This window comes from Heteronotia binoei, chromosome 14 (genome assembly GCF_032191835.1).
Source record: "Heteronotia binoei isolate CCM8104 ecotype False Entrance Well chromosome 14, APGP_CSIRO_Hbin_v1, whole genome shotgun sequence".
Taxonomy (NCBI): Eukaryota; Metazoa; Chordata; class Lepidosauria; order Squamata; family Gekkonidae; genus Heteronotia; species Heteronotia binoei.
The window spans coordinates 16,360,662-16,496,644 of NC_083236.1; the positions used below are offsets into that span (position 1 = coordinate 16,360,662).

The 135,983-nt window shown below is 47.1% G+C and overlaps 1 protein-coding gene across 1 annotated transcript; it reads right to left on the reverse strand.

The window, feature by feature from the left end:
- Positions 1-1,911: 1,911 nt before the first annotated feature.
- On the reverse strand, positions 1,912-101,023 carry DIAPH1 (diaphanous related formin 1). Its single transcript, XM_060253953.1, is given in 27 exon segments — positions 1,912-2,308; positions 20,465-20,551; positions 26,944-27,079; positions 27,379-27,543; positions 28,491-28,615; positions 30,345-30,474; positions 30,589-30,828; positions 33,474-33,575; positions 35,582-35,676; positions 36,825-36,920; positions 63,985-64,108; positions 67,258-67,575; positions 67,577-67,930; positions 69,731-69,910; positions 73,074-73,138; positions 73,719-73,834; positions 74,291-74,407; positions 76,171-76,289; positions 77,026-77,136; positions 77,663-77,771; positions 85,711-85,850; positions 88,893-88,956; positions 89,508-89,594; positions 89,796-89,926; positions 92,197-92,298; positions 92,848-93,006; positions 101,003-101,023. Coding segments are annotated over 27 exon segments (3,657 nt in total). The 5' UTR covers positions 101,015-101,023; the 3' UTR covers positions 1,912-2,135.
- Between the last annotated feature and the right edge of the window lie 34,960 nt (positions 101,024-135,983).

Consider the following 135,983-nt stretch of genomic DNA (forward strand, 5'->3'; position numbering starts at 1 on the left):
GAAGGGAGAGATGACCCATCTCCGACCCTTCCTCTGGAGAGAGCGGGGAGAGACGACCCATCTCCGACCCTTCCTCTGGAGAGAGAAGGGAGAGACGACCCATCTCCGACCCTTCCTCTGGAGAGAGAGGGGAGAGACGACCCATCTCCGACCCTTCCTCTGGAGACAAGAGGGGAGAGACGACCCATCTCCGACCCTTCCTCTGGAGACAGAGGGGAGAGACGACCCATCTCCGACCCTTCCTCTGGAGACAAGAGGGGAGAGACGACCCATCTCCGACCCTTTCTCTGGAGACAGAGGGGAGAGACGACCCATCTCCGACCCTTCCTCTGGAGACAAGAGGGGAGAGATGACCCATCTCCGACCCTTCCTCTGGAGACAGAGGGGAGAGACGACCCATCTCCGACCCTTCCTCTGGAAACAGAGGGGAGAGACGACCCATCTCCGACCCTTCCATTGGGTGGGTGGCAGAATGGCGGCCTTGGTGCCCGTCATGTGGCTTGTCATGTGCTTATCTGCCAGGCCTGATGCTTCTCTTGACAAGGCTGCGATTCTGCCACCCGCCTGATGGGTTCATGTTTGTTTCTGCCGGCAGGAATGCCAGACGGTATCATGAAGAGCTGCAAGGAGCTTCTCCCTCCCTCCCCCCGCCCCCGGAGAGAAAGGCCACTGGGGGGTGGTATCGGCCAGTCTTTCCTGACCCAAGAGGGGAATGATATGGAAGGCTGCAACCTAGTGCAAGGACAGAATTCCAGGATCATGCATATATTCCAGACATTTTCCTCTTGCATTCACAAAACTTCCTTTAAAAAAAACAACAACCCAAAATCCCATAGAAAAATAGATACATTTGACAAGCGCCCTCTTCGGTTTTTGAGAGGCTCCACCCCCGAGCTGCCCTCGCGAGAGGTCTGGAGACGGCGGTCTGTTTGGCACCGAAGCAGAAGTTGCCGCAAGCTGGTCTGAGGGGTCCAGAGGTCTAAGCGGCAGCTCCCAAACCTCACGGAGCAGGGAGGGACACACCTGTATGTTTGCCATAAAACAGGAGATTGTACAATTTCTTTTTTTCCAGTGGCAAGTCCTGTGCAAACATTTAACAGCGGAGAATCACAAACTCCAGCTTCGGGACTGACTGCAGGGAACGTTTCCCTTGGGGGAGGGAAAGACACTCCCCCCCCCTCCCATGAGGCCAAGCCGTACAGAAGCATACAGTCGATTCCTCTTGGCTCAACAGCACGCAGAGGTAGGCGCAGCCCCTGCCTCTCACACAACACGTCAGCAGTCAGCCATTTCTTCTGTGTGGGTCACCCCCCAGTCACGACGTGGCTTCCACAGTGGCAGGAAGAGCTGAAGTTGAAAGGCAGCAATAGCAGCACAGGAGAGCAGCAAAATCATCTCCACGCAACGAGCAGGGGGGGCAAGGAGCCAATGGGATGCTCAGGCAGAGCCCTGCCACCACAGTGACCCAGTGATTCCAGCATCTGGCAGAGAGGAGGGCCAAAGAGACCCGCAAGCAGAGGAGCTGGGGAAGCAGAACTCTGGCTCCGCTCTCCTGCGAGGTTTCCTCTTACAGAGTAGAGCTTGGGGGTGGGGTGGCTCAGGACTCCAGCACAGCTGGAGGGGAGTCTATTGAGAAGAGACCCTTGGAGTCAAGCAGCCCCAGGTAAGAGTGGCAAAAAAACCCAGACCCCTGCTTAAGGCAGTTTGTTGCATTTCTGCTTTGGCAACCTGTGCTGCAGGGGACTACCTAGAGGGGCAGGGCTCTGGCTTTCAGCCTCCCCTTTGAGCACTCGCCTTCGCCTCTTGAGATGACTTCCTCCCCCCAGCCTGCAGGGGAGGGGGATCATGCAGCAGCATCTCGAAGGGCGGTCCCAAGCACGAGGCATGCGGAAGGGGCTTGGGAAATTTGTGAAAGGCAGAAGGCAGGCGGGAAATTTGAGACAAGCTGCAGAGGACAACCACAGGCTCAAAGGTGGTGCAAAAACAGTCGAGGGGAGCGGAGCAGAAGAGATTAGAGTCCGCGTCTCTCCCCTTGCCCACACAAAAAAACACATAAAAGTTGCAAAGTGACGCAGTGTTCCTTTGATTCCTTTGTAAAAATGTGCTGCAGGCTTTAGTCCGAGCCTGGCGCGGCCCTAGTTCTGACGGCTGCTGGCCTTCTTGGTGGTCTCGTCAGGCACTTCTCCATCTGGGGCTTCCCCGTCTTCGTCCCTTTTCGGCACTTTGCTGCCCTTTGCCCCGAGAGCATCTTCCTTGGTCAACTCCGAGGCTAGCAGTGAAGTGACAGCGCAGCCAGCCTTTCTGTTTGCTGGAGGAGGAAGGGAGGCAAAGAAACAAAGAGGTGAGAAGAGGGAAGACTCAAGGGCACTGGCCCCGCTCAGCTTGCCCTAACCAAACCCAGTGTCCCGGACTGCTGAATTTGTGCCTGCAGTTTCTCTATCTTCTGAATCCACCCCACTGGAATGATCAACCACCAACGCTGAAACACAGGCTGGAGAGAGGACAATGTTTAAAGGGACGAAGGGGTTGAGAGAAGCAGCCGGTCCTACGGTGTGTACATGCATATTTCTTTCATTGCACTGTGGCTTCTGATGAAATGGGCAAAATAAGGATGAGCCCTCACACCACGGGCAGTGGTCCTTTCTCCCACTCTTGGAACAAAAGGCCCTGCCTCCAGCCTTGGCACAGCAAAAGGCTGTGGCTTCTATGTATCACCTAAGACCTCGGGGTTTCCCGTAACGATATCAAGGCCTGTGGAGTCTGCACCTGAGCAAGTAGTCTGGTCATGCACAGAGTGGACCAACCAGGCAAAGCTTGGAGGCGCAGCCTTTCCCGGGGCATCCTCCTCCTAGCTTTTCACCTGCAAGACTCCAGTCGGGGAAAGAAGAGACTGCCTCCCTTGAAACAGCAGCACAGACCGGTATCAAGTGTCTCAACCAATGCCGCTCTCAAATGCTGCAACCTCAAAGGTGGGTCGCAAGGCGTGCTCGAGGAAAGGGGCGACGTGGGACACACCAGCACTGCTGCGACAGGAAACGGGCCACAAAAAGCGAGAGGAGGATGAAGAAAGTGCCCCAGAGGGAGCTCTCTGTTCTCTTGAGGTAGGGAATCCACCAAGGAGTAACCCCTACCGAACCTGTAACAATCCAGACTCCTCTTCCCTGCTGGCCTCTGCACACAAATCAGGACCCAGTGCTGTTTCTCCCTCCTGTGCCTCCAGCAGGGCCAGATCTAGGGCGGGGGGGGGGGGGGACAGAGGGGGGTGCTTGCCCCGGCCGCCAATGGAGAGGGGGGCGCCAAATTGGGTATGGAGTCCATTGTATTCTGTGGGACCATAAAATAGAATAGCCCATAAGGGGGCGTCATTTTTTTTAATTTTGCCCCCCCCCCCCCCGTCAAAAAACATTTGGCCGCTGTGTGACACAGAATGTTGGACTGGATGGGCCATTGGCCTGATCTAACATGGCTTCTCTTATGTTCTAACATGTAGATCTGGTCCTGGCCTCAAGCCCAACTTCACACTGGCTTGCTTCCTCCACAACTCCCCTGACAGGCAGACTGGCCAATGAATTGTACAGAGGTTCAATCGTCCTTCCTGGCCCTCCCCTGAAACAGACTGTCACCTATTTTAAAGGGAAGCTGCTTGGTCCATGTCTATTTATGCCCTCCCCTTATCTCTTGGAATCTTGTTTTGGGGAGAAACTTGAGTTTGGAAACAAAGCAGCCACTTAGTTCCCAGCCAACCACAACAGTTGAGAGCAGCGTCTCCTGCAGACAAGAAGAACGCCCCCCCCCCCCCCCGAGCTGGATGCCAAGAAGTGTATCTGACCAGAACACTAAAGTACTCCCATGGCTGCTCAATGTTATCGCTGGGGGTGTTCAGGCACATTCAAGCACTTCTCCATTGGACCTCATGGCCAGGAAGACAAGGAGAACAGACCCAATACTCAGAAACAGCCCTTTCTGGCTTTGAGAACGGGAAACGAGACAACGGTTTTCTAGGAATGTCCCACTAGATTGTTCCACGCCTGTACAGACTTCTCAGGCACAAGAACGCAACCAACCAGTTACAACCAAAAGGACAGTGACAGGCATCCACACTCATTGGCACGACACGCAGGCAGAAATGTTGGCGAAGCCGCGAAGACCACTCATGGTGCGAGAGATGACCCAGATCACAACACCTCGTGTGGGTTTGAGGCTCAGCTTCAGAAGACCGGCTGGGAGGAGAGAAGCTGCAGCAGTCATTGTGTGGCTCCCACGACAGCAGGCGACAACAAAAGCGGGCATGCTGAGAAAGGACAGTCTGCAACAACAGCCGTGTCGTCTACATGCAGAGCCACCTTCCAGACCATGCACAACAACAGAGACCACAAGGCATGCAACGCACACACATTTTTACACTACGGCGTTGTGCTGTGTGCGCACGCCTTACACACAAAACTTGCTCAAGCGGAGACGTGTTAAGAAAACATTTGTGCCCAGGGAGATGAGTTGAGGTGGATGGGAACAAAGGAGCTACGAGGGCTGCTGACTTGGGATGCTGTAAGTCCGTGGAGAGCACACCAGGAAGGAAAAAGGCATATACAGCAAACCTGGCAGGAGACCCTTTCTGTGTTTCAGAAACCTATGCGTCCCCAACATGCACTGGGCATAACAACTACAGCTCTGTGAAACACCCTCTGCCTACTCCACGACTGATGAGACCGTCTCCCCTCTGCATGGTGTCTTGCGTGGGGGAGACACAGGTCTGCTCTTCAGCTGCTTTCTCCTGAAGCTGCACCTCACCCACCTTCCGCAGTCTTGGCTACAGAAGTACATGAAGCTGCCTTCTACTGAATCAGGCCATTGGTCCATCAAGGTCAGTCCTGTCTACTCAGATTGGCGGCAGCTCTCCAGTGTCTCGGGTCTAGGTCTTTCACGTCACCTGCTACCCGATCATTCTCCCTGAGATGCCATGGATTGCACCTGGGATGTCCTGCACGCTATGCAGATGCCCTGCCAAGGAACCGCAGCACTTTCTCTTCATATGACCATACTGACTCACTCCTTGAAGATCTCATGGGTAAGTCCTTTATGGTGCTGACGGCCTCTGATATTGCAGGATCTAAGTCCTCTCTCGTTTGCGGGCCAAGTGCCTCTTGGACTCTGGGTCAGGACCCAAAAGTGGAAGGCAGCCGCCTAGCAGGCAGGTCTCGAGGGCAGGAGGAGGAAGGGGGTGAGGTGGGAGGGGAGGCTCCAAGGCAGAATTGGGCTCCCCTCTGAATAAGGCGCAAAACTGGCTTGAAGTACAGCCAGCTGCTCAATAATAACCTGGAAATCGAAATATAAAATTGTTCACTGATGTGAGATCGTTGCATTTTTACACCGGGAAAAGGGAAAACAGCGCAGAGCTATTGTGCAAGAGGGTCCTGAGAACCATCAGTTTAGAAGTGGGTCCTACTTCAAAAAGCGAGAGAGCTGCTGGCTTAGCCTCACACCGCACCTATCATGTGGAGGCCCACGGAACTCGAGCATGCCTGAAAATTTATCACTGATTATGATTAAAGGGAAAGCTCCTGGAGGCAGAGGTTGCAGAAGGGCGAGTTGCAGAAAGCTCCTGGAGGCAGAGGTTGCATCCAACCTTAGGTTGCAGAAGGGTGAGTGTAAAGGCCAAGCTTGTTCCCACCTACCCGGCAGGGTTCTTCTCCAAATCATACATCCCCCCCAGGCTGTTTTTTTCTCCCCATGGGAAGGAGACACAGCTCTCTGAGCCAAGAGAAAAGCAGCTTGAAGTGGATGACTGAGAGAGGGAAAACAGCTGAGAGAAAAGGGCTTTTCAGCCCCTTGCCCCAACCCTTCGCCTGCTCCTGACTGCAGCCTCTGGAGGATGGTCTTCATCATAAACTAACAAGCAACCCTTGGTGTTGTAAGGCAGCGGCACATAATAATGGGCTGGATCCCACCGGTCCAGTGGAGGTCACTCCCCTCTGCAAAGGAGCCTTCCTGACACAAGACACAAAAGCTTCTGCTCTCGGAAATGGAACTGCAGGATCCAGTCCAACATTCGGCTGGGTTTGCACAATTCTCCTTCAGTGGGAGTTCTTTACCCTCAGCTCTGCTATCCTATTTCTCCCCCCCCCCAAAAAAATCTGCAGACTATCCTAATAATCTTGGCCCACTGTAACCCCACCCCGTTCCTGAAACAGCCATCTTTCAGGCGGGCTTTCTGTCAACTCACTTGCAGAACTCACGGGAAGGAGGAACAGGATGGTAAATAAGCATTACAAGTAAATGGAAGTGCCGGCTGGACAGACTGCCTGGACGACGGATCGCTTGTGGTACCAGAGCCGGAAGCACTGCACATTCCAGCCGGGAGGGATGGGAAGGAGGAGAGAGACAGCCAGAGGACAGCCTCGGGAGGCCCAACAGGAGGAGGAGGAAGACAGGCCAGGCCCTCACAGAGGCCAGAAATGAACCCGCACCACATTCAAGAGTTGTGAGGGGGAAAAGTGGATGGGCGAAGTTGTCCTTAAAGGTTCCAGGTGGCCATGCTAGTCCAAAGGAACCGCCCCCCCACTCAACAGCCACAGGGACAGATCAAGATGGGCAGCTGTGTGTCTGCAGCAGCCGAAAAGAGCAAGAGTCCAGCAGCACCTTCGAGACTGACAAAATCGGTGGCAGGACAGGAGCTTTCATTGGAAGAAGATGAAGATATTGGATTTATATCCCACCCTCCACTCCGAAGAGTCTCAGAGCGGCTCAAAATCTCCTTTACCTTCCTCCCCCATAACAGACACCCTGTGAGGTGGGTGGGGCTGAGGGGGCTCTCACAGCAGCTGCCCTTTCAAGGACAACCTCTGCCAGAGCTATGGCTGACCCAAGGCCATACTAGCAGGTGCAAGTGGAGGAGTGGGGAATCAAACCCGGTTCTCCCAGATAAGAGTCTGCACACTTCACCACTACACCAAACTGGCTTTCATCAGTGCTCACTCAGTGCTCACTCATCAGTGATCACTTCAGTGACTAGAAGCAGAAGTGAGCTGTGACTCACAAAAGCTCCTCCCCTGCCACAAATGTTGCTTTCAGGTGCTGCTGGACTCTTGCTCTTTTCTACAAAAGCCACAGAGCACCTTTCGCCAGGACCAAGCAAAATGTTCATCTAAGAAGTGCCATGTTTGCCCTCAGTTCCTAGGCTTCCATTTGGCGAAGGGGCAATAAGGGACATATGACTGGCCACTGGCCTGGAGACTGGCCACTGCTTCGCCTTCTGCCTCCTGCAAGGCCAAAGGTGCAAACTGCTACTAGCCCCACTCAATGCCCCGGGAAGGATGCAAACCAAAGGCCTTCCCAGCATGGCTTGAATCGCACCCCCCTCCCTTAAACAAACCCAGTGGAGATCCTGCTTTCTTGGTCATTTTGGCTGGTCTTAACAAATGATAGAAATACGTCTTTTATTTTCCAAATGCACTCAATGGAACAACAGAAGGCCAATGACCCAGGGACAGGGTGGAGCCCCGAATCTGAGGCTGCCTCTGACATTCTCTCCTCTTCCGGTCCTCCTTGCCTACAGCACACACGTGAGGGGAGGGGGGAGGAACATGAACATGCCCACGGATTACCCGCTCAGACGCATCCTTCGCCACCTCGCAAAGGGACCCGAGAGAGCTAGCTGCAAGGGAATAAAAGTGGTGCCGGTCAGACTGCTTGCGGAGAAAGCTTGGAAGCGGCAACTGCCCCTGGGCCAAGAGATCCAGGAAACACTTCAGCGCCCGGGGACAGAGCCATCTGTGTAAACTGGGCCTTTGACCCTTCAGCTCCAGCAGAGGAGATGGCTGCGGAGAAAGAGGGCATCTCTTCAGATCCGGCTCTTGCAGCCGGCAGTCCACAAATGAAAGTAAAGAGGACAAAGAAACTCCAGCATCCTGCAAGTCAGCAGTAGGAATGATGGCCACAAAGCGTGCACAGAAAAGGGTGACTCAGTCATTTTTCTCCTGGAACAAAGCCAGCAGTAGGGCGAGGAAAGCAAAAGAACCAGTCCGTGTTCAGCAAAACTGGAAAGATCTCCAATACTTTGTTCTTATTGAAGAAGTCTCTCCATGGCTGGCTATGGACTGGACTGGAGATGAGGCGAAGCCTTTTGAAGACTCTCAATGGGGCCGGGGGAAAGCAGGGAATCAGTGTTTGCCAGGGGATCCCTTTCGCTTGCATTGTACCCTGGGCTAAATGACCGCCTCCTTGTCCTTTTCAATCAGCTGGGAAAAAGCACATTCTGCAGAAACTTTTCAAAAAACGATCTGACATCAGAACTGAATATACCAATGTTATGATTTTTTTTTTTGTCTCTCATAAACTGAAATGCAAAAATCCCTAACAATTATTGCAAAACGCAACACTCCTTAAACAAAACCTGACACCAGAGCTCTTTCATTTCTAAATGGTCTTGGACTTCAACTGAGTGGGACTCTGAATATAATGAAGCTCTTGCTGAGCTTCAAGAGGTCACCAGGATGAAGAAAGAAAGGCCCGCTGTCCCACTGGCACTTATACAAAAGCTCCTTTGATAGCCACACAAATAGCATTTTCTCCAAGCAAAATAGGAGCAGATTCTGGGGTTGACCCCAACAATAAATACAGACTAACAATGTTTGTGTTGGTGAAAAAGGAACATAAGAAAGAGCCCTGCTGGATCAGACCATCTAATCCAGCATCCTGTCTCACAGTGGCCAACCAGTTCCTTTCGATGGCCAACAAGAGGGCACAGAGGCCAAGGTCTTCCCTTGGTGCCTCTGGAATGTGGAAGTTCTCCTCAGCCGCCATGGCTAGTAGCCAGTGTTCCCTCTAAGCTGAGTTAGCATGAGCTAGCTCACAGATTTTTAGCCTCCAGCTCACACATTTTTGTCTTAGCTCAGGAAGGATGACCCCAGAGCACACCAATTTATGCAGCAGCTCACAACTTTAATGCCAGTAGCTCACAAAGTAGGATTTTTGCTCACGAGACGCTGCAGCTTAGAGCAAACATTGTAGCTATTGATAGTAGACATGTATATCCTAGTTGTAGTCCACCCAATCTACAACTAGTGACTACAACTAGGATATACATGCCCTTTTGTGATTTACCTAGATTTGCAGAAACACCATTTGGCAGAGAATTTTATTACCTTTTACGGCTATCCAGACCAAATGGCCAAGCCACACTGTTTTATGTGACCATGTGATCGGTTAGTTTGCCCTCTTAATCAACAAACTGCATGGATTCCAGCCACAACGCCTGACCCCCTCGTCTGATGAAGTGTGCTCAGAGAGCACACAAAAGCTTACATTCTAAATAAAACTTGGTTGGTCTTAAAGGTACCACTTGACTCCTGCTTTGTTCAACTGCTTCAGACCAACAAGACTGCCCACCTGGATCTATCTAAATGATGATAGCCCTTTTCAGACATTACATCCCAAATACACCAGGAGCCTCCCAACCACACACAGATCCTCACTGATGCGTGCTGCTGCCATGTTGTCTCAACACCATTCAGTGTGTGGATTCTGCATATGTACACGACTCCGGAATGAGCAAACCGGCCACTAGATTTTTCAGGATCTGTTCACAGGTCCAAAAGTTGTACACACAGGGAGAATACGTACATTGTCCTTAATTCAGGCGACATGGTGACTGTGCACATTGGGAGCATCACAGGTTGCGCCTGCTCTCAACCTGCATCATTACTGGACTCCTGCTATGCAAGGCTGCAATGTCTGAAAATGCCCAAGAGGGCTGTAACTAGTAGTGGCAGGACAGCAGGGAGGGACAGTGGCTCAGTGGTAGAGAATCTGCTTGGTAAGCAGAAGGTCCCAGGTTCAATCCCCGGCATCTCCAACTAAAAAGGGTCCAGGCAAATAGGTGTGAAAAACCTCCGCTTGAGACCCTGGAGAGCCATGAATGGGGCTGTGGCTCAGTGGTAGAGCATCAGCTTGGGAAGCAGAAGGTCCCAGGTTCAATCCCTGGCATCTCCAACTAAAAAGGGTCCAGGCAAACAGGTGTGAAAAACCTCAGCTTGAGACCCTGGAGAGCCATGAATGGGGCTGTGGCTCAGTGGTAGAGCATCTGCTTGGTAAGCAGAAGGTCCCAGGTTCAATCCCCGGCATCTCCAAAAAAGGGTCCAGGCAAATAGGTGTGAAAAACCTCAGCTTGAGACCCTGGAGAGCCGCTGCCAGTCTGAGCAGACAATACTGACTTTGATAGACCAAAGGTCTGATTCAGTATAAGGCAGCTTCATATGTTCAGGTTTCTTGTTCAGGCCAGAAGTCAGCAATTCCAGCAATGAATTTGTAAGCTTGGGGAGCAGCCAGTGAGCTCCGCCCCCCCCCCTCACTTGCTGGGGATCACAACTCCTTAGAGGTCTGAAGGACAGCAGGCGGGGGGGGGGGGGGGGGAGGAGCACAGAAAAACCGAGAAGGAACCTGTTCCTCTCACCATCACCTTTGTCCCCTCAAAATATCTCTCAACAACGATGTCAACTATAACCCAGCTATGCAAGGAAGTCTGGCTTCATTATGTGGATGCTGATTTGCCAAATTCTTTAAAAATAGACAGTTTCTGGATAATGCTGACTGTTATAGAGAAGACACTGCTTCTAAATTCAGATAATAAAGATGTTCAGTGTCGACAGCTTCTATTTCCAGCTCTTATTTTATTTTTTTCCTGTTTTCCCAACTGGCAACGACGAAACCATGCAGCTGCTTACTGCTCCGCATCTAGTGCTTGGCATGTTTGCAATTACAGCTCGAACAGAACTCCTTTTGTGCTTTAAAATTTCATAGATACACTAAAACAGAACAAATGTTACATACCCAGTCATACATAGCACATTTCATTTTTTTCAAGTAGTAAATGAATTTGGACTGAAGAACAAAGCAAGTACGGCGCGTATTTCAATTTTTCTTAAAACGCCCCTTAATTGTGCGGAACAAAACGCTCCCCACGTCCCTGATTGCTTCAAAGTGCCAGGAAATATTGCTTCTCTGCCCCCTACAGTAGGACCACCCCTCCACCCACCCCCCCGCCCGGTTTGTATGGGCTACATAGAAGGAACTTGGCTGGGGCTGAGGGTGGAGTCACTCGTACATTCTGGATTTCACCTCCCTAGGAGCAGATGGCTTACACGATGTGAAAACTGCACAAGGGGTGACAAAGATGCGCAATCAAAAGCAGCCGGCCATGTGAGTCACCAGGCTGAAGTTATGACGGCAGGCCAGGAGGACAGACACAAGGGCATTGTCTGCTCTCTTCCCGCAGCCACGGGCCTTTCTTAATGGACTCGCGGGAACAATCTCCCTGCTGACTTGCCCCACAAAAGCCCTTTAAGCTATTCAGTGGTGCCCGAGAGGCCTGTCTGCTTCTTCATTCCTTTACAGCCTAACATGGAGATGCCAGCACCCAGAGTGAATAGAGACAGCTGCTGCTCAGCAGAATGGGAGTCAAAGATCAGCGCTGACGGGGTTTAAGCGCAGTCTGCTGCAGTGATGGGGGGAGAGGGGGTGACATACCCCCCCCAAAAAAAAAGACATAAGAAGGATGGATTATTTCAAGTGGGAGGGTGGGTAGCAAAGAAATCCTCCAGAAAAAAACCGCAACATGCTCTTTGGATAATGCACTTGATTGGTTCAGTGTAAGCGTGTCATCGCTCATGAAGGGAGCCCTCATTCACTCTGCAGCTTGGAGCTCACCGAAAACTGGAAGTCAAAGTTTACAGACGTTGCAATGACTTCTTCACAAGGGTATGTCAGGCAAATCTGATTCTGAAAACTGGCCTGGCACTGTACGATTGCAGCACCTCATACAGGGGCAAAAAGTACAGCCTTGACAAAACCTCAGACCAGTCTCTACTTAGGCCAGCACACTCACGCTGTGAGCCTCCGCCCCTTTCCTTCTGCGCAAACTTCCCACGGGCCAAAGGGTGTAAAGGCAGAGGAAGTGTCTGCGAAAGCCTCTACGGCTATTCAGCACAAGGAAGGGACTTGGGTCTTGCTTCACATGGGAGCAACCCAGCAGCCCAGTTAAGATGGCACATCAAATCCTGGTTGGCACCAATGATAGTTTAAAACCCAAACCATGGCTTTAGCATGCCAGAGCAACAGATTTGTCAACTATAGAAGAAGATTTATATCCTGCCCTATACTCTGAATCTCAGAGCGGTCACAATCTCCTTTACCTCTCCCCCCCGCCACACACACACACAACAGACACCCCGTGAGGTAGGTGGGGCTAAGAGAGCTCTTGCAGCAGCTGCCCTTTCAAGGACAACTCCTGCGAGAGCTATGGCTGACCCAAGGCCATTCCAGCAGCTGCAAGTGGAGGAGTGGGGAATCAAACCCGGTTCTCCCAGATAAGAGTCCGCGCACTTAACCACTACACCAAACTGGCTCTCAGGGACAGGGACCCACCCACTTCCCAAACAGGGCTTCTGGCTTTGGCCAGCTAAACTTGACTGACATCTGTGGGATGGTGGAGTCCGTATCCTACCCTGGAAGATGATCTCACTGCTGCTCTCAGGCAAGTACCAGAACGGAATCTTTCCGATGGGCTTTTCCTTTAACGAGAATTGCTCGGGCTTGACTCTTCCAGTGAGGAGGGGGCAACGCAATGTGCTGTGCTGGGGCAGGGGTGTGTGGCAGGGAGGAATGGGGGTGGGAGGAGGCAGAGGAGTGCTCATTGGGCTGTTCCGTGCAGAGGGATGCAATACGATGACCGACTGAACTTTTTCGCAGGGCAGGTCATTCCAGGTGGCTGGATGGTTCAGGATATAAAACTAGTGCCTTGGGATTCCAGCGGTTTCACTCCTTTTGGTCTTGTAGGACTCAGCAAGTTATCTCACTGGGGATGATGCCAAGTCATCCACCAGAGATAATTAGGTGTTGTGTTCCAAGGATCAGCACTCTGTATCCTCTGTACTACTTAACACCTCTATGAACCCCTGAGCAAAAGCCGCCTGAAGTTTTGGAGCTGGGTGGAGTTTTATAACTTATGTGTCTGAGAGCAGCTCTGTCTACAAGCACTAGTTAAGTGGATGGTGATACAGAATACAAATTTAGACAACCTGGAGGTGATGGAAGTGATTGATTAATGTCAGATGTCACTGTTACCTTTTCAGATGAGACAGAGTATTGAAGCATTCCTGAACCCCAAACTGTTATTTAGCAGCGTATTTTGCCATTTAATATCTAGGCTCTCCAGACTGAATGGGCCTGGCTACCTTGATCCAAGTTGCCGAAAGTTTTAAGTCTACTTTTCTCCTTCCATCTCACAACTGCAGTGCCCAGTGAGCCATGACTTCTTTTTGGCTACTGTGTGACAGAGTGTTTGACTGGATGGGCCATTGGCCTGATCCAACATGGTTTATCTGATATTCTTATGTGACTCAGAGTGTTGGACTGGATGGGCCATTGGCCTGATCCAACGTGGCTTCTCTTATGTTCTTATGTGACACAGAGTGTTGGACTGGATGGGCCATTGGCCTGATCCAACATGGTTTATCTGATATTCTTATGTGACTCAGAGTGTTGGACTGGATGGGCCATTGGCCTGATCCAACGTGGCTTCTCTTATGTTCTTATGTGACACAGAGTGTTGGACTGGATGGGCCATTGGCCTGAACCAACATGGTTTATCTGATATTCTTATGTGACTCAGAGTGTTGGACTGGATGGGCCATTGGCCTGATCCAACGTGGCTTCTCTTATGTTCTTATGTGACACAGAGTGTTGGACTGGATGGGCCATTGGCCTGATCCAACATGGTTTATCTGATATTCTTATGTGACTCAGAGTGTTGGACTGGATGGGCCATTGGCCTGATCCAACGTGGCTTCTCTTATGTTCTTATGTGACACAGAGTGTTGGACTGGATGGGCCATTGGCCTGAACCAACATGGTTTATCTGATATTCTTATGTGACTCAGAGTGTTGGACTGGGTGGGCCATTGGCCTGATCCAACGTGGCTTCTCTTATGTTCTTATGTGACACAGAGTGTTGGACTGGATGGGCCATTGGCCTGAACCAACATGGTTTATCTGATATTCTTATGTGACTCAGAGTGTTGGACTGGGTGGGCCATTGGCCTGATCCAATGTGGCTTCTCTTATGTTCTTATGTGACACAGAGTGTTGGACTGGATGGGCCATTGGCCTGAACCAACATGGTTTATCTGATGTTCTTATGTGACTCAGAGTGTTGGACTGGATGGGCCATTGGCCTGATCCAACGTGGCTTCTCTTATGTTCTTATGGTCTCCAATTCAGACATCACGCCAAGTCACAGTCAGCAGAACTCGGGGGGGGGGGGGGGTGTTCTGGTCTGCTGCTGGAGGCAACCTACGAGCTGACAGTTCAGATATTACGTGAAAACATAACTCAGGTTCCTTAACCGTGATTTGGTGAGATGTTTTCAGTGAGCCACTGAGAAGGACCTGGGGGTGTTTTCACTCTAGCCCTTGCCCAGCTCAACATCCACAGCTGATTAAGGCTTCAGCCATGCCTGCTGTCTGCCTGCCTTTCTCCCAACTGCTAAACCCAACCGCCTCTTGCCCACCCGCTTTCATTTCAAAAGGGGAATGGGCTCAGCCCATCTGGCTCTTGAAAGGCAGGCCACAAAGATTAGTGGAAAGTCTGCAGATATGGGCCTCTCTCACACCAGCATTTAATATCTGGCCCCACTAGAAGATAAACCTATAGTGCAGTGGGCTTTCCACCCCTCCCCTTTTGCAGGAGTGGGGCATTCAACTTCAAGCTCTTATGCGCACATGAACATTACCCATTTTTCAACCCAAATTTATCCATAATTGGGTTGAAAAAAGAATCTGACTTTTGCGTTGTAAAAACCAGGCAGCTGGTCCTACAATCCTGGGGATAAACTCTGCTGGGAGGAGGAGAAAGCCAGAAAGACTGATGACTCTCAAGTGAACCGTGCCCCAGATGCAACCCTAAGATGACCAGAATTAAGTCACATTTATCTGAGTGCCAGTGTGGCATAGCCATTACCGTATCAGAAAATGGTCTGGAAGACCTAAGTTTAAATCCTCACTTAGTCGTGAAGTTCACTGCAAGACCTTGGGTCAGTTGCTCTCCCAGCCTGACCTACCTCACAGGGTTGCTGCTGAGAGGATAAAACGGGGGGAAGAAGAACCACAACGGCCATCCTGAGCCCCTTGGAGGAAAGGCAAGATAAAAATGTACTAGAAAAATAGAACGTTTTCTACCAGCATATTACTGCCCGTCGTGGAGGATCGTACAAAGGGGAAGATCAAAAACATGCAGAGCCAGAGAGGGAAAATTTAATGAGGTATTAATTTTTAAGCAAAGAAGCTTATGGGTAGTAGATTCATCTGGCAAAGAATGACGTGTGGGCTAAAGCAAGTGGTTTGTGGTATCTTCCAGGCACAAACCATGTGGAAATCACCTGGTCCCAACAAGACCACTCAAGAAGAGGGCAAGATGGAGGAGGAAGAGGAGCTGGTTTTTATACCCTGCTTTTCACTACCTGAAGGAGTCTAGAAACGGCTTACAATCACCTTCCCTCCCTCCTTCTCCGCACAGCAAGTGGTTTGTGGTATCTTCCAGGCACAAACCACGTGGAAATCACCTGGTCCCAACAAGACCACTCAAGAAGAGGGCAAGATGGAGGAGGAAGAGGAGCTGGTTTTTATACCCTGCTTTTCACTACCTGAAGGAGTCTAGAAACGGCTTACAATCACCTTCCCTCCCTCCTTCTCCGCACAGCAGACACTCTGTGAGGTAGGTGAGGCTGAGAGAGCTCTTAACCACTACAGTCCACTGGCTCCCATAACTCTCTCTTTCCTTTGTAGAGTTCTCTGTCCCACAGATCCTGGGGGCCTGTCACACAGCCCCAGTCTAATTTACCTCACGGGTTTTTTGTGGGGATAAAAATGATGAAAGGTGGGGAAAATAAACAACAAAATAAATAAATGGATGCATAATAAAGACCAAAGACTGTGAGAGAAACCACACAATGTATGTCGTCACTTGTTCACTCTAGTTTGCTCATGTTTCCTGCAGCCCCACAGCAGGCGAAAAAGAAAGAGAAGGAAACCCAAATGGACTCAGAACAGTGCTGTGGGAGAAGGAAGGACTTCTGCCCCTCCTCCGCACAGTTTTCTTAGACCGAAACCATATTGCATTTTAGGATGCAGAGGGCAAGCAGTCAAAACAGTTCCTTATTCAAATCTCCCTTGGAATACAGACTTATAGGTGGCACTCCAAAGGGAATTGGAAGCATTGTTTGGACCGGGCACCACTGCATGTCTTCTTTCAGGGGACAGGGTCCCCAGTGTGGAGATGTGTCTTTTGAGGTGGTTCAAAAATTGTTGTGGGGTACAACCTGGCCCCAACGTCTGCCTGTTTGAGTGTCCAGGGGGCACCTTGCTCTGGAGCAGCTGGCACAAGAACCACTCTTTGGACCACGAGGTAGCACATGTTCTCTCAAAGGGCACAGTCCCCTGAACGTGGAGGTGTATGGCATGTCGTAGTCCATGCTGTATTTTGGGGTGCAGAGGGCAAGCAGTGAACGCAGTTCCTCATTCAAATCTCCTTTGGAATAGAAGATATTGGATTTATATCCCGCCCTCCACTCCGAAGAGTCTCAGAGCGGCTCACAATCTCCTTTATCTCCCTCCCCCACGCCAGACACCCTGTGAGGTAGATGAAGATATTGGATTTATATCCCACCCTCCACTCCGAAGAGAGCGGCTCACAATCTCCTTTCCCTTCCTCCCCCACGCCAGACACCCTGTGAGGTAGATGAAGATATTGGATTTATATCCCGCCCTCCACTCCGAAGAGTCTCAGAGCGGCTCACAATCTCCTTTCCCTTCCTCCCCCACGCCAGACACCCTGTGAGGTAGATGAAGATATTGGATTTATATCCCGTCCTCCACTCCGAAGAGAGCGGCTCACAATCTCCTTTCTCTTCCTCCCCAACGCCAGACACCCTGTGAGGTAGATGAAGATATTGGATTTATATCCCGCCCTCCACTCCGAAGAGTCTCAGAGGGGCTCACAACCTCCTTTCCCTTCCTCCCCCACGCCAGACACCCTGTGAGGTAGATGAAGATATTGGATTTATATCCCGCCCTCCACTCCGAAGAGTCTCAGAGCGGCTCACAATCTCCTTTCCCTTCCTCCCCCACAACAGACACCCTGTGAGGCGGGTGGGGCTGAGAGGGCTCTCACAGCAGCTGCCCTTTCAAGGACAACCTCTGCCAGAGCTATGGCTGACCCAAGCCATTCCAGCAGGTGCAAGTGGAGGAGTGGGGAATCAAACCCGGTTCTCCCAGATAAGAGTCTGCGCACTTCACCACTACACCAAAATGGCTCTCCAGGCTTCCAGGAATACAGGCTTCTAGGTGGCACTCCAAAGGGAAGCTTGCGGCACCGGAACCATTGTTTGGACTGGGCACCACTGCATGTCTTCTTACAGGGGACAGTGTCCTGAGTGTGGGGATGCATCACTTGGGGTGGTCCAAATATTGTCTTGGGGTACAGCCTGGCCCCAGTGTCTCACTGTTTGAACTTCCTGGGGGCACTTTGTTTCGGAGCAGGGCACGAGAACCGCTCTTTGGACCATGAAGCAGCACATGTCCTCTCAAAGGGCAGAGTCCCCTGAACATGGCGGGGGGGGGTATGATATATGGAGGTCCAGACTTTATTTTGGGGTTCAGAGCTTTCAAACTCTCCTCAGTGTTTTTGGTTGAATTCACGAATAAGGAATGAATAAAGAACTGGAATAAGGAACCAGCTTCAGCCTCCACATTGGGAGGCAGCTTTTTCCCTGATTTTGCTGCTCTACATGCAGATACTTCAAGCCTATGCAGAGAAGCAAAATCAGTGAAATAAGTCCCTCCCCAAATGGTTTTTGCATAAGAAAACTGCTGGATTGGGGGGGGGGGTGTAGCAGGAGCCTTTCCCTCCTCCCACGGTGCTGTTCTAAGCCCATGCGGGCTTTCCTTTAAAAAAGAAAGAAGAAAAAGCTGTTCCCTGCAGCTGCTGTTGAGCTGCGGGGATCACAGACAAACTACTGTGAACAGTGTAGTTTGCCTCTGTGTAGAGCCAGGGCTGAGGGTTGTCTTCTGTGATTATCCCACTTCAAAGACCTGCTTTACTGCTGGTCACAAATACTTTATGGCCAACTGGCTAGAAGGAGATGAGGTTCTGCTTAAACCATCTCAGGATGTTGCTAGTTGCAAGGTGATCCGCTGCGTTCCTAAGAACACGGCTATAAAGAGGATGATTTTTGCCACACAGGATATATACCAGCTCTTGGGAAGTGCCCCGCCCCCCGCACTTCCCTACGGCGTCGTGGCACATTCATTCACCATCACCATCCAGATTTTCCTGGACTTTTCTCCAATCCTTCCCAAACCTGGTTTGCTGCAAAGTTTCAGGACACAACTGCATCAAAGCCTGAAAGGTTGCAATGTAGGCAGGAAAGTACAGATTTTCCTAGTTTCACCCACATGGTGGCCACGTACCCCCATCACAGGTGAGGGGGGGGGGAGTTTAAATATCATTATAACTACGCATCTATTAGGTTCTCTGAATTCCTGGCTTTTAAGAAGAAGAAGATATTGGATTTATATCCCGCCCTCCACTCCGAAGAGTCTCAGAGCGGCTCACAATCTCCTTTACCTTCCTCCCCCACAACAGACACCCTGTGAGGTGGGTGGGGCTGGAGAGGGCTCTCACAGCAGCTGCCCTTTCAAGGACAACCTCTGCCAGGGCTATGGCTGACCCAAGGCCATGCTAGCAGGTGCAAGTGGAGGAGTGGGGAATCAAACCCGGTTCTCCCAGATAAGAGTCTGCACACTTAACCACTACACCAAACTGGCTCTCTCTCTTACTTTAAAAAAAGTAAGTCTCTAATCCCCTCTTATGACAGAGATAAGCCTTTCACCTTACCTCTACAACAGAAGACATTAGAGACTTACTTTTTAAAGAATATAAAAACTGGGAACTCAGAGAACCTGATCCACAGATTGTTATGATAAAGTAAAAAAAAAGCTGGAAAAGCGCTTTGGGGGTTGGGTGGGCTGCAGCAGGGGAAATATGGGGGGACCTGCCACGCAGAAGCCCCATCGCTGTTGTGCTGTATCAACGACCGCAGCAGCAATATGGAAACCACATAACCCCATCCCCTGTGGAAAGCACTGCAGTGGGGCTGTCAGGCGGAGACCAAAGAAAGTTCAGAACATATCCACCGCCTTGAAGAAGAAGAAGATATTGGATTTATATCCCACCCTCCACTCCGAAGAGTCTCAGAGCGGCTTACAATCTCCTTTAACTTCCTCCCCTACATCAGACACCCTGTGAGGTGGGTGGGGCTGAGGTTCTCACAGCAGCTGCCCTTTCAAGGACAACCTCTGCCAGAGCTATGGCTGACCCAAGGCCATTCCAGCAGCTGCAAGTGGAGGAGTGGGGAATCAAACCCGGTTCTCCCAGATAAGAGTCTGAGCACTTAACCACTACACCAAAATGGCTCTCCTTGGTACTCAACAGGTTTCCCTTTTCCAATTCCTCAACAGGCTTCCCTTTTCCAATTCCTGACTGAGGCGCAAGAATATTTTAATGTCAAAAGGCATAATGCTTACAGCTCTGCATTCAGGAGAGTGGAAACCAGCCACGTTTTGTCAGGTGGGAAGGAGAGCTTGAGTTTTTTCCATGGCTGCTCATCACTCCTCACTCCGGAAGCTGGGCCCAGCTTGCACCTGACCACAACGTTCAGTACGGCTCTTAAAGCCAATGGCAGCCAAATGACAAGTCATCATCATGGGCATGTGAGTGAGTGGAGTGTTGCGGGCTCAAGTAGGTGATGGCCAGGCCACCCCTGGTTGGGGGGGTTGAGCGTGTTTTGCGCTCGTGGCAACGTCGCCCCAGTGGATAGTGTTTTGCTTGCCATCCAACCCTAGACACGGATGGCTGCTGTTCCCTTTTATGGGAGGAAGAGGAGACCCTGGAGACCCCATGAGCTCCCATCCCTGCTTGGGTTCTTGTTCATGTTAAAGGGGACAAGAAAGTTGAGGAGTGACATTCAGAGAGAGAAAAAGGGGAGATGGAAAAGGGATTTCAGCATGAGGCTTCCCCATTTTATCCACAGAAAAAACACCTTTGTGAAGATTAGAGGGAGAGTGATTGGTGCAAGGTGGCCTGGGGGGGGGCCAACGCAAAGGAGGGAGTCAAATCCACCACTCTTGTCCATCCTGTCCGCTGCGTCAGAGCGGCTTGCCGACATCAGCTGGAGGGGACTTCAATGCAGGCAGCTATCAGCAGGACATCCCTCAGCAGGATGAGGCAGGAAGTCCTTTCCAGGGACTAAAGTTTTGCCTGAAAACGTAGAGCTCTTGCCACTGGCTCTGAAAGAAAGGGTGAAAGAGCAAATCCCATTCCGCTTCCTGGAAGGATGCGAGTTCCGAGCAACGCTTACCTTGGCGTGGTCCTCTTTTTCTACGGAAGGCCGCTCCTGACTGCAAGGCCTCTAGTAGACTGTCCATAACTCCAGTTTCATCACCTTCTGCAAGAGCAAGAGAGAAAAAAAAAATGAAATGGAGGCATCTGTCAACAGCACCCCTCCTTCCTGCGGCCCTTGTTATCACTGCAAAAGGTGGCAGCTCTGGCTTTACCCACACTCCTCTCTCAAGCCTCTCACCTACATCACAATGCAAGAGAGAAATTAATCCTCAGGCTCAATTCAGATATCGATTAGCAACATGTAACTCATGCCGTCTCACAGTGCAGGGAACTGTGTGTGTGTGGGGGGGGGGTGGGTTAGAAATCACACAATCAAATGCTTCCTTCGCTTAAAAAAAGCCCGACGCACAAGGAAAGGTCACAAGGAGAGGCACTTCCTCTCCGACCTGTGCATTTTTGTTAAAGTGAAGCATTCACACGTGCAACCCTCCATCTGTTGTCTGAATTGGTACAGTCCTGGAAGCACGCGCACGCACACACCCAGTACAATTTCTGCACACCTGAGGACAGAGGAAAAGAGACGCCTCCGCGAAGAGGTCAGAGCAGTACAAAGAGGTTAGCAGGAAGAAGGTCTTCTGTCCGCATCTGCTTTCCCCCAGGTGCCCCCTCTCCTTTGCTCTAGGCTAGGTGTGAGTTGGGGGGGGCTATAAAGCGCATCCTTGCCATTCATGTCCTCAGATGGATTGGGGCCCTTCAGATGCTCTGGGGCTTCCACTGGCAGGGCAGGGTCAGGAAGAATTCCCTTGGGATGCCCCCCCACCAAAATCTTCTGAGGCTTGGTCCTGGCCCTCTTTCACGGGCCCAGCTGCCAGCTTGTCTGCCGCTTTGATGGGATCTGCGCCCCCCCCGGGTCACAAGCACCAAGCCCACTCCATTAATCTCCCTCACTCTGGACACTAAGCAGATTAGCCAGGCCTCTCAGATGCTCTTCTCTCCCCAGCAACAGGCCTGCTGCTGGTCCAGAGGCCACGTGCCAGAGCACACATCGCCCTGGGCACTCTCAGGGCCCTCTCTTGCCCACCTCTGGGGAGGGGGGGGGACAGAAGACAAAGAACAGAGGGAGGGCAGCTGGCAAGGGAAGAGCCAGGAACACCCTCCACGTCCCTTTGAGGGTGGGGACTGAATATGACATGGAAACAGCTGCACTTTTTAGAAAAGGATTTGGTGAATGAATTCTTCAGCCAGAGCCAGCACTTTGCTACATATCCGTTCCCTGTTCTGCCTGCATTTTGCCAGCTGGTCTCCAGCCTCCATCAGTGCTCAAAGTCTCTTAAAGCTCTTTCTGCTAGGACCCTGAAGCTGCAGTCTCCATTCATATTCCATCTGACAGCGTAGAACCGGCCTGGCCGTGAAAGCGTTAAGCCACAAATTTACAACGGGTGCTCTGCAAATCTCAGTTTCCATAGCGACTGCTCCCGATGAAACATAAACCTATAAAAATCACATTAGAACATCTGCCGGGTGCTTTCGGGCAGCCCCGGAATCCACCGTCCACAGCGCCACCTGCTGGCAAACGTCACTGGCTCCATCCAACCCGTTTAGTGATCTTCTTCCTCCCTGTTGCCCCCCACAACTGAAAAACGCTGAGGAACGCTTACTGGACCGCAAGCAAAGGAGACAAGAATTCCCAGGATTAACAACAGAAGGAAAGCTGAGGCCACTCTCTGCTGTGCTCTCTGCGGGGAGGGGGAAGAGAATCAAAGATTCGCCAAGGTTCAAGCACACCTAGGTAGGCAGGGAAGTCCCCACGCCATCCTATTTATTCTGCTTGGGCCAAAAGATCACAAAGGGTCTGCTCCTGTCACAGACCCCCACAGGGGCATGGAAGCCGTCTTCCCATGGGAAACCCCCTGCACTGGGTGCAAGTCAAAGATGCGCCTGAGCAAGTGGCAATGGACGATCAGACCCAGTTGAGGGGCCTTGGAAAGAACTGCTTCAAGAAGGGAGACCAGGGCTACCTTCTTGCGCTGTCCGATTGTTCTCTCCTCCCGGTTTGAACAGCCTTTACCAACTGCATGCAAATAGGGACTTAGGCAAAAATGTGCCTCTTTAGCAGATCTGCGCTTTAACACTGTGATTCACTTTCTGTTTCTCCTCCAGAATCCAGGCTGTTCCGGCATTTCCTTGTGGCTGAATCCTCTTCCAGTCTGTGAGCCACCTGAGCGGCCTTATACAAGTCAGGCCAACGATCCATTCCACTCAGCACCATCTGCTCGGGCTCACAGCAGGACTGCAGGGTCTCTGGCACAGAAAAGTCCCCTAACCTTCAACTGGAAATGCGAAGGATCCCACTTTCGAACCTTCTGCATACGGAAGTGCTCTGACTCAGAGACACAGATTCCTTCCCTAGCAGTGTGACAAATTAATTCCAAAAGTCTTCCCTGTTTCATGACACTGGGGGCAAGGGGTGTGGGTAGTGTACAACTGCTGGTGTGGGGGGGGAGGTCCCAGTGAACGCACACACCTCAGAGCTCCCTGTTTGGACTTTGGCCTAAAAACCGTGAATGAAAGAGAAATCCAGCTATTCCTGGACAGGGCTAGATGTGAAACTTCTACCTGCGAGGGATTTTCCCGCGGCAGAATCTGTTCTATCGTAAGGACTGAGGGGGAGGGAATTCTGGGATAAAATGGGCATTCATTAGCCCGGTCTGATTTGCTACGAAAGTCAGCCAAATTCGCAACCGAAACAGAAAGGAGGCATCAAAATGGCAGACAGAGATGCTAAAGAGAAGCAAGCAGGAGGTTGGATGTGGGAGCTGCGGCACTTGTTGCCACATTTCGCGACACCCGCTTCCTTCTTCCCCCCAAACAAGGAGCTCTCTTCTACCTCATTGGAGCAAGGGGTGCTTCAGAAGAGCCCAGGTGGACTCTTGGGTTTGCAAGGAGCAGCCGGGGAGGGGGTGGGGGGGGCAGGGACTCCTGTTTCTGTCATAAAAGAACACTCAGTTTGGAGCCTCTCAATATTCTGCAACTGACCTCAGACTACAGCCAATCCGTGGTGCCAATTAGCCACGATCCCCAAAGCTCCCAATCTGACCAGAGGTTAAACAAAGTTGGGGACCGCTGCTTGGAATCAACACACTGTGGCTATTCAACAAGCATGCAAGGCAAGCGGGGAGGGGAAGTGCAAGTCTTGATGAGCAAAGGGCTAATGAGTCAGCCTGGCTGTGATGAGGGGGGTGGGGAGAGGAAGGAATGGGGAGCAATTCCATTTCTAAAGAGGTTGGAGAAATGTAAGAGGAAGCTACAGTGCTAAAAGCCAGGTGGACGTCAGTGATGAGGATTATAAATAGTAAATGATTTTTTTGTGTGTTTAAGTGCACAAAAAGGGCATAAATCTCACCAGCGGCACTGACGCCTGCGTGAATTGTAAAAGTGTGGCACATATTTCTGGCAGCCGGCTCAGGGAAGCAATGGCTGAAAGTTCCAAGCAGGGAAACATCATAATACAAGAGCAGAGCATGAAGGCAGGAACCCCACCCCCTCCAAATTACCCAGAGGCCCCCTCTCCCACCCTGGACCTGGCTGCTACTCCATTCTGCTCCTGTCCTCTGACCCGGCCTTTAAGGCCTCCATTCCTGAAGCTTTGTGGAAAATGTGCACGTGAATGCGAGCCAGTCTCTCAAAAGAAATCTGTAGTTGGCAGCACTAATACCTACAAAAACAATGCAGCTACTATACAAATGATTCTGGGAGAATTAACTTCTCTGTTCCTCCTTGACATGCACAAGAGCAGAAGTGCTTCTCTAGAGTCATTTTACATGCAGCCCTGTTTTGCCACAGTAACTCAAGCCAGAAGTGGGGGGGGGGGGAGGAATGCAAGGAGACCCCTTAAGTCATGTCACTCAGCACAACTGCAGGCTGTTCAAAGGCAGGGGGGGATAACTGGCAGGAAATTGAGGGAGACAGGAAATAAGCAGACAGGGGCAATAATTGACTCCATATGTTCTAACAAAGGAATGTATTTGGTAGCAAACAGCAGACTGTGCCTGTGTGGGGAGAAAAGCCCCACGACAGCATCAGGATGCGGAAGGCTCCACAAAAGCCTCTGACTGGACCAGCGGCATCTGCACAAGCCCCTGCAGGTAACAGCCAGCAACCAGATACAGCCAACTGGAGCCAGCCAGACAAACGTATGCACAGCTAGACCTGGATTTGCAGAAAGGAGGGATTTCAAGACCTAAAAAAGATAAGCCACCTTGAAATCTGCATAATTGATTCATTCCCAATGTAGACATTTGTTCCAACAACGAAAAGGGGCAAATCAGCCAGGTTCAGAAAGGTGCCACTAATTGGCGGGAAGAGCCAAACCAGAAGGAATGTTCAACAAGCCAGACTTCCAACCACCGCAGCGACACATTCCTGAGCTCCCCTGGGAAGCGCAATAAGCGGCAGGCCCAGTGGAAAGGTACCAGGGAGCCCCTCCCAAGAAGGCTCCGAGAGGAGCGTTTTCCATCCAATACGAAATTCCTGCACAGAATGCCTCCATCTGTGGACTGATCGGTGTCCCACTTGAAGAGCTCGAACCATCCCAGGGAGAGGGCAGGACTGACACACGGCAGCTGTTCCCCAGCATTAGCAACGGGATCAGAACGGCAGGGGATGCATTTTTCATTAGCGGTGATAAAAAAGAGAAGCCTGTGGCTGGGAAGGTCTGTTCGCAAGAAGTGCGAGATTTAAGAGTCACAGAAAAACCAAAGTGCCCTGAGAGAGAAAGGAGGGGGGTGGGGGAAAGAACAAAAGGAAGTCCTTAACCATGACAGACTCTCAACAGGGCCTTTCCCCATAATTTCCCAGCACACGCTTTTGAGCAGAAACAAGGGCATAGAGAGTCACAGCCGGGCTATTTTGGAACATGGACCTATGGTGAATGAACATCAGAAACGCCAGGCTCACCACAACTTCCCGCTACAGGCGCACTCAACAAAAGACATGGTTTCTGAATCTAACACCACAAAGCAACTGGTGAAGGCTGCCTCAGTTTAAGGGGCCGTCCTCTGCTCTCCCCTGCAAAGGGTGGGCAAGAACTACCCAGTGTTGGGAAGGCTAAGATGTACCCAGGGAGGAGAGATGCTCTTAGACCCATCAGCTAAACGGAGTCTCTGCATACCGCCTGTTAAGAGGCAAGGGTGGGGGGCTGCTTGTGAACTCCCTAGAAGCAGCTCTGACCCCAGTCGAGACAAGAAGATGATGATGAAGAAGAAGATACTGGATTTATATCCCACCCTCCACTCCGAAGAGTCTCAGAGCAGCTCACAATCTCCTTTACCTTCCTCCCCCACAACATACACCCTGTGAGGTAGATGAAGATATTGGATTTATGTCCCGCCCTCTACTCCAAGAGTCTCAGAGCGCCTCACAATCTCCTTTACCTTCCTCCCCCACAACAGACACCCTGTGAGGTAGATGAAGATATTGGATTTATGTCCCGCCCTCCACTCCGAAGAGTCTCAGAGCGGCTCACAATCTCCTTTACCTTCCTCCCCCACAACAGACACCCTGTGAGGTAGATGAAGATATTGGATTTATGTCCCGCCCTCCACTCCGAAGAGTCTCAGAGCAGCTCACAATCTCCTTTACCTTCCTCCCCCACAATAGACACCCTGTGAGGTAGATGAAGATATTGGATTTATGTCCCGCCCTACACTCCAAGAGTCTCAGAGCGGCTCACAATCTCCTTTACCTTCCTCCCCCACAACAGACACCCTGTGAGGTAGATGAAGATATTGGATTTATGTCCCGCCCTACACTCCAAGAGTCTCAGAGCGGCTCACAATCTCCTTTACCTTCCTCCCCCACAACAGACACCCTGTGAGGTAGATGAAGATATTGGATTTATGTCCCGCCCTCCACTCCGAAGAGTCTCAGAGCGGCTCACAATCTCCTTTACCTTCCTCCCCCACAACAGACACCCTGTGAGGTGGGTGGGGCTGGAGAGGGTTCTCACACCAGCTGCCCTTTCAAGGACAGCGTCCCAGAGCAGCCTACAATCTCCTTTCCCTTCCTCCCCCACAACAGACACCCTGTGAGGTGGGTGGGGCTCGAGAGGGCTCTCACAGCAGCTGCCCTTTCAAAGACAACCTCTGCCAGAGCTAAGGCTGACCCAAGGCCATTCCAGAAGCTGCCAGTGGAGGAGTGGAGAATCAAACCCGGTTCTCCCAGATAAGAGTCCGTACACTTAACCACTACACCAAACTGGCTCTCCTCCTCCCCACCCCCCAAACAAGCCCCTCCCCACCCCCCAGTTCAGCAGGGCTCTTTTTAAAGACACCCTGCCTGGCACTTGGTACCTCTGAGCTCACACAACTACAACATCCTTCCATCTCCACTGCTAGAAAGTCAGGATCTGGGAGTGCTTCTTTTCAGGGTCAAGCTCTTTCCTCGTCTGCGGGGAGGCCGCATCCCTGTTCTGACCGGCCAGCTGTTCTACGGTACCTGCATTCATGTCGATCAGCTGCTCTCTCTTCTGTTGCTTCTCCAGCCGTTCCTTTTCTGCCTTTTCTTTGGCCAATTTAGCCCGCCGCATCTTCTCCTCGGTCTCACGTCGCTTTTGGTTCTCCTTTAAGGCTTGCTGAAACAAAGATGGGGCAACTCAACAACCGCGGCTCTGGGGCGGGCAGAGCAACCCCCTTTTAAAAAGGCATCCCTCCAAAGGGCCAATGGGGACAAGACGGGGCTAGGAATTAGGGATGGACAGAACACATGAACAAGGGGAAAGATTCTCCCATCATGCACTGCTCACCAGCTTCTGGACAAACTTAGCTGCCTACCGCTGGAAGCGACATGCTGGGCTTAGTGGACAGAGGGCCATGTTGCAATCAAAAGGCAGACATGGGCCACCCAGAGAGAGAGAGAAGGAGAGACACTCACCAGAAACATGTTTCTGAAGTTGTGCAGATTACTGAAGAACTCCTCAATCAATATTTTATTGGCATCAAAAAGGAAGTATTGGCCTAATTCTTTATAGAGGCTCTCCATGTTGGAGTGCATCATCCGTAGCTTCTCGTATTGTTCTTGGGCCTCCTTTACAAAGCTGTGGGATGCGAGTCAAAGGCCATAGACGGTTGCAGAGCAGAGGTGACAACCCAAGTGACTCCCCCTGGGCTCTCTGTCTGGCTCAACGGATGCCCTCTGGCTGCAGTGACCGCCAGTTGAGCTCAAGAGGAGGACTACGGACATGGGCTTCCAGGCCAGCTGTCTTTCTTTCCTCACCTCCCGGCTTCCCAAAGTAAGGAATCTGCAGTCCTAGGCTGCCCTTGTGATCTACATTAGAGCCCAAGAAAGCCAGTCATTTGCTCACTAGTCTACTGAAAACAGGCAGCTCATCAGCCCTCCTCCTATCGTGTACTCAGGAAGCTTCTCTGGTTTCCATTTGCAAACTCCTAGAGAATCTCTTGTCCATCTGGCCCATCTCAGTGGCCGGCCAATAATCTGAAGGCACTTAAAGCAACTAATGCAGAGTAGATTTGGCCCAACAAGCTGTCTAGAAGGAAGACTGACGGGGGACTTTCTGGCAGCCACAGTGAGGAAGAAAAGGCTATAAAAGAATAACAAAATCGGGGCCCCGAACTGGCCGCAGTTTGCATCAAGGACCTTTACAGCTGGCATTATCCTATGGAAAGGAAGACGTTTCTTCTCTCAGGTGGAGACAGTTTCAACGAGACTTAACAGCAGTCATTTACCAAGAGCCACAAGGAAATAAATCTGCTGTTATAAACTGAAAACTCGGCTCCTCAAGAGACCAATGCCTATGATTCATAATGCAATCACTGCCAAGCAGCAAAAGTAGCTGCGATGTGCCCGGCAGCAGGGAACTGGGCTTTGAGTCGCCTGTGGCAGAAACATGTGTGAATGAGATGCGCAGCTCACAGAAGAGCCAAGGATCCCACAAGACTCACATGAACCTATACCGTCCTTCGGATCCCTTCTCCCACAAAGCGTTAATCAGGGTTTCTCAGTTCGATTTTTTTCTTAAAGGATATGGTCATTTTCTCCACAAATTTATCCTTCTCCTCCGTGGCACTGGGGAAGCCGCTAACGTCACGCTGCACGTCTGAAATCTGCTTCTTCATTAGGTCCAGATTTTTCCGCAGATTTTCACCAGAAACTGAGGGGGAGGGGGAGAGAACACAGATAAAGTAACCAGGAAAGTCCCATCTTCTCTGCGGGTGAAGCTCTGGTTACACTCGTGGAGCTAAAACCACAGGGCAGACTCCTGCAGCTGCAACGGAGTTGCTGCCTGCCCTCTTGGTAGCCCCTCTAGACAAAGGGGCCACAACTGCAACGCCCTTTGTGCCTGGCAAATACCTATCCCCTTTCATAAGAGGGGATCAAATCCCTGCTACGGAGAGTGCCCAAAGCAAACGCGAGATTAAAAAATCATTAATGCTTTTACAGTGTCCAGAGCATGTCACATCCATTACCTTGATGAAGCCCTTCCTGGCAGGCGAGGCCCCTCCCCGTGATCCTCTCCGTTCTCCGGCCACGGAGGGGAGGGGGAGCACTGATCAGGCTCTCCAAAGTCACCTCGTAAGTTTGTGGCATAAGCAAGTTTCAAACCAGGGACTTTCCAATTCAGAGGACAGCCTCTTAACCGCTTACGCTGCAACTGCTCAGCATAAAAATCACACCGAATTCACCCGGACAGACTTGCCCGCTCCACAAATGGAATGTTTCAACCCACATTTAATTGCCAGGCAGTCCAAGGAGAGCTAGTGGGTAATGAAGAGATATCGGGATTCCTGGCTGGATGGCTGGCGGGCAACTCCCCATCACCAGCACCCTAGTTTCTGATGCGGAGAGTCTAGGAGAGAGTCTAGGAGAGAGCACTCTGCAGGGAGCTCATAGCTGAAGACAGCCTCTTCTCTGATGCCTGCCTCTTTCCTCCTCTATGTCGGAGACTGTCTTGATTCACCCAGCCAGCTTCCCCTATGCCTGGGAAAGGCAACAGACAGTGGAAGGAACCGAGGACAGAACCAGCAGGGTGATTTTTCCCTGCCATTTGGCTCAGAGATGTCTTTTCTTCCCCCACTTCTGGTTAGCTGCGTGGAGGCCACAAGGAGCCTCTGACTGTCTACTTCTGCACAAACAACCACCAAGTCAGGTTCTGGCCCAAGCCAGCTGAAACTCAAATTACCAGCCTTACATACACGGTGGGAATGCCATATTATTCAGGACATTTGGAGGGTGGTTCATAAAGAGATATCCAACACGGTGGGTCTTTCACTGCCATATTCCCTGGAATTTTTGTTATTGGATTTTTGGGCCAATTCTTTGCTTGATAAAAATAGCAGATCTCTTGTTTTGACACTGGTTGCTTCTGCTCATTTGGTCACTGCCAGAAATTGGAAATCCTTCATGGGATCTTTGCTCAAAAAATGGTACCAGAAACTCTGGGAACAATTTTTGATGAATAGGATAATGCATAATCCATTTTGGGGGGACTTACGCATGGTAGTTCCTTTATTTGAATATGATGAAATATGGAAACCAGTTCTGGATTTCCTGTGTGCTAAGGATGTCATTCCCTTGATGCAACAACTTTAGGTGGCTGGTCATTGCAAATCTTGGTTTTAAAACAGATCGTGAAATGTTGCTCTTGTTATTGTTTTTTTTTATGGTTTAGTCTCATGGTTTCTTCCTGTTTGTACCTCATGGTTTTATGGTCCCTTCCTGTTTGTGTATCAGTTTATACGAGTTGAACAATATATATATATTTTAATTACCAGCCTTCATCTTACCCTCCGAAACACTCGCCACTTCTCAAATTACTCACCTTTACCCCCTGGGAGGAAGCTTCAACACCCTCAATACCCCCCCACCCCACCCCCAGGTACCTTGACACGCCTTCTCCACGTGGATGAGTTCATCCGGGAACTTCAACACATCAGGATACTGCAGCTCACAAGTTTCAGCTAAGAAGTGCAGCAAGGTCATCTTCTGATCAGCAGACTTTGTGTCTCGGAGCTAGGGACAGAGAAAGGAGGGGGGGCAAAGTGAACCCCACTCTGCCTCTCCCTCCCACTCCCGTACGAGAGAGGTGGATATAAGGCAAGATTCTGCCCGGCTCTGAAGACTCACCTTGCAGAGGAAGCTGATGTTGAAGCCGAAGGCCCCGGCATTCATGGAACCCGCGTTCATGTAGTTGCCCACCAAGAGAATGATGGCGAGGAGGTTGGAGAAATTCTCGCTCTTGCGGACCTCCTCGCAGGCAGCTGTCACCGCGACGATCTCTGGCTTGATGTTTTCAACCTGTTCGTTAAACTGGAGCTTGACGAGGATGGCATTGAGGCGGGACTGCAGGCGGGGAACGGAACTAATCTGAGAAGGGAAGGGGACAGAACTCACGGTCACACACAGAAGGGTAGGGGGGGTGGACAACCGGAAGGAACCAAGGCAGTCTGAAGAGGAGGGAAAGAAGAGAGATGCTGTTTACAGGGATGGTGGTCTCCAGAAGATCCAGACTGTGGAAGATGGATGCTGTTACGACAGTAGCAGAATGCGGGAAAGAAACTCTTTCGACACATACCTCTTACCACTCCCGACAAATATTACTAGATGACTTAAAAGGTGCCCGCCAAAGCTACAGTCTTCATCATTCTGCTTTCCCCTTCCAGAAACAATGGGATAAGCAGACACTACTCTATGGAAACAGCCCCACAAAAAGCAAATACTGCATCTGCCTTTCTCCATCACATGTTTGTAGCATCCTACTCTGAGGAAGAATAGATGCTTTTGAGATGTGGTGCTGGAGAAAAATCTTGAGAGTCCCTTGGACTGCAAGAAGATCAAAACAGTCAGTCCTAAGGGAAATCAACTCTGACTGTTCCCTGGAAGGTCAGATGCTGAAGTTCAAATATTTTGGCCACCAAATGAGAAGGGAGCTCTCACTAGAGAAGATCCTGATGCTGGGAAAGACAGAAGGCAAAAGAAGAAGGGGACAGCAAAAGAGGAGATGGCTGGACAGTGTTACTGATGTAACTAACACGAATTTGAGCAGACTTCGGAGGATGGTGGCAGACAGGAGGGCCTGGCGTGACTTGGTCCATGGGGTTGCAAAGAGTCGGACTCGACTGTGCTTTGAGGAAATGTTTCAGCACCTGTCCAAAGAATCTGAAGCAGAGGGACCAACACTGCTGAACGTGTGCTTTGCAAACAGAAGAGGGACTGAAAAATGCCTAGCTTGACTTTAAAGGATCGGCTCCATCAGACAAGCATTAGATCTAAATCCAGCCCCTGACTTGCTGTTGCCAATAAGTGGTACACATATGGTAGCCAGCCCCAGAGACTGAAAAGTGGAAAGTCGTAGTGTGTAACAAATAAGTCATACCTGAATGAACACACATGAGAAGCTGCCTTATACTGAATCAGACCCTTGGTCCATCAAGGTCAGTATTGTCTACTTAGACTAGTAGCGACTTTCCACTGTCTCAGGCCAAGGTCTTTCACATCACCTAATTCCAGATCCTGCAACTGGAGATGCCAGGTTTTGCACCTGGAACCGTCTACATTCCAAGCAGATGCTCTACCACTGAGCCACGCCCCCTCACCTGTAAAAGGGTTCAACAAAAGCCATCTCTCTGAGCATCCCTGGAACCCCCAAGTCCTTGGCAGAAGAAATTTGCCTGTGAACAGGACTTTCATTCAATCTCACACAGCAGTACTGCACATAAACCTTCACGTAATCTCCCGAGGAAATAGATCAACTACTTTATTTTTTTGAAGGTTTCTGAAAAAGGATTTTAAATCTTGCTGGTTTCGAGTGTATCTAAGGCAACTAGAGAAATCTGTTAATGCATGCTGAGCTTAATTTTTTAATTGTGTTTTGCCCAAAAGATGTGGGTGCAACTCGAAGCCAGTCTCATTTGAAAAAGCATGGCAGAACTATCATGGGGGTCCCCAAGCATTTTGAGCCTGCGGGCAGCTTTGGAATTTTGCCACAGCACAGTGGGTGAAGCCACAAATTGGCTGGCACAAAATGGCTGCTACAGCTTGCCTTCAGTCGCACAGTGAAGATTCTCGTGTTGTGGTGGCAGATGCTGGCAAAATAGTCTCTAAAAAATCTGCCCAGCCAATCAAGTCTCCAGTGGCCAATCTGAAGCCTTGCTGGGCAGAAGCTCCACCTGGCCCCACCCACTTCCTAAAAACACTTGGTGGGCACCAGGAAAGGTGTTAGTGGGCACCGCTAAGGGACCCCGTATTTAATGTTTTTAAAAACATATGATTAAAAGCATCCAGCCTGATGAAAGCTGACACACTGTGACATGCAATTTGCTGGTCCTAACAAAAGTTATTATTGGAGACCGCATTTGATTTTTTTGGATTTTATGAAGGAGGAGGAGCAGAGTGGATGTATACCGCATCCTTCACTATCTGAAGTCATCTTAAGAGTGGTTTACAATCTCCTTTCTCTTCCCCTCCCCACAACAGACACCCTGTGAACGACGTTCCCTCTAAGCTGCAGAATCTTGTGAGCAAAAATTCTACTTGGTGAGCTACTGGCATTAAAATTGGGGATGACTGATATAAAACAAACAGGCTTCAGACACAAGTCCTGCCTTGTGGGTAAACTGTTGTGTGGGCAGTCTGGGACACAGAGGACCTCCTACGGCTTTCACCGGACCTCTTCCTATAGAGCTGCAAAAAGAACTCCTGGTATTAACGACGATGGGAGAAGCAACAGACAACTCCCTCCCCTCAGACAAGGACAGACCACACCTGGGAAAGGAAACGAGTAAACCCACCATGCCGCCTGGTTCGGGGAAAATGCAGCTGCTTCTCCTTGGAAGGCCAAATGTAAAGAGAAACAACGGTGGAAACAAAATTCTCGTAAGTAACAGTATTTCTTAAATATGTAAAGTACAAATCCAGTCAAACACAATCCCATGTGAAAATGCAGTTGTTTCCCTTTGGAAGGAGGGAGGCCTCTCAACCTGCCCCCCAGGCTCTGTAGGCAGGACACTCACCACCACTCCAAACTGTTCAGACTCGGCCAGCTCACTGTACTCTTCCTTCAGTTCGGCTATCATCTTCAACTTGTCTGGTTCTGGCATCAACTTGATGAGATTCTGAGAGAGGAACGAAAGGAGAGTGCCGTTAGTTGAACCGCAGCTGCTTGTCGAGGCGAGAAGACGCTCTGGTTCTGCCTGCAAAGGGCATGAGTTGAATACACCACAAAGGGCAATGGATCCTTTTCCCACAAAGAAATGAAAAATACCTTGAGCGACACTCCTTTTTCAGACTTCTGCATTCTGGGGCAGAATCTGATACATCATTGTGTGGTAGGAATTTAAAAACATCTTCTAGACCAGGCCCGCCCAAGAGGTAACTCGTTAATCTGAACTCAGTCCACCAGTGACTTGGTTGCTTTGTGTGGTCAAGAAGACATGTGTGTCCTGCAGCACCGTCCTAAGAATGCGTTCCTGGAAGTAAGTCCCCTTGAATAGACATGAGTAGAATTCTGAGTGAACCTGCTTTAGTTGGCACTGCTAGACACCTGTCAGTGAGGGCGAGGCCCACGTTTCAGTCTAGGACAAATTCTCTTTGGAAAAGTCTGAGCATAATGAAGGAAACCTCCCTTGGGTGCCTCTCACTCCTGTGCTAGAGGAGCTGCAAACTGTTCTAGACACAGAATAGCTAAGGTTGCTAAGTAAATTTGGAAAATAGCCGAGACCTAGAATACGGTGAAACCAGAGATGGCTGTATTGTATACATACACATTCACGGATCTGCAACGGCATCAAGTGCACAGCAACTATGCTGAATATTGGAAGATGAAGAAGAAGATATTGGATTTATATCCTGCCCTCCACTCCAAAGAGTCTCAGAGCGGCTCACAATCTCCTTTCCCTTCCTCCCCCACAACAGACACCCTGTGAAGTGGGTGGGGCTGAGAGGTCTCTCACAGCAGCTGCCCTTTCAAGGACAACCTCTGCCAGAGCTATGGCTGACCCAAGGCCATGCCAGCAGGTGCAAGTGGAGGAGTGGGGAATCAAACCCGGTTCTCCCAGATAAGAGTCCACACACTTAACCACTACACCAAACTGGCTCTAGAGAATGCCCACACTGAGAAGCAAATATTCCAAACATCCACACATCTGGAGCAATATGCATGCATTGGAGGGGGGAGGGGGAGAGGTCAAAGAGGTAGAAACAAGAGTGGGAAGCTGGAGTTACTACCTGTCTGAGCAAGTTCTAAGCAAACATACACTTCCTTGGGAGGAGGCCCCAAAATAAGCATCTGGACAGCTAAAAATCCAAAAGCACAAATTCAAGAGAATGTGTCAGTGCGGTAGGTAGGAGTGTTAGCCACAGCACAACACGATGGGTTCGGACAAGAGTGTGACTCTTTGGGGACACAGTCTACCTTCAGTTATAGGATGTTATGAGCTTGAATGAGACAGAAAAGATTCTTTTTTCTTGGGCTTGGAGAAAGGGAGGATGGGTGGCATGATCTCTCGCTGGCAGATGGCATGGCAGAGAGAGTTCCCATGCCCTGGGAATACTTCTAAAAAAGGAAAGAGGAGAAGTCTTGGGGCAGGAGGCAATATGTTAAATGCAGCCTTGATTTCCTCTTGGAGCTGGGGTTGTCAGAAGTAGCTCTCAACTGATCTCTACTTGGTCACGCGAGGAAAAACATTTTAGTCGAAGGTGCAAATGTGCAGCTAGAGTAGATCCTTTGTACTAATGATACTTGAATAATCACCGAGAGATCCTGATTAAAGACCGGGAGCTAGTTTCTCTCTGAGACTACCCTGGTTTTGTGTAAAGGGATCAGTGGATGGGACGCACGTCTAGCTCTAGCCCCTCCTCTGCTAGGTTTCCATCTTTTTATGCTACGTGACTGGCGGGGAACACCTGGTCTCAGAGCTAAGATGGAAAGGTAAGAGATGGAAAGATGGAAGCTTGAGGTCAACTGCAAGGGTTCAAAAATCCCCTTTCCCATAAAAGGCAGCCAGCAAAAACGAGACGCGTATTAAGCAGGGCTCTGTGTGTGTGTGTGCGTGCAACGAGGTCTGCAAGGCCTGCTCGCCCCTCCTAAGAACATGCTTGCAGAGCTTCACCCCACGCTCACCTGCACCATGGACTCAGTCAGCACAGCTTCATTCAGCTCCAGGATGGCGCTCCTGATCTCCTCGTAGGGCATGCGGAAAGAGCTCAGGAAAATGGCTGCCAAGTTCATACAGAAGCAAAGTAAGTTTCTGGTGACAGCCTCCTGTCCGAAGGCCCAGGCTGCGCAGCTTGCCTCCTCCCCCCCTCCCAATCTCTAGCCCTTTCAACTAAACTCAGGGGCAATTGCTAGAGGGGGGTCAACAGCCTATGGCTCCACAGCCAAGTGCGGCTCAATACAGGGCCAAGCACAGTTCTTTCCAGAAGATAATCAAAATTGGGATAGGTGGAATGCCAGAATAACCAAATATGTGAAAATGTGTATGGGATCTCAACAGAAGAAGAAGAAGAAGAAGATATTGGATTTATATCCCGCCCTCCGCTCCAAAGAGTCTCAGAGCGGCTCACAATCTCCTTTACCTTCCTCCCCCACAACAGACACCCTGTGAGGTAGATGAAGATATTGGATTTATATCCCGCCCTCCACTCCGAAGAGTCTCAGAGCGGCTCACAATCTCCTTTCCCTTCCTCCCCCACAACAGACACCCTGTGAGGTAGATGAAGATATTGGATTTATATCCCGCCCTCCACTCCGAAGAGTCTCAGAGCGGCTCACAGTCTCCTTTCCCTTCCTCCCCCACAACAGACACCCTGTGAGGTGTGTGGGGCTGGAGAGGGCTCTCACAGCAGCTGCCCTTTCAAGGACAACCTCTGCCAGAGCTATGGCTGACCCAAGGTCATGGCAGCAGGTGCAAGTGGAGGAGTGGGGAATCAAACCCGGTTCTCCCAGATAAGAGTCCGCACACTTAACCACTACATCAAACTGGCTCTTTGATTCTTTGAGATGCTTTGCATAAGGGGAAATTGAAGAGGAAGGGTTGCCAGCAATCCAAGTGCAAAGCATGTACAGATTTATGCCAGTGCATAAAACAACCATGCACGGTACTCCTGTGTAGGTTTATTGCAAGGTCTTCTGTGTGCCGTTTTCTAAGGAAGGACTCGCAGCAACCAGTGTTTGAGCTGCAGAAACTTTCTGGAGTATTAATCAACAACATCAACAGTGCTGTTGAGTTGTACAGTTTCAGCTAGTGCAAACTGGCTTTCTTATACTGGCTTTTTGTTGAGCTCTTGCTCTGAGCTGGAACACAGTTTGGCTCTTTCATTGCAAAAGACTGCAAGGCCCCTGTGCTGGCGCTGGCACTACTCACAAAGATTCTGAGCATTCTTCGAATCCAGCACCCGCAGCTCTTTGACCTTCTTCTTGGACTGGCTCTTCTCGTCTCCATTCTCCTGCTGCTTTTTCGCTGTGGGTCAAAGGAATGCAAGACGTCAGCAACACGAGGAAGCCCTTCGCTTTCAACTGGCCAGCGCAAAATGTCTCCCCAGGGTGCTCCCAAAAGCTGCTGATCATACTGAGGATATATACGATCTCCTCCCTCACCCCACCCCCAAATTCCTTAGAACATATGAAGCTGCCTTATACTGAATCAGACCCTCGGTCCATCAAAGTCAGTATTGTCTTCTCAGACTGGCAGCAGCTCTCCAGGGTCTCAAGCTGAGATTTTTCACGCCTATTTGCCTGGACCCTTTTTTGGAGATGCCAGGGATTGAACCTGGGACCTTCTGCTTCCCAAGCAGATGCTCTACCACTGAGCCACCGTCCCTCCCCAGTGGCGCATGAACCCAGGAAGCCCCCTTACATTGAATCAGACCATCGATCCATCTGAGTCAATACTGACTACCTGAAGTGTCACGGAATCATAGAGTTGGAAGGGACCTCCAGGGTCATCTAGTCCAACCCCCTGCACAATGCAAGAAACTCACAAACGCCTCCCCCTAAATTCACAGGATCTTCACTGCTGTCAGATGGCCATCCGGCCTCTGTTTAAAAACCTCCAAGGAAGGAGAGCCCACCACCTCCCAAGGTGTCCCCAATGTGGTGTCCCCCTCGGCACCATGGCATCCACCGGCACTTTTTCTGGCACTCGCCAAGTGCTTTTAGAAAGTGGGAAGGACAAGGTGAAACTTTTGCCCAGTAAGAATTTTGATTGGTGACAGGAGATCTGACTGGCTCTGCCGATTCTCAAAAACGTTGCTCTGGCGGCAGCAGCCAGTGCAGCACAGGGTGAGCCTGAGAACATAAGAACATAAAAGAAGCCATGTTGGATCAGGCCAATGGCCCATCCAGTCCAACACTCTGTGTCACACAGTGGCAAAAAATTGTATACATACACACACACTGTGGCTAATAGCCACTGATGGACCTCTGCTCCATATTTTTATCTAACCCCCTCTTGAAGGTGGCTATGCTTGTGGCCGCCACCACCTCCTGTGGCAGTGAATTCCACACGTTAATCACCCTTTGGGTGAAGAAGTACTTCCTTTTATCCGTTTTAACCTGGCTGCTCAGCAATTTCATCGAATGCCCACGAGTTCTTGTATTGTGAGAAAGGGAGAAAAGTACTTCTTTCTCTACTTTCTCCATCCCATGCATCATCTTGTAAACCTCTATCATGTCACCCCGCAGTCGACGTTTCTCCAAGCTCAAGAGTCCCAAGCGTTTCAACCTTTCTTCATAGGGAAAGTGTTCCAGCCCAGGTCCACTATCGGACTGAAGGTGAGCCGTGGCAGCCATTTTGTGACAAGGCCCGCCTCCTGCAGCAGCCATTCTGTGGCTGCACCCGCCGTGTTGCGTCGGAATTCCGACGGTGCCCACAAGCTCAAAAAGGCTGGGGGGCCCTGGTCTACTCGGAGTAGCAGCCGCTTTCCTGGGTCTTCTTGGGGAGAGGTCTTTCACACCGCCTACTACTTGATCCCTTAACTGGAGACACCAGGGATTGAAGCTGCATCCTTCTGGCATACAAAGTAGACGCTTTTCCCCTGAGCCACAGCCCCTCCTCAGAGAGGAGATAAGGAGGGACACAGATGCAGCTGGAAAAAAAGATCCTTGGAAAGATCCACCATCAGCCCTGGCCTTCACCCCACCTCATACAGCAGTGGTAACACTGCACAGGTGGAAAAAATACTCATGGCCACTCCTGCGTCAAACCTCAAGCGGTGACAAAAGATTTCCCGGACAGGGAACTTGGCACCCGAACTGTGGAGCTGCTGCCTCAGTGCAACCTCTGACAAAGTCCAACAGCAGGGTTCTTTCTGTCACTGAGGGTCTCAGGCTCAACTCCACACGATTTCCAGCAGACGAGTGAGCAACTTGCCTCAGGTAACAGCTGTCTCTAGCTAGCCAGCCAAGAAAGCTGGGGAAACAGGGAAACGGCTGGCTCTTTCTTTCCGCTGAAACACATGCCTTGAATGACTAACTCGGCACTGTGCATGTGTAGGCAGGAATCCCATCGCTTTATTATTTTTGCACAAGTGACTGTGGAATTATTGGCAAGGCCGCTCTCCATATACCTGTGACACTGCAGGTCAGGTTTTCTTCACCTCCTGCAAGAACAAAGGGCGTCCCAGATTCTACCTCAATAGATGTGTATTCTGTCCTTCAAGGGTTCTTGTGCACCCCAGGAAGACACAACCTCCTCCCCGGACACCCACACACTGCTTCTCGGAGAGGAGAAAAGACGACTCCCAAGTTCTCACTCACATCCGATGGCAAAGGCAGATCATTTCTTGGAACAATCACAGGGCGGCCAGTCTGCATTTTTGTAAAAGCAAGCAGGAAGCCAGCCAAGATAACGAAGGAAGAGAGAGGGATAAACAGGATGCCGGGGACAGTGCCCTGCTGCCAAACCTTCTCTGTTCAGTTGTGTCTCTAGGGCAGCTCTCAAGCCCCAGGCCAGTCTGTGAAAAAAAGCAGGCCTTCTCCGAGGGTCTCCCTCTCTGGTTTATATGCAGTTTGCCTATAACATCAGTAGAGGGAAACTCTGCTACCTTCCTTAGGACCAACGGGCCAAAGCGTAGGGACACAAGCTCCCCAGTGATGCAATGAAGCAAAGGATACAGGGAGGTGTGGGTGTGGGTGGGTGGAGAGGATAGCCCTCACCCATCAGCGGCGATTGGCAGCCTTGCTCTCTCGACACAGGCTCCCTTCCCAGGTCAGGAGCACTGTTGCTAAGGGGTTCAGAGTCACTGACCTACATTTCTGAACATTTGCACACATGAAAGGCGCTGGGACTGAAAGGAAATCAGGCTGCCTGCAGCACAGTCATGTGCCAAAGTGGAGGGAGGGGTGTCTCTGGATGTGAAAGACCCCCCATGCAGGAACCAGGGAGGAGATGTGTGTGTGTGTGTTGGGGGGGTGTGTGAGTAGGGAAATGGCAGGGTTAGGGGGAAAAGCCTCTTGCACTAAAATAGGAAATGGAGCTGGCTTTACAGCTGCTTGTTTGGGGGCATCTGAGTAAGAAACAGGGGGTCCCGTTTTCACTGAAGAAGCGTAACCTGTGCTGGGGCTGTACCGCTTCATATTGCCGAGGACGGCTACATGATGGGACGCTTCTTAATACCAAAAGAGCCCTTTCCGTGAGTAAAACCAGCAGGAGCCTGACAGGGGAGCTTTCGGTATGGAGGAAGCCCTTTTTGCGCGGCGAAGAATTTGACTGCAGGAGCCAAGCACGAAGCGGTACAGCCCTGACACAAGTTTACCAACTCGGCACAAGACGAAGGGGACCTCAGATTAGGGAAGGCATGCAGGAAAGGCGACCCGCAGATCCACTGATGGGAGCCCCTTGCCTCGCATACAGGGCGGGTAGGCAGAAATCAGCAACGCAGGGGCACTGAGCTAGAAACAGCAGCGCCCAGGAGAGGTAACCTCGAACGAGCTGCCCTGCTTGTCAAAATGGGGCAGGCCACCGATAAGCACGGCAGCCAATAAATCTCTGCATTGCGGAATCTCGTCGTGGGGTGGGGCGCGGGGGGGCTCATCGTAGCCACCTCCTCAAGGGAACCTGGCACCGCAGTCCAAGAAGTCTCCTCTGTAGGCTTCTGCCCATCCTAAGCAACTAGCCACGTCTCTCCCCGGGGGGCACTGGCCTCAATGCAGTTCAGTGCCCATTGCCAGCACTGACTCTGCAGCCTCAGCACTGCCCCCCCCCCTCTTGTATCGCACGCAGAGCCCAGGAAAAGGCAATGCGGAGAGGGGGGGATGTTGCAGTAAATACCAGCATAGAATTTACATTACAGATTGGAGAAGGTGGCAGAGACAGACCCCCCCCCCCAGGTTGTTATGACTTCTGGTGCTTATGCTCTGGAAGAAAGCATTTTACTTTCAAGGCCCCTGGGAAAGAGGAGCAGATACACAAGAGCCATCTTTGCCAGTAATCTCATTCCAGCCATCGCTGTTATTTCTCTGCTGCCTTGGAAATTCTCCCTCGGCGATTTGGGACAGGAGCCGTGATTTTGGTTTTTCTCTGGAGCCGGAATAATTCCTTCCTAGCACATGTAAAAGAAATCAGGATTTGTGCTTCCAAACAGCGAGGCAAGAGCTGGCTTCTCTCTTCCCCCCTCTGCTGGACAGAAACTGTTCCTGCAGGACTGTGACATTTCCTCATTCTATGCAGAGGAAGAATGGGGGGACAGCAATCAGCCCCACTCAGCCTCTTCACCCCTGAAGGCAGCTGCAGACTGTGTGAAGCACAGAAGCATCTGCCCTGGAGCTCAGCTGGGACAGCACAGTTCAATTACCCAAAGGATTCCTAAGGCTGCAGGGCCAGTGTGGGTATCCCAGGCTGAAGAGGGGGTGCAGAAGAGGAGGGGGTGCACACAACATTCCTATTGCAGCTTTGTGAGAAACACAGCTTGCTTGCTGGCCCCTCCATTCACCTGAGAGGGGTGAGTGTGTGTGGGCAGGAAATGAGCAAGCAAAACCATCCCAGAGCAAAGCAGCCTTTGACTCAACTTGCCATCCTCCCCCTCCCCCTCCCCTGCTGGGACTCCTCCCTGGCTCAGCCTGTTATTCTTCTGCGCCACAAACACAAAATGGAGGCTGGTGGGCAGGGAAACATCCTCCCTAAAATGGCTGAATGCGGCAGAGGAAGGCAGGGCACTGCAAAATAGGGCAACAGCACCATCTGGTGCTTGAAAAGGCCAAGGCACCATCCCCCTGGAAAATCTCCCTTCTCCGCCATCAGGAAAGGACAGGATGAAGAAAGAGATGGAATGTCACCAGTGCTCGGGGCAGGGGAGAGTGGAAAATGCAGAAAGGTCCAGAGGACTATTTGCGATAACGATCGATTTCTATTGGCACACTCAGTTCCTCCTTTGGACAGCTCAGTCCTGCTCAGCTTTTAATCATCGTTCTACATACTGGAAGGGAAGGGAAGACACAACGTCTCCTAGGAGCAGCAGGCCCCAGACTGAGGGAATGACCAGCTCTCCTTTCCCTTCAGAGGCCATTAACAGCATGGGCAATCCATTGCTCTTCCGGCACAAAAAGCTGTAGATTTAGAATGGGCAAAGAGAAATATTCCTTTGCACAGAGAGTGATTCAAAGGTGGGCTTCGCTGCCAGAAGACGCAGTTGCAAGCACAGGTATACAGCTCCAGGTGGGCTTCTCTCCGAAGCAAGAGAACAAAGTTAGAGCCCAGCGGGACCTTTAAGACCAACCAAGTTTTATTCAAGGCGTGAGCTTTTGTGTGCAAGGGCACTTCTTCAGAAGCTTTTGAAGGGAGTGAGGCAGATTCCTGGGTGACAAGGCCTACCAGTGCCTACTGGTCACGGTGGCTGAGGGGAACCTCCACATTCAGAGGAAATCAACCTCTGAACCCCAGAGCCAGGAGACAACCTCAGGGGAAGGCCCAGGCCTCGGAGCCCAACTGCTGGCCCTCCAGCAGAACTGGCTGGCCACTGTGTGAGACAGAATGCTGGACTAGATGCACCGCTGGCCTGATTCAGCAGGGTTTTTCTTACGTTCTTGTGATCCTAGAATGGATGAAACTTGTGACTGTGTTACCCTGAAGGAGGAAGGCCCTTCCCATAGCACAGCTGTGCTTTATTTTCCCCAGGATGCAATACCCCTTCCCCGTGGCAATACCCACACCCGGGGCGAGAAATTTTACACAGGCCTTTGTCTTCAGCTCCTTGGAGCAGCCTACCCCACCCTCAAGAACCACAGCAGTAGTGGACTCAGGATGGAAAGCTTTCCACTTAGACGAGTCAGAAACAGGCCCGGGAAATCTCCCAACAGGCCTCGGAGAACACGACAAAAGAAGTCGAGAAAGACTCAGGGCTCCTGTTCGCGCCCTGACAAAACGCAGGAAAAGTGAATCTCATCTATGGTGAGTCCCGTGAGACAGTCTCCAGTCTTTCTGCAGAGAGCCATAAGCCCTCCTTCAGACATGATGTGCATGACCCGCGCCACTCCCTTCCTCACTCGGTTCACTGAATCAGACTTCTAATCACCTGCACGCCACTGCTGGGCTGGGCCTAAAGTCTCCAGCCGTCTGGCAGCGGATCACAGGCCAGATACCAAGGGGCGAGGACTTCGTGCCTGGTGGGATTTCTGTAAAGAAGGCTGGACCAGGTGGGCTGAAGTCTGACCCAGCAAGGCGCTTCCAGAGCAAGAGTGCCTACTCAAGATCACGTAACTCAAGACTAGTTATGCCCCAAGCGCTGGAGGGAGCACTCCTTGGGGATTCTGGCAATTCACAGACAGGTCTGCCCATCCACTGAGTCGGATCCCATGGATCCACTACGCTAATGCAGCCGCTCTCTCCCAGCAGCAGGAACCTTCTCCTCGTGCCAGCAGCCTGAAAGGGGGAAGCTCCTTCCACCGTAGGAAAGCTCAACGCCTTGTGACATGAATATGTGGGATCCAGCCCCTGGTTAGGAGGTTAACCTGCTTGTCTCGGCAACAACGGGAGCCCAAGATTCTGCAAGAGAGCTACAGTTCCTGGAAAGAGCCCAAAGGCATTTTCCCAGCACAGTCTGGGTGACTCAGTGCTGGGAAAGTGCAGATTACACAGATTTGGGTGGTTCCACCTCCCCCTGAAGCTTAAGAGAGTTGCCAGCACTGCAGGGCATCAATGAAGCACACAGGGATAGCTCTGTGGGAGCCTTCAAAAAGAAAAAGCCGGCCCCAACGGGAAGGGCAGCAGAGGGCACATCCCAGCACTGCACTAAGGATGCCAGACTCCAGGTGGGACCTCAGGATCCCCTGGAATCTCCAGACAAAAGAGATCAGCTCATCTGGTGAAAATGGGTGCTTTAGAGGGTGGACCCTATGCCAGTGATTGCACCCCACTGAGGTCCCTGCTCTCCCCAATCTCCAGGAGTTTCCCATCCTGGAGCTGGCAACCCTAAGCCCCCCCATCCCCTGCTGGTGGCAACCCTACGACTGCACAGTCATACCCGGAGAGTAGACAGCCCTATAAGTGTTTGTGGTTTCCCTAAAGGGAGCTGCTCCCCAGATCTGCCTGCCTGCTGCTGTTGCCAGGCGCACGTATCATCAAAGGGGGCTGCATGTGTGCACCCCTGCAGGTGATGCCTCCCGGGCCAGATCAGGAGCAGATGGCAAACACCCCGGATTGTCCTTTGCATGGGGGGGGGGCTTTCCTCTCTCTTATGCACTGCCGAAAATGCTGACAAATCACCCATGTGACACCAGAAAGGAAAAACAAAGGAGCCCAGAAATGTGATCTCTCTCTTGTAGAGAGCAACAGATGGAGACGGCAATAGGCAATGGCAGCCGAACAAAAGCTGGGATTGGTGGGAAAGGAACACCCTGGCTTTTCCTGCCTTTGTTTCCAAGAAACGAGGCCAGCAGGAGGGGAGGGGGGAGGAGGGAGGAAATGGGGAGGGGGGAGGAAACAAGCCACCGCCCGGATGACACAATGTCAGCCGACCTCCTCCTCCAATCAGGCCCCTCTGATGTCACTGCCAGGAAACCGAGCCAAAGCAGCTCAACTGCGCACATCTGGCGGATGAAAGGGGTACTGCAAGCCACTGAAAAAAAGGCACCAAATCCAATGGAAAAATGCATTTTCCCTCTAAGAAAATAAGGGTTTCCCCCTTGAGCAATGCCCCATGAATGCAAGAGAGGCCCCAGGAACGCGAAGCAAAGCAGACCCTTGTGGGGAGAATTCCCTAAGGACACTTAGGAACCTCGCAAAAACTTTTGTGTGCAGAGCAGAGGTAAGTCCCTTGTCCCAGATCTTGGCTACTCACTGCTGGGGTAAATGGGAGACTTTAGCAAACACTCAAGAGCCTCAACCCTGCAATACACCTGTGGGAAGGCGGGGGGAGGGATTAGATTCGAGCTCAGGAGCACCTCAGAGACCAACAAGAGTTCAAGGTAGAAACTTTTGTAAGTTTCTACCCTGAAACTCCTGTCAGTCCATCAGATGCTCCAGGAGTCCAATCTAATGATTCGGCTGCAGCCCAGGCGGGCTACCCTCTGACACTGTCCCCCAGTGTGGTGGCTGGTATGTTTGTGTCAGGTATCTCTGGATGCAGCCCATGTCCATAAAAGCAATGGCACCCTTACTGGCTGTGAGTGCCTACCTGGGGCTGAGGCACCCAACCAGGCTGGCACGCAGCTCTCCTGCACAGCCAGTGATGTTGCACCGAGCCTCTTCAGAGAACCAGTTTGCCACACCAGCGGGCAAGTCGGGAGAAGACGTGTTGCCACAACTACCTTGTGCACATCTCAGAATTGTTTCCCTGCACACATCCTCAGCAGGGTGCCCGCTGTTGCTCCCAGCTCTGCCTGCTAGACCATTCCTGTCCCTCCCCATCCCGACTGCCCCACTGTAAATGCATCCCGACTGCCCCACTGTAAATGCATCCCGACTGCCCCACTGTAAATGCAAATGGAGCCTGACCTCTCTCATTAGGTGCCTGTCAACATAAATACACGCACAAAAATAACCACCCCGCCCCTAGTGAAATCCGGTCCACGGCGATCCTTGCAAAAATTCAACAGGGAGTGGGGTGGGGTGTCCGGATCCATCCCTGCTCTCTAGAACCCCAGCACCAACGTTTCTGAGATGCGGGAGGCTTGCAGCAGGGACTCTAACTTGGTCTGGAAGCTAATGCAGGGATGAGGCACCGTTCCTGCCCCTTCTCTGGACACAGCAAAAGTCTGCCAAGATATGCAAGAAAAGAACCCCAAATGCTCCCCAATCCAACTAAAGACTGCTGTAAAAGTCACCTCTGGGTGCCAGCGTGGCTGTTTGAAATTTGTTGCAATCAGTAGCAAATGCAGCACTTTATAGTGTGTGTGTGTGTGTGTGCGGCAGGTGGGTTGGAGGGAGCTTGAAAGGGGAGGTCTGAGTTGCTAAAATCAAACAGATAACCAGAATCAGGCAGGCAAACCACATAGGTCTGTCCTCTACTGGCAAAGAGGAGAACTGCATCTTACTTCTCACACTATAGATATGTAAAGTTTGCTCCTAAACTGGCAAATTTTACAGCCACGACTTGCACTGTTTGTAACGGTGTTTATTAAGTGCATGAAAAAAAGCAGAAGGAAAGAGAGGTGCCCGCACTGTGCACTTGGGGTGGCAGAACAGTCCAAGACAACATCAGACGGAGTATTCTACATGTCCCACAGATACGACTCTGCAAGCTACTTCTCCGCACACGTTTTAAGATGGTAGGAAAGGAAAGGAAAAGTCCCCTGTGCAAGCACCAGTCGTTTCCGACTCTGGGCTGATGCTGCTCTCACAACATTTTCACGGCAGACTTTTTACGGGGTGATTTGCCATCGCCTTCCCCAGTCATCTACGCTTTCCCCCCAGCAAGCTGGGGACTCATTTGACCGACCTCAGAAGGATGGACGGCTGAGTCAACCTTGGGCCGGCTACCTGAATCCAGCTTCCGCTGGGATCGAACTCCGGTCGTGAGCAGAGCTTAGGACTGCAGCACTGCAGCTTTAACACTCTGTGCCACGGGGCTCTAAAGACGGTAGAGGGAGGCACAAAACTCTTTCTTGGTGCAGCGAAGCCCTGGCTGCCCTGTGACCCTTCTGGTTGCCACTCCTAACATTCCCCAGTCTTTCCTGCTTGATGAGAACTGGAGCCACCAGCCCATGAGCCTCTCTGGAGACCAAAGGAGGTTCACAACGGCCCCTGGAAAGAATGACATGAGAGAGGTTCACAAGATTATGCAAGGGATGGAGAAGGCAGAGAAAGGAGTACTTTTCTCCCTTTCTCACAATACAAGAACTCGGGAGTCGTGAAAGGTGTTGACCCAGCAAATGCTACGCTGGGGATTATTAGGAAGGGGATTGACAGCAAACAAACTAGTATCATAATGCCAATAAATCTATGGGGTGTCCTCGTTTGGAATACTGTGCACAGTTCCAGTCACCATACTGCAAAAAAAGGTATTATAGCATTGGGAAAGGTGCAGGAAAGGGCAACTAAGATGATTAAGGGGATAGAACACCTTCCCTATGAAGAAAGGTTTAAAAGGTTAGGGCTTCAGCTTGGTGAAATGATGATCGAGGAGTGACATGAGAGACGTTTACAAAATTATGCATGGGATGGGGAAGGCAGAGGAAGAAGTCCTTTCCTCTCCCTTCCTCACAATACAAGAACTTGGGGGCACTCAATGAAGTTCATGAGCAGTAGGCTTAGAACAGATAAAAAGAAGTATTTCTTCACTCAAAGAGGCATTAACACGTGAAATTCACTGCAGAAGGAAGCTGTGGCAGCTATAAGCATAGACAGATTCAAGAGGGGACTGGATAAACATATAGAGCAGAGGTGCATCTAGCCACAAGGTATAAACAGAACGCTATACCTGGGGCAGTGATGCTCTGTATTCTTGGTGCTTGGGGATGGGTGGGGAAGGATATCTGGAGTTCTGGCCCTGCTGGTGGACCTCCTGATGGCACATGGGTGTTTTGGCAACTGTGTGACACAGAGTGGTGGACTGGATGGGCCACTGGGCTGATCCAGCGTGGCTTCTCTTGCGTCCTTAACCCCACGAAGCACACTGCCTCCCAAACTTCACATGTCACATGTGGAATATGAATCCCTGATTCATTTCAGGCAGCTTCAAAGGGGGGGGGGTTATGAACCTCCCATTTACGACAAACACACACACACGTATGTAGCAAGGAATCTCAACCAATTTTCACCTCATTGCTTTCTGAAGTCCTAAGCCATAGCAGCGACGAGGGCTAAATCTAGGTCCCAAGAGTAGGGCAAACAGCTAAGGGGCATTAATAGCCTTGATCCGCCATGCCGACGGCTATGCTTTACTGGCTCGCTATAACCCTCGGCAGCTCAGGGAGCTCGGGTCCCGTCCATCCACCCAGGGACCAGCCCCACTGGTCAGGGCCAGCATCCCTACGTCTTCAAGAGGCAGCAGCTGGTCTGTTGTTTTTAAAGGCTGGAAGGTCCGGGGAGTTTTAGTCTCTAATTTATCATTTGAGGTGCAGTGAGGGAAGCAAGAGACAGTAGGCCTGGAGGGGGAGGAGGCAGATTCGTCAGGTTCTGCCTGGCCTAAGAATCCAAGGAACAATGATAACAATTCCTGTATCAAACCTCTTATATATTATAATAAAGAAAAGGGAGAAGCAATTCCAGCTACAAAGTGTTTGCACTGTGTCTACAAAAGGGATATAGACTGGAGCGTCCACAGCCAACACATGTTCATGACTGTAACGGCTGCAGGTGGAGCCTAAAAGTTGGAGGAGGGGCCTTCACCAAAACCTGAGTTTCTTGTTTCGGCTACAGCATCCTTTCCTTTCTTCAGATTTGTGATCCACTCCAGGACAATTTTGGAAAACGACTGTGCACTGATATTGTTTATGGACATTATTTGTTTACTCTTATGGATGGTGCCTATTTGACAGCCATATTTATTTTCTTTATTATAATATATCAGAGGTTGGATACAGAAATTGTTGTCATAATTATTCCTTATTGACATAGTATTATTGCGCTACAGTTTTTCCTTATTGACATAGCATTACTGCGCTACACAGTTTTCTACTGTTTACTAATAATTTCAAACTGTGGTTCTTACTTGGTTTTGCCTGAGAATCCAAGGCCCAGTTCATGACCACAGTGGACAACTCCGCTCCTGAACTCATAACCCTGCTCCTCCTTTGAGCCTTCCAAGGAGCTTTTTAGACTACCGGCACCCTGAGATATCTGAACAAGAGTGTTTTACTCTTCCACAACGTTTCTGCCTCAGACGGTGCTGTCAGGTGACTTAAGTTCCCCTCTACCCTTGAGATGTATCCGGTAGGGAATCCCTGTTTCATATCTGCATGAAGCCACTGGGAGAGATTGCCCACACATATTAGCAGGTGAAGCGTTGGCAATGCGCAGTTACCCAGCTTAGTCTTCTATTTTCAGCAAAATCCAGAAGCGGCAACCAGAAACTCGAAGCCATGTCCTGATCCTACCATGGACTGAATGAGGGCAAACAGGCAAAGTCAAGCCAGAGAGCAGCTGTTATTACAAACAAAGCCGTGCTCTTCCTGGAGAAGCAGCTGGAGCACATCCTGGGTGCTCTTATATGTACAGGGGGCCCCTGTGACCAGCTACATACAGTATGCCCCCTGCACAACTCCCTGACAGACAGGCAAGCGGTCATCCCTAGGGTCAGCTACTCTTTCTGGGACATCCCCTGAAAGCTGCTCAGGAGCTACAGCCAGAGATTCCACTGCAGGTCTTGGGCTGGAGGAGGGTGCAGAGTACACAGTCGACCCCAAGGCCTGCTGTTTTGCTTCCTGACAATTCCAGGTGCTTCAGTGGCCTCCTAAAGGCTTAGATCCAGCATCTCCCCAGCACCACCCCTTACAGAGACTGGCAGCAACGGTCCTGCTTCCCTGCCAAAGGGAGATGAAGCTTGTGCGTTCAACAGAAGACTTCCCTGGATCACTTCCTGCTTACGGTGAAAGCTGCATGTCCTACCTGCATGTAGGGAAACAGCACCAGAAGAAGTTAACACTTCAACTTGCACTTGCAGCTGCTGGAATAGCCTTGGGTCAGCCATAGCTTTCACAGAGCTGTCCTTGCAAGGGCAACTTCTGGGAGAGCTCTCTCAGCCTCACCTACCTCACAGGGTTGGGAGGAAGGTAAAGGAGACTGTGAGCTGCTCTGAGATACAGAGTGAAGGATGGGATATAAATCCAGTATCTTCTTCTTCAATATCGTCTTTTGGGGGAGGAGGGCTTAGCCTGTATCCATGGGAGGGTTTTTAAGACGGAAGAGCACTGAGGTCTATGGCTGCAGGGGACTAGTCCAGGAAAAGCTGTACCTCTTGATCCTGCTGAACATATAAAACATTATCCAACCTTTCAGAAAATACCTCCATTTATTTTCTTGGGATGAGTGAGAACTCCACCATCACTACCCCCTTCTCCACGGGGCGTGTTAGGCTATATCAGGGGATGGCCAACGGTAGCTCTCCAGATGTTTTTTGCCTACAACTCCCATCAGCCCCAGCAATTGGCCATGCTGCCTGGGGCTGATGGGAGTTGTAGGCAAAAAACATCTGGAGAGCTACCGTTGGCCACCCCTGGGCTATACTGTAGATTTGAAAAGACCTACTGAAATAGTCTTCTCGTCTGCAAAATTAACTGTAAAGATTTTTTAAAAATTACTGTATGCCACAGGTACTTTGAAGGCGTTATGTCTATAATAGTTTCAACGGTGGTTTATTTTTTTGGTGTTTTAATGCAGCTTGCAAACATGCCTTGGGCGCAAAAGTGATTTTTAAAACCAGTGTGGTGTAGTGGTTAGAGTGTCAGTCTAAGATCTGAGAGGCCCGGGTTTGAATCCCTACTCTGAAGGAAAAAACAACAACAAATAATGGCCTCTACACACGAGGCAAGCAACAATTATATGAATAACTACATGGATGAAATCTAAATTGACCAAACCATTGTCTTCTTGACAGGTAAGGAAACAACTGGAAATTTTACAGCATGATCTTGAGATCTTCTATATGGTCTGAGTCTTATTCAAATGGCACTTCTTAAGGAAGGTTTATCATTTATTCCCACTCCCAGATACAAAGCTTTTAAGGTAAGAACAGATTTGCTCAAGTGAATGCGGCTGATTAAACTGAGACAGGTATTGGGTTCATCATCTGAAATTTCCAACAGATGTTTTAAACCTAAATCCTCATATACACCTTGTATCGATAATCCAAACAATAAGAAAGCAGTATTGAGGGATGTCTGAAAGGACACAACACGGGAATTGGGTGTGATTTTTCTTACCCTGAAAGGTTAGCTTTGGATCCATTATTCAGAAATATCATCATGGTTAAATCAGAGGACAGAGATGCTGCTATTGTTCTTTTGAGATTACTCCCAAGAGGTATATCGTCAATTAAGAGATTCTACCAGTGGTTTTCTTGTTTCATTTTGTTTTTTGCCATCACGTCACTGTGACCCTGGTGGGGGTTTCAAGGGAAGAGACCTTCACAGGTGGGTTGCTATTGCTTGCCTCTGGATCATGACCCTCATATTCCTTGGAGGTCTCCCATTCAAATACTAGGCAGTGCAAACTATGCTTCGCTTCCCAGATCTGACAGAATCTTTCAGTTCAGTGTGGCCAAGTGCAAAGTAATGCACATTGGGGCCAAGAATCCCAGCTACAAATACAAGTTGATGGGGTATGAACTGGCAGAGACTGACCAAGAGAGAGATTTTGGGGTTGTGGTAGATAACTCACTGAAAGTGTCAAGACAATGCGCGATTGCAATAAAAATAGCCAATGCCATGCTGGGAATTATTAGGAAGGGAATTGAAAACAAATCAGCCAGTATCATAATGCCCCTGTATAAATCGATGGTGACGTCTCATTTGGAATACTGGGTACAATTCTGGTCACCGTACCTCAAAAAGGATATTATAACATTGGAAAAAGTCCAGAAAAGGGCAACTAGAATGATTAAAGGGTTGGAACACTTTCCCTATGAAGAAAGGTTAAAACGCTTGGGGCTCTTTAGCTTGGTGAAACGTTGACTGTGGGGTGACATGATAGAGGTTTACAAGATTATGCATGGGATGGAGAAAGTAGAAAAAGAAGTACTTTTCTCCCTTTCTCACAATACAAGAACTCGTGGGCATTCATTGAAATCGCTGAGCAGTCGGGTTAAAACGGATAAAAGGAAGTACTTCTTCACCCAAAGGGTGATTAACATGTGGAATTCACTGCCACAGGAGGTGGTGGCGGCTACAAGCATAGCCAGCTTCAAGAGGGGATTGGATAAAAATATGGAGCAGAGGTCCATCAGTGGCTATTAGCCACTGTGCGTGTGTGTGTGTGTGTGTGAATGTGTGTATATGTGTGTGTGTGTATGCACACACACATATATTGGCCACTGTGTGACACAGAGTGTTGGACTGGGTGGGCCATTGGCCTGATCCAACATGGCTTCTCTTATGTTCTTAATCAGGCTAGCCTGGACAGGGCTCTACAAGTTATAGCAATATTAAAAAGGATCCTACTTCTGAGATTAAATGTACTATTTAAAGTGCAGTTCAGGAAACAGTATCTCTTGTATACACTAAGATAGATCAGGATAGCTCCAGATGGGTAACTGCGCTAGTCTGTCTATAACAGAAGAAAAGAGCCAGAGTCCAGAAGCACCTTAAAGACTAACATTTGTGGCAGGGCAAGAGCTTTTGTGAGTCGCTGCTCACTTCTTACCAAAAACATATATAGGATTTCCAGTTTTTCACGTGTTCCTAAGATTCACAAACAAGGTTTTCCACCACCAGGCGGGCCTGTTGTTTCAGGCCTAGGTTCTATTTTGAAACCCCTGTCTTAGAACCCTACTTCTGATATTTGAGATACCACCCATTTCATACAGTGGGTGGAAGGCGTGCAGAATACTGGTCTCCTCACCATGGATGCTGATTCTTTGCATACTTCCTTTTTCTCATGATGAGGTTAGGTTTACAAATGAAACACATTCTCAGTACGAGAGCAGAATTATCACCACCTTCCAAATTTTCTTCTTGATTTGCCAGACATCATTCTATATAAGAATTGTTTTCATTTTGATAAGAATTTTCACTTACAAGTTAAGGGAGTTGCTCTGCAAAGCCAACTTGTGCATGGTGTAGTTAGACATGAATAGTTTGCGAAATGAATAATTTTCATCGTGTTGTGTATTACAGTCATTACATTAATGACTTTTGGGGGTATTTTTCGAATTTTTCGTGTGGTAACTTATTGGGCTAATTCTGTAAGCATATTAAACTCTCTTGTCAATATAGCAATACAGTATTTTGGTTTGGGATGTTATGGTTTCCCAATCTATCCTACACTGTCAGTTACAGGATATGCAAAACCTACAGATAAAAAAATAACCTTCCTAAGGGCAAATTTTATATTTGAAAAGGAATTGTGCATTTCGGAGTTCCTGTTACTTTGGCCACCTCCCTTATCCGTAGATTTATAACAGAAAGGGCTTCTTAGGAGGGCTGTTAGATCATCGACCGAGGGAAGATAACTATTATGAGACCCGCTCTTTTTACCAACAGGAAAGTTTCAGGAGGGCAGCCACAGAGGCCTGCTGTAGCAGCTAGATTTGAATTCAGAAGCACCTTAGAGACCAACAAGATTTTGGGGGTATCAGCTTTTGAGAGCCAAAGTTCCCTGCATCAGATACAATCAGACAAATAGAGCTTTGACTCTCGGAAGTGTGTACCCCCTAATATCTTCCTGGTCTCTGTGGTGATGGTGGACTTGAATCTAGCTCTTCTTACCAAAAGATCATCAACATAATCTGATCTTAGATCCAAGCGGGCAGCCGTGTTGGTCTGAAGCAGCTGAACAAAGCAGGAGTCAAGTTTCACCTTTAAGACCAACCGTGTTTTATTCAGAACGTAAGCTTTCGTGTGCTAAAAGCACACTTCTTCAGACGAGGGGATCCGGTACAGTGGTTAAGAACATAAGAGAAGCCATGTTGGATCAGGCCAATGGCCCATCCAGTCCAACACTCTGTGTCACACAGTGGCCAAAAATTTTTTTGTATATATATACACACACACACACACACTGTGGCTAATAGCCACTGATGGACCTGTGCTCCATATTTTTATCTAAACCCCTCTTGAAGGTGGCCATGCTTGTGGCCGCCACCACCTCCTGTGGCAGTGAATTCCACATGTTAATCATCCTTTGGGTGAAGAAGTACTTCCTTTAATCTGTTCTAACCCGACTGCTCAGCAATTTCATCGAATGCCCACGAGTTCTTGTATTGTGAGAAAGGGAGAAAAGTACTTCTTTCTCTACTTTCAGAACGTAAACGTTCGTATGCTAAAAGCACACTTCTTCAGACGAGGGGATCAGGTACAGTGGGCCACTGTAGCACACAAACGCTTACGTTCTGAATAAAACTTGGTTGGTCTTAAAGGCGCAACTTGACTCCTGCTTTGTATAATCTGATCTTGTATTCTGGCCCTCAGAATATCATCAGTTATCATGTCATAGTAGAAGAATCATTTATAAATATCAGCATACAGTGCAGGACATCTCTGGTGGGTCTTGACCTCCTCCATACAGGATTTCATAGAACATCCAGTTTAATGGGCAGATTGCTTTGTTCTGATGTTCTGTGTACGCACTCAGGGTCATCCTAAATGCAGACATTAAGTATAAAAGTTTTTGTCTGAAAGATCAGAAAATGTATCATTTGGAACGGTTTACAAACTGCACTTTGCAGCAGGTTATGTTATCATGTGTCCTCACAAGTTGGCTGAACTATCAGACCTTTAAGATCCAGGATTTCACATAAAAATACACATAAAAGCAAAATTCATAGAGGTATCCTTGAGGTCTCTTTAGCTGAATACCTTCAGTATTGTTTACACGCTACTTCAGACGAAGATTTTTGCCTTAAAGGAGATCCCTCAAACCTGCAGCAATGGAGCAGACTTCTAGGATGTGAAGCGTAATGGATTTATACTCTCCACACGTTACTTCCTCAACAACTTTGCGATAATTTAGATTTGGCAGCATTTTTGTTAAAAGGTTACAATGCTAAAGGATATCTTGGTTACCAGTGTTCATGTTTATCTTTTTTCCCTTTCTCATTATTTACGCATAGTGTTAATTCTACTATTTATTATGAAGTTGTATTGGACTGGTTTTGTTCAGCACAAATTCATCACTGTGACATTTAACTCAATAATTCATATTGCTGTTGCTTGCCTTCTGTTTCTTTCCTTTCCTTTCCTTGTTTGAAGGACCTCTTCCTTCTTTGTAATTGCTTGAATCCCCACTGCTGATCCCCAATGGTGTCATGGAAGCTCATTGGGTGACCCTAGGGCCAGTCACACCAACCCACAGCTTAACCTAACTCACAGGGTTGTTGTTGTGAGAGTAAAAGGGAACTGGGGAGCGCTAAACTGCCTTGGTTCCCTTGGGAAGAAACACAAGGTATAAACACAACATATAAAAATACACAAACCAAACAGCAGTGTTATGACTTGGTCATTTTACAGAGCAGTGAGTGGCTGTTATTCTTTGGGGTAAGAAGAAGACGACGACTGCTGATTTATACCTCGCCCTTCTCTCTGAATCAGAGACTCAGGCTGGCTTACAATCTCCTATATCTTCTCCCCCCATAGCAGACACCCTGTGAGGTGGGTGGGGCTGGAGAGGGCTCTCACAGCAGCTGCCCTTTTAAGAACAACAACTGCAAGAGCTATGGCTGACCCAAGGCCATTCCAGCAGGTGCAAGTGGAGGAGTGCGGAATCAAACCCAGTTCTCCCAGATAAGAGTCCACACACTTAACCACTACACCAAACTGGTGTAGACCATAGATTTATACCTTGCCCTTCTCTGTGAATCAGAGATTCAGAGCAGCTCACAATCTCCTTTACCTTCCTCTCCCACAACAGACACCCTGTGAGGTGGGTGGGGCTGAGAGGGCTCTCACAGCAGCTGCCCTTTCAAGGACAACCTCTGTCAGAGCTATGGCTGACCCAAGGCCATTCCAGCAGCATTAAGTGGAGGAGTGGGGAATCAAACCCTGTTCTCCCAGATAAGAGTTCGCGCACTTAACCACTACACCAAACTGGAAAGGTTAGGGTGATGAGGGACAGGGCAGAAAATAAAGGGTGACATTCCAGGCAGGAATAGGATCCTGAAGTCGAAGTGTAACTTTTCCCCAGTTTAAGGAGACACGGAGATGCCCTCCACCCGCAAGCCGCAGCAGCCACAAATGTGCCTGGACACGTTCTGCACACATTCACTGAGGAACAAATTACCTGCGGACTGGTGGGAGGAGACGGGTGGGGGGTAATTTCAAAACATTTTAAGAAAAACTGATCTGCTTCATCAGTGAGATGTTTCAGAGCCTGCGTGACTTTCTTTTTTCTGCCAGAAGGTGGCAGCCAAACCACACATTTGAGGGGATCTGAACAACATTCAAGTTCAGCCGCACCTTTAAGACCAACAAAGTTTTATCCAAGGTGTGCACACACACACCCCCTCAGATACGATTGAGAGGAGCTGGTTAATTATTGACAAAGCATGGGAAAGTTTTCCACTAAATTAACTAGTGAATATTCTGAAAGTCTGAGAACCTCTGCTATAGCATAAATCAATTTATTCCAGTTCTAGAAACATGCTACCCTTTAAACTATTACGGAAATCGTGATGATTTATCTTCCGGAGCCTTCATAAGAACATATGAAGCTGCCTTATTTGGATCAGATCAATGATCCATTAAAGTCATACAAAGACCGGCAGTATCCTTCACAGCGCCTGCTGCCTGATCCACTTTTAACTGGAGATGCCGGGGGGACTGAACCTGGGGTCTTCTGTATGCCAAGCAGATGCTCTACTACTGAACTGCAGCCCCTCCCAAAGAGCCATATCGGGTTATGAACCAAACCACCTTTTGGCCCTGAAGCCATAGGTTCTAAATACATAGGGGCGGTGTTTTAAGCAAAAAATAGAGGTAGAGGGTTAAGTGACATGACGCTCTTCTAGCGCCTGCTGACTCTGTCCGCTGCCTTATACTGAATCTGACTGTTAGTCCATCAAGATCAGTATCGTCTACTCCGACTGGCAGCAGCTCTCAAGGGAGAGGTCTTTCACATCATCTCTTGCCTGGTCCTTTAAGAGGAAATGCTGGGGATTGAACCTGGGACCTTCTGCACGCAAAGCAGATGCTCTACCACAGAGCCATGGTCCCTTCCCCCTCCTTTGATTTTGGTCTGTTCCAGCGTTACTGCATTCCCAGTACAGGAGCATTTGCAGACAATGCTAAAGTGGAGAACGGCAGACATTCTGGACCCTTGCCGAAATAGCCAAGGATCACATGACCCTCAGGTGCTGAGCAGAAAGTAGGAAAATGGAAATTCAGCAAGGATTGATACGAAGAGTTAAGAACCGCCCGCTATGAAGTTTATGGTATAACCAAATAAAAATGTTCAGCAGAATGGGAGTGGGGGAAAAGAGTAACGAATGAACACCTCCAGGTAAACTCATACCATCCAAACATCCATCTAAGAAAATGATGATGTATTTAACTCGTGCGTACAATATTTGAAGTGGGAGCTGGGGGGTTAGGGAGGTTGGCTGGGTTAGCTGAGGATATAGCGTTATCCAAGATGGCAAAATCCAAAGCAGGCTCTGGAGAGTCCCAAAAGGGGTAACAAAGTGAAAAGGTGAGATCTGAGCGAGAGTCCACCCTGACTGAATATCTGGAAACAGAAACCCAACTGAAGGGATTCTGCAGTGAGCCCACTATAGAGGGGGCGGCACGGGATCCTTCAGCCTAGCCACGGCCTCCTGAGCAGAGCAGCATTGGGGATCGTCACTGATCCACTGGGGCAGCCTGCCAAGGCTTCTTGTGTCCTGCAAGTCTGCCCTTCTCTCTATGGGGTAGTCCCTTGAGGTGCCCTTCAGGATGGACAGCAGAGCACAACAGACAGACCCAGGAAAGGAAGCATCACAGAGGCCTCTTCATAGAGGGCAGATGGACAAGAAAAGGCAAGGGGGGGGGGGGGCGAATGCAGTTCTGCTTCCTCGCTGCTCTGGCGCTGGGGGTAGACCAAAGAAAGGGCCAGCCTTTCACACTGAGAACGGATCTTTCCTCCACTTTTAAAGGACACCCCATCCTGCCCAACCACCAGAATGGACGGAAGAGATTTTCAAGATGTGCATGGATAAGCTGCCCACCGGCAAAGAGCTACATCTTCCAGCCAGCTAGCACTTGAGACAGGATTCAACAAACGCGGCAAGAGGAACAGACTGGGGGGGGGGGGCGGCTTCTCTCCTCTCCCAGCCAGCTCCGCAGGGCTCGAAGGGTGGCCAGAGCCCTCAGCTGCAGTCCCCAGGCATCTGTTTTGGGGCAGGTAAGCACAGACATGCATGGAGGGAACATGCACTCACCACTCAGCAACAGGCAGCCAACTATGAACCTTGTCATGGGAGAGAGCGCCTAAAATATTGCAGATGTTCCAGGGCTAGGCTCCTTATGTTTAGCCCGGAGAGGAAATTACTGATAGGTGATATGATAGCCATCTTCAAGTATTTGAAGGGCTGTCATATAGAGGAGGAAGCAAGAGTTGTTTTCTGTTGCTCAAGCAAGTCAGACTAGAAATCACTGAAGTTAAATTAAAAGAGTTTTCAGGTAAAAATTAGGAAGAACTTCCTGAGAGTTAGAGCAGTTTCTCAGAGGAACAGGCTTCCTCAGGAGGGGGTGGGCTCTCCTTTGGAGGTTAGATGGCCTTCTGATAGTAAAACTGATTCTGTGAACTTCAGCAGATTATGAGAGGGAGGGCAGGAAGGGATGAGACTTGGCTCTCATGGCCCTTTCTTACATGCCCAGGGTAATCATTCCTATGGGGTCAAGAAGGAATTTTCCTCCTAGCCAGATTGGCCAGAGATCCTAGAAATTTTTTGCCTTCTTCTGGACACAGGGCAAGGGTCACTGGGCAAGTATGGGGGAGTAGTCGTGAATTTCCTGTGTTGTGAAGGGGGGCTGGACTAGATGGCCCTTGGGGTACCTTTCAGCTCTATGTTTTGTTGTTCCCACCTTAGGAAAGCAGCACTGATGTTTCGGTTCAGTGACATGAAAATATACCTGAAAGGCCTCTGCATTTCTGGCCCATCTTGAAAGAGCCGAACAAACAGAGCCTCCAGAACACACTGAGACTTTTAATGTTGAACCCCAAGAAGGTATCTCAATATTTTCCATTTGGCAAGCTACAAGTCATCAACTGTCCACCAACTTCTTGATTCTCATCCTTCATTTCAAGGATGCAAAATGAATGGCAGGACTCCCCATTGCTAGCTGCTGTGCGTGGCTGGCCCCAACTCCCTGAGAACTCTGGTGAAAGAACAGGGTCTGCCTCTCCCACTTGCTGCAAAGCAAGTGACCCCCCCATGATAATGCAAAGAACCGGCAAGGAAAGTCTAATTTCATGTTCAGATGGGGAAAGTCATCTCCAAGGTTCAGAACTGACAATGGCAGACCCCAGATCCAAAGTCTATTTTAAAACAAAACAAAACCCCAGAACAAACACTGCTCCCATTTACAGGGAGTGAGTCCTTCGTAAACCTTCCTAGAAGCAATTTCAACAACCTCCAAAAAGACAGGGATAGAAAGGACAGCAAGCTTTAGGCAGCCCTGGCCTCCCTGCATTCATGTGACACTGAGATACTGGGGGAGGAGGGGGACAGAGAGAGAGAGAGCACAAGGTTCAACTGATGTCACCAGAATCTTTGAACTGCAAGACTTGGAAGCATCTTGGATGGAAGATGTTTTTGACTGCCCTGCAATCGCTGTTTAATCAGCTCCATCAACACAATGGCCTCCTGATTACACAATGCTCCAGAAAAGCATAATGCCAACGTGCAACGTGCAACACTGCATTCAACACAATGGCCTCCTGATTACACAATGCTCCAGAAAAGCATAATGCCAACGTGCAACACTGCATTTTGCCCAACCCGATCTTGTTATTACTTCAGTCAGAGTTGATGCACAGGGAAAACCTGCAAAGGCCAGGAATCACCCAGGAGTAGCGGGGAGGAAAGGCGAGCAGCTCTTTCTCTGCTTTTGCCTCCATCGATATTGTTAACAGTTCTCAAAAAAGCTCTAAGAGCATTGCGATTATAGCCCCAGCTGTGGACAGAGCCCACAAAGGGAAAGAAGCACCAAGGCTCCCTTGGGAACCATTCTTTGCTCAAGGCGGGGAGATCAGAGAACAGCTGGTCAACTGTCCTCTCAGCCCACATCACCTATCACAGCAGCAAAGCCACAGACCTGAACAAAATAAATTAGCCAGGCAACAGTCCACCTGGGTTGAAAAGCCATGCCAAGACTACAGCCTGGCATGCTTGCACTGCCATCTGCCCTGTGAAGATATCCTGGTGCCTGGGAAATGGACAGAAGCCCTTCAAGCAGACAGAAAGTAGCCGCTAGCACACACTTGAAAAGCACCAGCAGGAATCTCTACCATGCAAGGATCCCATGTTGCAATCAGCTTTCCCGCTGACTTTGTGCAAGAAGAAGGGGAGTCTGGCACAGCCCCTGAAGAACAGGAAAACGAGAAAAGAAGCTTGGCTTGAACCCTCGTTTCCAGGGCCCTTCGCTAAATGCTGGAACAAATGAGTTGCTCTTTGCAAGATGGCACAGCCAGAGAAAAGCATGTGGCTGATGTACACACTGAGGTCTAAGTGCAGCCGGTGCCTTCTAGGCACTGATGCTCTGCTTCCCTACAACCCCATTAAAACAAGATTAAGCACAAGCATGTCACTTTAATTAGAGGCCTGTTAAAGATGCAAGACTGCCCTGCCTGGCTCAGATTAAGAAGCCGATCTTTGTACAAAAACAATAACACGCAAGTGGTCTGTGTATGCAGCTTCCGTGCCTTTTGGGATGTTTTGTGCAGCACGCCTAACACTCATGGAAGAATATTAACCCTTCCTGTGAAATTCACCAACGGCAACCATCTTCTTGACAAATTATGGCTGACCCACCAGCAAGTAATCCAGTGCCTGGATACCAGATGGAAATATACTGTGTCCTGCTTCTCCACCAACCCCACCGAGCAAGGTTTGGAGAGTTGCTCCTGATGGGGTGGCTGGCAGGGAAGCAGTCCGAGGTCACACAGCCTGGCCACCGTTGCCTCCCAAGTAGCACATGAAAGACACTGAACTCTTCTGAGACTTGTTGGGATAAGCAAGCCTGATATTATTGCTCACTGCAACTGGCAATACTGAATATTTCTAATATAGTATTTTACTTAGGTTATGTTTCGAATTCAAATTATATGGAGCAAAAAGATGCCCTGTTCATTTATGATCCTGGAAGAAGAGGAGTCTTGTGCAAGAGGTCTGTATAAGTGGGAGACTTGCGAGGACTCACCAAGAAGGAAGAAACACATTCTCCCCACTGGCCCCCACCCCCAGAATCTCTTTCTCCCTCTGGTAGCCTCCACAGCCCCTCCCTTTTCTTGCTTCCTCCCTCCCTCCCACGTAGCATTTTCAGTCTCTTCCCCCGCTCCACCAGACACTGACACAGGCATGGAAGCCTCTGGAATGTTGTTCTGGGGTTGCCTAAGAAGGCATCTACAATTCTGAGAGTTTTTTTTTTAACTTCCCCTCATACCTTTTTTTTTTTTTAAGTTTAAGAATTTTTGTTTCTACAAATCTGGGGGAACAACACCCTCTTCGTATCTGGCCGCCCTGAGTGCATTTTTTTAATCTGCACCCGGAAACCAAGTTCATAATAAGATCGATGATACTCCAGCTTTATATTATGGATGTGGATCTTGACCAAGCAATGCACTTTTCAGTCATCAAAGGTTTTCTTTAATGCACAATCAATACTGTCAAGAATAGCCTCCCTGTTTGTGCATCACTACGGAACAGGCACTTCTGCAGATTCTGTGACCTTGACCTTGGTGGTCAAGAACCCCCAGGATAGAGGGGACCAGGTGTAGCCAACGTGTCCTCCTCCTTCAAGGGTGTGTGTGCAAAATGCTGAACTTCCTTCTAGCATGCCTTCTCTTCAGAATGGAGACTATCCTGCCCCCTCTCATCTTGATTAAGCCTGCTGTTCTTTGGCAAGAAGACAGATCTGTCTCCTTGGATTCCAATCTGGCATAATCAAGTCCAAGGGATTTCCTTTGCTTCCTCATTTTAAAAATCTGATCCTATTCTTATGCTACCCTGATTATTTTAATGTTTTCTCTGCTTCTGAATGATACCACATTTGTTCACCGCTTACAGCTTAAATCAGAATCCTTCCAATATCTACATGTTACCAGCCACGAGGGCTTTCCCCCTGCACTGGAGGAAGTAGGAAGCTGCAGCTTAGTCCTGTCTCCATAGCCCAGTTGGAGGCACCACTCTCATTACAGTATCCCTTGCCTTCGAACAGAAAGGACTCTCACCAGAAAATCTACGCTTCGCTTTCTGTCCATAAATATTTCTGTATGAAAGAACTGTGTGAGCCCAGATTCAGGTCTATGAGGTCTGTGAGAACTGGGGCTAAGTGACGGCGCAGGACAGAACCAGACAGCTAGTTAAGGACTCCTGTCATCCACACATGCTGTATGGACAAAGGGTTGATGGCACTTTTGACTGGCCTCTGCCTTTGTCCATTTACGGTCCTTTCCCTGCCTCTGCACACTGAATGACATCCAGTGGTCCCAGGTAGCTTAACCCCAAGTCCACCACTCAAAATGGTGGAGGGACGGTGGCTCAGTGGTAGAGCATCTGCTTGGGAAGCAGAAGGTCCCAGGTTCAATCCCTGGCATCTCCAAAAAAGGGTCCAGGCAAATAGGTGTGAAAAACCTCAGCTTGAGACCCTGGAGAGCCGCTGCCAGTCTGAGAAGACAATACTGACTTTGATGGACCAGAAGTCTGATTCAGTATAAGGCAGCTTCATATTTCATTTCATTTCAAAATCTACAAAAAGTAAACAGGAATAGGAAGCATGTTGTGTGTCCCAACACAAATTATGTGAACTGATCCCATTTGCTGCGTAACTTCAGCACAAAAAGCTTGGCTGTTCTGGTTGCACAAACTGGGGTTTTTAAAGTGGAATTCCAGAGTTCATTTAAAAGCATCACAGGTAAGAGCCATTTGCTTCCCTCCCCTCTAAGTCAGAACTTGGTATCTGGCATAGCATTCACTGTTTTGAGGACTGCAACTTTAATTAACACAGGCTAGAAGTTCCACCATCTGCTAAAATTATAAATATACAGTAAAGAAGCTGTCAAACAAAGTACTCACCTTTAGCTGCAATCAGCCATCGTTGACGGCATCCAGTTCAATCACCAGTGAAGTGATGAAGAAAGGGAAAAACAGACTCGAGTGAGTATCCTACATCACACGTTACATGAACAAAGTCCCATCCACCTATCATTCCCCTCCTCCTGCATGCTTTCAGTTCTCATGAGCGGCAAAGGATTCCAGGAAGAGATTCCAAAACAGTACTGTACTGCCAAATGGGAAAGGTCTCTGTTTCCCCCCTTCCCCTCTCTCCACTACAAAGCAGTCCAGTCGGAGAGTCAATTCAGAATGCAGGGATTAACAGAAAAAAAGACGGGAAATAAAATAAAAGCACAGTAAGAATAATTTATGGTGTGCCAACACTTCACCACTACACGGCATTCTGATGACAATCTTTAAAAGGGTATTGCAGAACTGGAGAAAGCACAAGAAAACACAAGGATAATCGGAGCACCTTTCTCAGGAGAAAAGACACATTTGCAACATTTTGGCTTAGAAATAAAAGGCTACTAAAAGAAGGGGCATTTGAGACTTGTGGCCAGCGGAAAAAGGGTCAAGAGAGAATTTGTTTGCCCTCCCTTCCTCTCGCAAGTCTTAAACTTGAGGCTGTCAAGCACTGCTTTCTGACTGCAGGTTTCAAGATCACCAAAATGCCTTCACGCAATGCACAGCTAAATTATGCATTTAACATGAATCATGGCATATTCCTTGCCATGCTTTTAAAAACCAGATTACAAAATATGACCATCGAGTGCTATTTGCAAAAAACTGAAATCTCCATGTTCAGAGGCAGCAGAGGTTCAGCTGCAAACGGGACAGATGTCTCTACCGTACCTTACCCATAAGTCTTTGAGACATTTTTGGATGGCTCCTCATGGAGCAACAGTGCTTAAGAAGATGAACCTTTGGTCTAATCCCCAAGGCAAGTCTTAGACACATCTCTCAGTAAAACACTAATATTTGAAGGGAAGCTGTGTGTCGAACACTTCAAAACCCACCTGAGGAAGTGGCAAGGAGTTTTGGCTCCCCGGCAAGAGTTGATCACAAATTTAGGGACACGGGCATTTCCTTCAAAAATTCTGGCTGTTCGCCAAGAAAATATGCAAGAAACTTGCTGGCTGCATAACAGTGACTTCTGACGCGGCATCTGTGGGCGTGAGGACAAGCTGCTCCCACGGGATGCCCTCCAGAAGGCAGCTCCTCCCCTCCCCTGCTCCCGAGTGCAGCACTCACATTTGCTCTGTGCGACAGAGAAGGCGAGGGTCAGCTTGGCAAAGAGTTCATCGTTCTCGAACCGGTCCTCCTTGGCCTTGACCCAGAAACAGTCCTGGGAGAGCTCCTGAGCCGTAATCTGAAGAGGGGCAAGACAAAGTCACAACTTTTTATGGCACACTTGTATGCTTTTTTTTGTTTGTTTTACACAGGAAATAAAAATCAACACCTGCGTATTTAAGCCCAGGGGAGCTCGATCTCGTCAGCTCTCAGAAGCCAAAAAGAGTCAAGTCCTGGTTAGTATTTGGATGGGAAGCCACCAGGGAAATCCAGGGTCACTATGCAGGATAGGATTGCCAATTCCGGGTTGCAAAATCCCTGCAGATTAGGGTCTGAGCCTGGGGAGGGAGCTCATCAGGGTTGTGACGGCAGAGTCCACCCTTGAAACTGCCATTTCTGCAGTTTCTTGAAACTGCCGTTTTCTGCAGGGAAACTGACCTCTGTAGTCTGAGGATCAGCTGCTATTCCAGGAGAACTCCAGCCCCAACCTGGAGGCTGGCAACCTTAACACAGAGGCAGGCAATGGCAAACCGCCTCTGTTTCTCTCTTGCCTTGGAAACCCTACAAGGTTGCCGTAAATCAGCTATCACTTGACACCAGCAGTATATTAAAAACATAACACAGGTTGGATCCTCCAACCCACGAACCGAATGATCTCCTGGAACAGGCATCTCTCCCCTTCTCCTTTCCATCCTGGGCACTCCCCGAAAAGCTGTTCCTGAGGTTCAAGGCAGTCTCGGAAGCAGAGCAAAATCTGCTGCAGCGGCTTTAAGGGGGAACTGGCAGCCATCCTATGTGAGCTCTTCTGCAAATGGACTTCTGCCACCTCCCTCTTTTGCTGCGGCCTCCTGCATCGCACTTGCTCTGTTCTCGAGGGTCTCCCAACAACTAGGAGCAGCCGGGGTGAGGAGGGAGGGAGGGAGGTACACAAAAGGATTTGTTGTGGCGGAAACTTTCACAGGCCAGAAGTACCCCTATGGTAGTCGCATGAAGCGTTACGCCCAGTGGGGAGCTACTGCGCTAAACTAGTTTCCCAATAAATTTGATTCTGCCTCCCCCCCACCGCCTCCACACACCACATTGGTTAGAAAGAGAGCATCACTAATCACAGATGTTAGGCAGGAGTCACGACTCTTTCCTGGTGCGTATCGGAGTTCTGCATATTTAGTGCTGCCTCTTGGTAGGGCCGCAAAGGCATAAAATAGATTGTATTTTGCTGTATTAATGAATGCACGCATATGCATATGTATACCTACTAAGAAGACACCTTAATGAATCTGATGGCATGGACTCTAGTTCACAAAGAATTTAACTTTTCAGGTGCCACAGAAGTCTTGGCTTCTTGCAGTAACAAGCTAAAAAAGCTGTCTCTCTAGCATCTGTTATTTTTTTTTTAGGGATTTCTATTACGTGCTTTTTAAAGGAATGTTTTAGGAATTTCTATTAGGGAAAGCTGGTAGCAGCAAATTAGAGCATGCATGGATCCATGTTGTAAAGAGTAGAGCTGTGGCTCCATGTAACATCGGGAGAAAGAGGCTGAGGAAGAACTATTGAAACCGTGAGGAGTCCTTTTAAAAGCGGTTCCTTATTCTCTCTGTACCATCACGAGCGGAACACGAAGAATTTAAAGACTTCACCCACATCTTCATTAAGTCCTATTTGAAGAGGCTATCATTCTTTGTGACTGTTGAGAGATTTTGTGGGGAAAATTTCAAGAATGTTCCGTGTTCCTTAGTTTTGTTTTTGTTTTACTTTACTAAAAATGCATATTTACACGCTTTCCGTGAAAGTTTTATTGCTTCTGGTGGTGATCTTATATTGCTTATCTTCACACTGATTCCAGTTGTATTTACTATGAGCTTTTTCACACAGTCTAAGTATTCCGGTATGGCAGCTGGTCAGTTACTGAACAGTAACGGGTTTCTGCTGGCATTTCAGACAGACCCGATTCAGTAACTGGCTGCTACCGGAATACTGTTACCATTTCACACAGTCCCACGGCTGTCCCATGAGTGAGGCATGCCTGAGTCGTTATTAACAAAGAGCAACTTCTTTCAGTTTTCAACCCCTCCTTCCGGGTTGAAATCACTATGGGACGCTGTGTGAAATGTCCTGTAGTGATTCCGGGAGTGCCGTTTTCGCGCCCTTTTTTGCCTGCCGGCACGCGACCTCCAGCTTTTGGGGGGGGGGGGGAACGTCGGGCTAAGATCACTATAGCACTATAGTGCTTTAGCAATGTTTCAAAACAGCACCACCATAGGGATGCCTGGGCTCCACTGAGATGCCTGAGATCGCTGCGGCTGACACTTTATAACAAGTGCCCCATTGGATACACAGTTCAAGCGGGAGATCACAGCACCAGGCATTGGTCTGTCACCTGTTGCTATCACTTCCATGCCCACACAGGAGTCACAGGAATGTCACTGGTTAGTAGGTGACTCTGAGGCACATTTATTGCGGGGAGGGCTGTTGCCACTTAAAGAGGGGTTGCCCATAGGGCAGCAGGTTTCGGCTGGAGAACAGACCAACAGTGATTGGTGAGACAGATGTTGCTAACCCAGCCTGATGTGCACCCATCCATGCTCACAGGCTATTGGCTGGAAAGTGACTTGTGCCAAGCTGCAGCAGGTATAAATATTAGCGGGGGAGCCACAGACCATGTTCAGATTGCCAGGCATTGTAAATTCTCTTCCCACTTGAACTGTGTATCCAATCCTATGGTGGTGCTGTTTTGAAACATCGCTATAGCGCTATAGCAATCTTAGTCCAACGTTCCCCCCCCCCAAAAAAAAAGGCCAGAGATCGTGTGCCGGCGGGCAAAAAAGGGCGCGAAAACAGCCAGCGTTCGTGGAAGCGAGATAAAAGCGGAATAGTGTGAAATGGCTCACTTCAATCACAGAACCCTACCGGGAAAAAAAACCATGTGTCTGAAAACTCCCATCCCTGTCCCGGATTACTCCAGGCCAGCACAATACTGGCTCCCTCTCCCTTCTGGTTTCCACTGGTAAGTGTGAAAAGGGCCTATGACATCAGGTGAACCTTAATCATCCCTCCTCACCATCACGACCACCCACCTAATGCTAGACAACAGGAAATGGCATGGATAAGCTGAAGGAGGGAAATCCTTTCAAGCCTAACAGATGGACTGAGGTGACTGGCAATGGAGAAGAGGAAAGAGCAACCCCAAGTGGGACAGGAATATCTAGTAAGCAACGAGCAGAAGGCCACCTTGGACCAATTGGTTCTTCGAAGCTGAACTTCTGGCTTATAAGCCCTCTTTGGAGCCAATCCAAATGGAAGAACTGGAGCTGCAGGCATCATAGCCCCAAAGCCAGGAGGCAGGGGAGGAGGTGGCACTCCAGGCCCACCAGCAAAAGGTGGCGGTGGTGGCGGCATTCCAGGCCCACCAGGAAGAGGTGGCGGTGGTGGTGGCATTCCAGGCCCACCAGGAAGAGGTGGCGGTGGTGGTGGCATTCCAGGCCCACCAGGAAGAGGTGGTGGCGGTGGAGGCACTCCAGGCACTCCAGGAAGAGGCGGTGGCGGGGGGTGGCGGCATTCCAAATGCACCAGGAAGAGGCGGAGGTGGCGGTGGTGGTACTCCAACTGCACCAGGAAGAGGCGGAGGTGGTGGTGGCGGAGCGGGCACTCCAATTGCACCAGGAAGAGGCGGAGGTGGTGGTGGTGGCGGAGCCAGCACTCCGGTTGCACCAGGCAGAGGTGGCGGCGGTGGCACTACTAACATTCCTGGCAAAAGTGGCACTTCAGCTGTACCAGGCAGGGGAGGGGCAGGAGGAATGGCCACCCCACTGGGTGAAGGCTGTGCTGGGACACCAACAGAAGATGAGGCAATATGCTCCATTTTCTTCCTTGCATCTTCAAGTTCTTGTTTAAGTACAGCCACCTAAACCAAAAAAAGTAGAACAGGTGAAGTTTATAGCAGGGAATCCAATCCCCCAACAGCCTCTCTATCATCTGGACATCTCTGGACCAATGTTCCCTCTAAGCTGCCGAGTTTTGTGAGCAAAAAATTCTACTCTGTGAGCTACTGGCATTAAAGTTGTGAGCTACTGCATAAATTAGTGTGCTCTGGGGTCATCCTTCCTGAGCGAAGACAAAAATCTGTGAGCTGGAGGCTAAAAATCTGTGAGCTAGCTCGCACTAACTCAGCTTAGAGGGAATACTGCTCTGGACATTTTGTTATTTCCTTAACTCTTCTCAGCACAGATGATATTTGAAAAACTTTATATCCATTTTATTTAGATCCAGGCACAACATGACTCAGCTAAATGTGAGATTAGCCTTTGTCTGACCCTCTTGGCCCTGCCTGACAAGACAGACGCTTTGTACTATACATAGAGTCACTTACAGCAATGGCTATACATGAAAATATAACAGATAAGGGGAATTAATTTGGGATCACTGATTTGAAGATATGATTATTCATAGATCATATTGCACCAATTTTAGTGTCCCCAAACGATTCTATTTTGGTACCTGAAAAGATCATTTTAAAATACATTCAACATTAACCCTCCTAATTTTACAGCTGTTTTGGAAAGAATTGATATGATAGGAAATAATTCACAATCAGATCCAAAAAGAACCTTGATTAAGGTAACACCTTTGGGTATGATGATTACGATTTATTATGGGTTTGATAATTAAAGGTCAAGTCTGCATTGCCTCACACTGGGGAAAATATCACTCCTTTAACAGAACTAAAACAGACAGGGGATACTGCAGTAGCATCAAAGTTCATGGGAGACTATGGTTGAATTCACAAGAGAAAAGGTTTACTGGAAAATGGGCATTATTTGTAATGAGAAGGAACAACAGATCCCAGGAAAATGTCCAGCTGTAAGCTCGCTTTGCAATGTGGTAAAGGAGAGCCATAAGGCTGCAGGGACAGAAATTTAATTGTCTAAGATTGAGTTTTCAGGGTTTTTTTTAAGAAAAACTCTCAAAATGACCAAATTCCAACTGAGACTGTTGCTCCTGGGAAGCTGATGTTGGAACTTCATAGAGTTGGAAAGGACCTCCAGGGTCATCTAGTCCAACCCCCTACACAATGCAGGAAACTCACAAATACCTCCCTTCACTGTTGTGTCATCTCATCTGTCTGCCATATTTCTGTCTCTCTAGGTCATTCCCATCTACACCCTCCTCATTGTGATGCACCTCAAATACAGCACTCGTTATGAGAGGGTCAAGCAGGCTATAAAACCCCCACTGCACAGCTCCTTCCTTCTGCCTGCCACAAACAACTTATCCTCTCTTTCTTCCCTTATCTGGCATTCCCTTAGTTTTATCAATGAGTTTGTCCATTCGATCATATCGTAAGTCAGTTACCACAACCGAACTGCACTTGTATGCTGTCCGCTATCACTCAACAGCTATCCTGCCATATGCTTTTCACTCCCCAGTTCTTTGCTTAACAGCAACATTTTTTCTCCACCTGAGCACTTCATGGTGCTTAAATACAGAAAGGGCAGGTAAAGAGATCGTTGACAGAGCCAGTCTCTTTAATATTTCACATTTTCTCAATACACAGACCTGGGGACCCCCCCACGAGTGCAGACCAGCGCCTTAAAATCTCTGTGGACAAAACACCTGTTGCTGATCCGCTTGGGCCGAAACAGGCACGGACTGAGTTTATATAACCTTCCAGCCTCATCCCACATCCCACCACCACCACTATGACCTCATCATTCAGTGCTGACGAAGCACTTTCCAGACTTTGCTTCTCCAACACGATCTGCTGTTTCTCTGTTTCCAGCGCTTCCTTCTCTTGAAGCACATCTTGGAGTTTCTGCTCAAATTCACTCTCCTTCTTCTTCATTTCAACTTGCAGCTCATGCCGGGCAGTCAGCTCAGACTCCAGCTGAGGGGAAACAAATATCATACAACAGTTGTTACGATGCACTCCATGCTGGGTTGGCTTCAGGCTGGAATCCCATGTTCAGTTTCTACAAGAACAGGCAACTCCAATGAAGGACAGGGAAGGGGGAGCTTGCTACTGTTAAATACAGAGACAGCTCCCATAAATAGAAAGGGGTTTATAACCACAGGGGACCAAAAGGTAATGGGCACAAGCTGGTGGAGGAAAACTTCTGATGAGGGCAAAGGAAATTAACAAATTAGATGATGGTCTGTCAAGTTACATTCTAATATTAACAAACCTTTAATGGTAGCATAGAGGGAAAGCCTCTGTGTCCCCCCACCCCTCGCTGCCACCATTTTGGACAGCCAGTGCCCTCTGTTCATCCTCTCACTAGCAGGAGGAGAGAACAAGAGGAAAGAAAATAGGCCCAACTCTGCCTGTGAACTACAAGGCAGCAGCAATTTCACCCACTGAGGAAGAAGAGGAAACCTGTGTCTCCATTCATAGGGAAAGCAGATGATAATACCCTACATATGATCCCAGGAAATTGCTCTGGTTCATCTAGCCAGGATCTCCTTTCTAATGGCAGCAGCTTTCCTGGGTCACAGAAAGTCCTTCCCAGCCCTCCAATATATTGGATTGGACAAATATAGGGAACAGAGGTCCATCAGCAGCTATTAGCCACAGCTTTTTATTGGAACTGTCCGCGGCAGTGATGCTCTGTATTCTTGGTGCTTGGGGGGGGGGGCAAAGTGGAAGGGCTTCTAGCCCCACTTGTGAACCTCCTGATGGCACTTGGGGTTTTTTTGGCCACTGTGTGACACAGAGTGTTGGACTGGATGGGCCATTGGCCTGATCCAACATGGCTTCTCTTATGTTCTTATGTGACACAGAGTGTTGGACTGGATGGGCCATTGGCCTGATCCAACATGGCTTCTCTTATGTTCTTATGTGACACAGAGTGTTGGACTGGATGCGCCATTGGCCTGATCCAACATGGCTTCTCTTATGTTCTTATGTCACACAGAGTGTTGGACTGGATGGGCCATTGGCCTGATCCAACATGGCTTCTCTTATGTTCTTATGTGACACAGAGTGTTGGACTGGATGAGCCATTGGCCTGATCCAACATGGCTTCTCTTATGTTCTTATGTGACACAGAGTGTTGGACTGGATGGGCCATTGGCCTGATCCAACATGGCTTCTCTTATGTTCTTATGTGACACAGAGTGTTGGACTGGATGGGCCATTGGCCTGATGCAACATGGCTTCTCTTATGTTCTTATGTTCAATACTGGGGATTATCTGGAGGCTTTTGCATGTAAAGTGCATGCTCTGACCTTACGCTATGGCCTCCATGATGGAGATGAGGTGTTTTATGAGGTAAGAAGGTTATCCCCTTGGAGGACCCAAGTCGCTTCTATCTTTGTTTGGAAATCAGTCTGACTCCCAAGAAAGAAAATATATAGAAGGATTCCTGGTTCAAATTCAGCGCAGCTAAAGAACATAGGAAGGGTCCAGGGATAATTATAAAGGGGGATCACAAGAAAGGCTCTTCCCTTTCTTTCCTCCTTCAGTCCACCAACCTTCACATTCTCTTTTGTCCTCTGAAGGTATCACAGCCTCAACATGAAAAGAACGAAATGCATATTCTAGGACACTGCATCCTCCACTAATGATTTATTTTCAGATAAGTTTCTTGTCCTTCCGCCTCACCTCTCCATCGCTCATGTACACAGCTCTTTCCTTCATGGGCCCCTTTTCATCCCCTACATAGGAAAGGCCATTCTTATGCCCACCATAGCATAAAGCCCTTTCCACAGCTAAGCATGAGGCCATCCAGGCTCAATCGCATGGCTCTTCTACATGGAGAGAAATACATCTCTTGAATGACAGATCCTTCTATTACATCTAATGAGTTCCTCCAGAAAGCACCAATTAGGAGAAACCACATTTAGGATGGAAGAATTCTAGCAGTATCCTGAAAGTTGCTCCTTGTATGTGTTTTCCAGTTAGTAATAAACTGGGTTTTTAAATTTATGTAATAAAAACATTTAGCTTGATTTTTGAGATGATTTTTGTTGGATCTTGGCTTAAGAATTCTCTGGAACAAGAGTGTGATTTACATGAAATAAACAAACAAGCAGGGAAAGGGAGAATTTTGGAGCATGTTAATAAAATGCTTCTGTGCTGCCACTGAAAGCAAATTTGACTCAAGTCTTTAATGCGTCTGGGCAAACAGAAACCAGAAGACAGTTATGGGGAAGGGGAGGCAAGCAGACCAGTTATGGGGAAGTGGGCAGCACATTCCTTCCACATCCAAGAGGACTGCTCCAGCATCTCTGGACATCCCTTTCATACATTACAGGATCTTCCTACGCTTTTATGCAGCTCTGTTAGCAAACAAACTTGGACTAATTGAGCTATGAGGTTATTTACCAACTTCTGGGACCTGCTGTTATCTCCAAAACATTTGTCCAAAGCCACTGGTTACCTGCCTGCCTCCTGTTATTACAGACAAGTAAAATGGGGCCTGCTCCAAGGGCTTATTGGCCAAACTGAACAGACAGGGCCAAAATAGAAGAAAATGGAGAGAGTAAAGGTGACAAGACGACAGAAAAAAAGGAAGAATAGAAGACAAAGAGCCAGAAAGTGAAGATGTTAAAAAGCTGCAGAAACCATACAAATAAGGGTACTTGATATACAGCAGAAGAACAATAATTTTATTGAGAAATGATTCCCCTTTTTCAACTATATAAATTCAGAAGAAGAATGTGAAAAGCATATTCCAAAAAAATATATTAATTTCTCGTACTACTGAAGACTTTTTTCCTAAATCCAATATTGTATAATGAATGACAGTATATTTGAAACACGGATGATATATGCAACATTATGAAATGATAGAAAAGTGTTAGGAGTGCTTAGTATTAATGATAATAATGCCTTGAGTATAGTATATGCATTTATTATAATCGTCTTGTTGTTTAGTGTGTTTTAAGGTTGTTTGTTATGGTTGGAAAATTAATAAAAATGTAAAGTATATAAAAAAAAGCTGCAGAAACAATGGGTTCACGAAGGGAACAGAAGACAAGGAAAGGAAGGAAAACGCAGAAGACGTGGCGTATAAGAAAGTATAAAAGACAAACCAACTGGTTATCACCTTCTTCTCCAGTTCAATTGCTTTGGCTTCACTTTTTGCCACTTTAGTTTGGTCAACCAAGTTATCTACATAGAAAGCAACAAAGGAGAATCATAATGGGAATCCTGGCACCCGCGCACCCACACGCCACAGCAGCTCAAGGAAGTCCAGTTTTTATACATAATTCTTATTCTCCATCTGGGATAGGCCTCACTTTCAGGAGCCAACTCAGTGTCCACCACGCCTTTCCCTTAACAACCTTTAAGACCCTCCTGCTGGCAGCTGATCTCACCTCCGGCATCAACATGCCTCAGTAAGGAAGAGTATTGGCAGAGAACTCTTGTGCATCACTCCAAGTGCACTGTGCTTCCCCTGTGCTTCACTGCACCAGTGCCGACATCCCAGGGCATGACTATTTTGTATTAAAATGGATTCTGCCGTCCTCAGTTCTGCCCTCCCCCATCATCTTCACTGCATCAAAATGCCAAAAATGTACAGCAAGCAATATAGCACTCTGTAATGTGTATTTATTACAAAAACCTCTTGATTTATTCTGCTAGTGAGGGCCTAGGAAAACCAACTCTACGGGCACTTCATACTGATGGGGGCCTAGGGGAAAAAAGCGTAGCTCTCTCCAACAGCCGAGCAAACTGCGTTCGGACTCACCTATCAGTCCCTCAACATGAAGGTCGACGTGCTTGCACTTAAAATCTGGATCAACCCCATTCTTCTGCAGGATTATCTGGGAAACGCACTCCTCAATCAGCTTAAAATACTGAGGCCTGCAGACAAAGAGGGAGAGAAAAAAATTAATGCTGATATCCCAAAGTACAGATCTCCCAGAAGAAGTGTTCTCAGGAGGGATCCCTATAGATTACAAGACTGTTTCTCATCTTGGAGGCACCCCCAGTTCTCATCAGGCCAGTTGAGCTCCCCTTTCTGCATCACTCCTGGTTTATTTCCCTCCTGCCTGTCTACACGGGCGCTTTTCTCCAATTCTCCTCTCCACAGCCAACTCAGCTTCTCTCAGGTCACAGCAGCAATATTCCCACTTCACAAAAGGTGCCTTACGCCAGTACCAAGGATGAAAAAATTGTCTGACAGATGTATTCATTTAATAGCGATCACCCTCGTCCATGTATCCTGAGGCAGTACACACATTCCTTTGTTCTGCCCTCCCCTCAAGCAGCACAGCCAAGAACCGGCACAGACAGCACTGAAACAGTTCCCCCGTATACCTGGCATCGTAGTCGCTGCGGATGAGCAGAAGGTGCTGCAGAAGAGACAGGAAATGCTGTTCTGCCTTTGAGTCCTTGACGGTATTGAGAAGGATCTGGAAGATCTCACCAAAGTCAGTGAGAGGGGAAAAGGTTAAGGAGGCAAAAGCCACCTTGAAAAGTGTGAGGTCTGAGGGAAAGCTGGCCCATCCCATTCAACCCTCTCCACACTGTCAGTCACCAACGTCTTTCAAAAAAGACAGGGCAATCTGTTTCCATCACTGGGAACATATCTGTTTTACTGCTGTGTGGCACCACTCTCTGACAACATGCGTCTGTCTGTCTCTCTCTCTCAGATGCAACACAAATTATTTTCTGAAAGACTTTTGCTTCGTTTCAACATAGGCCTTGCCATTTTTCCTTAAGGATGGCTTCTCTAACCTGCTTCCGCTGCCAATTAATATGAGAGACAGTATGGTGTAGCGGTCAGAGTGTAGGGCTAGGATCCAGGACAGCCAGGTTCTTTCCTACAGGGTGACCTTGGGATAGCCACTCTTGTTCAATGTATGGAATTGCCTCAAAGAATTACCGTATTTTTCGGACCATAAGACGCACTTCCCCCCCAAAAAAAGTGCAGATCAGTGGAGAGGGCAGCGTGCTTCCTCCTTGTCTGTCTGCCTGGCTCCACCTCTGATGCTTAAAGCAAGTGCTGGGATCGCTCCCTCCGCCCTCCGATCCCAGCACTTGCTTTAAGCATCACAGCTGAAGCCAGGCACACAGGCAAGGAGGAAGCACGCTGCCCTCTCCACAGCCGGCGCTCGCGAAGCGCTGGGTTTGCGGAGGGGGCGGGTGCTTCCTCCTTGCCTGTATGCCTGGCTTCAGCTGTGATGCTTAAAGCAAGCGCTGGGATCGGAGGGAGCAATCCCAGCGCTTGCTTTAAGCATCAGAGGTGGAGCCAGGCACACAGGCAAGGAGGAAGCACGCTGCCCCCTCCGCAGCCGGCGCTCGCGAAGTGCTGGGTTTGCGGTGGGGCCATGTGGAGCGATCCCAGCGCTTGCTGGAAGAAGATGGAGCCAGGCAGGGAGGCGCGGGGGAAGCGCCGGATCGGAGGCAGAGGCAGCGGATCGCCCCCCAGGAGGAAGGTGCGTCCTATTGTCTGGAGCGCCTTATGGTGCGAAAAATACGGTATTATAAGGATAACTGGGGGTGGGGGAAGAAGCCCTTGGAGGTCCCTGAAAAAAAAGAGGGATAAAAATGTATAGGTGTGTGATATAGAAAGGAATGCCACTATGGGTTGGCCCTAAATGGGACTCTATTAGAGAGACTCTTTAATCTGCTATTTTTGTACAAAGGTATATATTCTAGATGCCATCTGGTGACCAAGCACCACACAAAAATCTATATCACATCACACACCAAAACCAATCCTGATTCCCAGCCCATGGTCCAGCTCTGCTCCCTTCATCCACCAACCTTCTTCTCCATACCCTCTCTCTGTGCTTCTCCCAGGGCCATCTGTTCCAACTCCAAGCACCCTCAATTTTGCTTCCCCATCTGTGCATGTGTAGCAGGAGCAAAGAGTCTATTCTCCCATCTCCAACAGTCTTGCAAAGAGGGACCAGAAGCAGAATCTATTCCATCCTCACCTCCAAGTTCTTCCCTCAGTGACCTGGAGTGTAGCCTGAGCCTTGTGCTACTGGAATGGAGGGGTTGCTGCTGAGGACACAGATGAAGGGCTGCTGAGGACACAGATGAACGGCACCTCCATTAGGAATGTGTGTAGGCAGCACTCTTGTGGCTGCACCTCACAAATCAAATGACTGAGAGGACGGACCAGTTTAGGCCAGAAGAGAGGGCACATCTCCCCACTCCCTCTAGCCTATAGAACAGAAGAAGGATATTCCATTTCTATGCGAATGTCCTCCAAACGGCTTCGGAGTTCAGCAGAATCTTCTTCCCCATATTCTTCAAACACTGACAACTGCACCTTCAGCTCCTCATTGTCTTGAGAATGCAGGTCCTGTGGAAAAACAAAATGGCTGCTCTCATTTCTGCAGGCACCAGCTCTTCTCTTTGCCTCAGTGAAGGATTCACAAACAGCAACTTTGCTCCTGCAAATCGCCCTTCATGCCTCCTCTCAGAATTCTGGGAGTCTCAGTCTAACACGTTCCTACCCTTTGCAGCAAAAGCTGTTTGAAAATGTGAATAAAAAGCTAAGTGGCCCATGGGAAAAAATAAGATGCTAATAAAAAATAATCAAAGCATTATATTGTAAAAGTTAATTTGACCTTAAAGATCACAACGGAAGGTTTTGCAAGAGCTATCAAGCTTTCTTCTTCCCTTGCAGGAGTATCATACAAATGTAAGATGCTCACCAACTATACAGCTGGACATCTGTCCTGTTCATACACACCCTTTTTAACTCTGGGGGATGAATTCACTGAAATCCTCTGAGAACAGACAGCAGCCTATTCCATTCTATGAAAGCCCAGTCCTAACACTGACCATAGGATCCAGTGCAATGAGAATGCAACTTCAAACTCCGAATGACTCGAATGTAACAAGGGGTCCAGAAAAGATTAAACGCTCTTGCAAAAAAAATCCATAGAGGGGCCGGCGGCCAAGCATCGGCCTGCAAGGTACTTGAGCAGAGTTCACTGAATCTTCAGCTGGGTTTCCTGCAATGAATGGGGCACTAAGGTGGCAGATTTCATCTCTGCTGACGCAACTGGAAATGTAAAGCAGTGGTTGCTCACCTTGAGGATCTGCTGCAGTCCGGAACGCATTAGCTCACTGCGGATGTGCATCCTGAAGTCCAGCTCATCCGCTGGGATGATCAGGGCATTAATCAGTTGTAGACAAGCTACCTGAGGAAACAACACAGGCAGATTCCGTGTCAGACCAACCTCGGCCTCTTCCTTCTTCTTGGGGGGGAGATGACTGCTCCCTTTGATTATTTGAAAGGCTGTTAGAGGAGGGCAGGGAGCTGTTTCTGATAGCACCAGAGGATAGGACTTCCGATAATGGTTTTAAATTACAGGGCAGAATAGTACCAGTGGGATATTAATGGAATTTTTTTTATAGTAGGGGTAGTTCAGCAGTGACAGTAGCAGCCCAGGGAGGTGGTGAGCTCCCTCTCACTGGCAGTCTTCAAGCAGCACCTGGACAAACACTCGTCAAGGATGCTTTAAGGTGATCCTGCACTGAGCAGACGGTTGGACTAGATGGCCTGTGTGGCCCCTTCCAATTCTACGATTCTCCCAGAGAGATCAGTCCAAGTCACTTGAGCTACTGGGGGGCGAGGGATAATACAAATGCTACCAGTGGCTGAAGAACTCCCCACCCCCCGCCCCACCAGAGCCTGGCATACAGAGTCTGTGGTGTCAGAAGTACCTTCAGTACCACTGAGGTGCCACTCTTCAGACCATCCAGCAACGGCTTGAATCGTTCCACTTCATCCATTTCTGCTCGGTCAGTGAGGGCCTCCAAAACACGCTCATGCCTATGTGGGAATAAGGAAAGAAAATCAGCACCAACTTTTTATACGCCTAAGAAAAAAAATCAAACCCTCCAAAGCAAAAGCAATAACTCTGCTCCTGTAAACCTCAAAAAGGTCTCTGTGCTACTTCTTAGAATGAATGAATGAATGAATGAATGAATGAATGAATGAATGAATGAATGAATGAATGGAGAATCCTCAGTCTGCTAACAAATATTCCTAATCCTCATGTATGCAAGAAAAAAACCTGAAAGTATGACTAAAATGCTCATATGTTCCTGAGATGGAAACAAGTATAAACAGGTTGCTTACCTGTAACTGATGATCTTCGAGTGGTCATCTGTGCAGTCACACACATGGGTCTTGCCGCAGGCAACGGATCCGTACCTCGGAGCTCCAATAGCTCGTTTATAACGTCTTTTGGCGCGCTTTCCTCCCGCCCTGGGGAGCAGGCAGCGACTGCGCATGCCTGGAGCGGGGGGAGAGCGCCTATTCCACTCAGTTTCTTCCAGCCGCCACTGGCAGAGAGACTAAAAAGGTAAGACAAGAAGTACCAAAAGCCAGCAGCGGGGAAGGCTGGGTGGGCGTGTGTGACTGCACAGATGACCACTCGAAGATCATCAGTTACAGGTAAGCAACCTGTTTATCTTCTTCGTGGTCTCTGTGCAGTCCCACACATGGGTGACTAGCCAGCTAAGTGTCCTGGAGGAGGGTGCTGGAGAAGAAAAAGGTTAGTCACATGGCCTAAGGCAAAGATTGTATGACATAGAGACATAAGCGGATACACTCACCCCATTTCAGTGAAAGATGGATCTGAGGACCGCTTGGCCGAAGGAGGCGTCACGTCTTGCACGAACGTCCAACGCATAATGGGAGACGAACGTGGAGGGAGAGGACCACGATGCAGCAGCACAGATGTCCTCTAGGGAGACGCCGTGCAAAAAAGCCGAAGACGTCGAGACCGCTCTGGTAGAGTGAGCCTTAAGGCCTTCGGGCAGAGGCTGCTTAGCCAGTTCGTAGCACAGCCTAATGGCGCTAACTACCCATTTAGATAGTCTCTGGGTAGAGATTTTGAGTCCCCTGCAGGGGTTTCCGTATGCCACAAATAGATTAGGGTCCTTACGGAAAGGCCGTGTACGATCAAGGTAGAAGGATAAAGCCCTTCTTGCATCCAGCGAATGCAGGGCCCGTTGTCCGTGATCTGTTGGGTTTGGAAAAAAGGTCGGCAGAGAGGTCGCAGTCGATAAGTGGAACTGGGAGACAACCTTAGGAAGGAACGCAGGGTCCGGTCTGAGGACAACCTTTTCCTTGTGAAAAATGGTGTAGGGAGGGTCGTGGCGGAAGGCGCATAAGTCACTTGCCCGTTTTCCAGAGGTAAGGGCAATCAGCAATGCTGTCTTCCAGGAGAGGAGACTGAGGTCTATGGTAGCCATAGGTTCAAATGGTGCTTTCATAAGCGAGGAAAGAACTAGGGATAAACTCCAAGTTGGGACAAGGGGTTTAACGGGTGGATTGAGGTGCAACATGCCCTTGAGAAAAGACTTGGACAAGGAATGAGAAAAAACTGTTTTGCCGTCTACCGGGTTGTGGAACGCAGAGATGGCAGAGAGATGAACTTTCAAGGATGAGTAACAGAGTCCTGATTTCTGTAGGGAAAGTAAATACTCCAGGATCATATTGAGAGGTACTGATTCTGGGAGTAGATGGTTAGCAGTCGCGAATGAACAGAAGCGTTTCCATTTCCTTTGGTACGAAAGCCTTGTGGAGGGCTTCCTAGCGTTTAGAATAACGTGGGCTACCTCTGCGGAGAGGTGGGAGGTCGAATTCTCCAGGCCGTTAGGGCCAGTACTTGAGGATTGTGGTGCAATATCTGACCATTGGCTTGGGACAAGAGGTCGCTCACGAGAGGAAGGCGACGGTAGGTGTGATGAGATAACTGGAGAAGTCTCGTGAACCATGGTTGCCGTGGCCACCAGGGGGCTACCAGGATGCAGTCCGTGCCGTCTCGTGTGATCTTCGTCAGAACCCGAGTCAGTAGGGGGGTTGGTGGGAAGATGTAGTGGAGGGGGCCCGTCCATCTGTGTAGGAAGGCGTCGTTCTCCCTTCTGGAGAAATAGCGTGGGCATTTGGCATTGTCCCGTGAAGCAAAGGCATCCACCATGGGTGTTCCGAAGCATCTGAAAATGCGTCGGAGGTAGGTTGGATTGAGGGACCACTCGTGGTCGTCCAGACGAAACCTGCTCAGAGAGTCGGCCAGAACATTGTCTACGCCTGGGAGGTGAACGGCGGTCAAATGGATGTTGTGCTCCAGACACCATTCCCAGAGCACGATGGCTATACGGCAAAGTCTGAGAGACTTGGTTCCCCCTTGCTTGTTGATGTAATAGACAGTTGCCATGTTGTCCGTTGAGATCTGGACATGGCTCCCGTTGATCAGGGGAAGAAAGGATAAGAGGGCCCTGTGTACGGCAATCAGTTCTAAGCAGTTTATGTGCATGGCCCTCTCGGAGGGCGTCCAAAGGCCTCTGACGGTCTTGTCCTGTAAGTGGGCTCCCCATCCCCACTTTGAGGCATCTGTTGTCACAACAGCTACTGGAGGCATCGGTAGGAACGGCATGCCCGCGAGAAGATTGCTGGGTACCGTCCACCAGGTAAGGGATGAGAGAGCTCTCTGGGGAACCGTGAGTAGGGTGCTCTGCGGTTGCAACAGAGGATGGTAGGCTCTCACAAACCAGAGCTGTAGATGTCGCATCCGTAGCTTGGCAAAGTGGATGACAGAAGTCGTGGCGGCCATGAGGCCCAGCAGGCGTTGTATTGTGAATGCAGACTGGCAGGGCTGTCGTTGAATTGACCTGGCTAAGGTGATGATGGTGATTGCTCGATCCTCTGGAAGGAAAGCACGGTGGAGAGAGGTGCGAAGGAGAGCTCCTATAAACTTGATGTCCTGCGTGGGCTCGAGATGGGATTTGGATGTGTTCACACGAAGGCCCAGGGAATCGAGGAGGGAGAGCGTTGTGCTGATATTGGTCTGCAAACGATGCTGAGTCGGTGCTATGAGAAGCCAGTCGTCTATATATGGGAAGACTGTGATGTCTCGGAGTCTGAGAGCCGCTGCCACCACCGCCATACACTTGGTGAATACCCTTGGTGCGGTGGAGAGGCCAAAGGGCAGGGATACGTACTGGAAGTGGTCTTGCCCCATAGCGAATCTTAAATACTTCCGATGATGAGGTCGGATAGTCACGTGGAAGTAAGCGTCCTGAAGATCTAGGGAAGCCATCCAGGAGTTCCTGGGAATAAGAGGCAGGATGGTGTGTAGGGAGATCATTCTGAACTTCCTGCATTCGATGAAATTGTTCAGCTTCCGAAGATCTAGGATAGGGCGCTTTCCTCCATCGCGTTTGGGGACCAGGAAGTATCTTGAGTAGAATCCCGTGCCTCGATGTTGAGGAGGAACGGGTTCTATGGCATTCTTCTGGAGCAAGTCCAGAATTTCCTGCTGCAAGAGAGCAGATGGAGGTGTGGCTATGAAGTGGTGGTGGTGTGGTGGCGAAACGAACTCTATTGCGTAACCTAGACGCACGATGGTGAGGACCCAAGAGTCGGTGGTGATGGAACTCCAACTCGGGTAAAAAGGGGATAGTCTGGTATGCCTGATGGGGGAGTCAAAGAGACTGCTTGCCTGTCTGAGATTGTTTCTTAGAAGGTTGGGCCCGTGGCCTCTGATGAAAAGGTTGCTTTGGGAGAGGTTTCCTTTTCCAGAAATCTTGAGACTTGGGAGACCGCTGGCGGCGTTGGAAGGATGGCTTCCACGGTCTCTGCCTATTAGAGGGCAGTGAGGTTGGTTGTGTGACACCAAGTCGTTTGGCTCTTTTGCGGCCGTCATCGACGGATGCAAGGACCTCGTCCGTGGACGCATGGAAGAGTCCCAGACCGTCGAAGGAAAGGTCTTCTATACGCTGTTTGATGTCCGGCTGCAAGTTGGTAGAGCGCAGCCAGGCGTGGCGACGTAAAGCCACCGAAGTTGCAAAAATTCGAGAAGAACAGGAGACCGCATGGCGGATAGAGTTGATTTGTTGTTTATTGACACGGGAGAGCTCAGAGACGAGAGACGACACAGTCTTCTGAGATGAGTCAGGCATGGATGCAATATGAGGGGTAATCTGGTTAGCCAAGTTGAAGGAGTAAGCCGCAAAGTAGGCTAAATAATTGTTCAACTTGGAGTTGGTTGAAGAAAAACTGTAGATTTTCTTAGCCAGAGTGTCCAATTTTCGACCCTCCCGGTCCGGAGGAACGGGGTGGCGAGATTGTTTGGTCTTGGTGGCGGAATGAACAACGACAGAGTTGGGTGCCGGGTGAGATGCGAGGAATTTGCAGTCAGCTACGTGCACCCTATAAAGAGAATCCAGGCGGCGAGAAAGTGTAGGGATCGAAGCCGGCTTCTCCCAGGCTTCCTGGAGGCCTTCAAGGTGTACAGGGAGCATAGGAAGCGTGGAGCTATCTGGAAAATCTGCGCGGACTAGGTCGTGGACCACGTCCGAAACTTTTGGTGAGTCGGAGGACATAGGGATGTTTAGTGCGGAAGCCATGGTTGTAATGAGATTCAGGTAGGCCTTAGAACTGTCGGATGGTGAAAGCCTAGGAGGCTGGTCGGATGAGGGTGAGGCAGGGGCCTCCTCGGAGTCGGAATGATCAGAAGTGTCTCTATCCGAAGCCGAGAGGGGACGTTGTGGAGACTTGGGTTCAACAGGTGAAGGGTCCCGGGGACGCTTGAGTGGCGAAGCCGGTGGCTTGGAAACCGATGCGGATGCTGTTCTGGAAGAATCTCGGTTTCGAGGAATCACGGGAGGCTGCACAGGTGCAGTCTGGGAGTCGAAGACGTCTCGGGTCCGAAGGGCTGCCGCATCATCTCGGGTGCGAGGGTTTGGTTCTTCTCGGGGAGAGTAGTAGTGTTGGTAATCATCGTAGCAATCTGGTGACAGGTGGCGGTAATAAGGAGATCGTTGGTCGCGTGAACGGTAGTAGTCGCGGGTTCCGGGTGAATAATAATCCCTGAGTCGAGGCATATAAACATCTCTGGGGAGAGGCTCGGGATCGAAGTCGGAGAGATGCCTATAGCTGTGGTGCGATGGTGAACGCAGGTACCGATGGTAGCGCGAGTGAAGTCGAGGTGATGGAGACCGAGAAGGAGAACGGTCTCGTGGGTAGTCACGGTGGTAGTCACCATACCGGGACCGGGAGCGATCACGGCGAGGGTCCTGGTAGTCGTGACGACGCGGAGATCGATGCGGAGAGTAGGGACGATCTCTGAACGGAGATCTCGGACGAAGCGGAGACCGCGAGCGAGAGCGGGCCCGTGGGGATCCAGGTCGGAGCCGATGAGAGGAAACTTGTGTCGAGGACTCCTTTAGCAGTGGTGCTGCCGTGTCTTTAAGCAATGGAGTCGTAATGTCCTTCTGCACTGGCGTTGTGACGTCGAGGAAGGATTCGGGTCCGAGAAGTGGAGCCTCGGTGTCGAGGATATCATCAGGAGGAAGGCTGTGAACCGAGGGCGATCTCGAGCCAATCGGAATCACTTCGATAGAGGGTTGAGTGAGGCGAGGCATTTCCGAGATAACATCGGAAGGAGCCGAGAGTTCAATAGGTAGAATCGGATTCGATTGCGCGGAGGCCGTTTGGGCGGTCGATGCGGACGATTGCGCAGCCGTAGCAAAGGCGGAAGTATGCACGGAGGTAGAAGCCGACGGGTCGTGATGCTTCTTAGGCGCCGAAGTGGTCGGGCTGGAGGTTTTCGGGCCCGAGTGGTGTGGCTTCGACAGGCTCGATTCGCCATGACGAGTCTGTTTGGGCGCCTTGTGACCCTCAGAGTGCTTAGAAGCCTTTTTATCGGACTTATGCTTCCTAGGTACGGTAGGAAGGGCCGAAGTTGCCGAATCTCCCGCTCTCAGTGGGGGAGGCGGCGGATCTGAAGTAGACACTGCGCGTAGAGAGGATTCCATGAGGAAACTACGAAGGCGGGCTGCTCTGTTCTTGCGCGCCTGCTTGCCGAAGCAAGCACAGTGGTGGCAGTTATCGGTTCTGTGGGATTCCCCCAAGCAAAAAAGGCAGAGTGAATGACCGTCCGAGGACGGAATTTTAGAACCACACTGCCTGCACCTTTTAAAGGTGATTTTCCCTTCCATTCGTTCCGGACAGGGGAAGGAGGGAAGGGAGAGACGAGAAGAGGGGGGGGGGGGGTAGAAAGAAAAAAGGCTGAAGCGCAGAATCGGGTAACCTTTTTTTTTTTTTTTTTTTATATTAATGGGACGAAGAAGGAAAAAATAGAGTAAATAGTGAAGAAAAGGGAGGAGTAGTACGATACCAAGAGACGAGCCAGAGGAGGAACGCAACGAGGTAGGTGTTGTCCGGGCGGCGGAAGGGAAGAAACTGAGTGGAATAGGCGCTCTCCCCCCGCTCCAGGCATGCGCAGTCGCTGCCTGCTCCCCAGGGCGGGAGGAAAGCGCGCCAAAAGACGTTATAAACGAGCTATTGGAGCTCCGAGGTACGGATCCGTCGCCTGCGGCAAGACCCATGTGTGGGACTGCACAGAGACCACGAAGAAGATCAATTAAAATCACTGATGTGCTGTGCCTTACTAATCAAGGGGCTTTAAAGACCAACTCCAAAATGTAATTCTCTGCTTAAAAACAATAGTACTAGAACGGGACACTCATCACAGCCTTGAAACTGCCACGTTCAGAGGGCTGCACAAGAGGCCTGGATGTGCAGACTCAGCTTGCAAAAACTGTTTTTTGTATATTCCTCAGGTGGTGTTTTTGATCAAGAAAAGAGAAATGCTTACATAAATCAACAACCTCCTCTCCACACACATAAAAGGTCAGAGGGCTGGGCTGAAGAGATGTTCCAATGTGAAGTTAATAAATGGATGATCATTCTTGAGGTAAGTTAGAGACTTCAAAGTCACCAGATATTCCTGAGGACCTGTACAGGAATCTCTGACTCCCCCCAGGAATCTTTGTGGTTTGTAGGGATTTGCTCTTGGGGTGGCTGAATAGAGTGATGTTTCTTCCTATGTGTGCCTGTTCTATTTTCCAGTTTTCTCTTTCTACATCAAGAATGTCTTGAATGTGATCTCTCTGGGAAAATCTAGTGCAGGGGTGGGGAACCTTTTTTCTACCAAGGGCCATTTGGATATTTATAATATCATTTGCGGGCCATACAAAATTATCAACTTAAATAACAGCGCTCTGCCCTGAGAGAACGATTCAGGCCGGCAAAATTAATGCAAAGCATTGTTTTTCTATTTGAAGTCACGTGGGGAGAGCCTAATTCAGCGCACGCACACCCCGGCCTGCTGCCCTAGGCAAATGCCTAGGTCCAGGCATATTAGACCACATCCCCTAATATTAGCACATTAGGTCACACACTCATTGGCATATTAGGCCACACCAACTGGGATAATCACATGTAAATGGAACTGGTGGTAGCTGGCTCCCACCCCCCACCCCTGCCAGGCCGCCTCCTTTTCTTCAGCTGCTCCCAGCAGACCTTTAAAGGCACCCACATACCCCAGCAGCAGTCCTTCACAATGCCCATGAGAGAGAGGGGGGAGGGGCTCAGCCCAGCAATCCCTGAGGGGCAGACCAAGTGATCTCGAGGGTCATAAACGGCCCTCGGGCCTGACGTTCCCCACACCGATCTAGTGGGAAGAAGTTGTCATCATCAAGAGTGTATAGGGAAAACTACTGGAGGTTTTGAGAATTTGGACATTTCTAGAAATTTCTGTTAAGAACAATGATAAAAAAAAAATGTATATTTATAATATGGATTTTAGAAGTATGCTTTGATCTTTACATTCTGAAGGGGGCCCAAATGCAGAGCCCACCCTTCCGCAAGTGTGCCACAGAAATAATAGTGCCCTGGACCACCCATAGTCACTCACAAGGCCTCGTGATGAGGCAGGATGCAGAGGGCCGAAAGCAACTTGACAGCATCGATCATCATGGAAGGGACTTTGGGGTCAACAGCTCTTGCCAAAAGCAGGATGCCCTCTTCCGTTTCAAGCACAGTTTTAATTCCAAACTAAAAGGAGAACCCACAAAAAATGTCAGCGCTGGTGAATTGGCCAATCTAGCACAGATCCATATAGCACATGTCTAGACTGGGAAAGCCTGAAGGGGGATTGCTAGAATGGAAAGTCACAGCTAGAGATAGCAGGGGTGTTTCAAAGACCACCTGGAGACCACCTGCTGAGCAGACAGGCCACTGTCAGCTTGAAGCCTCCCAGTAGAGCTCAGCATTTGTCCTGAACATCATAGGTAGGCAGATGTTCAGCAAGAGACAGGAGCCATCCATGGGAGGTCCAGCCAGCCACTGTCCATTCATTCCTCGTTCTTCTGCTCATTCTCCTCCACCTTCCTTCCCCCTCCCCTTCTTTCTCTTATATGTTATTTCAAGTTATCTTTTTAAAATTTTATTTTTGTGTATCTTATACGCCTCCTCAAAAATCTGTACCCCTTCTATCCTGCCATCAATCATCCCCTGGTCATCGTTTTTTTTTTTCTGCCTCATTTCTAATTTTCTAGCTTTTAATTTTTCTAGCTTCACACTCTCTGTCATAAATCATTACTTTTCATTATTCAAAATCAACACTTCCATCTCCCACTTCAATTTTTTAAATTTCTCAGACACAGGCTTCTCTCCCAGTCTCCTCCTTCACTTTCTCACTATTTCAATCTGGTTTGGCTGTCACCATTCCAACTGCTCTGATAATGGTAGGAACATTTTTTTTCTTTTCTCAGTTGTGTGTCTGTGTGTGTGTGCACTGACCTGGATGTTGACACCTCTGTTGATAACACTCTAAACTAAGAAGACAAATTTTTGTCTATTGTGGCTTTTTTCCAACACCATTTTTCTCAAGATTTCCCCTAACATTGGTGACTCCACAGAGTTCTACCTTGAACTTTTCTTCCCCCCCCCCCCCTTTCCTGTACATAATATCCATCCTTTCGGTTCAAACTACTTATTAATTTTCACTGATAGAACACTTCAGTTGTAAACTATTTCCAGTCTTGCTCCTTTCAAACTAATATTTTTCAGCTTTGTTTTCTCCCTTCTTTCAAGGAAGGTCTTCCTGTTTTCTTAAACTGAACTTTTAAAAACAGAGCTGCTTTTCCCCCTTCCCTACCCATCCACTTCTTCCTCTCCTTGTTTCATCGACAGAATGTCCCTTTATATTCATCTTTGTTATCATAATTTTGAAATGATCTCTGATTAATCTCTGTAGTTGCTGTTTTTATCTGTTCAACATACCTAAACTCTGCACTCTACATTATACTGATACTACCAGGGCTCTTGTTTGCTCTCTAAAGTGAGTTTTTTCTTTCTGGACTTTCTGCTCAGCCCCTTGACCACTCCTTTTCTTTCCTTCGGCTTTGCTTCTCCTTGCAGTTATGCTACTCATCGTAGTGATCAAGTTTCCCATTCACTCTTCTTCTCTCTATAGGCTGCACCTTGCTTTTTGCATTTTGTAGAAATATTTCCTCGTTCTCAATGCTTCCACTTCTTTACTCCTCTCATTTCCCAATTGGAAAGGCAAACAGAGAGTACTGCCCTTGAATGGTTTTAATTTGTATATGTGTGTTCCTTTAATTGTTGGTGAGGTGTAGTGGAGAAAGAGGGGGAATAAGTGAGTAAGGTGATTGGTTGGTGACTGAGAGAATGTGGGCGGAGCTAAGTACGAGTGTGGAGGGGGAGAGAGAGAGAGAGAGACATGCAGTTGACTCAGCAGAATGACAGCAGTTAACAGTCAGTTATGGTCAATCAGCAGTTGACAGAATCTGAGAAGAAGTCGATTAGAATCCCATAGGGAAGAAAAGTAGAATATTTTAAAGGACATATTAGGGGCTAGACAGAAAGCCAAAACCTAATATTGTCAGAGTATTATATGAGTGGGAGAGACAGAAGGTGTCAGGAAGTTGAGTTAGGGAAAGGAGGATTTGAGAGTGAGGTGTGTGAAAGAGAGACACCTCAGTCAGAAGATTATTACCGTATTTGCCGGCGTATAAGACGACTGGGCGTATAAGACGACCCTCCAACATTTCCACTCAAAATATAGAGTTTGTTATATACTCGCCATATAAGACTACCCCCTCTTCCGCACACCATTGTACGACCGCAGCGTGACCGCAGTGCCTCCGGCCCGCCCCTGCATCTCCCTGTGACCGGCACTAGTGCGCAAGTGCGCATGTGCGAGCTCTGCGTAGACAAGGGGCGGGCCGGAGCGCCGCTGCTTCCCGCCGAGCAGAACGGGCCGGTCACACCGAAAAGGCTAGCACCCCTGTCTCACTGCTGATTCTCGCCACAGCCACGCTGATGAACCACCACGGCCGCGCTGGATACCGTGCGATACTGGACGGTATGTAGAATGAGGTGGGCGGGCATCGGGAGGCCACTATGGGCACCGGGCGAGCTTCGGGAGGCCACTATGGGCAGCTATGTCTATCCCAACTGAAGTGCACCCGGCGTATAAGACGACCCCCCCCCACTTGGAGGCATGTTTTTCAGGGCAAAAAAGTAGTCTTATACGCCAGCAAATAGGGTATTATTCACTGAAGAATGAAGCTATAAACATCTCGAAACCAATATGCTTATTGTACAAATAAAGTTTTATTTTGTTTTATGTTAACCTGGAGTCTTTTGGTTTTAAGATATAAGAGTCTTATCCTCAGGGCCACATGACACCCCTCCTCCTCCCAACCTAGCAACAATCTAGTTATGAAACATAAACTATCACTACTGTTTCCTTTCCCACCTCTTCCCACTTGGTAGATACATATAAGTATATTGTTTCAACATCCCCAGTTCTCATCCATACAAAAGACGGTTCTTGACAGGTTTCTCCTGTAACTGTCCTAAGCTTCTACCTTTCCTTTTCTTCTTCTGCCTTTCAGTCTCCATTCTTAGACTGCAAGTCTGAAACACATACTGTCTTTTTATTATTTTATTGCTGTGCAGTGCTGAGCTATGCTCCACACTTTGCCAACTGAGTCTAAAATATGCCAGTTGAGTCTAAAAACACAGGAAACAGCAATGCATAAATAGGTGGGAAAACTGGAGACTCACCTTATTGTTCATGAAAGCCTTTAAGCATCTGATGACCTCATGCTTGATCCGGGTGTCGTAGTGGCTAGGAAATGAGAAGATGTGACCAGGTGAGTATTCCTGGATAATGATATAACACCACTTTCTTGCCATGCCCACATAAGCCCCCAGCAGGCATAGATACTCAGCTAAAAACTCCAAAAGAACTTGAGTGGGCGGGGGGGAGATGACATTGAGATAAGACAATATACAAAAGTTCCACTTTTTCATCTACTTAGATATTTTACTTATCCCAATTCCTTCATGTTCTTCCCGCATCCCCCCCCCCAAAAAAAAAGCCACACAAAACACACCATTTAAAAACTGGCTGCAGCCAGCATGCACACAATCCTTGGGTACCTTATTCATGTAGAAAGGTGGCTTATCAGTGTTTTAAATAAGTAAAATAAATAAATGAAAACCTTGCACCACACATCTTAAATGTCTTCCCAAAGCAAAACCATTCCCTGGAACTAACCCATTTACGAAGTACAAGTAAAACATAACTAGGACAAGCTTACAATCTGTACTTATTTAGAGAAAAGAAGCTCTACTGGTACTCAGTGTTATTTAAAGAGCTTTAATTCAACATCTTACCTGGAAGCCTCTTCCTTCACATCATGTAAACCTTTCAGTATGTCCAGCAAGCAATTCAGACCCTCCACTCCAAAATTTTGCACCCAACTGAAATAATGGTACAACAAACACAGCTTAGTAAAGTGTAAAGGAGTCTGCACATTAACCATCATCAGTCACCCTCTAGACCCTCTTGCTGCACCATTTTTACCTTCTCTGTGCTCCATGCATGTGAATGGGTGTAAGCACCGGCACACTCACTCACTTGTATATGAACAAATGTAGCTTTCCAAAGAGTCAGACTTTTACCTGACAGGATTATTATTGAGAGAGACCCGCAGAGACTCCAAACAATTGAGCAGCTGGGCATCTCGGAGACCAGATTTCAGCTCCTGGATATACATGATTGAAGATTTGGAGCTCTCCTTTTGACTCATTCCCTGCAGGAGAGAGAGGACAGTGGTGATCAGGGCAGCTCTCCTCCTCAAACCAAAAAAGGCGACCGCAAGCCATCTTTTCCTATTGCAACATCTGTTAGTTTTTAACTGGATGGAAGGAACAGAGTAACAACTATACAGAATGAAGATTCTTAAACAGAAGTCTTCTCTCACAATAAGTGGTGAATGTAAAGTCAAGTCCAAAGTTCTTGCCTGCTTCCTCTCTTCTTTAATGTCAGCAGCAGACAGAAAAATCTGAGTGAGAACTTATTACTATTTTTTTAAAATCACATCCTTATGTCTGCAGTAGGAAATTTGCTTCAGGAGTAGATGGGACCACGGGGGAGGACAGAGTTAAATTAGTACTCAGGCAGTGTCACCCTTTGCTGTTGCTTATGCTTGCGAATGAATGCAAGCATATGCAGAATGTCTCATTCACCAAAGGTACAGATAATGACCCAGCCCTCACCGCCCCCCAAATCTATGACGACGATTAAAGGACCAAGGAAGCATTAAGGGCCAACTTTTCTCAAGCCCCCCCCCCCTTTTCACTACAAAAAAGTAAGTTCTTTGGGAAGGTCTAAGGAAATCTGAGCTATAGTTAATCCCTGCTCTGAATGCCAAGACTGCGAACAGGTGAAAGGGTATCCTGGGCCTATGTACAGAACCTTCAGGGATTACACAATACCCATGCATGTATCTTCCTGATATTAGAGGATACATGTAAAAACTGGGGGAAGATACAGTTCTGAAATCTCAAAGTTTACTGATCAAAGCACTTATTAATAACTATCTTCTCCCCCTGAAACACAGTTTTGCATGTTACTCCACACTAGGGACGGGCACCGACTTTGAACACGAGCCAAAGTCGGGAACAGACTTTACCTGGTTCAGTGTTCACAAACTGAGATTCAGGGAAGATAAAGGAAAAGTCCCCTGTGCAAGCACCAGTCGTTTCCGACTCTGGGGTGATGTTGCTTTCACAACGTTTTCACGGCAGACTTTTTACGGGGTGGTTTGCCATTGCCTTCCCCAGTCATCTACACTTTCCCCCCAACAAGCTGGGTACTCATTTTACCGACTTCGGAAAGATAGATGGCTGAGTCAACCTGGAGCTGGCTACCTGAACCAGCTTCCCACTGGGATCGAACTCAGGTTGTGAGCAGAGGGCGCTGACTGCAGTACTGCAGCTTTACCACTCTGTGCCATGGGGCTCCCTCCCCCAAATGCTTGTCAAGCTTTTTTGCTTTGTTTGGCATGTTGACTTTGCTGCTTTATTCTACATGGCAGAATTTTTATTAGATTACATTGTTTTTATGATGATGGAAGCAGTTTTGGCACAAAGGAATGTGGATTATAAAAATAAATAAATATTTATACAATCTGGGCACTGTAGTGCTCTTATATCACATAAGAACATAAGAGAAGCCATGTTGGATCAGGCCAACGGCCCATCAAGTCCAACACTCTGTGTCACACAGTGGCAAAAAATTTTATATACACACATACACTGTGGCTAATAGCCACTGATGGACCTGTGCTCCATATTTTTATCTAAACCCTTCTTGAAGGTGGCTATACTTGTGGCCGCCACCACCTCCTGTATCAGTGGATTCCACATGTTAATCACCCTTTGGGTGAAGAAGGACTTCCTTTTATCCGTTTTAACCTGTCTGCTCAGCAATTTCATCGAATGCCCACGAGTTCTTGTATTGTGAGAAAGGGAGAAAAGTACTTCTTTCTCTACTTTCTCCATCCCATGCATTATCTTGTAAACCTCTATCATGTCACCCCCCACATATTCACTTTTTGATCTGGGAAGCTCTGTTTTGTAATATTCTGCTTTACACAACTCGCAGTTTCTTTAGTAACCTTTCCTAAGGTTTTATAACACACTGAACTAGAGGGAGAGGCAAGGATTTTTATGCAGCACTGCTGTGAGAATAAGATGGAGGAAAGGAGAACAAGTGAAGCTGCTTCGGATCCCCACTGCAGAGAAAGGAGACCAGCAGAAATGTTTGAAAGCCACGTTAGGCAATGACATGGCCGACTCCAGACACGCACCAAACCAGACTTTTTAAAAAACTTCTCCCAGCCTTTGAGCATCCACTTCTTGAACTGTGGGTTTTTGAAACCTGAGCCTTCTGAATCTGCCATTAACTATTTAAATGTTGCAGTAAGGTGGCTGCTGTCCAAAAAGAAGGAGGCGAAGCCCTAGAGGTGCTTTCCGGATTAGGCTAGCCAGCCTCAGTTTACAGACCGTAACAACTCACAGCTTTGGAAGTATGCAGGTACTGGGAGACCATCTCTCTCTTGATGCCAATGTCCTTCTCCCTTAGAGGTTGCTGTTTCTCTTCATTCAGATTCATATCCAGCTATAGAAGAAAGCCAGAGAACACATCCTCTTTACCCAAGAAGAGACTCGCCCCTTAGACAAAGGCAATGCATGTCAAAATCTTCAGAAGGAAACATACTGACTTCTCTACATGCTTCATTCTGTCTCTCTTTTCTAAATGGACCCTACATTTAGGATTTTGGGGGAAGGGGGCTTGGGGGGGAATTGACCCAAGATTCAATTCAGATGAGGAGACGAGAAAGAATTCTGCCATCCCTGAGGCTCATTAAGCCAAACACGATACTGCCAGTGGACAAACCACAGGGAAAGGGGACATGCACTTCTCTAGCTAAGATGGCACTGCTTTGAGCTCTGTGCTGGAAAATCTCATGCCCAGGGAGCGGCTAGGAAGTTCTGCTCTGGTCTTGACAGTTCCCAACTGCTTCATGGCCCTGCTCCATGTCTCAGAGGTCGCTGTGTTTCATAAATACAACCTGGCAAGCATTCTTGTAGCTTGGAAAGGCAAAAATTGACTCCCTCCCCTCCACTGCCTCCCCTCCCCAACATTTAATCAGGAGCAGAAACTTACCAGCATCTGTTCAAAGAGCATCAGCACATCCTCGTCTGAGATTTCCTGCAGCATCTGACCTGCACCAGAAACTTCTGAATAGGCAGCAGAGGAATTCCTATGAGCCACACCGGGCTTTTCTTTCTCCTTCTTTATCCTCATGCTGGTAAATTTCTCCAGCTGAATATGGAAAAGAAAATTAAAAAAAAAACAACAACACTCAGCGTCCATCCATATTGTCACACCCAACAAAAACGGGCTCATGAGCAGCTTACAAAAGCTTGGGCAATGCACAGGCAAAGAGATGGGCTCGGCTGGCTCTGCAAGCAGCAACTGATGGCCCTTGAAGCTTGTGACACCTCTCTTACAGGGAGGGCTAACTGTCACACAGAGGTCACTCCTCCTTTCCCTGAAGGGCCATGAACAATAGCTGATTTCAGGGTTACAAAGTTTTCCAAGGAATCAGCAAGAATGTTCAGTCCGGAGAAGGCCCAAGCTGGCAACAAGGAAGAAATGTGACCACACAGAAATCAGCCTTCTCTAAGAGGACAGACTGACCATTTAGCCAATAGTAGCACAAAGGAGGAAAGCAGAGGTGGGCACACGCCTCAGCCCAGAGAAGAAACTGGACCATCCCCCAAGCAAACACTTTGGTACAAGTAGGGCCTTTTTTGTTTTTTTAAAAAAGCCCAGCAGGAACTTATTTGTATATTAGGCCACACCCCCGATGTCAAGCTAGCCGGAACTGTGTTCTTGTGCATTCCTGCTCAAAAAAAGCCCTGGGTACAAGGCAGCAAGGGTCATCAGATTCTCTGGTTTCTCTTCAGATTGCATGTCCGGGACTTCCGGTTTCGGCGGCATGGGGTTGAAAGCGGCTTGGACCGATGCGTCCTGAGCTGCTTTCAAATCGGCATCTTTGAGGGGTCTCCCTCGAAGGACAACTCAGCTCTGGGGACCAGGAAGGGTCCCAGAAGGCAGGAGGACTGAGCGGTAGATCGGGGATATCAGCAGAAGTGGCTGTTCCCCGATCCCGCTTTTCTCAAGCCTCACCATGCCAATCGCCATTTTAGATGGCAAGGGGGTCAGCCACCGGCTTCTTCTTCCCCTTTCCATCACCTTACATTCCAAACTTCCAAGCTTCGTATTTTCAAGATAAAGGACATCGATCTTACTATTGCTGTAAGTGTTTTTTCCCCTTATTCCCATTTGGATTGGTAGCATTTGCAGGAAAAAGAAGAATCAGGAGCAGATTTTAAGTAGGGCAAGAGACTGAGAAGGGGGGTGGAATTCTCCCTCTTTCTTTTCCAAGGCTTGCAAAAGTCTGCCCAACCTGATATACTGAAAATACCTACGGTAAGAGATTTCATCAACTTGTAATGAATGGCTGAATTTAAATGACTTGTCTTAAACTCCCTTTGGGGGACGAAAATGCTTTGCTTCTTGGGGAAGATGTTTGCTGACAAGTGCACTTGGATGTGAAAGTTGGCTGGTTTAAAAATACTTTGAAGTGCAAGTTCAAGTGCTTTGACTGAATTTATAAAAACTCTAAGAAACTATTAAAAGCTGGTGGGTACCTGATATTGATTACAAGACACAGTAGGATCTCTGGTTGTAAGAAGAGCATTCTACATTTTTTTTAAAAAATGATTTCTATTTTTGTGGATATAAGCATTTTAAATGGTATTTTACTTCTTTTTATTTGTTTTGTGTACATCTGTGGTTGGATTATTTTTTGGATATGGTTTTAAAGGTTTTTTGTTTGGGATTTTGTTTTTTTGTGCACCTGTATGCTTTTATTTTTGGATTTGCTGGTTTTCCCTCCTTTTTGTCTGGATTACTGATTTTCTGTTTGTTTTTGGGGCTCATGTTTGGATTACAAATAGGGTAATCAGCCCTGGACTACAGATTTACACTTTGTAGCCTCTGTACCTGGATTATTGACCTTTTGTTTTATGCATTTGTTCTTTTTGCCTTTATTTTTGGGTGTGCTGGTTTTCTTTTTTTTCTTTTTTTGGATTACTGGTTTATAGTTTGAATTTGGGTTCCATTTTTGGATTACAAATAGGGTAATTAGCCCTGGATTACAGATTTACACCTTGCAGATTGTATACCTGGAATTTAGCTGGAAGACCTGGTGGTGATTTGGATTACAATTGAACTAGCTTTGCTTCACATAACAGGCAATGGCTGCAGAACCACTGAACTGAACTGAGCTGTTTTCCCAATTGGCTATCTATTGTGGTGAACTGAAAAGGGGTGTTTATTATTATTTTTAGTATTGTTTTGGCTAATACAAACTTATTATTTTTAGTATTGTTTTGGCTAATACAAACTGAGAGCCAGTTTGGTGTGGTGGTTAAGTGTACAGACTCTTATCTGGGAGAACCGGGTTTGATTCCCCACTCCTCCACTTGCACCTGCTAGTATGGCCTTGGGTCAGCCAAAGCTCTGGCAGAGGTTGTCCTTGAAAGGGCAGCTGCTGTAAGAGCCCTCTCCAGCCCCACCCACCTCACAAGGTGTCTGTTGTGGGGGAGGAAGGTAAAGGAGATTGTGAGCCGCTCTGAGACTCTTCGGAATGGAGGGCGGGATATAAATCCAATATCTTAAAAATCTTATCTTGATAGAGGCCAGAAGGTTGCTTCCATTTTTGAACTGCTTTATAATAAGGATATTCTTTGGTGGAGCTTAGCTTATCTGGTATAAACAGAAACATAGAGTTTCAAAACAAACGTGGAAGAGGAGTTATTGGATTTTTGGTTGTGAGTGTCTTTACTTCAACAAGAATGAGTGGTCCCAAGGAAACTGTTAAAAAAAAGACAACAAAGAAGGAAAGCAAACATTTCTTTCACCTAACCTTCCATCTGGACCAGGCAAATTTACGACTATGCAAGGAGATATGAAAAAGATGCAAGCTGCTTTAATGACTGCTATAGTACAGCTAACAAGCAGAGTAGATAACATTGGTGAACAGATGGCAGACATTAAAAAAGAGCTTTCAGAGAACACCAGACAGACAGCTGAGACTAACAAGGCTTTAAAAGTACTAGAGGGTCAGGTGACAATACTCAAAAGGTGGAACATCTAGAAAAAGAACAGAGTTTACAAGATTCTAGACTCTTACAACTGGAAGTAGACAGAGCTGCATATGTGTTGAGGTTTCAAAACATACCAGAAGAGAAAAATGAAGATGTACAGAAAATTCTAAGTGAAGCCTTGGCTGAAATTTTGCAGGTGACTTCTGAGAGGATGGAAGAAGAATTTGACCAAGTTAGACGGATACCTTTGAGTTATACAAAACTAAACAAACTGCCCAGTGAAGTACATTTGAGATTCACAAGAAAGAGGACCAAAGATGACATTTTAAAACAAATAAGAGATAGACCGATGATGACAGCTGGAAAAATGGTGAAAATCCTGAGAGAGGTTCCATGGCCTGTGAGACAAAAGAGGAGAGAATACCAAGAGTTAACAGACTTTGTGAGAAGAAGAGTAGTACCTTATTTGTGGCTAATGCCAGAGGACCTTCTTTTTACATACCAGGAGAACAGATACAGGATCAATTCCATCTTTAAAGCTCAGAATTTTTGGGAAAGAAGGCAAAGAAAAGAAGGATGAAGAGGAGGAGGGAGAAGGTTCTGGGGAAGAAAATCCAAATGAACCACGGAGATACCATACAAGGCAACACCTCAAAAAGGATAAGAAAGATAATGATAATCTAAATCCATAATGGCTTCAATAGTTTCAATTAATGTGAATGGACTTAATTCTCCTGCTAAAAGGAGGAATGAATGAACTTTTTATTACGGTCATAGACCAATATAAAAATTATAACACATCATGTAAAACCCCTCCTAAAATACATAAAATACAATAAAATACTTAAAACTTTTCTGCACCTATACAGTTCGGGGATAACTAAAATATAATTTAACCAATTTTAAAATCCAGAATCAGTTATTTGGCAAAATTGGAAATGGATATAATTTGCTTACAAGAAACCCATATTCTGACGAAAGACCAACACTTTTTGAAAAACAAAAAATTGGGAAATTTATTCACAGCAACAGACAAGTATAATAAGAAACGGAGAGTGGCAACATATATTAAAGATAAATTTAATTCACAATTGCAATTTGCCTCTGAAGATGGAAGAACTTTATTGGTGGAAATCACAGTGGATAATAAAAAAATCTTAGTTGCAAATATTTATGCCCCAAATGGAAAAAATTTTCAAGATTTGCGTCTTAAATTATCAGATTTGGAGTATGCAGAATATTGTTTAATAGGAGACTTTAATGCAGTCTCGGATAGACAATTGGATAAAAAAAAATGTATAAACAGATGAAAAGTAAAGGTCTTCAGCTACCAGTAAGTTTTTGGAAACTAGCAGAAGAAATGGATCTGGTAGATGTATGGAGAACAAGATATCCCAACTCTAAAGACTTTACTTATTATTCTTCCAACCACCAAACCTGGTCAAGAAATGACATGTGTTGGCTTTCAGCAAGTTTGATTAAAGATCTAGTTGACAGAGAAATTCAAACAAGAGTTATCTCAGTTCATAGCCCCGTAATGACAAAACTAAAAGGTCTATGGAAGAGAAAATTATGGAACTTAAATACTTCTGTCTTGAAAGATAAAGACTTTCTTAAAGAATCCAAGGCTGAAATGGAATACTTTTTCAAGCAGAATATAACACAAGAAGTAAAGATGCAAGTAGTTTGGGACACTGCTAAAGCTTATTATAGGGGCCTTGCAATTAGATATAGTAGTAAGAAAAAGAAGAGAGAACTGAAAACTTCCAAAATTTAATGTCACAAGTCAGAGAAGCTGAAAAGAATCTTAAAAAAACAACCAACAAAATGTGAATTCCAAAAAAAGGTGAAAAAAGCAACATAAATTGAATGTAATGCTTATGGAAGAGATGAAGATTAAACTGAGGTATGCTAGACAAAAAAATTTTGAACATGCCAAGAAGCCTGGAAGGTGGTTGGCTTATAGGATGAGAAAAGAGAAGGCCAAAAGAATAATTATGACACTGAAAGATGAGAGCAATAAAGAGAAAAATCAAATGCAAGAAATATGTCAAATTGTGGAGCAGTTTTATAAAAAATTATATGAAGAGAAGCAAGTTCAGAAAACAGAGTTAGAAGAATATATTAATCTAAATAACCTTAACAAATTTACAGAGGAACAGAAAAAAATTTAAAATGAGCCAATAACAATAAGAGAACTTGGAGAGGCAATGACATCTCAAAAAGAATGGAAAAACTCCTGGCCCAGACGGTTTACCTGCAGAATCCTATAAAACTTATAAAGACTCTTTGCTTTTAAAAATTTAAGCGCCTTATTGAAAAGATTCAAGATGAAGGTCAAATACCAGCTTCATGGCAAGAAGCCACAATATCTTTGATTCCAAAAGAAAATAATGATTTGAAAGACATTAAAAATTATCGTCCAATTTCCCTTTTAAATATGGATTATAAAATCTGTGCTGCAATATTGGCACAACATCTGAAGAAAGTTTTACCATCTATAATTCACTATGATCAAGCAGGATTTCTCCCTAAAAGATATTTGAAAGACAATATCAGAACAGTTTGTAACATTTTGGAATATTATGAGAGTCATCCAGAGAAGCAATTGGCCTTAATTTGTCTAGATGCTGAGAAATGTTCGTTGGTACTTTATGTTACAACAATTGAAAGACATGGGAGTGTGGTGAAATTTTTTTGAGAGTAGTAGAAGCAATATATTCCTCACAAAATGCAAGGGTGACAGTGAATGGCAAACTAACAGATGTTATTAAAATTCAAAAAGGTACAAGACAAGGCTGTCCATTGTCACCTCTCCTTTTCATCTTATCTTTGGAGATGTTGAATAAGCAAATTAAGGGAAGATGCAAATATAAAGGGAGCTGTGATAAAAGATGAACAATATAAACTCAGAGCCTTTGCTGATGATTTAGTCTTTATATTAGAACAACCGATGGACTCGATTGTCTTATAAACAAGATCAAACAATTTGGTCAATATGCAGGATTAAAGACTAATTATTATAAAACAAATTTTTGACAAAGAATATAACAATGGAACAAATTCAATCCTTCCAGCAGAAATCAGGATTTTTGTATGAAAAAAAATATTTAGCTATTGTTATTTCAAATAGATGCAGCAACCTAAAAGCAGATAACTATGATAAACTACTTCAGGTGGCCCGCGGGGGAGCCTTGATAGCTTTGGACAGTGATGTTGAAAGCCTCCGTGGAAGCAGGATCTCCCTTGCTCAGTTGCAATCAATCGTGCCTCCATTTTTCCAAGTCTTTTTAAATTTCTTTAACTATGATAAACTACTTAAAGAAATTTAAAAAGACTTGGAAAAATGGCACGACTTAAACTTATCTTTAATGGGAAGAATAGCCTTAATAAAGATGAATATTTTACCAAGATTACTATTCCTATTTCAAACTATTCCAATATTTTTAAATAGTGGATTCTTTCAAGAACTGAACAGGATGGTTGCCAAATATGTTTGGCAAGGCAAAAAAACCTAGAATCAAATTAAAGACATTGCAGGATTCTAAATTAAGAGCAGGCATGGGCCTGCCAGATTGGCAGTTATATTATAAAGCATCTGCTCTTTTATGGGTAAGAGACTGGATACTTCTGAATGACAAGAGACAACTGCTATTAGAAGAACATGATTTCACTATGAGATGGCATGCATATTTGTGGAATCAAAGACTTGAAGGCCACTCCTATTTTAAGAACCACTGGTTTCGAAAATCTTTGTATCATACGTGGTCAGGGTTAAAGACGAGAATATATCAAAAAATTCCAAGATGGGTTTCTCCAGTAGAAGCATTTACTCATCCAAACCTCCTAAAACTAAATCAGAATTATAGGTATGACAACCTGTTGGGAAAAGACAATCGACTGAAAACCAAAGAAGAATTGGAAAATGTGGATATCAAAATGAATTGGTTGTTGAGAATGCAAGTCGAATCTAGATATGTTAAAGACAAAGTGACAGGTTTTAAAACAGAGCAATATGTATTTGATAAAATTCTGTTGGGTCCACAAGAAAAGTTAATCTCCAAATTATACACATATCTACTCCAAATGAAGACACAAGATGAAATTGTAAAAGACTGTATGGTTCAATGGGCAAAAAACTTTGGCTACAATATTGCACTAGAAAACTGGGAGAGACTGTGGAAACTTAATGTTAAATTAACTAGATCAGTAACTTTCAAAGAAAATCTATATAAGATGTTTTATAGATGGTACCTGACACCACAGAAACTGTGTAAGATTTATGCTAATATGTCCAACAAGTGTTGGAAATGTACTAAACAGACTGGTTCCTTTTACCATATGTGGTGGACAAGTGAGATTGTGAAAGACTATTGGAAAATGGTGCATGAAATGCTACAGAAGATCATGAAGACACAGATTCATTTCAAACCAGAACTATTTTTATTGAATATATTCCCTGAGGACTATTCCAAAGAAATGAGACACTTGTTGGCGCATTTTAATACAGCAGCTAGGATCCTTTTGGCGCAGAGATGGAAATCTCAGGAAATCCCCACGAAAATGGATTCGGTGGGAAAAGTTCTGGAAACAGCAGAGTTGGACTTCTTATCCCAGTTGTTGGCTGGGAAATCTAAAGAAGAAGCAAGAAAATATTGGATGAAACTCTATGCCCAGTTCGATGACCAAGACTCTTACGATTCTCTGATGTGAACTTATTTTTTCTTATTTTTTTTCCTGGCTTTTATATTATAAAATTTATCTTTACTAGAATTGCCAAAATTACTAGATAATTTTAACAAAAGGTGCATATTATAAAATTTGAAAATGGATTCTGTGCAGCTGAGACAAAATAATAGGGGACAATTTATGTAAAGAAATTACTGTAGAATTAAGCTTTTTGAAAGCACTCCTATGCAAAATAATACCAGAATGTATTGTGTTTTTTGTTTTTTCCCATTCCCCATCCCTGCCTTTTTCTGAAACTAATAAAACTTTTTGAAAACTCAGATCGCATGTCCATGACTGGGAGGCAGGAGAGGTTCAGGGCAGAGGCACACAACACAGTACAGAGGAGACAGCACACAGAATTCATTGCAAGGAAAGACAAGAGGAGAAAATAAATTAAGAATCATCCTTACCTCATCTGCCATTACCCGCTTCAGATTCTGTGACGGGGTGGGGGGGGGGAGAGAAGGAGGAAGAGGCGAATCAGTGACACAAGAAAAATCCGTGAACAGAAAGAGAAAGGGGTCAGGTGGGGGTTCATAAAAAGTGGGTGCTGCTGATCTCCACCTTGAGAAAACGGCTGAATCAACACCCACCAATGCTACACCTAAGGTTGTGAGACCCAAAGGAGCTTTTCTACCAGCCTGCAGTCCAAACAGGAGCCAGCAGAAGGCTTTGGTCCTGAAGGTTCATTGATTCCAGTTTTCACAGAGAAGCATTTAGGGTGGCTAGTGCAAAGGGTGTTTTAAGAGTTTGAAATCTACATAAGGAGAGGTGCATGAGCTTAGCTGTAGAGACCAGCACAGAGGAGAGGCCCTGAATGACAGACCCATTCTTCGGAGTGCTCAGTGCAGGGGATTTTGCTGAAAAACCATTCATATTGAGACTGGCAAGGGAGTAAACTAATGTGGTGCTTGTGGGCACCATGGAGCCTGCTAAAACCTTTCCTGGCACCTGCCAGGCATTTCTAAAAAGTGGGTGGGACCAGGTGGGGATTTTGCCCAGAAGGGCTTCTGATTGGTGTGCAGATTTTTTGTGCACAATGATCTTCGCTGCGTGACTAAAGGTGTATGCAAGAAAGCCTTTTTATTGATTTATTTATAAGTGGGACTTTTGAACTGCCTTCCCCTGTACAAACAAGGCTCAGGGACTTGTAATATTAAGAAACATGCTCATTTATGTTAGTTCTGTAAAACAAAGCTTCTCTGACAACAAAGTGCAAGAAAAAGAACATCTGGAGGAGAAATGGGATGGAAGATAAAAACAAGAGATGGACCTGCACAGAAGGGGAAATTAGCTCTTTCTGCCAGCCTCAACCAGACCTCTCCCCCCTCAGATCAGCTTTCCCTCCCTTTCATCCTTCAGATCAGCATTTCCTCCCCTCCCCACCTCTCTGCATCCCCCCACACACACTGCCTTAGTCTACCCTCCCTACCCCTTCCTGCTGCACACCTGCTGATGACCTCAGGTGCCTGCTCATTTATCTCCCCGGTCCTTCAGCATGGATGCAAGTGGACAGTGGAGGCAAGCTGAAGCCAGCTCTAACTTCCCTCTGGGTGATGGCCACGCCATGTTCTCATGCTGCATTCTACTTTGCTTCAGAAACCCAAATGCTGCTACTATCTTTTCTGTTTTTATTTTTGTGATGCATGCATAGATTTCATTTTTATGTTGGAGAGGTTTTTGCCCCACAATTTTGCATTTTAAACAATTTGATTTTTTCTACAAAGCTGGGGTCCCCCCCCCCCCCCCCAGCCTCCTCCAAATTTGCAGAAATCTCTATTCTAGCCCTGGTTACCCTTACTGTTGCTGTTGTTTTAATCCAAAGCTCTTAGGTATAAGGAATATACACTTCTAACTTTATACTGAGCCACTGTAAACCTTAGATATGACCTAGTGTGGTTAAATAAATGGCACCATTTCAGGCTGCAGTTGGCGGACATCACATTCTTACTGGTCTTCCATAGAAAAACGTCCCATAGGTAAAAGCTGAGCATATTGGAGACAGAAGTTCTAGCCTAGCCCTTCATAGGCAGAGCTAGTTGTCCAGATACAGGGAGTTATGAATGTAGGGAAACTTAAAAAAAATTAATCCCACTCTTGCAATCCTACATGGTACAGTCCATTGTATCACTTCAGCATTCCAATACCCCAATTGCCACCTGCTGCATGTGCAGAGGCCCCAGGTGTTGCAGCAGCCAGTGGTGCAGAGGACAGTGTAGTACCCTTGGCTGGGCCAGGAACCAGAATCTCTGAAACAGCCCATAAGATGGCAGGCAAGAGAAAAGAGGAAGTCTGGGAAAGGGAGGGGAAGAGAAGCTGTTGAAGGCAGCATATGAGCAGCAGGCCTAGTGGAAGGAGGATGCCAGGATGGTGGGGACAGCCAGATGCAGAACCAGGGGCAAGGACAGTTTGAGAATTGGCATAAAGGACTGACTGCTGTTCCCTTTGCCCCAGACACAGCCAGAGAGGAAGAAGATTTGTACAGCCACTCAAGACTACCTTATGAAGCAGCAGACTCCGGCAGTAGAAATTTCTTAGGACTTGAGGGGGTTAGAGGCATCCATCTCGAAGTCTAGAAGCACGTATTAGTTATTTTCTCAGTCATAAAGAACTTCTGAGAGGGCTGCACCAGTTACACATGTCTCTCTTTATACTGGAATGACTTTATACAGGAATTTTCATGCATTGCAACCAGTGTTCCCTCTAAGCTGTTAGCGTGAGCTAGCTCACAGTTTTTTAGCTTCCAGCTCACACATTTTTGTCTTAGCTCAGGAAAAATGGCCCCAGAGCAAACTAATTTATGCAAAAACTCACAACTTCAATGCCAGTAGCTCACAAAGTAGAATTTCTGCTCACCAGACTCCACAGCTTAGAGGCACGATTGATTGCAACCAAGCAAGGGAGATCCTGCTTCCACAGAGGCTTTCAACATCACTGTCCAAAGCTATTAAGGCTCCCCCGCGGGCCACCTGAAGCAACAGCTAACCAATCCCTTCCTTTCCAGCTTTTGCGTTTTTCTGTGTTTATACCTTAACTTTGCTCTTGACATTTTATACATACACATCTATGAAATTTCATACATACACATCTATGATTCATAACCAGAACTGCTCTAAATGTGACATCTAGCAATTCCCCTCAAGGAGCATTCACCCTTGCAGGGCCCACGCATTGTGAGAGCGCCAAAAAAAAGGAAGAATCCATGTACATACAGAAAGCTGTGTCACCAGACTGAAATGTTTTGATCTGCATTCCTAGAAGTGCAAAGTGTTCAGGATAGGTAGCAGCGGTGTAGAACATGACAAAACAGTTCCCCCATACTACAGTAGCCTTGGCTGTGCAGCAATTCAAAAATTACCCACTCATTTCCTAGGAGTCACAACACAGTGTGAGCAAGTGGCCTGGCAGGCTATGTCGATGAAGCGTGATTCAGCACGGGTACATAAGGCTGCCCCCACCAGTCTTCTGGCAAGGATGCCCCAGCCTCTCTTCACAATATAACCTACCCCACTGGCCTAAAAGGGACTCTCAGGCTAAATACAGAGCTGTTTAAGGGTTGCCCTGCCCACCCACATATGCAATTGTCTTTACTTGTTTGCTTCAGACGTTTGGGGAATTTGGGGGAACGTACCAGTTGTCTGCAACTTAGACAAATGGCTAAGGAGCTTAATTATGAAGAATGAAGACAGAGCTGCTGAGTTAATTTTCACTCCAAAGCGGCCTGTTTCTGTATGCATTAAGCCACATTTTGCTGTGTCTTGGGCACGCTTGGCCGAACATCAGCATAAGCTTGCAAAAGGCTAGATTCCTGAACTGTGAGGATTACTAGGTAGGAATACTGTTTACACAAGGTTTTGACAAATGCCAGGTTCCAGGTCGCCATGATGCCTTGGAATGTCATTGCGGCACCTGTTATTCTCAGCAATTGTTTTATTGTGACTTTTAGCAATTCTCAGTATGTGCAAAGCTCATTTCACATCAGAATCTGTTCTATTGCATGACATAAAAACCCATGTGCATGAAGTTCTTGTCATTGCTGGTTTATATGTTAACTTTATAGAAATTCATGGTGGTGGATTAATTCATTTCTTAAACAGTCGGTTTCTATACCGGCTCCAATATTCAATTAAAGTGGGACTTTTAAAAAAAACAATAATGAAATTATGAGAAATTGGGAAGAGGTTAGTTTAGGGTTAGAGGGCAGCTTCCTGTTGTGATGATAACAACTACTGCTCCCGTATTTATTTATGCTTGTAACAATGCTTCTGTCACAAGAAACTACAAAGAGGCTAAGATTAGGCTTTGCTGTAGCAGTAATTAGGAAAATGTGGGTTACTAAAACACAAAAACCTGAAGGATGAAAAATGAGCCTTGCTCCAGAAGTTTGCAGCCAGCTCTTCAAGCCAAAGAAAACTGGTCAAGGTCTGCTGTAATATGCTTAGAGTGGGATCCACCGATCTGTCAGCAGAAGATACCCCCCCCTTTTTTTTTGCTACATTTCCTTTCTTCCAACGGTCTCTTCTAATTCCTGGAAACTGAATCCTGGGGTTGCAGGGCCTACAGGCTGCAATCAGACCCCTCCTCTCTCTCCTGCAATGGCAACTCCACTGACACATGAAAATAGGGGGCCCTGAAGCCCAAGAATCAACTTTCGGGGAGTCAGAAAGACCTGTTGCAAGAGAGGGGAATGGGGCAAAAACTAGTGCCCCTTCCATAGCAGGTACATATTGCTTCCAGAAATAGCTGCAATGACCATGTTGCACCTGAGTTAAAACAGTTATGCTGGCTAGCTATTTGCTTTCAGGTCTGATTAAAGGTGCCAGTCCTCATTCACAACCTTCAGGGTGTTCAGGGTGGTGAGAACCAGAGAGGATTGTGAGGCTTTCCAAAGGGATCTGTTGAGGCTGGGTGAGTGGGCATCACCATGGCAAATGAGGTTCAACGTGGCCAAGTGCAAGGTAATGCACACTGGGGCCAAAAATCCTAACTATAAATACAAATTGATGGGGTGTGAACTGGAGGAGACAGACCAAGAGAGAGATCTTGGGGTTGTGGTAGATAACTCACTGAAAATGTCGAGACAGTGTGTGACTGCAATAAAAAAAAAGTCAATGCTATGCTGGAAATTATTAGGAAGAGAATAGCAAAATCAGCCAGTATCATAATGCCCTGTATAAATAGATGTGGCCTCATTTGGAGTACTGTGTACAATTCTGATCACCGCACCTCAAAAAAGATATAGCACTGGAAAAAGTCCAGAAAAGGGCAACTAGAATGATTAAAGGGTTGGAACACTTTTGCTATGAAGAAAGGTTAAAACACTTGGGGCTCTTTAGCTTGGAGAAACGTTGACTGAGGGGTGTCATGATAGAGGTTTACAAGATTATGCATGGGATAGAGACGGTAGAGAAAAAACTACTTTTCTCCCTCTCTCACAATACAAGAACTTGTGGGCACTCAATGAAATTGCTGAGCAGTCGGGTTAGAACGGATAAAAGGAAGTACTTCTTCACCCAAAGGGTGATTAACACGTGGAATTCACTGCCACAGGAGGTGGTGGCGGCTACAGGCACAGCCATCTTCAAGAGAGGATTGGATAAACATATGAGCAGAGGTGCATCAATGGCTATTAGTCACAGTGTATTGTTGGAACTCTCTGTCTGGGGCAAGTGATGCTCTGTATTGTTTGTGCTTGGGAGGGGCAACAGTGGGAGGACTTCTAGTATCCTGGCCCCCACTGATGAACCTCCTGATGGCACTTGGGGTTTTTTGGCCACTGTGTGACACAGAGTTTTGGATCCAACATGGTTTTCTTATGTTCTTAACCTGAAGTCCTCATCTTTGAAGTCAGTCTGTGCCCCTATTGGCAAAGAGGTGCATGCACTCATTCAGGTTAGTTCAGACCACCCTTCTGACTCTCCCACCAGCACATGTAACATGATCTCCCATGGCTAAAACTAAGGTACATAGGGGCTCTCTCACCGGTGCAATGGAATTTGAACATTCAGCCCAACTGGGGATATAGAGCTGATCTTGGGATTCCCTTTCAGCAGCTCTGCCCCCAAACCCTGCCAGCAGATAACACAGTATGCCCATGTATACCAATGCAATGAATGAATTATAAAGCTCAGATGTGTAGTATTTAATAGCTAAAAATGTATTAATAACCATGAAAGCACACACACAAGACAGCCTTTATTGGCATATATAAGATAACCACGAAAGCCTATTCGCTAGCTAGGCAAACAGACTTTCTGTTTCCCTCTATGAAGTGGAAGGTCAGAGGTCTAGAAAGCTCAGGTTTGAGTTCTATGCAATCCCAGAAAGGTCTGTGCCCCCCAACCAAGCCACTCTTTAAGGGCCTTTATAAAAGCTCCTAAGACTTCTCTTTTTCAGAAGGCACTATTTTGAGAGCTAGTACTGAATTTTTCTCGGTGCAGATGGGAAAGCATGAGGGGCAGCGGAAGAGCCAGTTTCTTCCCCTTTGTTTTTCTGAATATTTCTTCAAAATTTTGCAATGGAAAAATGTGGGACATTTGGAGGAACAGTGAAGAAAACCTCATGTCAACTATTTGCTCTGTAGGAATAAGTGAAATACATAAGTTTTTTCACATTCAGTATGTATAGTCTGAAGACTACAGCCCAAAAGAAAAAATGAGAAATTTAGGGTAGCACTTTAAAAAAAAGCCTCTTTTTTTCCTTTTTGGGATGAGTGAAAAATGTTTTCTTTTAAGGCAAGGGTATTGCTCAAAATGAGCAGAGTAAATTTTTAATAGATGACAATCTATACCATTGGATATGGATACTTCCTGTGTATGCCACAGACATATACATATTTTCAAGAATATAGTTACTGTTTAAATGTGATTAATGTTTCAATAATTAATGTGCTATAATGTGCTGTACTAGCTACTAAACAGTAGCTAGTGAACTAAACAGTTCAGAGTTTTCAATGTTATAAAATGTAATTTGATCTCCAAATACACTGATAACACTACTAATCATGACTCTACAATGGTGCCCCTGTCTAAATAATAAACTCACTTTTGCTTAGTACAGAGGCTGATTTCTGCCTTTAATTGTTTAATTTTCCCTGCCTCTCAGACGGCAAGAATTAAGATGTACTAAGGTACTATAAAGTGCAGCAGTTTGTAACTCTCAAGAATAAGGCATATTGACAATTTTTCTAATGGTAAGCTAAGGCATTTATACTTTCAAATCCCATAAATGTGCCAATTAGTATCATTTTATGTGCTAAAAAAAGGTAAAGGTAAATCCCCTGCGCAAGCACCAGTTGTTTCCAACTCTGGTGTTGCTTTCGCAACGTTTTTGTGGCAGACTTCTTACGGGGTGGTTTGCCACTGCCTTCTCTAGTCATTTACACTCCCCCCCCCCCCGCCAGCAAGCTGAGTATTCATTTTACCAACCTCAGAAGGATGGAAGGCTGACTCAACCATGAGCCAGCTACCTGAACCTGGCTTCCGTCGGGATCAAACTCAAGTCGTGAGCAGAGCCTGGACTGCAGTACTGCAGCTTTACCACTCCGTGCCACGGGGCTAACGAAAGTATAAATTATGCATTTTCTGTTGTTAAATCAGTTTATGTTTCAAAGTATTGTAAGTATTGTATTTCAGCTTTCCACAAAATTTCTGGGGTTTTTTCAACCCCTGTCCCATAGACTTTTTCCTCTATGGTGCCAAAATTCCTAAAAGTTTACCACTCTGGTTATATTACTTTTCTTAACTGTAGTTTGAATATTTAGTAGGGCTTTGTTTGCAAGCAATCTTTTTGTTCATCAATACATTTTAATTGCTGTGTTTTTAATTTTTATAGATGTTGCATGCCAGCTTGAGCACCCTCTGAAAAGCTATATTTTTTGTGGGTAGCAGACAGACAGCCATACACAGCATTTGCTATCTAAATACACACCAGGTATCTGAAGGGAGGACAAGAAAAGAGGGGAAAGTACTGAACTCCATTAATACCCTAAAGCAGACTTTGCAGCAGAAGGAAAGAAACTTTCTCTAGAGTGTACACAAGGTATGTGATCCAGTTCTGAACATGGTTCTTGAAAGAAGGTAGGTTTGAGCAAGGGCAGGCCTAAAACAACAACACTCCATCACATAGGCACCACACCACTAAAATCAGGCTCTCCACGATGCTCGCTCCCTGGCAAAAAGGGGTACCTTAATCTCTTGACCAACGTCTTTCAGCAGGGCGTTGGTCTGGATTTCAGGAAATGTGTTCTAGTGGTGAAGAAATGCTGTTTACTTGTCTCTACAGCAACCTGATCAAGGTCTCCTCCCATGCTGAGGTAGAGCTGGACTCTCTGCCAAGGGGAAGCTGGACTGGTGTCTCGGAATGTGGAACAGTTTGTGGGCGTGCCCAGTGCTCTCTTGCTCTCTCGGCCAGAACCAAACCCTTGCAAACAGGAGGAAGAAAGGTTACCACTGAATGAGGCAGAGCAAGCCAGAAGGCAACACCAGGCAAGGTCCTGGAACTGCTGGGCTTGTTCAAAAAGCCTGGCTGCAGAACAGCTTCAGTTTACGCTCTGGATCCGAAAGGTCTGCCAACAACTTTGAGAAGGAATACAGCCAGACTCAGCATTCTCTTAACAAGGTAACTTTATTCCTCCAAAGGACGGCATTGTTTTCAGAGGACAACTAAAACTGCGTGGCATTGGTGGAGAAGAGATGTTTGAACATTATTTTACAAAGTGTATATCCTACCTTTTGCCTCCATAAGGTCCACCAAGGCAGCTAACAAATTAATAATGTACACAGTAAAATCACATCTTTAAAAAGATATAATCACTGAAACTATTAAAACCAGAGCTAAAATACACTCACAAAAATGTAAGAGCACTTTAAACTTAGGGCAGGAAGGAGGGAACACCAATGAAACAAGAAAGGTTTCTCCTGCTGACAGAAGATGACAACAGAAGGGAACAGGAGAGTCTCTCTGAGGACAAAATTCCAGAGTTTTGGTGCCACAGCCAAGAAGGCCCTCTCTCAGAAAGCAGGAACACCCAGAGCAGGGGCTCAGAAGATGACCACAGTTCCATCCATTGATTTCAAGACATGTAGAAGCGGCTAACTCAAGACTGTTCCTAGTTTTCAAATGCAATTATCTGCTGTTCAGTAACCAGGGAGTGTACTTTCACAGATTACAAAACTGGCCTAGAAACTCATCAGCTTTACATCACAAACACAAGACCACACCCTCATGTTCTGAGTTAGTATGGAGTCCACCACCATCCACAAACCCTATTCTCAGTCAAGCTTAGATTTCACCCCCTATAAAATAGAAATGTTCCCTGGAAAAGGGCAGGAAAAACCCACTCTTTAATGCCTCTGATGCCAATGTAGCAAGGCTGCTGAAAAGCCTTAATGGACAACTGCAGAAAGGTAGCCCTGTCAGTCTGTGGTAGCAAAAACAGAGCAAAACACCAGTGTCTCCTCAAAGGCTAACAACATTTATATCAATTTGATCATTCATGAGTCAGACTGCACATCTCCAGTATCTGAAGAAGTGAGCTCTGCTTCATGAAAGCTCACGCTGAAATGTTATTCTTTAAGGTGCCATTTAATAGACAACAACAAATTTACATCACACAATCTTGACTGTGTAGCTTTAAGCAACATGCAGCGCTTCAGCTCGCCAAAAAGTTCTGCTAATTTAAATAGTTAATTTCTTAACTATCACCGCGTCCAAATATTTTTGCCTGGCTCTGTCTCTGACACACATATGCACAGACTCGCTCTACAGGCCCTGTGGAGAATATCTCGTTGGGCTTATATCCGTCGCTTGAATGAAAGTCTGTAACTTTTCAAGTAACACAAAAATACTTCTCCAGATTATTCATTTGACTGTTGCACTGGTGCCAGGGCACAGATTGGAGCACAAGTAGGCAGGACAGAAAAGTAGGTGGCATTTTTATCTGTGCAGGGCTGGCCTACTGGCTAACTGCCAGATAAGAGCCAAGAACGTCACTGTATAGGTGGTGGCAGCTTACATTTTTCATTTCATTACAGCATCATTTGTAAGCAAGGGTGGAAGGGGAGTGGCTTGCTTGCTCCTACACCCTGCAGCTGTTTCTCACTAGCAGAAGAGAACAGCTTCTCCCACTGGTCCCCTGCTCGAACTCATGGCATCTTCAAGCAGGAGGGCCTGGACCGATGCCTACTGAACATAGTACTGCCTACTGCCTTTAAAAACTGACTTTGAGAAATAGTAGCTGCTAATTTACTTAGTGTCTGGTTTAATTTAATTTTGTAACTGTAGGCTGACTCTGGTGTTCCAGGATTCAAGCCAAAAAGAACAAATGTTCAACGGATCGTTCATTTTTAGAAACCTTGGCTAACATTGTTCATTATAGTTTTTTAAACATCCGTATCCTTGTTTGACAATAACAATTCACTAACTGGTGTTTGTAATTAACATAAGCATCAAGCCACTGTTGATTATCTTTTCTTTTCTAACAGAGTTAAATGCTTTACCAATATTTGGCTGCCAATGAACCAAAACTTTTGCGGTCGTTAATCAAAGCAGTCAAGTTGTGCTTCGACTTCCCACAAAGCAAGGTTCTGCTGATGCACTCATCTTCTCTAACCTCCGGTAAGCAGTCATACAGGATACCCAACTCGCTCACAGGAGCTACGGGGCACAGAAACGCTAAATGAACTCACACAGGAAGATTATTTTAATTTCCTTTGCGCATTAGTACTTGTGCAGTCATGAGCACTTCTCATTATACTTGTCTGCAAGGGGAACTTTTGCACCTCTATAACTGTCCCCTACCCTAACCTGGATAAGCCAAGCTAGCCTGATCTCACCAGATCATGGAGGCTAAGCGAGGTCAGCGCTGGTTAGTATTTGGATGAGAGACCACCAGGGAATACTAAGGTTGCTACTCAGTGGCAAGCAATGGCAAATCATCTCTGAACCTTTCTTGCCTTGAAAACCTGATGGGGTCACCATAACTTGAGAGTTACCATCCCCAAGAGGAGAAACCTCTAACAGTTTTTCAAGCACACACCCACAGCCGTGTGTTTTACAGGAAGCCAGAAACTTAGAACTCCTCCTGCCCAGCAAGCGCACTGGATCATTTAACATGCTGTGAAGGCCTTTTTCTGCACTGACAGTGACTCAGTTCTTATGCTGGCTCGAGCAAGTTGTTTTATGCAACTCTTCTTCCATTCTGACGTAAGAGTTTTTAAATGAAGGGGGAAGTAAAGACAGCACATCCCAAAACCCAACATGAGAGCATTACAAGAATAATGGCCTCTCCAAATGCCTCTTGCCTATTCTGCAGAGAAAGGCCTAATTCCCCACTAAAACATCAACCTTCCATAGCAACTTGTGCCTAGATAAGAAGCACAATCAAGGAATGCTTATAGGGATAGGAAGGAAAGGTCCCCTGTGCAAGCACCAGTTGTTCCCAATTCTGGGGTGACGTTGCTTTCATAACGTTTTCATGGCAGACTTTTTACAGGGTGGTTTGCCATTGCCTTCTCCAGTCATCTACACTTTCCTCCCAGCAAGCTGGGCACTCATTTGACCGACCTCGGAAGGATGGAAGGCTGAGTCAACCTCGAGCCAGCTACCTGAAAACCCAGCTTCCGCCAGGGATCTAACTCAGGTCGTGAGCAGAGCTTAGGACTGCAGTACTGCAGCTTTAACACTCTGTGCCACGGGGCTCTTATAGGGATAGGAGGATCCTTTAATGCAAAGGAACAGGCATACCACAGAAGGCACTTCTACATTCCCAGGCCACACATTAGAATATAGAGGAAGGTTTTCCACACACCAATGCCTGGAGTGATGGGGGCGGGGGGGTAGTAGCAAGCTTTAAAAAGCTGACAGGGGTGGTGTTGATTCTTTGCCCACAGACATCTGCCCCAGGACTCCATATCTATGTCAGGCACACACTTGTCACTTCTTGTGGTTTGAAGTACAGGAAACAGTAGCCAGCCACAGGATTAGAACTAACGGAACAGGCTGCAATGATGAAATATCTTTCTACCAACAGGCAAACTTTCTTGATGCTGCCGCACAGAAACACTGGGGCCCACCAAGTAGGCACAGGTCATAAAAACCAAGACACAACCAATGAAAAACTCCAATGGGTTGCCTAGCACAACAGCTCATGTGTTGAGGGACACCTAATCCTAACCTAACTCACACCCCAAAACTATTTTAAAAATCTTAATGCCATAAAACAAGATCAGGTGACAAAAGCAAATCAGTCCAATTTCTTGAAGGCAATGTCTCACCTGAAGAGATGAGTCAGGTTAACCCAGAGAAGCAGGGGGAAATGGATAAAACTTTGTTTTTGATCTTCTAAATATCCGAGTATTCCTCAACCTTAACGAGGTCAATCGCCCCGTGGTATTTCTGTGTCTTCCCTAACAGTAACTGGGGTCATTTTTTTTTACCACAATTGCACATGTGCACACAGGTGAAACAAGCTAACCAGCCAACACTGACAAAAAGCTGCATTTGCACAATTTTCAATTATTTTCTCCCCAGTCTTTTGCTGCTGTGCTACTCCCATACTACCAACTGTGTTGATTTTTTTGTAAATTAGCAGCTGGTGGCATGCTCACTGTATCAAGGACTTATGTGGCTACAACATTTTTGGTTTCAGCAAAAGTCATGAAGCGGCTTGAGGACTAGGAACCAAGAGGTGTGAGGAAAAACAGAAAGCTCCATCACTGTCACACAAGAGCAGCTTTTGCCAGGGTAGGAATTAAAGAAAGCGCCTTTTCTGATACACAGGCAGCCAAACGTCACCATTGGCCACCATCAGAAGTAAAAAAAATCAGTTCCAAGGAGCACTAAGTGACTTTGGAAAGCTGTGAATCACCAGCTAATCCAAAGTGCACCTCAGAGGCAGTTCTTCACCAATCTGAAACATTTCCATTTTAAATGGGAGGGGGGCTAATATCACAGAAAGGCCTATCACACTCAGGTATCTGCATTCTGGTGCACTAGCTCCAGAACATAAAGGAAACTGCACAACCATGATCAGGGCAAGCAAGTCCACAGGTGTCTTCTGGCAGCAAGTGCCAGGTGAAGTCTTTCTCCACAAAATATGAGATGTATAGTCAAAAGTAGCGGCCTTCTGCAGACCAGATAGTTTATTCTCTGCCAGAACCAATAACTTAGAAGAAGCAGCATTCTCCCTAAACACACATTTCAAAATCCAAAATGCCACACTGAGGGCAGACCAGCCATGACTGGCGATATACCCTTATAAAATCAGCAGGACAGAGACATCATGACTGGAGAAGTCTACCCACGACCCAACTCACGACCTAAATGCAGCAAACATTTAGCAGGTTAAATTATGCCCACCTGATTCTACCTATGCTAAAACCCCAAAGTATTCAAGTAATAACCAGTCCTTGACACAACTTTGCTAACTGAAGTATACAGCTAACATTTAAACTGAAATAAGGGAGGTGACCAAGTGTTTATTTATTTATTTACTTAATTCTATTTTTAGCCCGCCCTTCCCGTAGAACAGACTCAGAGTGGGTTCCATCATAAAAACAATCAACAATAAAAGACCATTTTAAAATATATAAAATGTTCTGCAAATGGTGTTGATGCAAGGTAGGTAGATGACTGATTTCGTGGGGCTGCAAACCAGGAGACATCCCCATTCAGGCACTAATTCTCTAGTTCCTGTGCCATCCCAAGCCACAGGGTCCTAAGGTGCTTTGTGATCTAGCACACCACTAAATAGCGGCCTCAGGGCCTGTTCAATTGGGAAACTCATTTCTGAGGGCAGACAGCCTTCTGGTTTTCTGTATTATTTATTTAGTTGTATTTTCAAAAAGTTACGTTTCACATTGCTCAGCCTTTACAGGGGTGGCCCACAAAACTAGACAGAATTAAAACGAATATACTAAAAGAAAAATACAAATTAAGAATGCCTGGGTAAATCATTAATTCTCCATGGAGAAATCTCACCAAGATTAGTCCCAGGCAAACAGACAAAGGGGGGGGGGGATTTCCATAATGAGGAGGCTACAACTGAAAAAAAAAATCCCCCTTTTCTGGTTATGGCTCATTTGATCTCTAGTAGTGCAGGCATATGGAGCAGACTCTAAGGTAAACTTAAGAACATAAGAGAAGCCATGTTAGGCCAATGGCCCATCCAGTCCAACACTCTGTGTCACACAGTGGCAAAAAAAAATTATGTATATATACATACACACATACACACACACACACACATATACACACTGTGGCTAACAGCCACTGATGGACCTCTGCTCCATATTTTTATCTAACCCCCTCTTGAAGGTGGCTATGCTTGTGGCCGCCACCACCTCCTGTGGCAGTGAATTCCACATGTTAATCACCCTTTGGGTGAAGAAGTACTTCCTTTTACCCGTTTTAACCTGTCTGCTCAGCAATTTCATCGAATGCCCACAAGTTCTTGTATTGTGAGAAAGGGGAAAAAGTGGCTTAGTGAGGCCTGGAGACAGGGTTGTGTTATGTATGAGAGTCAATGCTGTTATCAATGGTGTTCCTGCCTGGCTCATTGGAGCCTGAAGGACTGAGCTCGGGGACTTGGGAACAACGGGCAGTAGGATCCAAATCCCAACTGCTCTGCTCCAATCAGGGTTGGTGCTAGGCTTTCCGGCGCCCCACTAGCGTCCCCCCCTTATTAAAAAACAGGGAAAATGAAGAGTGCCAAACGTGAAACTTTTCACATTTTTAATTTACTGATTTTTAATTTGAATTTTTCAAAAAAATGTGATAAGTTAAGAACATAAGAGAAGCCATGTTAGATCAGGCCAATGGCCCATCCAGTCCAACACTCTGTGTTACAAAGTGGCAAAAATTTATATATATATATATATATACACATACACACAAACACACACACACACTGTGGCTAATAGCCACTGATGGACCTCTGCTCCATATTTTTATCTAAACCCCTCTTGAAGGTGGCTATGCTTGTGGCCGCCACCACCTCCTGTGGCAGTGAATTCCACATGTTAATCACCCTTTGGGTGAAGAAGTACTTCCTTTTATCCGTTTTAACCTGTCTGCTCAGCAATTTCATCGAATGCCCACAAGTTCTTGTATTGTGAGAAAGGGGAAAAAGTACTTCTTTCTCTACTTTCTCCATCCCATGCATAATCTTGTAAACCTCTATCATGTCACCCCACAGTCGATGTTTCTCCAAGCTAAACAGCCCCAAGCGTTTCAACCTTTCTTCATAGGGAAAGTGTTCCAGCCCTTTAATCATTCTAGTTGCCCTTTTCTGGACTTTCTCCAATGCTATAATATCCTTTTTGAGGTGCGGCGACCAGAACTGCACACAGTACTCCAAACTTCTTCACTGATAGGCTGAAGTGAACAGGAGTAAATAGTCCTTCAGGTACCCTGGCCCCCAATCCATTTACAATTTACAATTTCAAAGGCAGTAACCAGCACAACTTAAATACACAGCCCATGCAGTTATCACAAAGTATGATCACTGGCAAAGTATGATCTCTATCATTAATGCCAGTCAGCATTTCTGCACTGTCTGAAGCTTCTGGACCACTGTCTAAGGAAGCCCCCCGACACACCACACACTGCAGTTATCTGGCTTGTATGTGACCACAGCATGGATCAGGGGTCCCCAACGTGGTGCCCATGGGCGCCTTGGCACCTGCTGACACCTTTCCCTTGGTGCCCACCAAGCATTTTCAGGAACTGCGTAGGGCCATGTTGGGCTTGTCCCAAGCAAGTTATTGGAAGATCTATTGGAGATCTGACTGGCTGTTGAGATTTTATAAAATTTTGCTTTGGCCGCAGCTGCCACCACAGGACAAAGATCTTCCTTGTGACTGAAGGTAAGCTGTGGCAGCCATTTTTCAATTTCTTTATTTTTGCTGCACCCACCGTGCTGTGTCAGAATTCCAAAGGTGCCTGCAGGCGCAAAAAGTTTGGGGATTCCTGGCATAGATCACTGTAGCCAAACCTTGCTTTTTCAGGGAAGTCACAGTGGACACTCAAACCACTGCTGCTAAAATAAATAAAAAAATGTGTTTCTACTAGCAAGCCTGGATCTAACTAAATCACAAACTGCAAACCTGTCTCATGCAGGGGACTGCAACCCCAACTGGAACAGAATTTTTCAGTCTCTGATCAGCTACAACCGCTGACACAAACCACACATTCAGCTCATGGAGGATTGGGGGGAAAACCCCATCTTATTGGTTTTAGGTTTTATTACTGACTGTAACATATGAAATTAGTCGTGATTTTATTGCTGGATGTTTATTCTGTTGTACACTGCCTTGAGCCCTGCTATACAGGGAGGAGCAGTTTCAAAACTGAAATAAATGAACAGCGTACAGTTGAATAGTTATCCCCAAGCATCACCTTCTGATACCTCCATGCCAGTCCAATGGTCCAGAAGGGTATGGTAGTCAGTGGAATCAAAAACTACTGAGATCTCAAGGTGAATCCAACAGTGTCATCCTCCTGTTTCTTTCCTGGTAAAACCCAGGCCTGAATCCAGACTGAAATGGGTCTACAATATCTGCTCCATTCAAAGAAATGTAGAGTTGCCCAGGCCACCAAAGCTTGCACACTCTGCCCAAAATGGGAATGTTTTCCACAGCTCTTTGGGCTTCAGGGACTACTTTCCAAAAGTGTTCCTTCCTTCAAAGCAACTGGCATGACCCACTCCTTTAAGAGTGTTTACGGTCTTCCTGACCCGTTCTGATGATCTGGTTCAGTTTAATATACCAGGCTGGATAAGGGCATGAAGAGTACAGATGAAGAAGGGCAAAGACCTCCATGCGGCTTTTCCACACAGATAAATTGTATATTTTGCATAGCAGCAATGCATTGTTTTAAACTGAAAATTGTTTATGTCTTACTGTTTTATACCTGAAATTGAGATGTTGATTTTGTTATGATTGTTAGCCGCCCTGAGTCCGTTTGGAATGGGTGGGATATAAATCGAAAGTAAATAAATAAATAAATAAATAACTGAAACTGCATTCCTAGAGATTTGGGCTGGCTGTGAGGGGTATGAGCAATTTTGGCTGCAAAACACTTGGGGGGGGGGTGGAATCAGAGTGAACAATGGTATCTTCCAGGCCTGTATCTCCATAGTTCTGAGGAAAACATGGAACTCCACAAAGTAACTCCGCTGGAAAGCCCTGGGCAGATGCATCAGTGATAGAAAAGTGAACATGCGTCACCACAAAGCAGGCGTCAAACTGGGCTTGAAAGTGTTCAACTGGATTCATCTCAGGTCTTCCTCCACTTCCTCCCTAGCCAGCAAATGATCCATTTTCATTAACTTCTGATTTTCCATGCTATATGTGCTCTACTGCAGGACCAAAGAGGATGGGTCATTCGAAGCAACGTCGACGCGCATCTTGGATTTTTATGGTTGAAAAATGTATGCAATTGATTTTATTGTATATTCTTTAAAAAATATTTTATGTGATTTTTAACTGTTGTTAGCCGCCCTGAGCCCATTAAGCGGGAAAGCGGGATATAAATTTGATAAAATAAATAAATAAATAAAAAACTGTGTTAACCCATTTCAGAGTTCCAAAGGTTGACCAAGGCTGTGATTGGTTGATTCAGTTTACAAACTACCCTCCACCAAAGGGCTCAGGGCAGTGTATAATATGTACCAAAAACCCAATAAATAAAACAATTTAAACAATTACAACCAGGGCTTTTTTTTTAGCAGGAATGCACAGGAACGCAGTTCCGGCTGGCTTGGTGTCAGGGGGTGTAGCCTGATAAGCAATTGAGTTCCTGTTGGGCCTTTCCTACCAAAAAAGCCTGTGTGAAACCATGGTGATATCAGGGAGTATGGCCTAATATGCAAATGAGTTCCTGCTGGGCTTTTTCTACAAAAAAAAAGCCCTGATTACAACAAAAGCAATTAAAAACAATCCAGTGCAACAATAAGCTATACAGGCATCTAATGATCTGATAGGAAGTTGTTGTTCATCTAGTGACCCACAAAGAGCCAGAGCATGTTCCAGTTCAATGGTAATAAATCACCCCAAATTGTCAATCCTTCTTGACAGTAGCAAACTCCCCCAAAACACCACCAGGAATCCTTCTGACTCAATTAGCCTACAAAGGGAGCAGACCACTTTAGTAGGTGATTCCCGCCTGTATTATCCTTCTTCCTGCAAAGATTCCTTTGCACCTGCTGCCCAATTGACTGACCAGCCTTGCCTGCCTTATTGTATCCAACTGCATTCCAGAGCCATGGGAACAGCAGGCCTGGCTCGGGCGTCCAGCCTTCTCCTCTGTCTATCTGCTTTGTTTCTGCTACAGGGACGTGGCTCCTCCACTGGAAAAGACCTGACAGTGTGAATCTAGCAAGAGCCTCTCACCCAACATGCTGCTGGGAGGTCCCACCTGCTGCATCTACCAGAACCCTCTGTCTGGTTCTTTGTCTAGCAACCTTTGGGGAAGTCTCATCCCCAGATGCATCACAGTTGGCCGTGTCTGAAGGACCAGATGCTGCTTATTCAAGGAGGATGCATATTTGCAAACACTGCAGAGCTGTTAGTAATCAGGAGCAAACAGTGACTTGATCAACTGGGAGGAGACACTCTTTTGTCTGGGGGCCAAGCGATGGTAGCCACATTTATTGCTGACATGCCTGTGAGAATGGTATGTGCATGAGTGCTGACTGTCCCCACCGCCCTCTCTCCTCTCCACTGCCCTGGGCACTTTTCTGCATTACTGGAAGGAAACCAAGCTGAAGGAAACTGTGTGAAGCAACGGAAGTGCTAGGTAGCAAGATGAGGGGAACACCCTCTCAAGTGCTCTTGTTCCCTGTTGCAGTGAAACTCATACAGATGGGGAAGATGTGATACACGTCGTCAGATATTTGAAGGCCTGTCATACAGAAGATGGAGCAGTTGTTTTAGAAGGTCAGACCAGAACCAATGGAGTGAAATTACATCAAATGAGTTTTTTGGCTAAACATTAGGAAGAACTTCCTGACCATTAGAGCAGTTCTTCAGAGCAAGAGGCTGCCTTATGAGGCGGTGGGAGGCTTTTGAGCAAAGGCTAGATGGCCATCTGACAGCAATGACGATTCTGTGAACTTAGGAAGATCATGGGAAGGAGGGCAGGAAGGGTTGAGTCAGTGCTCAGCTCTCCTGGCGATTTCTCATATGCCCAGGGTAATATTGATTGCCATTTTGCCACCTGAGGTCAGGAAGCAATTTTCCTCCAGGTCAGATTGGCCAGGGATCATGGAAGGTTTTTGTGTGTGTGTTTTGCCTTCCTCTGGGCATGGAACACAGGTCACTGGGGGAGTGGGGAGTAACTGTGAAGGGGGTTGAGCTAGATGACTCTTGAGGTCCCTTCCAGCTCTGCATTTCTATGTGAATACCCAAAAGAGGCCTTGGCCATATCGCATCTGTCTGGGAAGCACTATTCATAAAAGACATTCTTTCCAGTTTTGCTTGGGCCACACAAACACTGACCTGAGCATCCTACACAAGGTCAGGAGAACAGTTTTAAAAAAGGAAAATCTCAAGAGCTTGTTTGCACAAGGTCAGCTGCTGCCTCGCTCACCTGAGGGTACGCTTTGTAAGTCCTGCTGAATCAGGAGCACATTCCAGATTCAAAGCAGAGATAAAGTCAGCCTAGAATTGTCATGTCTCAAATCCAAACAGGGCTAGGGGCTGGTCAACCAGAGCCTGCTGGCTTTGTGAATTCTCAGGATCTGAAGCTTCCTTCCGGCCCTTGAAGATCAGCAGGTGTAAAACAGGCTCTTCCTTCTCCTCCTCCTCCTCCCCCCATTCTCCGGCCTGGCTCTGACAGAATTAAAGAGTTTGGCAAAGCGTAAGCGTGTTGCAAGCTTGTAATCAAGGTCCTGAAGCATTCCTAACAAGGTTTCATTTTAGAACTATTCCGAGGCCAGGCAGCACCACCTCAGCAGCGCAGTAGCTTCAAGTAATCAAACACTTCAGGAACAGAAAATGCAGCTTGCGAATCAGGACCAGTGTCTGAACACTCAGAGGCTTTGCAGAACCTGGATTCGATCCTTTAGCATTTCCACTCCGTTCCACCCAATTCCTGCTGCCTCTGCTACGGCCCCTGTCCCAGGGGGCTTCCGTACCTGAGGGTTCCGTGATTCCCAGGACAGCATTTTTGGTGTAGCCATAAAAGACCTCTCTTTCCTTTTAAATCAACAGAGAAGCTGACTGGATCCAGTCCAGCACTCAGTGTGTTGCAAATATGGCTATGCCGATAGTTAACTTGCAGGAACTAGGACAGCACACAGCTGAACTATTTGGCAACAATATGGGAGTCAATTTGCTGATTGTAGAAGAAAGATACAGTTCCTAAATGTCTCTAGTGTAACATAATAATGAAATAACCATTTAATGGTTAACCGACAGCATAATTCTAGAGAAGTTAAGATGTGGGAGGGGGGATGGGAAAATCGGGGGGGGGGGAGCAGGGGGTCAGATAGTTTTTAAAAAGAATTCTCCTCCCCAGTTTTTCCAATGGAAAAATTAGGAATTTTAGGGAGCACTGGGATGAAAAAAGATGGCGTATTTTCTCACTTGGAATGAGTAAAATGCTTTTCGGAAAGGTTTTACTCTCTCAGAATGTTTAGTATGAAGGTTTTATGTAAGACCATCTACGGCTTTAGAAAATAATTCCTCTGGGTAGTGTAAACATAAAACTACTTCAAGGATTTATGTACTGCTTCCATATGAATAATTTTGTCCATGATTAATATGCTATAATATACACATTAATTATGCACCTCAATATTATAAATCTTAACTTGATATCCAAATACTCTGCTAACTCTATTGTGTCTACATGAGACTATATATATATGGAAAGGAGGTACAGTTTACCTTTCCCCCCCGCAAAAAAAAAAATTATGATTTTTTTTTTCTGGGAAAATTTTACATTTCTTTTACAAAGGTAGAAACAGCTTCATACAGTGTTAACTGAAGATTTCTACAAATATTTTGTAGTGTTTGAAGTCTGTTAATGAAAAAGAGAGTATGCCCTTTAGCTAAATTAAATATTAGACAGAAAATGACAAGACATGTCCTATTGCGAAATAACTCAGTACAGGATTTTGCATTCCACCAATTATCTGTACTAGGCTATAAATCCACTGGCATTACTGATAGATATGATCAAGATCTCTGCATGGTACATACAATCTACTTCAACTCTCCCCGTGCAATGTAACGGATTAAGGGAAATCTGGGTTCAAATCCAGTTTTAGGCCTGTCTACAATCACTAGGAGGTTGAAATGGACAGAACCCTATGCATTCTGCCCTGAACACCTTGGAGGAAGCGTAAATGAACTATTAAGCAATAACAATAACGGCAAAAGCAAGGCCAGAATATTGCTTTCTTCCACCTCACCATCATTCATCAAAGGGAATGCTTTTACCACACTCCAAATTCAGGGGCATTTGCGAAGGAAAGGATTATTGAGAAGCATCAAAGTGAACATCTCCCCATCACCTCATCAATTCCTCTGCCCTTAAAATAGGGCACCAATACACCTAAAAGCCTCTCTGGCATGCCAATGCATTCTGCCTCATCAGTTTCAAAAGCTTCCAGAGATCAAGGACATCTTGATAGCTTATCTTAGTGTCCATCTACTCAGGGCTTTCAGAAGTTCATCCTGATGTCTTTTGCTTCTTCAGAGTAGGCACTCTGAGGTCTATCCAGTCCATAAGCCACTCCTTCTGTTTTCCTTTTAAGCCTCTGATTCTCAGTAGGCTTTACTGCCTCAGCTACTCTCCTAACTTGTCAGCATCTCTCTTTTAAGGAAGAACTGGGTGCAGTTATGAACTACTGCTTGCTCAGATGCAAATGTCTGCGAATAACTTAAGAACAGCCCTTACCTGTTCTACAAACTACACCGGCTCATACTTAGTCTGCGAGCAAACAGAATCCTTAAGTTCTTCCTCTGACAAGATTCTTAAGGAGTGGTCTCGGTGCATAGGAAAAAAACAGACCAGGCATGTATCTTTATGACCATCAAGGTTAATGCTTCAAAGATAAGATTCCCATCTGCAGCCAAATAATGGTTGTATAAATATGCACATTTCCCAAAAAAATGAGTTGGGAAACTACCATAGGAAGCTACAGAGGCCCAGTTAACATGACTCTAAAAGAGTAAATTAAATGACAGAAGTCAGAGAAATGTTAAGCATTGTATTCAATATTGGCATGCAGTTCAATTGTTTAATTGTGCCACATCTGAGGAATCTATGCTATAAAACCTATTTGTAGTCTGTGATCAGTATTTCTACATGCTAGTAGCATAATGACAAAAAAAAACCCTCAAAACCCCCTTGTGTGGCACTGAGCATGAGAGTTCCCCGCCTAAAACACGTAAGTAGTTTTGAGTCAACCTATGTTGACTTCCTGCGGTGGGTGTGGCTGAGAAAATCACACAAAGTCTCCTTGCAACTAGGGAACTCAAAACAGTGGGATTTTCTGCACCTGAACTGCAATGCTCCAACTATTACTCTGGCAGCAAAAATGCAAAACAGTTTCAGACAGACCATCAGCATTCACGCAACTACTGCACACACAGAACTTGGTTTTGAAGTAAAAAAAAAAAAAAGTTGACACAAAAACTGCAGGCTTTCTACCGTAAATACAATCCAGTTTTTTCCATTCCAAACCCCAGTCTTAAGCTCACTACACACAAACCAGAGGACTTTGCACCACATTAACCACAGAGTATTTTCAAGCTCAGAGCCCCAGCTGCTAGTGGTCTCTTCCTTAAATGATAGGGACTAATATATCGAGATAGAGAGGGGGAGAAATATTGAAGATCCCATTCTTCAAGTTTTGAGGAGTTTTCTGGTTGAAAAGTGGGATATAAACAGGCTATATTATATACAGTCCTTCTCTCTGAATCCAAAGCACATGACAAGTCAAAAGGTAGTGTGGCCTTTGACTCTTGGCCCTTATTTGTGCCTCAGAACATTCTTTCTTCTTCTGTTTGGGCTCTTCTCTCAGATTAGGAAAACAGAATGCGAATCAACTGCCCCCATCAACTGCTTTCTGATTTACACGAACACAAAAACCTGCCAGTATATTTACCACAAAACATCACCACATCAAGCTCTGATCACTCTTGAGACACAGTGAAATGAAAAAATTCCCCTCAACAGAAAGTGGACTGAGAAACTATGTTCTTGTTTGAAGGGGAAAGCCAGAGATAATAGCCACAGAAGTACTACCAAAATGTTCCAAAGACTGGTCCATTTCAAAAAACGTTCATCTGCATGTTAAATTCATTCTCTCTTCTAGCAAATTGGTCTCTGTGCCTGGCCCAAGCTGAGAGGGAGATGAAAGGAACAGGCTGAGTCTGGGAAACCTGTATGCTTCCGCCTGAAAGAGCCTTCCCCTACCCTGAACAGCGCAAGCGAAAAACACAGTAATGCTTGTGTCACTGTTAAGTCTCTGAACCGACCACTGTGAACATTGTTTTCATCTGAAGTGCAAACTGATGGAAGATTGCAAAAGGCAATTATGCATATACACAGAAGGAGAGATCGGAAAGCTTTCAATACATCAGTGTCCATGGTAGAAAGTCTAACCACCCCCACTTCCTCCCCCTTCCCACTCTTCCCTATTTGAAGACATAAAAATCCTGAGCCCCAAGAGGCAAGTGCTCCACAGGAGATCCCCTCATCCTCCCAACACCACCATGAGGAGCACTGAATGACAGATTAGAAGCAGCACAGACACTGTCAAAAGAAGCAAGGCCGCCACTTCCTCCATTTTTAGTACGAGTAATAATAACTCATTCACAGTTCATTCTCTTCTCCAGTGGCGAAAGTCAGGTAGTGGGAAAGCTGGCTGGCTGTGAGGCAAGAGAAGGGAATGCTTCTGAAAGGAGGGCGATCAAACTTTCAGCCCACCCTGCTTACTGTGTCTCAGACTAGGTGGATGGAAAGTCACAAAGCTCACGCCGAGCAAAGCAGTCAACCAATTCACCAAACACATATTCAATCAGATGCAATTTTTTCCATCACTCTAATTTTAACATCGTGCCTCCGCATATGTCAGGCTACAGACATTCACTTCCTATGCCAAACCTCTCCCATACTGCAGAGAATGACAGGATTCAGCCTAGACGGCCACTCGACCATTAGCTGGACACTGAGCAGCCCCCCAGCTCACACTCTAGAGGTCCAAATCCTTGTTAAGACTCCAACTACGGAAAAGACGGTTCTGGTCAAATGACAAGTGCTGATCATTTCCTGCTTCCCCAATTAAATCCCAAGAGTGTATTCGAACTTGTCACAAGCTTTTAACTCCTTGATTTTCTTTGGTACTTTTGCTGGTAGGGTCACTGCAAAAAGTTGCTAAAAGCTCACTGGCAGAATTATCAACCTTCCTTTCACAAAGTTCTGGGATTGCTCCCCCACCCACCCACTTCCCTCTCATCCCTTCTGATGTCACTGGGCAACCTGCTCCGACTTTACAGTGGCCATGTAGATTCCCATCAGACCCTTTGGCTGCAAGGGAATTAACATATGTTCAACCAAGGCTGATCTCACAGCAAGCTTTTCCAGCTTAGAGAGAATGGGGAATGCACCCTCGCTGAACTCAGGCAACAACAGGAGACCCATGTCAAAGCAAATCACATGTCCCTCATGGACATGTTTGTTCTGGGCTTTTGAAAGGCACAGTGGCTACTGATCAGCAGAGCTGTTTCCAATCTTTTGAAAAGCAGAGGGATGCCATTCACAGCTTTAAGAAACCGGATACCTAACGACATCACTGTCTCAGGGTAAAACTACCTCCTCATTTCTGTGTCCCCTGCCCACAGCGGTCAAACCACTGACTGCTATGTGGTCCCTGACCAGACAGTTCTCTATATACAATGACAGCAGGCAAAAGGGGGTCAGCAGTGTGGCACATAAGGCGAGAGGTCCCTGGAAGAGCCTCGGCTGCTTTTCATCTGAGGTGGAAGAGCCCTCTGACTGCATCTTGGGTCAGAGCTGCTAATGTTCATAACCAGAGGACTGCTCCTGGAGGCTGTTCACACTGATGAAATCAGCACTGAAGTGTTCTTTGTCTGTGTCTTATCTTGCAAGAAAGGAAATGACTGAAGCACATAAGGAGAAGGTGCTTTGGGAGCAGGGCGTGCTCCAGAAGCCAGACTGGCCATCCCTGGGCTCAACTGACTGACAGCTGCACCTTGCTGCAAATGAGACTCCAAAGGGGGCAGAGATCACAGAAGTAGAGACAATCTCCTCAAAGCATTTTTCTGTTATGTGACAGAATCTGTGGATGAGAGCTTCAAAACACAGCGAAGTCTGATCAACTAAACAGATTCAAGAGTCTCCATCCAGGTCAGATCCGTATCACACCAATTTCCAACTGCTTTACTATGCTTTAGTTCTGGGTCTGTCACTTTAGATAAATCAAAAGGTGAAATAAAACAGATACATTTTAAGAGCACACAGTGAAGATCTCAAACTCTGCTTCCCTTGACACAAAACTTAAGCAAACCAGAGACCAGACACCTCACAAGGACGCATCTACAGGAAAGCAAGATGCACATGCAGCCTGCGGAGTGAGCAGTGGTTGAGTTAACCCCACTAATACAACCCCCTCCTCCCCATCAGTAACCCCAGAAGAGTGAAAGCCTGTCTGCTCTTTGCCAGTCTTTGTCTCGACTAAAGATAACAGCCCAAAGCAGACAGGTGAGTGTCCTTCAAACAGAAGTACCAACACAGAGGGGGAGGGATCAAACCGGCTCTGTGCAGGCCCAGTCTTGAGCAGAGGGTCCCAGGTGGGGGCTATTTTCCCCTAAAACATGTCGGGAACATGTACCGGCAAAGATCTCGAAACATGACTATGGGGTGAATTTAGTTGTACGTTGGTTTGTTTGTTTTTTCCCTTTAAAAGCACCTCCAACAAATAAGGCATAAGTCTTTGTTTGATACTTCTCTTTATTTCTATTCAGACGTTCAGAAGAACACCCAGGTGCCGAGGGACCCAGGGCTCGACACACCCTCCACAGGTCCTCAGAGCGCGGAAGCCTGCCTCCCTCCCTCCTTCCCCCTCGTCTCCCGCGGGCCGCAGCTCTATCCCAGTCCTGCTCCCCGAGATGCGTGGATTCAGACGTGCTCCGAGAGTCCCGTGTCAGGCATGGCCGGAGAATTTCTTCACGTGTCCGATTTACGGGTCAGGGCCGCGGGAAGGGGGGGGGGGTTAAGCCTCCTCCTCGTGCCACTCAGCTTGACTGACAGACTGCACCTTGCTCCCGCCCCCCCCGTGGCCCCGATCCGACTCGGGACCCCACGCGCCTGGAAACGAAGTTTGAAGGGAAAACCTCTCCGGGAACGGCCGACACGCGACTCCCTCCCCGCGCACGTCTGAAGCGGCCCCGAGAGAGCGCAGCTGCCCGCCTCCCCCTGACGGGAGACTTACGAATTTCCGCGATTTCCCTCCTCCGCCGGCGGGCTCCCCGGCCACCGCGGCCTCCTCGGGGTTCTTGCCCTTCTTCTTCTCGCGGCCGGCCCCGCGCGTGGACCCCCCGCCACCCTCCATAGCGCCGCGCCCGCCTCGCCTCGCCTCCCCTCCGGCGGCGCCACGAGCAGCGCCGGCTCTCCTCAGCAGCGCCCGCCGCGCTCGGAATCCACGCCCGGCCTCGGACGCCACGCCCACCGCTGGCGCGTCACCACCACGCGGAGGAGGAGGCAGGAGCCCCTCCGGGACCCGCGCTCTATGGTCGGGCCGCTAGACCGGAACTCTGGCGGGCCTCTGCCGGCGCCAGCGAGGCGGGACTTCCGGTGGCCTGGGAAGGCGCGCAATCTGAAGGGACTCGGGCCTTGCGTCGCTGCAGTGACTCAGAGGATAAATGTCAGGCCAGAATCCAAGGTCTCTGAGCAACCTCTGGGGTGGTGGTGAAGAATTTGCAAGGCCCCGTGGCGCAGAGTGGTAAAGCAGCAGTACTGTGGTCTGAACTCTCTGCTCACGACCTGAGTTCGATTCCGGCGGAAGCTGGGTTCAGGTAGTCGGCCCAAGGTTGGGTCAGCCTTCCATCCTTCCAAGGTCGGTCAAATGAGTACCCAGCTTGCTGGGGGGGGGGGAGTGTAGATGACTGGGGAAGGCAAAGGAAAGGAAAGGAAAGGTCCCCTGTGCAAGCACCAGTCGTTTCCGACTCTGGGGTGACGTTGCTTTCACAACGTTTTCATGGCAGACTTTTTACGGGGTGGTTTGCCATTGCCTTCCCCAGTCTTTTACACTTTCCCCCCAGCAAGCTGGGGACTCATTTGACTGACCTCGGAAGGATGGAAGGCTGAGTCAACCTTGGGCCGGCTACCTGAATCCAGCTTTCGCTGTGATAGAACTCGGGTCATAAGCAGAGAGTTCAGATCGCAGTACTGCTGCTTTACCACTCTGCACCACAGGCAATGCCAAACCACCCCGTAAAAAGTCTGCCGTGAAAACATTGTGAAAGCAACGTCACCCTAGAGTCAGAAACGACTGGTACTTGCACAGGGGACCTTTCCTTTCCTATTTTTCCCTCCTACTCTGCTTCACACACAAGAAATATTAGCCTACCTATGGGTCAGCGCTCAGAGGCTTACTGAAGTCCTAATGCTAAGCATGCTTACTTGAGAGTAAACCAGCATTAAGTTCCTCCTTGTCTTCCGGGAGCCACATGATGTGTGTGAAAGAGCCACACGTGGCTCCTGCGCCACAATTTGGCCACCCCTGTGCTAGCAGCAATTTTTTAAAAAAATTAAAAACGACTAGAATAGAGAAGCAAAAAAAAAAAAAGGCTCTTGCCTTTTTTGGCAGCAGTTAAAAAGATGTTTCTCCAATGCTAACTGGAAGGTATGAATCTTTTGTAAAACAAAGCCAACTGATAAAGAGTTCCAGTAAGCTCAAAAGCTTGCACAATGACTTGCTTTGATTTCATTGGTCCTAATAAAAGGTATTACACAGATGTCATTCTTGCTTTGGGATTTTGTGCGAACCAGTTCATACCTGTTTCTGCTCCAAAAAGCAGAACATAGTAGCCTGTGTATTTAAAAAGCTAGAGATTAATTTATGAGAAAGAGCAAAACTTGCTCTTTTTTGGTGATGTTCTGGATGGTCATTATAAAATAGTTTAGTACTACTGAAATTTCTTCATGGACATATATGTCCAGATACCCTTACAAACAATTTTAGGAAATAGAATTGATACAGGTGGGTAGCTGTGTTAATCCGAAGCAGCAGAACAAAATTTGAGTCCAGTGGCACCAACAAAGTTTTATTCAAGGTATAAACTTCCGTATGCATGCACACTTCTGTGTCTGAAGAAGTGTGCATGCAGTTGAAAGCTTATGCATTGAATAAAACTTTGTTGGTCTTAAAAGCGCCGCTGGACTCAAACTGTTCAGGAAACAGAACGTTTAGCCATTCCAACCTCCCCCCCCCCATAAAAAAAAAGATTCCTCGGCTAAATGGGAATCTGCTTCTGAAGATTATTCGTCCTTCATCTGCTAAGTAACTTCATCCAGAATAATTTCCATTGACTCTACATAGTGTGTTACACACAATTGTTCCCATCCTCCCCCACTTTGCTGTCTTCCTTTCAAAGGATAAGTATCCTGGCGTTTCTAGTATCAGAAAGGAAAGTGTTGGTCTTTTTCTTTCCCAGTTTTTTCTCTCCTGTTGTCCAATTTTATCTGCAACATGCCCTGTATTTCATCTCAGGGCTCTTGAAAATTGTATAAATATATTCCTTCAATTACTCTGTTAATGTATGTTATATTCTTCTGGTCCATGACCAAGGGATCTTCTCCCTTCCCTTTTTGGTGCCAAGCAAATGACAGCTGTACAGAGTGTTCTTCAGTGGAAGCCATCCACCCATCCAAAGGAGATTCCTGCACAGAAGAATTAGAAGTAGGTTTGCAGACCTTTTCACTTTTAATTGGAAGGCAGGCGGATGCATAATCAAAAGTATTTGAAGCCCCTACATGACCCTCCCCCAACCGCAGCTGGAGCTTGTGCCAGGCATTCCAAGGAATCTGGAGCAGGGCCCTGGCCCTTCATTCTGATCAGATAAGCCAGTGGTTCAAATGTAGCACAATCCTTCCCGCTCATATAAACACATCAGCAAAATATAGGGAAAAAATCTTCCCATGGAACAAAATACAGGTGTGGCAATGAAGGTGAGATGTATTGTATTCTTTTCACTACACCATTAAGAGGAAAAATCATTTATGGAACTGCATGTGGTATCTAATCCTCTATGACCTGTGATACATTATCAAAGCCAAGATTCAAATGCAGTCCTTGTGGCCAGACTTTTGGGTAAAAACAAGCATTCCCCCGGTAGCCTCCACGCTGTTCATTCCAAGATTGCTTTGGGCTATTCCCATAGATGATTCAACAGGACCACAAAACACAACATGAGATGTGAATGTAACTTCTTGCGATTCCTTGAGACAGCAACAGTCAAGATAAAGGCTCCAACAATTATTTTAGCTTCCACTTGGAATAACACCAGTTTTAGGGGAGAGGTGTCAGCAATCCAGTACTGCTGGTTTAAAAAGGTGTAAAGGTGTGCAAGCACCAAGTCATTACCAATCCATGAGGTGATGTCACATCATGACATTTTCTTGGCAGCCTTTTTACGGGGTGGTTTGCCATTGCCTTCCCCAGTCATCCACACTTTACACTGCTGTTTTAAAGAATGATAATTTCAGGAATTGAGATCAAAAATTTTTGTTCCAATCCACGCTTTAGCACCTAAGTATTCAACATGGAACAGTAGGTATGGAGATAATCCCCTATTACTCAGCCCAATTTTCCTGGATTACCTCCTTCCCCCCATGATAATTAACCTGGCTCCCATTAGACCCAGAAATTCAGCAGCTCCACTTCGATTGGCTCCTCCATACACTCAGTTCTATCACAGGCCAGGTGAGTCATCACAGTTCTGGCAAAGTTTCCAAGGAATCTCCTTGCATCCACCCATCACTGATTTTACTGCTTGCCATTCTGATCATTCCAGAGGGTCTGGCTTCCGTTCCGTTTGGGTCTCCTCCGTAGCACTAATGCAAGGGCTACAGATCTAAGCTGGTCTCCAGAACATATTTCTGCCCTGTGAATTGAGCACAAGGAGTTCTGGCAGACGCCTCATGTATTTTGTCGCTAATGAGACTCCAGAAAGGAGTCCCTCCACTTTTGAATGAACAATGTTTCAGCTTGACTGACCCCAGAGAAACAATTCCAAGTCAAACAAAGGAAACCACTGGTGAGAATTTCAGTTTGAAGCCTGCCTCTTTGGAGAGGTTCTGACAGGTTTAACCCATTGCATATGCAAGTGAAGCATTGCTGGAGTTTCAGCATTTAATCTCCCTACAAAGTAGGGTGATGGCGGTTGCTATTTTTCAAACTATTGGCACATCGTATTGAATTTGCCTTGGGGTGTCACCAGTACACACCCCATCAGATGTAGGCTAGCAGGCCTTCCCGTAATCATGCATTAATGTTCAGGGGCCACACGAAACCACATTTCATGCCAGAGCACTCTCTCTAGGAGTGGTCTGAATGTGAACCCAGATATCTCTACACTGCCACTCTACACTGCTAAGTGACATCTCTACGCTGCTAAGTGACATCACCCATGAGAATCATGAGGAATTATGATCACTATAGTATCACTGTCAGAAGAAAGTTATGATCCTGCCTATATTGAAATTCTGAGTAGCACCATGAAATGTATTTTAATTGTTTTCAAATTGTATCCTTAAATTGTGTTTTTAAATTGACTGTTAGCTGCCCTGAGTCCGCTTGTGGAGAGGGTGAGATGATAGATAGATAGATAGATAGATAGATAGATAGATAGATAGATAGATAGATAGATAGATAGATAGATAGATAGATAGATGATAGATAGATGATAGATAGATAGACAGACAGACAGACATATTGCAAGCCTTGGGGGGGGGGGTCAAAAGCATGGACCCAGGATTCTGTCTGTCATGACAGCTTTCTCTTTGGGTATCATAAGAACATAACAGAAGCCATGTTGGATCAGGCCCCATCCAGTCCAACACTCTGTGTCATACAGTAACCAAAAAACCCAGGTGCCATCAGGAGGTCCAGCAGTGGGGTCAGGACACTAGAAGCCCTCCCAGTGTTGCCCCCTCCAAAAATACAGAGCATCACTGCCCCAGACAGAGAGTTCCAACAATACGCTGTGGCTAATAGCCGCTGATGGACCTCTGCTCCATGTGTTTATCCAATCCCCTCTTGAAGCTGTCTATGCTTGCAGCCGCCAGCACCTCCCATGGCAGTGGATTCCATGTGTTAATCACTCTTTAGGTGAAGAAGTACTTCCAGCAGGACCTTCCACAATGGTGAGTGGGAAGTTGATTCTTGCCATTCACAGAAATGGTTTCTCCAAGGCCCTGGCCTCAGGTGCTTTTGCCTCCCTTAGCATCCCTTGCATTGATTAAGCTCCACAGGTCCAGTTCTTCTGCATGCAGTCATTAGTGGTCTCCTGTGGCTTGAAAAAAGAGATTTCTGCTGTCATTACATCATCTGCAAATTTAGCAATGTTCTCCAGTTCAGGAGGTTAATACACCACACCGTTTTTATAGGGCAAAACCTGGAAGAATGGTAGTGCATTACGGCCTCAGCTGCTGGCCCCTTGGGCTGAAGCTGGACTTAAACTGCTGTAAACAATGTGCGTTCAAACTCAGATTATAGCCGGAGTAATTAAAGCAAGCAAACAAAAATAGTCACCACTTGCTCTCCTTAATTCTAATCACCGTTTAGAGGCAGGATCCAGCAGAAGGAGAGATTTTTAAGAATCTTCATAAAAGATAGTCATTGAGCATTAGTTCATCATAACACCACCGTGTTGTGGGAGGAGGAGACGAGATTCACTCTGTAAACAGTTGAGCCAAAAAGGAAATGGGCAAGCAATTAATGCCGTGATGATTTCATTAGCTGTCCATCAGGCTCTCCCCCGACACACGTATTAGATTTCTCAATTAAATCAGAATGTAGCTGGTTAAAATGCCGCTAAACACCACACACCAACAAATGGTGTGTGTGGGGGGAATTACTGGCCCATAAAGGCAAAGGAACGATAATTCCAACCACATGTTACATTTGTAGCCAAGTAAGCCAATTATCACACTAATCTAGTATTTTCTATCCTTCCTGACAATGAGGGCAATTCTATTGCTTCTCTCCCACCCTTCCCTACTTATACAAGTAGCATCACTGGCCCCAATCTACAGCCACATCCCGCTCCATTGCCTAGTTGATTTTACAGAAGCATGTCATAAGCAGCTTGCGTGGTGCTGCTAGATAGACTCAAGAACCACACGATCTCCTTCAGAGTAAGTCTCTGCTCTGGGACCAATGGCTTTCTATATTCCAGAAAAGTGACTGGTATGTAGAATAAAAAGGCCATCATGCATTTGTCACTTCTGAAAAAATCTTTAAAGAAACTGCAGAATGTTGTCCATATGAGAGCATACTAGCAGTTACCAAAGGGAAAACAGCAGACCAGTATTTGGATAGCTCCCCATTTCACTGACCAAGGGAAAATTCCTTGAGCAGCTGCTAAGGGGTCTGTTTCTTGGTAAGAAGATAATATTGGAGACTTGCGGCATTTTGCAGTAAGTGCTGAGAAGGGGATCCAGTAGCCTTCTAAAGCTAAAGCATTCTGCTGTACTGCAAAGGCATTGTGTACTGCAAAGGCAATGCTGCATTGTGCTAACTTGTAAGGGGGCAGGTGCTCTTCTGCAGAAGGAAACTGTTGAGGGTCCTTGTCCCCAACTATTGAGAATTTTAGGGGACACCACCAGTCAAGCAGATGTTGCTGAAGATGATAATGTGCTGCTTTTGGAAGTGCTACTTCTATGATTTGATAAATGGGTCTCTCTTGGTCTCTGAATTTACTTGAACTTTCTGGCTTGCTTCCAGCCACACCATTTCCCCCTCTGGAATGGCATTTTCATTGACAGAAGAGGGGCAGATTTCTGCAAATGCTATCATTCTACTGCAGACCCCTCCTTGGCCCTATACTGTTCCTGAGAGTTTGCTAAGTCCTAAGGCCAGTGGGAAGTTGATGAAAACTGCAGTGGGGCCAGCAAAGGAGACCAGTGCCTTGAACTATGCAACTGATTTGAAAAATGCACTTCAAGGAGCTCCAGATTTGCCTCTGGTGATTTGATTCTGCTTTACAGACAAGCATTTCTGTCTAGGTGCTCTCCCATGCTCAGGGTGGGAATGGGTGAACACTTCACAGCTTACTTTGAGATGTGATGGTTTAGGGTCTAATCGTTCTCAATTTCAAGACAGACGCATTCAGTACTTCTGGTGCTTGAAGCATTTAAAAGTGTTTTCTTTGAGACTTTTGGATTATTTGATTATTACTGTTATTCTTGGTAGGAATATTTTATTATTACTGTTATTCTTGGTAGGAATATTTTATTTACCAGCTGAGTTGAGTGTTCTTTGTATACTAAGCAGGATACAAATACTGCTAATAAAATAAATCCAAAGCCACAGAGTATGCATCGTCAGCTGGCTCACTTGCTCTAGAAATAACAATTTCTAACCATCAGCTAGAAATGGTTAGTTTTGCCTGAACTTGGTTCTGTGATTTGTTTGGCTACTGCTCATAGAATGGAGGTAAAAGAAATAGCTCTGGCCACTGGAAATCCTATGAAATACACAGAGAGAGAGAGGCACTGCCTGCAGAAAGTTTTAAGTTCAATCACCGCGCTCTTCAGCAAACAGGGCAAGGCCTTGGCCTGAGACTTCGGGTTCGTTCCCATTACACTAAATAATGCATTTTTTCACTAGATTTTTAGTGTGCAAGAATAGCAAAAATCCAGCTACAAAATACATTATTTAGTGTAGTTTAAAGGCACCCTTTGAGAGCCACTGCTGATCAACAGAAATAACAGGAACTATAATTCTAGAGGGACATTTGTATTATTCTGGAGCAGCAAAATAAACATGAGTCTAATGGCACCACAGGAACATTTTATTCCAGCATAAAGTTTGGTGGACTAGACCCCACCCAACAAAAAGGCTCCATCCGATGACTGCTTGCGCTGGAAACAAAACCGTTCATCTTTAAAGTGTCACATGGGCTACACACGCCAATGGTGTGACTCCACACAAGGCAGCTTCCTACACTGTGGCTCTGCAACTTTCACAAGATGTTGCCCACGCACATTTTTCAAGCTTAACATTTAGAATGTTTTTTTTAAAAAAAACCAAACCAAAAAAACAAGATACTCTGCTAGATCTGTAATATACATAACTACCCAGTACTGAAGCTCACAAATAAAGGCATATTTGCTTTCTCGGCTTACCTTTTACCTCCAAATAACACCCCCCACAATCCCATCGGAGAGTCAGTGAATCTTACAGGGCAGCTGCCAGCAGAGCATGAGGAGCTGCAGGCGGGAGCAACAATCCATGAAGTCCCCAAAGGACGCACAGAACTCTTTGAATCTCAGCCAACGTTCAGATATGGGGATAAGGATTATGGATCCTGACGCTAGGCCTTTCCAGGAGCATTTCAACAGAAAGTGCCATGCATATCCACCAACTAAAGTGAGGGCTCCATATGTGGGGGGACGCAGAGGGAGAGGACTTGACAATGGATTATGACTTGGGACTTAGAGGGGTTTGGCTTTGATGGATTCTTGAAAATGATCCTGGGGAAGAAGCACAGAAATAAGTCTCCTATAATGGAGCATATATCCTGGCTTCCCAAAGTACACACTGAATTATCGCTTCAGCATTGGATTAGATTCATGTAACTGAAGTGTGGAATGATCTGCCTGGTTCTGAAGACTATAATCAAGGCCTTCTGAATTGCCAGCCAATGCCAGCACCGGTGTCTCCACCCATGTGTAATTCATCATTTTAGCTATGCATTAATGCAGTTATATTTTTGTAGGGATTTTCCTGATTTAGGGATTTTCCTCTTAGACTGAGCATCACAGTCTGCTCTCGTACTGCAAGCACGGCTGACACAACCCAGCAACTGCATGCTGAGGAAACAGCGCAGAGGGAGCATACAGCATTTTAGATGAAGAAGATATTGGATTTATATCCCACCCTCCACTCCGAAGAGTCTCAGAGCGGCTCACAATCTCCTTTACCTTCCTCCCCCACAAAAGACGCCCTGTGAGGTGGGTAGGGCTGGAGAGGGCTCTCCCAGCAGCTGCCCTTTCAAGGACAACCTCTGCCAGAGCTATGGCTGACCCAAGGCCATTCCAGCAGGTGCAAGTGGAGGAGTGGGGAATCAAACCCGGTTCTCCCAGATAAGAGTCCGCACACTTAACCACTACACCAAACTGGCTCTCCAC